Source organism: Bufo bufo, chromosome 2 (genome assembly GCF_905171765.1).
Source record: "Bufo bufo chromosome 2, aBufBuf1.1, whole genome shotgun sequence".
Taxonomy (NCBI): domain Eukaryota; kingdom Metazoa; phylum Chordata; class Amphibia; order Anura; family Bufonidae; genus Bufo; species Bufo bufo.
In genome coordinates, this window is record NC_053390.1 from 506,742,678 (window position 1) to 506,882,386 (window position 139,709).

At 46.0% G+C, this 139,709-nt stretch overlaps 2 protein-coding genes across 2 annotated transcripts; both read left to right on the plus strand.

Moving 5' to 3' along the window:
* Window positions 1-8,030: 8,030 nt before the first annotated feature.
* On the plus strand, window positions 8,031-9,659 carry LOC120990950. Its single transcript, XM_040419841.1, has one exon. It carries the CDS (start codon window positions 8,031-8,033, stop codon window positions 9,657-9,659), a length of 1,629 nt encoding a protein of 542 aa, XP_040275775.1.
* A 54,949-nt stretch (window positions 9,660-64,608) lies between these two features.
* Window positions 64,609-120,541, plus strand: SMU1 (SMU1 DNA replication regulator and spliceosomal factor). Its single transcript, XM_040417840.1, has 12 exons — window positions 64,609-64,742; window positions 65,155-65,365; window positions 76,759-76,911; window positions 77,125-77,235; window positions 79,653-79,781; window positions 82,198-82,317; window positions 88,334-88,450; window positions 88,544-88,671; window positions 89,660-89,786; window positions 112,977-113,144; window positions 113,367-113,519; window positions 120,210-120,541. The coding sequence occupies exons 1-12, from the start codon at window positions 64,717-64,719 to the stop codon at window positions 120,306-120,308; spliced, it is 1,542 nt and encodes a 513-aa protein (XP_040273774.1). The 5' UTR covers window positions 64,609-64,716; the 3' UTR covers window positions 120,309-120,541.
* The last annotated feature ends 19,168 nt before the right edge of the window (window positions 120,542-139,709 follow it).

The following is a 139,709-nucleotide window of genomic DNA, read 5'->3' on the forward strand; positions in this document are numbered from 1 at the left end:
TCTTCTTTCCAAAATGGTGTTATTTGTGGGGTGTTTGTACTGCCCTGGCATTTGAGGGTCTCCGCAATCATTACATGTATGCCCAGCATTAGGAGTTTCTGCTATTCTCCTTATATTGAGCATACAGGTAATGAGATTTTTTTTTTCCATTCAGCCTCTGGGCTGAAAGAAAAAAATGAACGGCACAGATTTCTTCATTCGCATCGATCAATGTGGATGAAAAAATCTCTGCCAAAAAAAGAAAAAGGAGGGGAAAGGCGTCTGCCAGGACATAGGAGATCCGCCCAACATCCATACCCACTTAGCTCGTATGCCCTGGCAAACCCGATTTCTCCATTCACATCAATCGATGTGGATGAATAAATCATTGCCGGGATTTTTTTTTTTATATATACAAAGTGTTTGCCAAAGTATATGAACACCGCCACCTCCTCAGCTCATATGCCTCGGCAAACGTATCTTTTACTGCAGAGGAGAAATCTCGTCTTGCAGCGCCGCATACACCGACTTGCGTGTAATCTGACAGCAGCGCAATGCTTCTGTCCGAATGCACATCAGTGCTGCAGCTAGTCGATCGGTTGGTCCACCTGGAAGGTAAAAAAAAAAAAGAAAAAACCAGGCCGCAAAGCAATAACTTTATTAACTTTAGAACAGAACATATTAACTTTTTTAAACTTTTTTAACTTTTTTACTTACCGGTAATTTTACCTTTATAGAACAAACCTCTCCTTCCCCATGGGACAATGTGCAAAGCGCAAATCGCCCAAAGATGTGGCAAAGTACGTTATGCACTTTATACCAGGTGAAAGGAGAGGTTTGCAGCAGCTGTGAGTAAAAGGGCCCTAATAGCCCTGTGTGCCTGTCCTGTGAGATGCAATCCCTATGCTAGGTGTACCTGTGTGTGGTACTTCCGGAAACACTCTCCTAAGCATAGGGCAGGGTGGTCAGGGCAGTCAGGACAGAAATAGCCGGTGTCACGCCTTATTCCACTCCTGCTACAGACACGACATTTTTTTCGGGGTGGCGGTTGGGTTGAGGTACCAGCAACGACACTGGCGAAATGTCGCTCGTGTAGACGGCTAACTACACTGGTGGATGGGGCCACGGAACCTCCTGGGTAAAGGAGGTTCTCAATGATCTCTTCCTGGAATTTGAGGAAGGATCCTGTTCTCCCAGCCTTACTGTAGAGAACAAAACTATTATACAGCGCCAATTGAATTAAATATACAGACACCTTCTTATACCAGCGTCTGGTTCTGCGGGAAACTAAATAGGGAGCCAACATCTGGTCATTGAAGTCCACCCCTCCCATGAGCGCATTATAGTCGTGGACTGAGAGGGGCTTTTCAATGACACGGGTTGCCCTTTCAATTTGGATTGTCGTGTCTGCGTGAATGGAGGAGAGCATGTAAACGTCACGCTTGTCTCTCCATTTCACCGCGAGCAGTTCTTCATTACACAAGGCAGCCCTCTCCCCCCTTGGAAGACGGGTGGTTACAAGCCGTTGGGGGAAGCCCACGCGACTAGTTCTCGCGGTGCCACAGGCGCAAATCCGTTCTAGAAACAAATGCCTAAAGAGGGCCACACTTGTGTAAAAATTGTCCACATAAAGATGGTACCCCTTGCCGAATAAGGGTGACACCAAGTCCCAGACTGTCTTCCCACTGCTCCCCAGGTAGTCAGGGCAACCGACCGGCTCCAGGGTCTGATCTTTTCCCTCATAGATCCGAAATTTGTGGGTATAGCCTGTGGCCCTTTCACAGAGCTTATACAATTTGACCCCATACCGGGCACGCTTGCTTGGGATGTATTGTTTGAAGCCAAGGCGCCCGGTAAAATGTATTAGGGACTCGTCTACGCAGATGTTTTGCTCAGGGGTATACAAATCTGCAAATTTCTGGTTGAAATGGTCTATGAGGGGCCGAATTTTGTGGAGCCGGTCAAAAGCTGGGTGGCCTCTGGGACGGGAGGTGGTGTTGTCGCTAAAATGCAGAAAACGCAGGATGGCCTCAAATCGTGTCCTGGACATAGCAGCAGAGAACATGGGCATGTGATGAATCGGGTTCGTGGACCAATATGACCGCAATTCATGCTTTTTTGTCAGGCCCATGTTGAGGAGAAGGCCCAGAAAAATTTTAAGTTCGGAAACTTGGACTGGTTTCCACCGGAAAGGCTGGGCATAATAGCTTCCCGGGTTTGCAGTTATAAATTGTGTGGCATACCGGTTTGTCTCTGCCACGACTAAGTCCAAGAGCTCCGCAGTCAAGAACAGCTCAAAAAATCCCAGGGCCGAACCGATTTGAGCCGTCTCAACCCGAACTCCAGACTGGGCGGTGAAAGGGGGAACTACAGGTGCGGCTGAAGTTGGTGACTGCCAATCAGGGTTTGCCAGCACCTCAGGGATTCTAGGGGCTCTACGGGCCTGTCTGCGCGGTGGCTGCGATGGGGTAACTACTGCACGTGCCACCGTACCAGCTTCAACTGCCCTTCTGGTGCTCGCTACTTCACCAGGTTGTACGGCAGTGCTGGTACTAGGTCCAGGAAGGGCTGCGCTGCTGGTGTATGCCTCACCACGTGATCCGGCAGCGACAGCCCCACTCTGCTGCTCCTGAAGCGGATCCTGCGTAACCTGTGGTCTAGCGACACGGGGCCGAGTACGCCTGGTGCTACCAGGGACCTCAACCTCCTCGTCCGAACTTTGGGTCAGAGAGCCACTGCTTTCTACAGGTTCATATTCTGACCCACTAGATTCGTCAGATGAGGGTTCCCATTCCTCATCCGACTGGGTCAGAATCCTGTAGGCCTCTTCAGAAGAATACCCCCTGTTTGACATTTTGGACTACTAAATTTAGGGGTATTCCCTGAGACTACCCAAGAAAAAAAGCAAACCTGTCTTACAAAGGGGAGGCTAGCGAAGTACCGGAGGCCGCTGCGGTTGATAAAAAATATCAAAACTGATTTTTTTATCGCCGCAGTGCGTGTAAAGTGAATGTGCAGTGATCAAAAAATAATAATTTTTTGTCACTGCGGTGGGGCGGGCGTGGGTGAACGCACGTGTGGGCGACCGATCAGGCCTGATCGGGCAAACACTGCGTTTTGGGTGGAGGGCGAGCTAAGGTGACACTAATACTATTATAGATCTGACTGTGATCAGTTTTGATCACTTACAGATACTATAAAAGTACAAATGCTGATTAGCGATACGCTAATCAGCGAATAAAAGTGACTGCGGTGCGGTGGGGTGGGCGCTAACTGACGCTAACTACCTAACCAAGGGGACTAAACTTTCCCTAAAACCTAACAGCCAATACTAGTGAAAAAAAAAAGTGACAGTTTACACTGATCACTTTTTGTCTTTCACTAGTGATTGACAGGGGCGATCAAAGGGGTGATCAAAGGGTTAATTGGGGTGCAGGGGGGTGATCTGGGGCTAAGGTGTAGTGTTGGTGCTACTCACAGTTCAGTCTGCTCCTGTGCTGGATCCAACCGACGAAAAGGACCAGCACAGGAGCAGAGAAGCCATATAACAGATCATATTTACTTATATGATCTGTTATATGGCTTGTGATTCGATTTTTTAAAAATCAGCAACCTGCCAGCGACAATCATTGGCTGGCAGGTTGCTGATGCAATTCTCCTCGAACTTTTGCCGGCCCGCGATGCGCATGCGCGGGCCGGCTGTGACCGAAATCTCGCGTCTCGCGAGAGGACGCGCCGGCGCGTCCACTCGGAATGAAACAACCACCTCCAGGACGCGTCTGTGCGTACAGCGGTCCGGAGGTGGTTAGTCTTCTTCTGGTGAAGCCATTCCTTTGTTGATTTGGATGTATGCTTTGGGTCGTTGTCATGCTGAAAGATGAAGTTCCTCTTCATGTTCAGTTTTCTAGCAGAAGCCTGAAGGTTTTGTGCCAATACTGACTGGTATTTTGAACTGTTCATAATTCCCTCTAGCTTAACTAAGGCCCCAGTTCCAGCGGAAGAAAAACAGCCCCAAACCAGTATACTGCCACCACCATGCTTCACTGTGGGTATGGTGTTCTTTTGGTGATGTGCAGTGTTTTTTTTGCGCCAAACATATCTTTTGGAATTATGGCCAAAAAGTTTAACCTTGGTTTCATCAGACCATAACACCTTTTTTCACATGCTTTTGGGAGACTTCAGATGTGTTTTTGCAAAATGTAGCCTGGCTTGGATGTTTTTCTTCGTAAGAAAAGGCTTTTGTCTTGCCACTCTACCCCATAGCCCAGACATATGAAGAATACGGGAGATTGTTGTCACATGTACCACACAGTCAGTACTTGCCAGATATTCCTGCAGCTCCTTTAATGTTGCTGTAGGCCTCTTGGTAGCTTCCCAGACCAGTTTTCTTCTCGTCTTTTCATCAATTTTGGAGGGACGTCCAGTTCTTGGTAATGTCACTGTTGTGCCATATTTTCTCCACTTGATGATGACTGTCTTCACTGTGTTCCATGGTATATCTAATGCCTTGGAAATTCTTTTGTACCCTTCTCCTGACTGATACCTTTTAACAATGAGATCCCTCTGATCAGGGCCGGATTAAGAGCATCATGGGCCTGGTGCTGAGGATTTTGCTGGGCCTTTTTATGGAACTGCACTCAGTGTCTTAATTACACTTAATTAAAGTATTTTGTTCCTGCAACTACCCCTTCATTTGGCGTCTATCTTGGCAACATGGAGGGGGACCACGGGAGGGGGACCCTGAGGGTGGGGGCACCCTCAGGGCACTATAGTGTCAGGAAAACCGCTTTGTTTTCCTGACACTATAGTGATCATTTAACATGACTATGAAGATGACTGTTTTCTAGCTGCTGTGGACTGTGGACAACAGCAGCTAGAAACAGTAATTTTCATAGAGCTGTGTTATGATTTATGGACACAGCTCTCAGCATGCTTAGCCAGCCTTCTATCTGGCTGTGCTTCTTGAGAGTCACAGTCCACAGACTCAGAAACAGCCTGTGTACTGTGACTCTCAAGATGCAAAGCCAGATAGAAGGCTGGCTAAGCATGCTGAGAGCTGTGTCCATAAATCATAACAGCACTATGATTGCCCTCCCTTCCAACTGGATGAATTTATCTGATACCTGCTCCAGAAGCTCCTGCTGTCTCGCGGGCTGGTGTGGCTGAGCGCTGTGGGCCGTGTGCTGGTTGAAACTGCTGAGCAGGTTGTACACAGCGCAGCGTGCAGGAGGGATAACCGCGGGCGCACTGAGGTCATATCCGGCGTGCCGGCATTACAGGAACCGCACCAGCTGCTCTGACGTCCTGCCGCCGGATATCCTGTGACGTATATCCGGCGGCAGGACGTCAGAGCAGCTGGTGCTGTTCCTGTAATGCCGCGGCCCGCCGGATATGACCTCAGTAGTGATGGGAAGTTCGGTTCAAATGAACCGATTCATGAATTGGATCTTCGGTTCACTTGCTGAGTCACTGACTGCTGAGCTGACTCGCAAGTGAACCGAAGACTCTAGGTGCCGGTGCGCATGAGCAGATGCTATCCATTCGATTCACTTGCTGCTGCTGACTCAGTCGGCTCTTCAGCTCTCTAATGAGTGAGTCCGGATCAGGAAGAGTGATTGATTATAGTGATAGTGAAGGGAAGCTGAGGCTGACGCCGGACAGGAGGACTCAGGACAGGAGTCAGGAGCGGTCACTGTGGTGTGCATTGTTGTCTGTTGTGCATTGTTACCCACGGTGACAACAGTCTGACACTGACAGTAGTACAACGAACCAAGTGAAGTGAAATGTGAATGCAGCACAGGGAAAACTATGTGCTGAATTGATAACAGTATTACAGTAACACAGTCACTGGCTGATAATAAAATAGTCTCCACTTAACGGAATCCATAAAGGAGATGTGAACCCACCCTTAGTTATATAGCTACTGAACGAGATGCCTTTAACATATATATCTCCTGAGAAGCCAATTTGATCCTAAAGGGTTAATTCAACCTGTAATCTAAACTCTGTGTCATCTGTCACTTCTCTTATCTCTCTGCTCCTGTCCCTTAATCTTATCACTGCTGCAACAAAAGCAGCCGAGAGCCTCAGTGTAACCTGTTCTAGACTCTGACTCACGGCTCTTTTAACTCAAAGAATCGAATGAGTCTCTAACTAATCGGATCTTTAGATTCTTTTAACCTGAGACTCATTCGATTCATTTCTATTCTTAGACTCCCTGTACTACTCCGAAGACTCAGAGCTGCTAGTGCTTGCCTTGCCTCAGCTCTGATTGGTTGGTGGGCGGGGAGGGGAGGGGCTGGCAGAAGCAGCTTCCACTCTAGGATCATATTACGCTCCTCCCGAGTCCCTCCCTCAGGCTCCTCCCTGCTGCCAGCATGAGGTGAGCGTCTCTGCATTGTCTGTGCGCTATGTGACGCTGCGCTGTGTACAACAGAGGACTTTTAGCGCGGGCCGCTCCCGACGGCCTTTTGGCTGGCGGATGGGCCTATTTTATGGTAGGGGCCTGGAGCTGCAGCTACATCAGCCCCTACGTTAATCCGGCCCTGCCTCTGATGCTTTGGAAGCGCTCTGTGGACCATGGCTTTTGATGTGGGATGCGACTAAGAAAATTTCAGGAAAGACCAACTAGAGCAGCTGAACTTTATTTGGGGTTAATCAGAGGCACTTTAAATGATGGCAGGTGTATGCTGACTCTTATTTAACGTGATTTTGAATGTGATTGCTTAATTCTGAACATAGCTACATCCCCAGTTATAAGAGGCTGTGCACACTTATGCAACCACATTATTATTATTTTTTTTTGTTTTCTTCCCTCCACCTAAAAGATTTCAGGAAAAAGTTCTGAAATTATTTATCTTTGTCTCATTTTTTTACAGCACAGAAACCTGACATTTTAACAGGGGTGTGTAGACTTTTTATATCCACTGTAATACAACCGGATCTGTTCATGGCGGATGCATGCGGTTGTATTGTGGATCCGCAAAAAAACGCTAATGTGAAAGTAGCCTAACACTGCTGGCACCTCCACATCATGGACTGTCCAATTTGGACCTAACTGTAGTTTAACAGGGGTGTGTAGACTTTTTAGATCCACTGTAGATAACTTGTGTTACGGTGTTAAATTTGGGTTGAGAGAATATCAGACTATAGCCCCCTATTGCCTTATAGTATAGGTGGTGGCAGCTATTGTGATATAAAATATTGGGGTGTTAGAATCTAGGGGAATAAGTTAGCATAATTCCGTCATCTAGAATAGGTGGGTGAGAATTTCTGTGGTAACTTGATGAGCTCACTAGTATAATTCACCCCAGGGACGTGACCTGAGAGTAGGGATCATGTCAGATTGGTGGCAAGCAGTGGGATAGTGTTCTTGTTTTTACACTGTTAAAGACGTTAAGTGTTTGGGTTAATAAATGAACCCTTACACTTAAAGGCTGGAGTATCCTTGGGAAGGATACGACAGTTCACAAGGAAGGACTCAGTGCATACTAATTGTCTGCAGAACAGACACCCCCTTCTCTTGTTTTCTTTCCTGTCTTTTATTTGAGAAAACCGCTGCTAGGATGGCAGATGTGTATAGGAACAGGACCAAAGCTAATCTGCTGGTACTCTGTGCGGAGAGATGGCTGGACACAACAAACCAGACCTGATACAAGCATTGATGCCGTTTGAAACACAGTTCCATCTTTCTGTGGAACCAGAGCAGGGACCTTCAGCCTCTGAGGAACAGACAGAAGATCCTATTCAGGAACTGGCTGGGCGGGACAGTACCAGTGCTCAAAGCTCTAATTCTCCAGCAGATTGGTGCCTGTGATCCTAATCTGAGGGCGCAGCTGTGGTTGCAAGAGCGCCAAGCAGAGCGAGAAGCTGCAGAACGCCAAGCAGAGTGAGAAGAACGCCAAGCAGAGCGAGAAGCTGCAGAACGCCAGGCAGATCGGGACTACCAGCTAAGGTTGAAACAAATGCAGCTACAAAGTGCTTCATCGTCACCCCAGGGTGAGTCCACGGACACTGTATCTTTTAAACCTTGTCTAGATTGCTTCCCTGTCATGAAGAAAGACAGTGATCTGGATGTTTTCCTCAAACGTTTTGAAAAGGTCTGCAGGCAATTCCAGCTACTCCCTGCAGAATGGGCTAAGTATCGGACTCCAGGACTAAGAGGCAAAGCACTGGAGGTGTTTGCAGCATTGACCACGACTATGGATCAAGATTATGAGGCTATTAAAAATGCCTTAATACAACGGTTTAACATCACCCCAGAGGTATACCGAAAACAGTTTAGGACTTTACAGCGCACAGGTACTGACAACTACTCAGACCTGGCGGTTGGACTAAGGAACCATTTCAGGCAGTGGACCCAGGGATGGGGTGTTACCACTTTGGAAGCTTTGGATCTGATGCTTCTGGACCAGTTCCTCCACACCTGTTCTATGGAAGTGAGACTGTTTATCCTAGAACAGGAGCCCAGGACCCTGGATAAAGCTGCCCAGTTTGCGGATGTATGTGCTGCCAGTCGAGTGCCAGAGGCACGGAAGCCTGCTGTGCCAGGTTGGAAGGGGGCAAAACCCCCTGTTAACACCTTTACCGGTACTCGCATATCTAGAGGAGTTACCCCTGCCCAAGTCCCCAGGCCTGCTGTGGATAACCGCAGGTGTTTTGTGTGCAACCAAGTCGGGCATATCAGCACTGCTTGCACAGAAAAGAGGAAAACCACCCCTTTGCCCAAACCATCTATTTCATCCCCAGCAGTTTTGTTTGTGGGTGGGAAACAGAGGGCATCTTTTGACAATTTACAAGCGGTCACTGTGGGCAACACAGTCACCATGGGACAGAGGGACACTGGTGCCGAGATGACCCTCGTGCACCCAGAGCTTGTCAACTCAGAAGACCTCATCCCCGGAAGAACTCTAACCGTTGCTGGAGTTGGAGGTCTAACCCCTGCTTTACCCATGGCCCGAGTTTACCTGGATTGGGGGGCGGGAATAGGGATGATGGAAGTGGGGGTGACAGATAAGATTCCCACTAATGTGCTACTAGGAACTGATCTGGGATGTTTAGTCTCCAGGTATATTCCCTCAGACATTGAGGAGGATGCCGGCGAGTGTGCAACCCCATCTGAGGTGGCACCAGTCGCATATGGTGATATTGAGACCGTGCCTACTACATGTGATAACTCTGTGTTTACTTATGTGCTAGAATTGCATAATGATACTGTGCCTAGTGATAACCTGAACATAGTAACCAATGCATTGGTTGAAGTTTGCATAACTAACAATAATGTAGAAGGTGATACGTGTCCATCAAAAGATAATGGCTTGTGTAGCGGTTTAGTGGCAGGAAATGTCATAGAGATGCATGAAGTTCCTATCACATCCACATCCACCCTCCTCCACCGAGAGGGGGAGAATTGTGTGTCCATTTCTTCTGTAACCAGCAGTCAGGGTGCCCAGGAGACCAACTCAGGTCTAGGTTTCGGGCCCCCTACTGTCTTGGCTAAGAAACGGAGTGAGCTTGCAGTCCATAGCCAGGGGCTGGTATTAGTCAGAATGTGGTGTTCTCCACCAGCACAGACGCAGACGGTTGCTTGTTTCAGACCGCCCTACACACTGATGACAGTCTGCAGAAGCTGCGGGAGATGGCTGGTCAGACCCCTGAGGGGGAAGACAAAGAAATCATAACCTGGGACCAGGGGAGGCTGTATAGGCAAAGTATTCCCACTGGCCCCCAACAGCATATCTTTAAAGACAGGCAACTAGTGGTACCTCGGCAGTTTCATGAGCAACTCCTACGGATTGCCCACGAGATACCACTAGCTGGTCGTGGTGACCAGCTAGTGGTATCTCGTGGTGGATAAGTAAAACGAAAAGCCGTTTAAAACATAACTTTTACTGGCCCGGTTTGGGGAATGATGTGGCAGATTACTGCCATTCCTGTATTGTGTGCCAAAGGATGGGGAAGGCAGGACCTGTGCATCGGGCCCCCCTCATCCCTTTGCCCATCATTGAGGAGCCTTTCCAGAGGATTGCTGTGGATATTGTGGGGCCCTTGGCCGTACCCAGCAGCTCGGGAAAACGCTTCATCTTGACGGTCATGGATTATGCCACACATTACCCAGAGGCCGTCGCATTATCATCCATCAGGGCTGACAAGGTGGCAGATGCACTTCTCACCATCTTTTCCCATGTGGGATTCCCCAGAGAGATGCTCACGGATCAGGGGACCCAGTTTATGTCCAATCTTATGCAGAGCCTCTGTAAGACAACACCTCGTAGCCAGGCCGTATCACCCGCAGACAAACGGTCTCTGCAAGCTATTTAATGGGACTCTCAAGCAGATGCTCAAAATGCTTGTGGATACCCATGGGAGGGACTGGGAGCGTTATCTACCGCACCTGCTATTTGCCTACAGAGAGGTACCTCAGGCCTCAACGGGTTTCTCACCCTTTGAGATCCTGTATGGGAGGAGGGTACGGGGGCCCCTAGATCTCCTGAAGGAATCCTGGGAGGGAGAATTGGTTTCACCCAAAGTCTCTGTAATCGACTATGTTCTAAAATTCAGGGAAATAATGCAGGAACTGACCGGTATTGTACATGAGAACATGGTTCAGGCACAGGCGAATCAAAAGAGGTTGTACGATAGAAATGCCAGGGAGAGGGTGTACGAGGTGGGTCAGAAGGTATGGGTACTGGTCCCTATGACCCAGAACAAACTCCAGGCGGCATGGGAGGGCCCGTATCCCATTCATGAATGCTTAAATGACGTGGACTATGTCATCACGATCAATCATGTTGCAAGAAGCACAAAGTCTTTCATGTGAATATGATCAAGGCGCATCATGACAAGGATACGTCTGTCCTGCCGGTCTGCAGTTTACTAGAGGAAGGGGAAGGTGACACCCTGCCGGATTTAGTGGCTGCAGCACAGGAGGTAGGTTCCCTTGAGGATGCTGTAGTTAGCTCACAGCTGTCCGAGTTTCAGAAATCCCAGCTGTGGGAGGTACTTAACTCCTTTCTCGACACTTTTACAGGGAGACCTGGAAGGACTCCCCTGGCCACTCACCACGTGGACACTGGGGATCATCTGCCGATTAGACAAACGGCCTATCGAGTCTCCATAGAGGTGAGAGCGGACATGAAGAGAGAGGTAGAGGAAATGTTAGGGCTGGGCATGATCCAGGAATCTCAAAGTGCGTGGGCATCACCTGTAGTGCTTGTCCCCAAAAAGGATAAGACCACACGCTTTTGCATGGACTACCGGAAGCTAAATACCATCACCGTTTTGATGAGTACCCAATGCCCCGCATAGACCAGCTAGCTAGTGCCCAGTACATAACCATTATGAACTTGAGTACGGTTAATTAGCAGATTCCCATGTCCCCTGGGGCCCAGGAGAGATCTGCCTTCATCACTCCTTTTGGGCTCTATGAGTTCAAGGTAATGCCCTTTGGCATGAAGAATGCCCCTGCCACATTCCAGCGCTTGGTGAACCAGCTGTTGGACAAGTTTGAAGGGTTTGCCGTTGCTTACCTGGATGACATTGCTGTGTTCAATCAGACCTGGGAGGATCACTTGACCCACCTGTCACAGGTGCTCAAACGAATCCAGGATGCAGGACTGACCATCAAGCCTGGAAAGTGCCAGATAGGCATGTCTGAGGTGCAGTACCTTGGGCACCAGGTAGGTGGAGGGACGCTTAAACCAGAGCCAGGGAAAGTAGATGCCATCTCCAATTGGCCTTCCCCTAAGACTAAAAAGCAGGTTATGTCCTTCTTAGGTACAGCTGGGAACTATAGGAAATTTGTCCTATAGCACCTAGCAAAACCTTTGACAGACCTCACAAAGAAGAAGCTACCGCAAATAGTTAACTGGACTGCAGACTGCGAGAGGTCTCTGTCAGCGTTGAAATCTGCTCTTGCTAGCTCTCCAGTCTTGCAGAGCCCAGATTTTAAAAATAAGTAGAAGACTTTATTCACCAGACACGCAACGTTTTGATCCGCTTCCTGGGATCTTTCTCAAGCAGTGACAACATATGACAGTGCAATGTGCATATTTATACAGCTTCACATAATCAATCGATGATTGTCTTAATTAATCCAATCAATTAAAAAACATCTCAAAATATCGTAAAAAACATCATGTGTCAACATTACATAATATACATAACAAAATCATGACTCCAATAAATACAGTGCAGTGATGTGGGCATTATTACCAAGCAAATAGCAATCATAAATTCATATATTCCTAAATCATCCACATGATTAGAATCAAATACATCTGTGACAAACATAATATTCAAATACCTTAGTGCAGGTGTATATTAAAAGTAATCATGGAGAGGTAGGTCCTAGAGAGAGCGGGGGATGCGGTCAACATGGATGTCGGCGTGTAGGTTTCTCTAATTGTTTAAACTATTCAAAAAGCCCTATTGGAGATCCTCGGGATATCAATGCAAAAGAGTAATGGTCATTGGACCAAAAAAATCCGGTATCAGGACAGAAGGAACCGTTAAAACTATCAGTCCAAGATGGATTTTGAAACCAATTTACCCAGTGGCTGCTAGTGATCACTAGCGGTGACTAAGAGGCATGTGGCCATATGGATATTGTAACCACATCCAAATGCTCATTACACTGTTTTGGAAAATGAGCAAGACAACATGTGTGATTTTAAATGCAAATTTGCAAAGGTATACACATAACCCTATTCCTGAAGGCATGCATTAGCCATTGACAGCAGAGTATGACTTGTATTCATGATAGGGGCAGGCTGGTCCTGTGATAGCTGGTTGGTAGTGCTAAAGTCTAACCACACAACTATTTATTGTGGTTGATCTTTGCCTGTTTATTTCACAGGTATAGCACTTTGGTCAATTGAAGCGCTCGATGTGACTCATGTAATAGGTACTGTGGGTAAACGATAATAGTACACGCGGAGATCACAAGGGGTCGATATATTGAAGGTGATGTCACAGTCCTCATTATAACTACTCTGTATAGGCGTGCTATCGATAGGTGTGATACACAGAGGGGTGCGATATACTTATAATATACTTTTATAATGAGTCAAAAACACATAGATCTATATAGTGATCACCTGGAAGTCAGGGGCCTAGCGGCTAGGGGCTAACTAGGGCCATTTTTATATAGGGTAAGGTTCCGGACGGGGTCGCTCTTATCGGGGCCAGAATAGCACCCCCCTGTAGGGCAATATCAGGTTCTTTGCCCATCCTGTCCTTCAATACCAAATCATCTAGCCCAGGGATAGATGTTTTTTGCTTTCCCTCCAGGATTCATGGATGTGCACTGGAACCCCCCTGATTGTGGTAGGACATATGGTTTCAGATTTGGTGCCGCCGAGCACTTATTATTGCTTACCACATCTATGCTTTTTGCCTAACTTTAAAAATTAAATTTATTTTCATTCACAAGTCCGCAAAATGGGTCCTCATCCGTTCCGCAATTTTGCAGAACGGGTGCAGACCCATTCATTTTCAATGGGGCTGGAATGTGGTGTCCGCATCCACATTTGCGGATCCGCATCCGTGCTTCTGTTTCCGCAAAAAAATAGAACATGTCCTATTCTTGTCCGCAATTACAGACAAGATTAGGCATTTTCTATTATAGTGTCGGCGATGTGCGGTCCGCAAATTGGGAAATGCACATTGCTGGTGTCCGTGTTTTGCGGATCCGCAAAACACTTACGGACGTGTGACTGGACCCTCATAATAACATTATTAAAAGTTACGTTTTATCTTTATATATATTGTAATGGATAGAAAGTATATTATAGTGTATTTGTATTGCATTTGTTGTGTGCGGTTCTGCTGCCATACTGCAGGTACAGTCAGGTCCATAAATATTGGGACATCGACACAATTCTAACATTTTTGGCTCTATACACCACCACAATAGATTTGAAATGAAACGAACAACATGTTCTTTAACTGCAGACTGTCAGCTTTAATTTGAGGGTATTTACATCCAAATCAGGTGAATGGTGTAGGAATTACAACAGTTTGCATATGTGCCTCCCACTTGTTAAGGAACCAAAAGTAATGGGACAAAATAATAATCATAAATCAAACTTTCACTTTTTAATAATTGGTTGCAAATCCTTTGCAGTCAATTACAGCCTGAAGTCTGGAACGCATAGACATCACCAGACGCTGGGTTTCATCCCTGGTGATGCTCTGCCAGGCCTCTACTGCAACTGTCTTCAGTTCCTGCTTGTTCTTGGGGCATTTTCCCTTCAGTTTTGTCTTCAGCAAGTGAAATGCATGCTCAATCAGATTCAGGTCAGGTGATTGACTTGGCCATTGCATAACATTCCACTTCTTTCCCTTAAAAAACTCTTTGGTTGCTTTTGCAGTATGCTTTGGGTCATTGTCCATATGCACTGTGAAGCGCCGTCCAATGAGTTCTGAAACATTTGGCTGAATATGATCAGATAATATTGCCCGAAACACTTCAGAATTCATCCTGCTGCTTTTGTCAGCAGTCACATCATCAATAAATACAAGAGAACCAATTCCATTGGCAGCCATACATGCCCACGCCATGACACTACCACCACCATGCTTCACTGGTGAGGTGGTATGCTTAGATCATGAGCAGTTCCTTTCCTTCTCCATACTCTTCTCTTCCCATCACTCTGGTACAAGTTGATCTTGGTCTCATCTGTCCATAGGATGTTGTTTCAGAACTGTGAAGGCTTTTTTAGATGTTGTTTGGCAAACTCTAATCTAGCCTTCCTGTTTTTGAGGCTCACCAATGGTATACATCTTGTGCAGAACCCTCTGTATTCATTCTGATGAAGTCTTCTCTTGATTGTTGACTTTGACACACATACACCTACCTCCTGGAGAGTGTTCTTGATCTGGCCAACTGTTGTGAAGGGTGTTTTCTTCACCAGGGAAAGAATTCTTTGGTCATCCACCACAGTTGTTTTCCGTGGTCTTCCGGGTCTTTTGTTGTTGCTGAGCTCACCGGTGCGTTCCTTCTTTTTAAGAATGTTCCAAACAGTTGTTTTGGCCACGCCTAATGTTTCTGCTATCTCTCTGATGGGTTTGTTTAGTTTTTTCAGCCTAATGATGGCTTGCTTCACTGATAGTGACAGCAATTTGGATCTCATCTTGAGAGTTGACAGCAACAGATTCCAAATACAAATAGCACACTTGAAATGAACTCTGGACCTTTTTTACAGGGAGTGCAGAATTATTAGGCAAGTTGTATTTTTGAGGATTAATTTTATTATTGAACAACAACCATGTTCTCAATGAACCCAAAAAACTCATTAATATCAAAGCTGAATATTTTTGGAAGTAGTTTTTAGTTTGTTTTTAGTTTTAGCTATTTTAGGGGGATATCTGTGTGTGCAGGTGACTATTACTGTGCATAATTATTAGGCAACTTAACAAAAAACAAATATATACCCATTTCAATTATTTATTTTTACCAGTGAAACCAATATAACATCTCAACATTCACAAATATACATTTCTGACATTCAAAAACAAAACAAAAACAAATCAGTGACCAATATAGCCACCTTTCTTTGCAAGGACACTCAAAAGCCTGCCATCCATGGATTCTGTCAGTGTTTTGATCTGTTCACCATCAACATTGCGTGCAGCAGCAACCACAGCCTCCCAGACACTGTTCAGAGAGGTGTACTGTTTTCCCTCCTTGTAAATCTCACATTTGATGATGGACCACAGGTTCTCAATGGGGTTCAGATCAGGTGAACAAGGAGGCCATGTCATTAGATTTTCTTCTTTTATACCCTTTCTTGCCAGCCACGCTGTGGAGTACTTGGACGCGTGTGATGGAGCATTGTCCTGCATGAAAATCATGTTTTTCTTGAAGGATGCAGACTTCTTCCTGTACCACTGCTTGAAGAAGGTGTCTTCCAGAAACTGGCAGTAGGACTGGGAGTTGAGCTTGACTCCATCCTCAACCCGAAAAGGCCCCACAAGCTCATCTTTGATGATACCAGCCCAAACCAGTACTCCACCTCCACCTTGCTGGCGTCTGAGTCGGACTGGAGCTCTCTGCTCTTTACCAATCCAGCCACGGGCCCATCCATCTGGCCCATCAAGACTCACTCTCATTTCATCAGTCCATAAAACCTTAGAAAAATCAGTCTTGAGATATTTCTTAGCCCAGTCTTGACGTTTCAGCTTGTGTGTCTTGTTCAGTGGTGGTCGTCTTTCAGCCTTTCTTACCTTGGCCATGTCTCTGAGTATTGCACACCTTGTGCTTTTGGGCACTCCAGTGATGTTGCAGCTCTGAAATATGGCCAAACTGGTGGCAAGTGGCATCTTGGCAGCTGCACGCTTGACTTTTTTCAGTTCATGGGCAGTTATTTTGCGCCTTGGTTTTTCCACACGCTTCTTGCGACCCTGTTGACTATTTTGAATGAAACGCTTGATTGTTCGATGATCACGCTTCAGAAGCTTTGCAATTTTAAGAGTGTTGCACCCCTCTGCAAGATATCTCACTATTTTTGACTTTTCTGAGCCTGTCAAGTCCTTCTTTTGACCCATTTTGCCAAAGGAAAGGAAGTTGCCTAATAATTATGCACACCTAATATAGGGTGTTGATGTCATTAGACCACACCCCTTCTCATTACAGAGATGCACATCACCTAATATGCTTAATAGGTAGTAGGCTTTCGAGCCTATACAGCTTGGAGTAAGACAACATGCATAAAGAGGATGATGTGGTCAAAATACTCATTTGCCTAATAATTCTGCACTCCCTGTATAATTGGGATAATGAGGGAATAGCACACACCTGGCCATGGAACAGCTGAGAAGACAATTGTCCCATTACTTTTGGTTCCTTAACAAGTGGGAGGCACATATGCAAACTGTTGTAATTCCTACACCATTCACCTGATTTGGATGTAAATACTCTCAAATTAAAGCTGACAGTTTGCAGTTAAAGCACATCTTGTTCGTTTTAATTCAAATCGATTGTGGTGGTGTATTGAGCCAAAAATGTTAATATTGTGTTGATGTCCCAATATTTATGGACCTGACTGTATATAGAGGGACAAGCGTTATTGGAACAAATAATTTCTACTGGTGTGATATACCAGTCACCCCCCCCCCCCCAAAAAAAAACTGATTGAAGCGGGGTGCTATATACTAATATACTTTCTTTAGAGTGCATTTGGGTACTGTATAGTGCAATTGCGCATGCGCGTACGCGAAAATGATATTGCCGATATTTAGCATTGAAAAAATTAATGAATGGAGATCGCAAATTCGAATAATACATCTGGTATGTCACTGTTCATGTTGTGGGACTATTTGTGCACTTCTAGTAATTATTTCTTGGCTGCAAATATGAGCTGAAGGTTTTTTCAGGTTCACCTGCCATTAAAATGAATGGGACCCGTCCCGGCAGATGTTCGTCCATCACTAAGAGTAAGATCTTCACAAAGACTATCAAGTGATAAACAAGGATTCACCAGGCTAAATGCATAGATGATATATAGATAGATCACAACACTAGGTGAAAGAACTGACCAACATATGATAAGTCATAGTCATAGGCATTATACTGACCAAGAAGAAATATTCCACCACAGACATGCACCTCCACACCCCGACGCGCGTTTCGCGTACTGCTTCCTCAAGGCACCCCAAACCCCCCCACCTCCATCGGATAATCCCAGGGACATCATCTGCGGCTTATTAACCCCTTAAGGACTCAGCCGTATTTCACCTTAAGGACTTGGCCATTTTTTGCAAATCTGACCAGTGTCACTTTAAGTGCTGATAACTTTAAAACGATTTGACTTATCCAGGCCATTCTGAGATAGTTTTTTCGTAACATATTGTACGTCATGACACTGGTAAAATTAAGTTAAAAAAATTCATTTTTATTTATAAAAAAATAACAAATTTACCCAAAATCTTTTAAAAATTGCAAATTTCCAAGTTTCAATTTCTCTACTTCTATAATACATAGTAATACCTCCAAAAATAGTTATTACTTTACATTCCCCATATGTCTACTTCATGTTTGGATCATTTTGGGAATGATATTTTATTTTTTGGGGATGTTACAAGGCTTAGAAGTTTTTCAGAAATTTAAAAAAACCCAATTTTTAGGGACCAGTTCAGGTCTGAAGTCACTTTGCGAGGCTTACATAATAGAAACCACCCAAAAATGACCCCATTCTATAAACTACACCCCTCAAGGTATTCAAAACTGATTTTACAAACTTTGTTAACCGTTTAGGTGTTCCACAAGAATTAATGGAATATAGAGATACAATTTCAAAATTTCACTTTTTTGGCAAATTTTCCATTTTAATATTTTTTTTCCAGTTACAAAGCAAGGGTTAACAGCCAAACCAAACTTAATATTTATGGCCCTGATTCTGTAGTTTACAGAAACACCCCATATGTGGTCGTAATCCGCTGTACGGGCACACGGCAGGGCGCAGAAGGAAAGGAATGCCATACGGTTTTTGGAAGGCAGGTTTTGCTGGACTGGTTTTTTTGACACCATGTCCCATTTGAAGCCCCCCTGATGCACCCCTAGAGTAGAAACTCCATAAAAGTGACCCCATCTAAGAAACTACACCCCTCAAGGTATTCAAAACTGATTTTACAAACGTTGTTAACCCTATAGGTGTTCAACAAGAATTAATGGAAAATAGAGATACAATTTCAAAATTTAACTTTTTTGGCAGATTTTCCATTTTAATAATTTTTTCTAGTTACAAAGCAAGGGTTAACAGCCAAACCAAACTCAATATTTATAGCCCTGATTCTGTAGTTTACAGAAACACCCCATATGTGGTCGTAAACCGCTGTACGGGCACATGGCAGGGCGCAGAAGGAAAGGAATCCCATACGGTTTTTGGAATGCAGGTTTTGCTGGACTGTTTTTTTTGACACCATGTCCCATTTGAAGCCCCCCTGATGCACCCCTAGAGTAGAAACTCCATAAAAGTGACCCCCATCTACAAACCGGATTCCCAAAAAGTTGGGACACTAAACAAATTGTAAATAAAAACTGAATGCAATGATGTGGAGATGGCAAATGTCAATATTTTATTTGTAATAGAACGTAGATGACAGATCAAACGTTTAATCCGAGTAAATGTATCATTTTAAAGGAAAAATACCTTGATTCCAATTTTCACGGTGTCAACAAATCCCCAAAAAGTTGGGACAAGTAGCAATAAGAGGCTGGAAAAAGTAAATTTGAGCATAACGAAGAGCTGGAAGACCAATTAACACTAATTAGGTCAATTGGTAACATGATTGGGTATAAAAAGAGCTTCTCAGAGTGGCAGTGTCTCTCAGAAGCCAAGATGGGTAGAGGATCACCAATTCCCACAATGTTGCGCAGAAATATAGTGGAGCAATATCAGAAAGGTGTTACCCAGCGAAAAATTGCAAAGACTTTGCATCTATCATCATCAACTGTGCATAACATCATCCGAAGATTCAGAGAATCTGGAACAATCTCTGTGCGTAAGGGTCAAGGCCGTAAAACCATACTGGATGCCCGTGATCTCCGGGCCCTTAAACGACACTGCACCACAAACAGGAATGCTACTGTAAAGGAAATCACAGAATGGGCTCAGGAATACTTCCAGAAACCATTGTCAGTGAACACAATCCACCGTGCCATCCGCCGTTGCCAGCTGAAACTCTACAGTGCAAAGAAGAAGCCATTTCTAAGCAAGATCCACAAGCTCAGGCGTTTTCACTGGGCCAGGGATCATTTAAAATGGAGTGTGGCAAAATGGAAGACTGTTCTGTGGTCAGACGAGTCACGATTCGAAGTTCTTTTTGGAAATCTGGGACGCCATGTCATCCGGACCAAAGAGGACAAGGACAACCCAAGTTGTTATCAACGCTCAGTTCAGAAGCCTGCATCTCTGATAGTATGGGGTTGCATGAGTGCGTGTGGCATGGGCAGCTTGCATGTCTGGAAAGGCACCATCAATGCAGAAAAATATGCTCCCATCCAGACGTCATCTCTTTCAGGGAAGACCCTGCATTTTTCAACAAGATAATGCCAGACCACATTCTGCATCAATCACAACAACATGGCTGCGTAGGAGAAGGATCCGGGTACTGAAATGGCCAGTCTGCAGTCCAGATCTTTCACCTATAGAGAACATTTGGCGCATCATAAAGAGGAAGGTGCAAAAAGAAGGCCCAAGACGATTGAACATTTAGAGGCCTGTATTAGACAAGAATGGGAGAGCATTCCTATTTCTAAACTTGAGAAACTGGTCTCCTCGGTCCCCAGACGTCTGTTGAGTGTTGTAAGAAGAAGGGGAGATGCCACACAGTGGTGAAAATGGCCTTGTCCCAACTTTTTGGGGATTTGTTGACACCATGAAATTCTGATTCAACATATTTTCCCCTTAAAATGGTACATTTTCTCAGTTTAAACTTTTGTTCCGTGATTTATGTTCTATTCTGAATAAAATATTAGAAGTTGGCACCTCCACATCATTGCATTCAGTTTTTATTCACGATTTGTATAGTGTCCCAACTTTTTTGGAATCCGGTTTGTAAGAAACTACACCCCTCAAGGTATTCAAAACAGATTTTATAAACGTCGTTAACCCTTTAGGTGTTCCACAAGAGTTATTGGCAAATGGAGATGAAATTTCATAATTTAAATTTTTTGGCAAATTTTCCATTTTAATTAGGGGTGCACCGAAATGAAAATTCTGGTCCGAAACCGAAACCGAAAATTCAGGATGCCCTTGACCGAAAACCGAAACCGAAACTGCCTTTTTGCCCAAATACTTTTAAAATACTTTTTTTTAATGATTTTATTAATAATTCTTTTTCATGAATGAAATTCATCTGTGGGTGGCGCTGTTATGGAGAGGGGGATCTGTGGGTGGCGCTATGGAGAGGGGGATCTGTGGGTGGCGCTGTTATGGAGAGGGGGATCTGTGGGTGGCGCTATGGAGAGGGGGATCTGTGGGTGGCGCTATGGAGAGGGGGATCTGTGGGTGGCGCTGTTATGGAGAGGGGGATCTGTGGGTGGCGCTGTTATGGAGAGGGGGATCTGTGGGTGGCGCTGTTATGGAGAGGGGGATCTGTGGGTGGCGCTGTTATGGAGAGGGGGATCTGTGGGTGGCGCTGTTATGGAGAGGGGGATCTGTGGGTGGCGCTGTTATGGAGAGGGGGATCTGTGGGTGGCGCTGTTATGGAGAGGGGGATCTGTGGGTGGCGCTGTTATGGAGAGGGGGATCTGTGGGTGGCGCTGTTATGGAGAGGGGGATCTGTGGGTGGCTCTGTTATGGAGAGGGGGATCTGTGGGTGGCGCTGTTATGGAGAGGGGGATCTGTGCACTGTTATGGAAAGGGGATATGTGCACTGTTATGGGCATAACAGTGCACAGATCCCTTTTCCCATAACAGTGCACAGATCCCTTTCCCCATAACAGTGCACAGATCCCCCCTCCCCATAGCAGTGCCATAGACCGATCCCCCTACCCATAACAGCCCCGGCCCTGCTGCTCACAGCATCACTCACTGCATCTTTATTTTACCTTACAATCGTGACGCTCCAGTAACAACTCTGCAGGCAGAGCGGAGGGCGGCGTAACGTCACTTACTCACGTGACGCACCTGCTCCGCCCACTTTATGAATGAAGGAGGCGGAGCAGGCGCGTCACGTGAGTAAGTGACGTTACGCCGGCCTCCGTTCTGCCTGCAGAGTTGTTAGTTACTGGAGCGTCACGATTGTAAGGTAAAATAAAGATGCAGTGACAAAGTAAACCGCCCGCCCGGCGCCCGCCCGCAGATGGTGGGTGACAAATCCCACACCCCATATTTTCGGCCGATATGTAACAATATCGGCCGAAGTGGATTAGGTGCATTTTCGGCCGATATTTTCGGCTGCCGGAATTTCGGTGCACCCCTAATTTTAATCCATTTTTCCCAGTAACAAAGCAAGGGTTGACAGCCAAACAAAACTCAATATTTATGGCCCTGATTCTGTAGTTTACAGAAACACCCCATACGTGGTTGTAAACTGCTGTACGGGCACACGGCAGGGCGCAGAAGGAAAGGAATGCCATACGGTTTTTGGAAGGCAGATTTTGCTGGACTGTTTTTTTTCACACCATGTCCCATTTGAAGCCCCCCTGATGCACCCCTAGAGTAGAAACTCCAAAAAAGTGACCCCATTTTAGAAACTACGGGATAGTGTGGCAGTTTTGTTGGTACTAGTTTAGGGTACATATGATTTTTGGTTGCTCTACTGTATATTACACTTTTTGTGAGGCAAGGTAACAAGAAATAGCTGTTTTGGCACCGTTTTAATTTTTTGTTATTTACAACATTCATCTGACAGGTTAGATCATGTGATATTTTATAGACCAGGTTGTCACGGATGCGGCGATACCTAATATGTATACTTTTTTTAAATTTATTTTATTTGAAAAAAATCATGTTTTAGTGTTTCCATGTCTGAGAGCCATAATTTTTTCAGTTTGCGGGCGATTACCTTGGGTAGGGTAGGATTTTTGCGGGATGAGATGACGGTTTTATTGGCACTATTTTGGGGTGTATGTGACTTTTTGATCGCTTGCTATTACACTTTTTGTGATGTAAGGTGGCAAAAAATTGTTTATTTAGCACAGTTTTTATTTTTATTTTTTACGGTGTTTACCTGAGGGGTTGGGTCATGTGATATTTTTATAGAGCCGGTCAATACGGACGCGGCGATACCTAATATGTATACTTTTTTTTTATTTATGTACGTTTTACACAATGATTTTATTTTTGAAGCAAAAAAAATCATATTTTAGTGTTTCCATAGTCTGAGAGCTATAATTATTTCAGTTTTTGGGCGATTACCTTGGTCTAGGGTATGATTTTTGCGGGATGAGATGACGGTTTTATTGGCACTATTTTGGGGTGCGTGTGACTTTTTGATCGCTTGCTGTTACACTTTTTGTGATGTAAGGTGACAAAAAATGGTTTATTTAGCACAGTTTTTATTTAATTTTTTTTACGGTGTTCACCTGAGGGGTTAGGTCACGTGATATTTTTATAGAGCCAGTCGATACGGATGCGGCGATACCTAATATGTATACTTTTTTTTATTTATGTAAGTTTTACACAATAATATCATTTAAAAAAAAAACAAACATGTTTTAGTGTCTCAATATTCTGAGAGCCATAGGTTTTTCAGTTTTTGGGTGATTATCTTAGGTAGGGTCTTATTTTTTGCAGGATGAGATGAATGTTTGATTGGCACTATTTAGGGGTGCATATGACTTTTTGATCGCTTGCTATTACACTTTTTGTGATGTAAGTTGACAAAAAATTGTTTATTTAGCACAGTTTTTATTTTTTATTTTTTACGGTGTTCATCTGAGGGGTTAGGTCATGTGATATGTTTATAGAGCCGGTCGATACGGTCTGAATTGACCTGCGGTTTGCGGCTATCGCCGACACGGGGGGGGGGTCACGGGACCCCCCCGCGCATTTTGCCGAGGTGCCTGCTCAATGATTTGAGCAGGCACCTTGTTCCGATCACCGCCCGCCGGGCGGCAGTGATCGGAACAACACATGACGTACCGGTACGTCATGGGTCCTTAAGGACTCGGGAACCATGCTGTACCGATACGTCATGTATCCCTAAGGGGTTAAGCTACCACGACACCGAAGCCATATTATTTAAAGCAAGAGCCATGTCAGAAATAATAATGATGGACGCCAAAGTACAGCTGTACCAGGACATATCACCCTCCACCCTCCAGAAAAGAAGAATCCTGAAACCCCTCACAGACGCCCTGCGGTCATCTAAGATTCCCTATAGGTGGCTTTTCCCCTTTGGCCTCCTTATCTCCTCCGGTAACTGTCGTTTCACGATCCGCAACCCAGAGGACTTGAACCAACTGTGGAAAGCCCTAAACATATCCCCAGTAGAGGTTCCTTCTTCGCTACCTGTGCCTCAAGACAGCGACACCTCTCCACCCAAGATGACGCCCGCCTGGACCGTCGTAAGGAAGCAGAGGCACGCGAGGGGCAATAGATCTGCTTGCCTGGACACTAATTACTGACCACACTACGTGTAAAGGATGCCGTTCTATGGTGGTTCGCATGTTTTCCGCTCCCTACTTAAAAGACTTTCACTAACTTTTGAACCCTGGTCTAATTCGTGCCAGGTTGGGATATATTACATGTCTATGTGTATTGTAAAGGGTGGGACATTGTATAAGTTGAGTAGTGATGTCTGTTCCATTGTCTCTCTGTGTATATTGGCTTTTCCATTGTCTCTCTGTGTATATTGGCGATTGCCCTCTGTCTTGAGAGATAATTGAATTACAACTCGGTTGTCTCCAGGACAGAGGACATCTGTATGGCGTGCCTTCACTCTCATGACTGACCACAACCCCTTGGTCTGGCTCAACCGGGTCTCTGGAGACAATGCTCGTTTATTACGGTGGAGCCTGGCCCTCCAACCCTATGATTTCACCATCCATTACCGCCCTGGCAAGCAAAACGGCAACGCGGACGGGCTGTCAAGGAAAACTGACTTACTATCTGACTGAACCTGAAGCACCGCCAGCCCCTACTAGACCAGGAAAGGTCTAACTGTGTCTGCCGGAGCAGGGAGAAAAAAGGGGGCCATTGTAAAGGATGCCGTTCTATGGTGGTTTGCATGTTTTCCACTCCCTGCTTAAAAGACTTTCACTAACTTTTGAACCCTGGTCTAATTCGTGCCAGGTTGGGATATATTACATGTCTATGTGTATTGTAAAGGGTGAGACATTGTATAAGTTGAGTAGTGATGTCTGTTCCATTGTCTCTCTGTGTATATTGGCGATTGCCCTCTGTCCTGAGAGATAATTGAATTACAACTCGGTTGTCTCCAGGACGGGAGGATGTTATGTGGGTTGTAACCTTTGTGTTATGGGTTAATGTATGTTTGTTGTGGGTGTCTCCCTTGCATGGGAGCAGGGGATAAAAGAAATTGTATTTTTGAATGTGAAGTGCTTACAGTAAAGTCTTGTTCCAGTATCCAGCTTTGGCTCATATGTGGAATTATTCAGCGCTACCAGCGATTTCTTATTTGGCGAATGGGGGATTCTTCAACTAATTGGAACTAAGGAATTACAAGGCGGTGAGATACAGAGATACCGTCACAACTGGTTGGCAGCAGCAGGATTTTCCTTCTTTTCCCTAAACGAAGAATCCAAAGGAAGTGGGTGTACAGCGAATGGAAAGCTGGTACACACAGCTCAAGCGCAGCACATTAAAGGAACTATTGGAAGTTCGTGGGAAAAGTGCAGGCGGCAAGGCTAAGCGGGTCATTATAGCCGAATTGATGGAGCTAGACCGAGGCACCTTGGCTGAGGCAGTAACGATCGGTCAGGAAACCGAAATACCGGCCGTTCGGGAGATGGATATACCGACGGTTCGGGAAACTGAATCTCACATGAACCGGGAGATGCGAGAGAGACTGGCATGGTTTGGACCGAATCCAACACCGGAGATCATCATGCAGGTGATGAAAATCATAGCAGAAGAAAATACACCAGAAAGCACAGCTGGAGCTACAGTTAAAACTGGCAGAGACACAGCAAGCAGCCGTAAGTTCCCCGAGCGGAACCAGCAGCACTGGGGACTCCAGAAATGTTCCCTTCAGTGCATTTAAAGCATTTGACGAAAAGGACTGTGAAATTGATGGGTACCTGGCAGACTTTGAGCGCCAGTGTATCCTACATCGAGTACCAGCAGAAGACTGGATTTCCATACTCGCAGGGAAGCTATCTGGCAAAGCAGCAGATGCCTTCCGAGCGGTACCCTGGGAGGACGTTCACAGCTATGCCCTGGTTAAGGAAGCCCTCCTCGCCCGGTATGCAATAACTCCAGAGGCATACCGGCGAAAATTCAGGGATTTACGGAAGCTGGAAAAGGACTCTTACGCAGAATGGGCCTGTCGCCTGCAACAATCAGCTACCCATTGGATCACCAGCTGGCAAGCTACAACCCTGGATGACGTCCTGCAGTTGGTACTACTGGAGCAGTTCTACGACCACATCCAAGCAGAGGTGAAAGAGTGGGTAAGAGACCGTAAGCCCCTTTCCCTACCAGAGGCTGCCAAATTGGCAGACGAGTATGCAGATACTCAGAGAACTACAGCACCTACTCCAAGAACCCAACCTCCACGTCCCACAGTACCCACAGCTTCAGCGGCCCCCAGGTACCAACAGCCCAGCAGGCCGGTGACAGCTACACCTCGCTATTCCCGGCCACCCAACAACAACATCACTTGTCATCGGTGTCGCCAAGTGGGGCATATTCGGAACAACTGTCCATTGGAGCCCCCCAGAACCAGCTGGACCCGACCCGGTTTCCCTCAACCCCAGGCGGCCGTTCACTGCATGGATTACAAAGTACCCTCTGTGTGGGATGCCAAAGAATTAAGCCGGGAAGAACCCCTGGGTAACTTGTATGAAGCCCTTAGTGTTCAATCCACCATCACTGACAACCGCAAACATCATTGTCAGCTGGTGATGATTAATGGGAAAACTGCCCGCGGACTACGAGACAGTGGCGCTACCATAACCCTGGTACAAAAGCACCTCATTGACAACAAAGAGAGACCGGGGAAATCAATTGCTGTGCGAGTGGCAGGGGGGGGCAGTGTACCGGATTCCTACAGCTCAGGTACATCTGGACTGGGGTGCCGGAGCAGGCAACGTACAGGTTGGGGTAATGAAAGAGTTGCCCGCCGAGGTAGTGTTGGGCAATGATATTGGCCCTTTGACTTCTGATTTTGCAGCCACTTCTCCGCAAGAAGTACAAGCCGTGACAACCCGAGCCCAAAGTCGTGCTACCGAGAGCCACCCAGAACCAACCGAGACCCAGGTAAGCCAACTGACTATACCCTTGACTGTAGCCCCCCTTCCCTGGGATACTCCAGAGGATTTTGGGAAGGAAGTGGGGGGGATCCCACCCATCCCACCCTCAGCTATTACAGGGAAAAAGCTAAGGGAGGGCACGGGGGGTTCGAAAAGGAGCAGCTAGTATGGGAGGAAGGTCGCTTGTATCGTTTTACTGAGACTCGGGTCAATGCACCCGGGCCACAGCAAAAGCGCCAGCTGGTAATACCGAGCAAATACAGGCAAGAGCTATTGCGAGTAGCGCATGATGTCCCGTTAGCTGGACATTTAGGAAGACGCAAGACGTTACACCGGATAACCCAGAACTTCTTTTGGCCTGGGGTATCCGACGACGTCCGGGCGTACTGTCAAACCTTTGAAGTATGCCAACGGGTAGGTAAGAGAGGGGATCACCCGAAGGCTAAACTGATTCCCCTTCCTATAATAGAGGAGCCCTTTGCGAGGGTTGCAGTGGACATTGTAGGACCCCTAGCAAAGCCTAGTCACTCCGGTAAGCGCTATATACTTACCGTAGTAGACTACGCCACCCGTTATCCGGAGGCCGTAGCCCTCTCAAATATTCAGGCCGAGACACTGGCGGATGCCCTGGTCAAGATATTCTCTCGAGTGGGATTTCCCAAAGAGATTCTATCAGACCAGGGCACACAGTTCACTGCCGAGGTCACCCAACAACTATGGAAGTTGTGTGGGGTTAACTCGATAACCAGCTCCCCGTACCACCCCTAGACCAATGGGCTCTGTGAGCATTTCAACGGAACGTTGAAACAGATGTTGAAAGCGTTCATAGGAGCCTATAGGGACTGGGAGCGATTCCTGACGCACTTACTGTTCGCCTACCGGGAGGTGCCGCAGGAATCCACCGGGTTTTCACCCTTTGAACTATTATACGGGAGGCGGGTGAAGGGGCCACTAGATCTCATTAAGGATCACTGGGAAGGTCACACAGAAATAGAAGGGACCCCGATTGTACCATATGTGTTGGAGCTGTGGGACCGCATGGAGGAGTTGACTCAGGCTGTCCAGAACAACCTCCGGGCGGCCCAACGGCGCCAGAAAGTATGGTATGACAGGAAGGCCAGGTACCGAAGCTTTCAAGTAGGACAGAAGGTGATGGTACTGAGATCCGTCCGTACCGACAAGCTTCAGGCTGCCTGGCAGGGACCTTATAAGGTTATAGGACAGGTATGTGATACAACCTATACTGTAGCTAGCTGTGAGAATGAGGAGGTGAAACGGACGTTTCACATCAACATGCTCAAAGCATATCAGGAAAGAACGGAAGAGGTAACTGCCATCTGCGCCCCTGCCGGCGAGGACACAGAGGCACTACCATTACCCGACATGTTAGGGGGTACCCGAGAAACAAGAACGATAGAGTTAGTCCAGTTAGGGGAACAACTAGCACCCCAGGAGAAAGCTCAGGCAGTCCACTTACTCGAGTCCAAAAGGGCCACATTCTCCCAAGAACCCGGGTACACCCCACTGACTGTCCACAAAGTGGAAACTCCAGGGCAGACGCCACTAAGGCAACCCCCTTACCGCATCCCTGAAGCTGTCAGAGATGGGATGCGTAAAGAAATAGAAGAAATGCTCCGGCTAGGGGTAATAGAGCACTCAGAAAGTCCTTGGGCCTCCCCTGTAGTTCTAGTACCGAAGCGGGATGGTACAACCCGCTTCTGTGTAGACTACAGGCGACTCAATGACAAGACGGTCACAGACGCTTATCCCATGCCTCGGATTGACGAATTACTGGACCGCATATCCACGGGGAGGTATCTGACCACGATCGATCTATGTAAAGGCTACTGGCAGACTCCTCTCGTGGAGGATGCGATCCCCAAATCCGCTTTCATCACCCCGTTTGGCTTATACCAATTCCGGGTTATGCCGTTCGGGATGAAGAACGCCCCGGCCACATTCCAGCGGATGGTGGATCGCCTATTAGAGGGTCTCCAGGATTATGCATGTGCCTACCTGGATGATATCGCCATCCATAGCGATACCTGGGAGGCACACTTAGAACATGTAGGGGAAGTATTGGAAAGGATTAGGGGGGCCGGTTTAACCTTGAAGCCAGACAAGTGTCACTTCGGTATGGCAGAGGTACAATACTTGGGCCATCGAGTAGGTTGCGGTAAGCAGCGACCGGAACCGACTGAAATCGAGGCCGTTGCTAATTGGCCCACTCCCCGTACCAAGACACAAGTCATGGCCTTCCTGGGGACAGCCGGCTACTACCGACGTTTCGTACCCGACTACAGCACCCTAGCCAAACCCCTAACTGACCTCACAAAAAAGAAGTTACCCCGACAAGTCCGGTGGTCCGCAGAGTGTGAGGTGGCTTTCCAAGCTTTGAAAAATGCTCTAATTAATGCTCCTGTGTTGGCTGCCCCAGATCCTAACAAAAGGTTTATGGTTCACACAGATGCCTCAAGGTTTGGACTGGGCGCAGTATTAAGCCAGGTCAGTGAGGATGGAGGGGAGCACCCGGTGAGCTACCTGAGTCGGAAATTGTTGCCAAGAGAAGTCAGTTATGCGGCCATTGAGAAAGAGTGCCTGGCGCTGGTCTGGGCCCTCAAAAAACTCACCCCCCATCTGTATGGCCGTGCCTTCACTCTCATGACTGACCACAACCCCTTGGTCTGGCTCAACCGGGTCTCTGGAGACAATGCTCGTTTATTACGGTGGAGCCTGGCCCTCCAACCCTATGATTTCACCATCCATTACCGCCCTGGCAAGCAAAACGGCAACGCGGACGGGCTGTCAAGGCAAACTGACTTACTATCTGACTGAGCCTGAAGCACCATGTAGAATCTGTATTTAGCGCACTCTGTATAGAGGCTGACTGTAGGGTTTCACCCCAGTAGATATGACAAAAATCAACAGCAGCCTTGATAATCGATGCTAAGGTACATTTATTGGAGATATATTCATACATGCGACAGTATAACGTTTCGGCAAAAAATGCCTTCGTCAGATACTACAGAAAAAAAGGACAATTCAAAATCAAAATTAGACACAAAGAACATAGAAGGTAAAAAAGCATAACCAGTGATCATATAAGAGGATTACATCAGGATCGTTATGGCATGTGCATCACATGAAGCAGAAATATTTAAGACTCAGGTCATTGATTACAGTGTACAAAATCCAATTGATTACAGTATACAAAATTCATAATTAAAGTCCTGCATGGAGTACAGAGCAGAAAAATCCATATAGGTAGGGTGAGACGGTCACAAAATCTGTTTGGAGAAATCAATGTGCTAGCTATTCATCCAATGTTAAGGAATATAAAGGCCCACATAATATGCACAAGCTATTCAGATGTTACTACTACTTACCAATGCCGCAGTCAGAGGAGGAAAGGAACAAGATGAAAGGACGCAGGTGAAATGTGCATGAGCTGTGCATGCTAAGCCAGAATGGCGTCTATCGGTATATGGGTTTAATTTCATATTTATAGGGGCAGTGTGGACTACTGTGGCGCCAAAGAGGGGAGGCAGGCTTAAGCTGAAGCTTCCGTACCGGAAGTGTATGCGTTCCGGCTTGACACGCATCTCGGCATGCCTAGAAGTAGTCGGCGCTCACAGACCGGAAGTGACGCACTCAGGCTTCCGCAAACCGGAAGTAGATGCGTTCCAGCGTGGAAGCACCGCCAGCCCCTACTAGACCAGGAAAGGTCTAACCGTGTCTGCCGGAGCAGGGAGAAAAAGGGGGGCCATTGTAAAGGATGCCGTTCTATGGTGGTTTGCATGTTTTCCACTCCCTGCTTAAAAGACTTTCACTAACTTTTGAACCCTGGTCTAATTCGTGCCAGGTTGGGATATATTACATGTCTATGTGTATTGTAAAGGGTGAGACATTGTAAAAGTTGAGTAGTGATGTCTGTTCCATTGTCTCTCTGTGTATATTGGCGATTGCCCTCTGTGCTGAGAGATAATTGAATTACAACTCGGTTGTCTCCAGGACAGAGGACATTGTGTATTGTCCTGCCTGTGATGATTATGTTAACCATGGTGTACCATGATTATATCACAGGCAGACGGGAGGATGTTATGTGGGTTGTAACCTTTGTGTTATGGGTTAATGTATGTTTGTTGTGGGTGTCTCCCTTGCATGGGAGCAGGGGATAAAAGAAATTGTATTTTTGAATGTGAAGTGCTTCCAGTAAAGTCTTGTTCTAGTATCCAGCTTTGGCTCATATGTGGAATTATTCAGCGCTACCAGCGATTTCTTATTTGGCGAATGGGGGATTCTTCAACTAATTGGAACTAAGGAATTACAAGGCGGTGAGATACAGAGATACCGTCACACTACGTAACTATTACTATTTATAGGGTATTTCTCTACCTAATCCTAGTGTTACAGTAGGAGTTTGGCCCGTCCTTTTCTCTAGGTGGTCTCAACTTAAGTGTTTGATCGTAGCCTTTTACCACTTTCTCCTCCATGTTATGTTCTGCAGCCGGCGGAAGAGTCAATTCCTGCATCGCATTTCACGCCATGGGCTTATCAACAGATGCTTGGGCAGATCAGGCTTACACATATGTTTATGTAAACCTCTCCCCAACCTGCTACTTTTGGAGCCCTTTTTTACGTTGCTTATCACCCAGAGCTCTACATTTACATTATAACCATTCTTGTTCTAATGTTTCACTACTGGTTCATAGAGTACAGGGCCAGCTCACGTTTATGGCCTCAATGCCTCAGAAGATGGCCCCCTTGAGGCTTAAGTTAGCCTCCTTTAATGTCAAAGGGTGTAACAACCCGGTCAAAAGGAGCCGTATCTTCCAGGTATTGCGGAGGGAACATTCAGATGTGATTATGTTGCAGGAAACACATTTCAGACCAGGGCGAACCCCAATAATGTCGAGGTCAGGTTATTCTGAGTGGCAAATATACAAAAACAAAACAACCAAAAGGGATCCTCATGCCCAAGCTAGCATTAGCATATACAATCCATATTGCGGCAATAGTATGAGGATCAACCTGTAAACAATCACGAGTACCAGCTCCCATGAAAATACAAAACCTAAGAAACAAAGCTGTCTCCGTACTATTGTCAATTATCATAAATACTTTATTAATTACAAAAAATAATATATATCACGGACATAATCATCAAAAACCAAATGGGCAGAAAAAACACCATCCTGAAGGGACACAGGCTATAGGCAACATTATCATAAATTGATGTATGAGTGAGTAATAAATAAATTTGTATATAAATAAATCATAAGTATCACAAAGGTAGATCATGAATCATACCACACTGTATTGTCACCACCAGATCTCTGAGAAGTTCTGACAGACGTTCTTCAGTACCTCTTGCATGATGTTCTTTTGTTTTGGTTTCGTTTTGTCATCTCTTCTCCCTCTCCCAGCTGTCATCTATTAGCAGTGATCGCCTCCCTTTATATCCCCTCCCATACTGCTTCACTTTGCGGTTTATACTACTTCCTGGATTGTGCTCACTGCTAGATGCTGCAACTGCTGGTTCCTCAGATAAGTCTATTCCTTTATTTGTGTTTTCCTGTTGGCTTGATTCTAGGTGACCCTGACTCCCTCTGTATTGAGTGCAGGGAGCCGGTGGTCGTGTCCCCTCACTATTATAGGGTTTTCAGGTGTCACTCAGTCTAGGTACGGGGGCATGCAATTTTCTATCATAAAGATCTTTGCATGGGCTGAGCAGTCAGGGAGAGCTCTAGGGGTTCTATAGGGCTCACCCATATGTTCCTTAGTTTGGGATCAGTCAGTTGGATCTTTATTTGTGACTTCTAGTTTTCTGCAACACCATCCATGACATGTATGTTATGGGGAGCCGCAGGTGAAGAGAATAATAACTACCGGTCCAGAGAGAGGATTCAAAAAATACTGTATAATCACCCACCTCTACCCATACAACCTGAGCAGCAAAGAAAAAAAGTAAAGGAGAACCTACCAGGACAAGTGCCGTGTGTCAACCAACAAGGATGGCGTTATTCCAACGCACGTTTTCGGCGTGCCTTTATCAGGGGGTAACGCCATAACTGTGGAGACCAGGTTATAAACCACCCTCCTCCAATTGAACACTTGCCTGCTGATTGTGTATCACAGAAGTGTGATCAATTTCCTTCGATGTGACAATATCCAAAAATGATAGGGGACATATAAAGACCGATGTATACCATAAAGACACCTCGGTTAATGCGTTTTTACATGACTCCTCTTTGCATCCTAGAAATACCATTAATGCAATCCCTATTGGACAATTTTTACGCATGCAAAGGATTTGTTCAGAAGAAAACACCTTTGAGGAACAAGCGAGTGATCTAACTAACTGTTTTTTGAGAAGAGGGTACAGCCGGAGATCCATAAAGAGAGCATACCACAGATCGAGATCACAAAAACAAGTTGACCTCCTACAACCAAAAAGAGATAAAGTTACGGATACTAAGATCAGGTATGTTACTACATACCATTCCCGGTGGGAGGAGATGAGGGAGATTATGGCCAGGCGAAGCCAATCCTGGAGAAATTATTGCCGTCGTACCCCTCTATTACTGCACGCAGAGCTGATACCCTGCGCAACAATCTGGTTAGGTGCTACTTGCAACCGATCCTCCAACAGATCTTCTCCGCTAAGAGAAGACCACAATGGGGCTTCAAACCATGTGGGAGATGCGGGAGATGTCCCAAAATGGAACGAGCAGATATGTTCACTGATGCTGGAGGTATAAAAACGTTCAAGATCACACATCATATCACCTGCTCTACACCCAAAGTAGTATACTATGCTAAGTGCCCGTGTCCAAAAATTTATATTGGACTTACTACTCGTGAATTGAAAATAAGAGTACGTGAGCACGTAAGAGACATCATCGCTGCTAAGGATGTAGAAAGCTGGGAAGATCTAAAACCCATGCCAAGACATTTTAAGATTTGTCACGGTTGTAATCCAAGACTTCTTAAAGTGAGAGGAATAGATTGCATCAGAACCGACTTGAGGCCGGGAACATACCTAAAAAATTGACCCAGAAAAAAAGTCGGTGGATTTGGACATTGGGGACTCTCCGCCCCTCTGGCCTTAATGAGAATCTGGGTTTCGCCGCTTTTCTCTAGCCATTCAGACCGCCACTGTGGACCATTTGTTTTTAGTTTATTAGTGTGTTTTTAATACTCTTTCTTACTCCATTTATCTTTTCAGGCTATATTATCCCTCCATTCATTGAAGATCTCTCCACCCATTACAGAAGGAAATATGTTTCCAGCCTTTTCTTACATTAAGATCATGACATTTGTTGTTGGCCTCTGTACCCATTGGTGTTATATAAAAAACGCTGCTTAACATATTCATATGCACAACTCATTGATGCATTATTCATAGGTATTTTGTACATATTGCCTTTTATACGTATTTAGCACTATTGTTTTCACTGTTCTTCATATGCACTCCACACGTCCACTGATATGGAGTATATATATTTTCACTCCAGTATGTAGTTTTAATTTAACACACATTTTTCACCACATATATTTTACATCACTTTCTCCCTTTTCATAATTTTTTTTTTCACCTTGCCCTTTCACTAAGGCTAAACGCCAGCCTCACCTTGTGTTTTTTATCACAATATTAATTATATGTATATATATTTATTTATAAGTTATTTATGATGAATTAATGTGTACAACACACAACAGGAACTAATATGAATTGCACTTATATTTTTTATAAGTTATTTATGATGTATTAATATGTACAATAAGCAGTTATTTGTCTTTTATTTCATTTCATGTATTTACATTTCATCAGCTGCTTAATGGCTTTTTTTAGCCATTATCATTATTCAGTATTATTATTCTAATTGCATATTTTGTATTTTAATTTATACTTGTATTTTAAATATACACTAAGGGTAGATACAGAGTATTGTCTATTTATTGACAATGAAGAAGCTGATGATGGCGATGTGTGTCTACACTGACCGCCAGTAGAGGGGGTGCTTTCCTCGCCTCTTCTTCTTCTTTCTCCTCTTTTAATGATGTCACGATTTGTTTTCCCTCCTCCCCTGGATGTGTGCGCGCGGTGTGCGGCGCGGCGCGTGGCCCCGCCGGTCCGGCGTCTCCATGTCGTTCCACCTGGTCATGTGACGCAGTCACGTGGCGGGGGTGTGGCGATGTGACGCTGGCTGGAGGGGAGGACCGCAGGCAAGTGTTCTATTGGTGGAGGGGGGTTTATAACCTGGTCTCCACAGTTATGGCGTTACCCCCTGACGCCGGTCCGGCGTCTCCATGTCGTTCCACCTGGTCATGTGACGCAGTCACTGGCGGGGGTGTGGCGATGTGACGCCGGCTGGAGGGGAGGACCGTGCACTGCGATCCGCTCACGGTGCAGCCAGTTGGCGCCCAGGTGATTGAGGGTACGAATCAGCAGGCAAGTGTTCTATTGGTGGAGGGGGGTTTATAACCTGGTCTCCACAGTTATGGCTGGAGGGGAGGACCGTGCACTGCGATCCGCTCACGGTGCAGCCAGTTGGCGCCCAGGTGATTGAGGGTACGAATCAGCAGGCAAGTGTTCTATTGGTGGAGGGGGGTTTATAACCTGGTCTCCACAGTTATGGCGTTACCCCCTGACGCCGGTCCGGCGTCTCCATGTCGTTCCACCTGGTCATGTGACGCAGTCACGTGGCGGGGGTGTGGCGATGTGACGCCGGCTGGAGGGGAGGACCGTGCACAGCGATCCGCTCACGGTGCAGCCAGTTGGCGCCGAGGTGTCTTTACGGTATACATCGGTCTTTATATGTCCCCTATCATTTTTGGATATTGTCACATCGAAGGAAATTGATCACACTTCTGTGATACACAATCAGCAGGCAAGTGTTCAATTGGAGGAGGGGGGTTTATAACCTGGTCTCCACAGTTATGGCGTTACCCCCTGATAAAGGCACGCCGAAAACGTGCGTTGGAGTAACGCCATCCTTGTTGGTTGACACACGGCACTTGTCCTGGTAGGTTCTCCTTTACTTTTTTTCTTTGCTGCTCAGGTTGTATGGGTAGAGGTGGGTGATTATACAGTATTTTTTGGATCCTCTCTCTGGACCGGTAGTTATTATTCTCTTCACCTGCGGCTCCCCATAACATACAGTGTGGTATGATTCATGACCTATCTTTGTGATACTCATGATTTATTTATATACAAATTTATTTATTACTCACTCATACATCAATTTATGATAATGTTGCCTATAGCCTGTGTCCCTTCAGGATGGTGTTTTTTCTGCCCATTTGGTTTTTAATGATTATGTCCGTGATATATATCATTTTTTGTAATTAATAAAGTATTTATGATAATTGACAATAGTACGGAGTCAGCTTTGTTTCTTTTATAGGTTTTGTATTCTGAGTGGAATCATGCCTGCTATGATTGCCTGTCTAGGGGAGTCAGCATACGGTTCCATAGGAACGTGCCTTTTACGGCTGTATCCAGGATTGTAGACCCCGAGGGGAGATACATATTCTTGACGGGTAAATTGGGGAATGTGAAAGTCACTTTGTGCAATCTGTACGCTCCCAACACAGGCACGGCCAAATGGCTGAAAAAGGTACTTCTAGACATTGCCTCGTTCACTTCTGGCCTACTTATAATAGGGGGGGACTTCAACCTAGTCTTAAATCCATTGCTTGATTTCTCTTCTGGGAAATCGGCGGTCTCATATAGAGAGTTGAAAGGAGTTTATACTAGGCTTAGAGACCTATGCCTGAGCGATGTCTGGAGGTCAAAAAGCGCAGAAGACTATTCCTTCTACTCCAACGCCCATAGGTCTTATCAGCGTCTGGATTATTTCCTCATTCACGATCGCCATCTACCCCAAATACTCAGTGAAGATATACACAGTATCACGGTATCAGACCATGCCCCGGTCTTTATGTCCATGTATGTCCCCGAGAACACAGACAGAGAGTGGACTTGGCATCTGAACCCCACCCTATTAGACACCCCTGCTCACATAGATTCACTAAGCAAGACAATTCAAAACTACTTCAAAATAAAGAACCCTTCAGAGGCCTCACCCACCTCCATTTGGGAAGCACACAAAATGGTTATTCGAGGGGAGCTGATCTCCCTAGGATCTCACTTGAAGAAAAAATGTTTGTCACGAATCACTTCTCTCCTCTCACAAATCGCATTGATAGAGAGTTCCTACAAAAGGTCACTGGCTGTGAGGGATCACGACACTTTATTGACGCTGCGGAACGAGCTCAAATCCATCCTGGACACTAACGCCGCCAACGCCTTCATTAGGCTAAGACACAAGCACTACGCCCATGGTGATAAAGGCAACAAAATCATGTCAGCGCTCATTAAAAAGAGAGCAGAACAGCTACATATTAAACAGATGAAGTCACATAATGGCTCGACTAGCACCTCAACCCCTGACATCGCTAAGATCTTCACCACATACTACCAGTCCCTCTACAATATATGCACTGACAATTTGACAACCAGACTTGAAACCATACAAAAGTTCCTCTCCACCCTTAAACTGCCTGAATTAGACCCTAATGACTGTATGTTGCTGGTTACACCTGTAACACTAGCGGAAGTGAATAAAGTCCTCACCACAATCCCCAAAGGTCAAAGCCCCGGGTCCGATGAGTTACCAATCTCCTACTACAGAAAATTCCTCCTGGTGCTGGTACCACAGTTGGTGATCTATTTCAATACACTACTCTCTGGTTCTTCTCCTGCACATCAAGCATTAGAAGCCCATATTGTGGTCCTTCCCAAGCCAGATAAAGATCCAGAACTACCTTCGAGTTACAGATCCATCTCTCTCCTAAACGTCGACATTAAACTATGGGCAAAAATCCTAGCTAATAGGATTGCTCCCCTGCTCTAAAAAAAACTAATATCCGCTGATCAGTCTGGGTTTGTGGGGGGTAGAGAGTGTAGAGACAGCGCCTTCAGAGTACAGCAGGCCATTGTACATGCCCTAGCTAATGGCACCCAGCTCTCCCTGCTCTGCACAGATGCAGAGAAAGCTTTCGATCGGGTGGATTGGAGGTTTATGGAAGCCACTCTTGTCAAGTTTGGTTTTCCTCACCAATTTATCAAGACGATCATGTCCCTGTACTCCTCTCTGCACGCAAGAATTAAGGTGAATGGTGTGCTCTCTCCCCCTTTCTCCATCTTGAATTGCACACGCCAAGGTTGCCCACTTTCACCCTCACTTTTCATCATCTGCTTAGAATGAGTGCTACAGGCCATCAGACAGGATGACATGATTAAGGGCCTGGTTGTGGGTACAGAGACTCATAAGATCGCTGCTGATTCGCAGATGATATGCTGCTGTTCCTATCAGACCCCAAAGCAGCTTTCCCAGCTATTCTTAAACTATTTGAAGAGTTTGGGCACATGTCCAATTCAAGATAAACCTTACTAAATGCAATGCCTTAAGAATATATCTACACATACGGTATCAAAACTGGCTAGGGAATTTCCATTTCAATGGGACGACTCCCACATAAATTACCTAGAAGTGAACATCCCGAAAGGCCCCAACCTGTCTTTACAACTAAATTACCCTTCTCTCCTGTCCAATATCAAGCAACAACTTAAAGACTTAAATATTCCTTATATGTCATGGATAGGCAGGAAGAATCTTCTTAAAACATTTATTATGACTAAATTACTCTACTTACTACAGACTTTACCCATCTTCCTACCGGAATCGTTCCTTCTAGCCGTCCGCAGAACTTTCTCCTCCTTCATCTGGAAACAAGCCAGACCACGGGTGGCCTACTCCACCCTGGTGCTGCCCAATCACAAGAGCGGATTTGGGCTTCCAGACATTAAAGTGTATTACATGTCTATCCAAATGAGACTTCATTCAGAACTCAGAAACCCCTTAAATAACAAATTGGGTTGTCAGATAGCACGAGCCACAATCCCACCCCCGTCTTTCATGCCTTTGGACCCAGCCCTGTCCACACAAAGTCGCATTGTAGGTGGGTAATAATTCAATTAAGAATTATTAATTATGGTCATAAAAATTATTAACCATAAAAAAATAACATTTATAAAATTTGTCATAAATTCTTAAAATTATGACCTGGTGAATTGTAGACAACCTAATTGATACAATTCACATCTGAGTCTGACTATTTCCTCAGATAAATAAGTTCTTTTTTTTGACGTGAGATGACGTTAATGATAAAATGTAGTTCTGCATTATACAATAATACACAGGTATTATAAAAATATGCAGATTTATTGGTTACAAGATTATAAACATATATAAGTAAATAAACACAATGATACATGCAAATGAATATATATAGCGTTAATATAAAGCATTACAAGCTTAACAATACATGTGAGTGGAAATAACTTGTCACATTATAACCAAGCTATTATTAGGTTAGGATATCAAAGTAGGAACATAAGTTATATATATTACTTCTGTTCAGAGAAAACCTCATGATATCAAGATGGGCATGTCTAATCCTAGACATCAATATAGAATGCTAAATACATTCTGCCCCCCCTAACCAACTACACATCACATGGCTTCAAGATGGGCAAATCCATTCAAGGATATAACTTAGAAGAGATAACTGTATCCTTCCGCCTCATTCTGGACTATTTTCACACATATAACTTTGGTAAGACTATTAAGACAAATAACAGGAATCTAGGATTTTGCTAGACCATATCTTAAATGGAAGGACTTGAAATAAGTCCTTCCTGTGGGAATCCATCACTTAGCTTGGCGAAGAATGTTCTATTAATATATATATATATATATATATATATATATATATATATAAAAAAGCAATTATATAATGCTTTGCTAGATTATGAGTCTAGATTCTTCTGCAGGTAGAATGAAGCCTCACAATATCCTAAGACTACATCTCAATATGGAGATGATCAATTTATTTAATCATTTATTTATTCGCCAATCTAGATGGTATAATTTAACCCACACTATCAAATTAGTCTTAATAAAATGAAATATCATTTTCTGTGTCTCTTACCAAGTCCTAGTAGGAATCTCACTTCTGCTCCTAGGAAAGCTGGGTGGTCCATCATAGTGCATCTCACCATGACTTTCATCTTGATAGCCCTCAACTTCTCCTCTCCTTCCTTCTCTCTTTCTCCCTCTTTCTTTTGCCTCCTGTGTATGGCTTATGATCACAAACTTATCAGTTAGACACACCTTCCTAGTTTGGAACTTTCCAATCATTGTCGGATGGGCGTGACCATTGATAAAAATGTGACATCATAACCTTACCCAGAATGCACTTTTGCTACTGTTGTATTGTCACCTACTGATACATAGGTGGCACTGCTGTATAAGCTATCTGCATCCATAGTATAAAGGGTTAACTTATGTAAGTCTGAATATACATTTTGACCTTAGAAGCTTTAATTCAAGCCATAGGGATTAATTCTGACACTTGTAGCAATTAGAGACAGACCTCTAGGCGTCTCACTTAAAGTTTCTCACACTGTTGATTTATGGATTGTAAATAACTTGTTTTCTCACAGAGATATCAGTACCTCCTCTGTCATACCAAAGATGTGATTAACGGTTACAAAACACACATCTTCACAGAAACTCTTCTAATGAGAAATATATACAATATACTGGATACATGTTGTCTTCGTAACATATAACAATATAATATAAACAAATATATATATGTCCTACTGATTGTCTTATGCTAAGGACTAACTAAGGCTCATTAAATGAATACATACATATTATATATTTTGCTTCATTAATAAATGCCTAATTGTATAGGTAATTATCACCAGCTGCATATAGCTCATCTTTATCTACCGTCGTAAATTTAAAAGTAAACAAGGAGGCTTCTTCTCAGACTGGTACATTCATGAGAAGGATAACACTGAAGAGTATAAACCTTTGTGTGACCTTAATTTGGCCTACTCAAGACATACAAAATTGCAACTATAGTCGAGCATGGCTCTTAAAGGTAATGAACATCCATTTTGACAATAATGAATTGGATATCAATGCATTTACCTATGAAAAGGCACAACAGCATGCTCCCTTCAGAATACAAGGGGATCCTTAACGTTTGGGCAAAACTGTCCTCCCTCTTCAATCTCCCTCAAAGCCCCTCACCATTTATGCCGCTGAGACTTCTTCCCTTTTACTTGAACAAGGACTACATAGGCAATCTAGGAATATGGTCCATCCTGGGCGATGCTACTGTTGGGGACGTGCTGAAAGGCAATTTAGTCCCTTCCTTGCTAGACCTCCAGGCATTGTATCTCGCAGTAAACTGGTCCTTCCTCCATTATTCCCACTTTAAGGAAATGTGCAAGCAATATTTCAATATTGCACATAATGAATATATCCCTTCCTGGTATGATACCATTACAGCAGCTCCAAACCCTAGGAAAAAGCTAATCTTGCAGATATACAATAAAAATAGTAGAAGCCAACTCACCCAACGTACCTCCTTTTATTCAACAATGGGAAAGAGAGTTAGGTTTAACACTTTCTGACAAAGAGGTTTCCTTGGATCTTAAAAACTCACATGGCTTCTCGAAATGTGTTAGGATCCAAGAGAACGCATATAAACTGACCACTAAATGGTACCGTACCCCTGACATAATTCACAAGATAGATCCTTTGGCATTCCCACTCTGCTGGAGATGCTGCGAGGAAAGGGGCACAGCCTACCATATCTGGTGGTCCTGTAAAAAGATTACACCTTTCTGGGACTCGGTATCAGCAGCTGTTCAACAAATTTACACAACATCTGCTCCTACAACTCCTTCACTGGTGCTGCTAAACCTCCCAGACCAGCACTACGCCCTTCATAAACGTTCTCTGCCTCCCCACTTAGTAGCAGCAGAAAAACTGCTTATCCCACTTAACTGGTTATCAGAAAAAGCCCCGTCCCTAGTAGATTCATAAAACTCATGATATATGTAGACTTGAAGAATTATCCAGTTGGGAGAACTTCTCTCATGATAAATTCTTGGACCTCTGGTCTCTGTGGCACCAGTGGTGCAGGAATTTGGCACCTCTATTTTGCCCTGGTGGACCCCAATCAACCCAAAGTTCACCAAGACAAGTCTGACCTACTTACCTCATATACTTATTGTCAGCAATTTCTGTAGCATAGGCTCTGTTACCTACCTCATGATAACACTGTATTACATTGTAATGGGCATGTTGCCTTTGTTTATTGTTTAGTGCTATAGACGCCCACTCTTTTTACCTTGTAAGTGCACCCTTTTACAATCTTAAATAAAGATTTGATAAAAATAAAAAAAATCTTACTGCACCCCTAGATAAGTTCCTTGAGGAGTGTAGATTCCAATGGGGTCACTTATTGGGGGTGTCCACTGGACTGATGCATCAGGGGCTCTGCTAACGCAACATGAACCCTTTGTTTAGAACCACATATGGAGTGTTGTAGTATTCAGGAGAAAATGGGTAAGAAATTGTGTGGTGCTTTTTCTCCTGTTACTCATAATAAAAATGAAAAAATGGGGCTTAAAGGGGTTAACCAAGACCTAAAACCTGGTTTAGTTTGCCGCAGTGTAGTCCCCAGTACAGCTTTCTAATTCACTTGCCTTTAAAACTCTGCAGCGTTCACCTGCTCTGATGTGTCGAATGATATGCCTGCTGACTTCACTTGAAAATATCCATTGCAGTTAGTCATCAGGTCCCATAATCCCAGCGCTGATGTTGATGGAAGATCATCAGCGCTTCTACAACGCCCCCTAGTTGGACTGCACATGCACAAGCTGCACTCATCAATTGGCCTACTAAGGCACCAATCAGCTGCCACACTGTTGGTGCCTGCATCTGATAAATCTCTTCTGTACTCTCCTCTCCTGTTCTGTTCTACAATATACAGCAGAATTTTTTAATATGTTAACATTTTATTGTAAAAAAGCAACATTTTATTGTAAAAAAAGGTGTGATTTTTCATTTTCATGCCCAAATGTTTCTAATTCTATGACACGCCTGTTGGGTCAAAGCGCTTACTATATCCCTGCAAAAATTCATTCAGGGCCATGGTTTCCAAAATGGGATCACTTATTTCCACTCTAGGTGTACCTCAGGGTCTTTTCAAATGTAACATGGTGCCTTAAAACCAAATGGCGCTCCTTCCCTTCTGAGCTCTGCTGTGTCCCCATACATCAGTTTACAATCACATATGGGATATTTCTGTAAACTGCAGAATCAGGGTAATAAATACTGATGTTTGTTTTGCTGTTAACCCTTGCTGTATTATAGGGGGAAAAAAAAATTACATTTTAAAAATTTCACCTCCATTTTGCTTTAATTCCAGTGGAACACCTAAAGGGTTAACAAATAACTTATAGGTAGTTTCTATTATATTAGACCCTTAAAGTCTTTTCAGAACTGATTTGGTTCTTTAACCACTTCCCGTCACACTAACGCCAATAGGCGCCAGGACGGCGGCGCTCTCAGGTCTCAGCAACGCCTATTGGCGTCATCTCGCGTTCACAGCGGCGCGCAGCTCTGAAGTTAAACTACAGCCTGCCAGCGCTGATCATTCGCTGGCAGGCTGTAGATGTTAAAAAAATTGCATCAGAAAGGTATATTAGATGCTGTTTTGTTAACAGCGTCTGATATACGTGCTACCTGGTCCTCTGGTGGTCCCTTTTGCTTGGATCCACCACCAGAGGACACAGGCAGCTCTGTAAGTAGCACCAAGCACCACACTACTCTACACACACACCCCCTGTCACTTATTAACCCCTTATTAACCCCTGATCACCCCATATAGACTCCCTGATCACCCCCCTGTCACCCCCCTGTCATTGATCACCCCCCTGTAAGGCTCCATTCAGACGTCCGTATGTGTTTTGCGGATCCACGGATCCGCAAAACACGGACACCAGCAATGTGCTTTCCGCATTTTGCGGATCCGCACATTGCCAGAACTATATAGAAAATGCCTTTTCTTGTCCGCAATTGCGGACAAGAATAGGACATGTTCTATATTTTTGAGGAACGGAAGTGCGGACTCGGAAGTGTAGATCCGCAATTCCGGATCCGAGCGGGACAAAGTCTGTCCCCATAGAAATGAATGGGTCCGAAATTCCATTCCGCAAAATGCGGAACAGAATTGCGGATGTGTGAATGGGGCCTAAGGGTCCCTTATCACCGCCAGTTAGTTAGCTACTTGTTAGGTAGTTAGCACCCACCGCACCGCAGTCACTGATTAGTTGCTGATTAGCGTTATCGCTGTCGCTAATCAGCACTAGTACTATATAGTATCTGTAAGACTGATCGCAATCAGATCTATATCAGTACATTAGGGTCACCTTAGGCTCTACAAAAAACGCAGTGTTCGCCCGATCAGGCCTGATCTTGTGCCCACACTTGCGTTCAGTCCGCCCCACCGCAGTGACAGAAATTAATTTTTTTCTGATCACTGCAAAAACACCGTAAAATCGCTGCGGCGCTATAAAGATCACTTTTGAGCTTTTTGGATCTTTATTAGCGATTGCAGCTTTACTTCGCAAGCACTCCTATGTCCTTTCCCCTCTTTTTTTTTTTGCACATTTCCACATTGATCGATCCGAATGGAGAAATCTGTGCCGTTCATTTTTTCTTTCAGGCCAGAGGCTGAACGAAAAAAAATAATCTCATTACCCGTATGCTCAATATAAGGAGAATAGCAGAAACTCCTAATGCTGGCCATACATGTAATGATTGCGGAGACCCTCCTCAAATGCCAGGGCAGTACAAACACCCCACAAATGACCCCATTTTGGAAAGAAGACACCCCAAGGTATTCTGTGAGGGGCATGGCGAGTTCATAGAAGATTTTTTTTTTTGGCACAAGTTAGCGGAAATAGATTTTTATTATTTATTTTTTTCTTACAAAGTCTCATATTCCACTAAGGCCTCCTGCACACGAACGTATTTTTTTGCGGTCCGCAAAAACGGGTCCCGTTTTTCCGTGATCCGTGACCGTTTTTTCGTCCGTGGGTCTTCCTTGATTTTTGGAGGATCCACGGACATGAAAAAAAAGTCGTTTTGGTGTCCGCCTGGCCGTGCGTAGCCAAACGGATCTGTCCTGAATTACAATGCAAGTCAATGGGGACGGATCCGTTTGACGTTGACACAATATGGTGCCATTTCAAACGGATCCGTCCCCATTGACTTTCAATGTAAAGTCTGGAGTCCCTTTTATACCATCGGATCGGAGTTTTCTCCAATCCGATGGTATATTTTAACTTGAAGCGTCCCCATCACCATGGGAACGCCTCTATGTTAGAATATACTGTCGGATATGAGTTAGATCGTGAAACCTCATTTCCGACAGTATATTCTAACACAGAGGCGTTCCCATGGTGATGGGGACGCTTCTAGTTAGAATATACTACAAACTGTGTAGATGACTGCCCCCTGCTGCCTAGCAGCATCCGATCTCTTACAGGGGGCCGTGATCAGCACAATTAACCCCTCAGGTGCCGCACCTGAAGGGGTTAATTGTACTATCATATCCCCCTGTAAGAGATCAGGGCTGCCAGGCAGCAGGGGGCAGACCCCCCCCCCCCCCTACCCAGTTTGAATATCATTGGTGGCCAGTGCGGCCCCCCCCTTTCTCCCTCTATTGTAATAATTCGTTGGTGGCACAGTGTGCGCCCCCCCCGCCCCCCCTTCCTCCCTCTATTGTAATAATTCGTTGGTGGCACAGTGTGCGCCCCCCCCGCCCCCCCCCTTCCTCCCTCTATTGTAATAATTCGTTGGTGGCACAGTGTGCGCCCCCCCCCCCTTCCTCCCTCTATTGTAATAAATCGTTGGTGGCAAAATAAATAAAATTTGGTTCCTGTCTAAACCAACTGCCAGGACCTTCCTCCACTGGTTGTGGAACCCACAAGATGTGGTAAGATCCACCCTTTTTTCACCTCTATGTGATTTTGATATAGTGGAGTTGAGTAAATTGTTGTCTCTCACCTAGTGGTAAATATTTATATTTTAATAAATAAATTAGTAAAAGCTATGTTTTAAGATACCCAGTTCACATAAAAATTACGCTCCCCTGGAAATGATTCCCAGTCTTCTCTCATTCAGACGTGCACTGAAAACCTTACTTTTCAAACCGGCGTTTGATCTTCCTATATAACACTTATTTTTGGTTCATATAATTTTGGGGGTTTTCCTAAATTTTAGTCTATAAATTCACGGTTGGTAATGTCCCTTCTATTTTTCCTCACTTTTATTAATTTTGTTCTCTTCACATTTTCTATATCTCGTCCGAACCCTTTGAACCTGCTTGTGTCTGGTGGCATAAATGGAGCTCCTAGTATACCCTATTATTGAGTTCCCTGCCTATAGGAGGGCTAGGGGCTGTTCTGAACACCTGCCTAACAGACACAGAGCACCCGCTCCGACAGGGGCGACCCCATAAGGAACCTTTCCCTCAGTATGGGCCTAGTACTACACTTAACCCTAATTACAAAGCCCTACATGCCATGTTTCAGTCTTGTTTCTCAGACATCATCAGGGGACTTCACAAAAGTATTCAGGGATAATGAAAAATTAAGATGGTTTAACTTCGTGCTTTCAATATGGATAGCAGGTAAGTCTTATCCACGCCATATCATGGGAAGTGTCCCATGTCAGCCTGTGTCTCACCTCAAAAGTGGGCTCACCCAAATCACCACTTTTGTTGGTTTCACTACCAGTTTCAGCTGGTAGTGACAGGTACTAACCACCTGATTTATCTGAGGAGCCAGGGTTAATCTGGAGTCCAAGACCACTCCCAAGTCCCTGACATGGATGGCTGTCTCAGGGAGAGGTCCAAAAGACAATGGCCATTGGGGTGCTGAGGGTGTAATTTTCTGGTCACTGAATGTAATACATTCAGTTTTGGTGCCATTAAGCTTTAGATGATTGGCACTCATCCAGTGATCGATCTCCAAGAGACATCCGGCCAGATCGACTTGATCAACTGTTCCTTTGGCAAGCCTAAAGTACAGTTGTGTATCATCTGCATAAACATAAAACTGAAGATTGTGGCTCCTGATGATGTCGGCCAATGGTCTCAGATAGATGTTGAACAAGACTGGAGATAGTGCCGAGCCTTGTGGTACTCCACAGGACAGTGGGAGATCGGCTGAATGAAATACCCCCAGCTTCACTAATTGTACCCTGTCCTGGAGAAATTAGACCATCCATGCCAAGGTATTTCCATCTAATCCGGCTACCACTTTCAACCGGTTCAGTAACACTTGATGGTCAATAGTGTCAAAAGCGGATGATAGTTCCAGAAGGACTAGGACCATAGAGTGGTTCTGGTCTAATGCAGGGCTCCAGATGGCGACCAAAATGGTCGCCAATGCGACTTAGAATTTACAAATGGCAACAAGACTTTTTAGTCTTGTCGCCATTTGCGACTAGACCCACCACGTCCGCCGCAGCTCTGAGGTTGAATGAATACAGCGGCGGGCACAGGAGATGATAGATCTCTGCCCCGCCGCCGATGTTCTTCTTAGCAGAGGAGGAGAGGTCTCTCCCTTCTCCCTGTGCTGCCGCCGCCGCCAATAAGAACAGAGACTGAAGGAGGAGGGGAGGGGCTGTGGCCACTGCGCCACCAATGAAGATAACTGACCTGTTAATACAAATACAGGAGGCGGGTGCCGGAATCAAATAGCCGGCACCTGACCTCTATAACAGGGAGCTGCGATCAGCGACAGTTGAGTTAACCCTTCAGGTGCGGTACCTGAGGGGTTAACTGCAGCGTATCGCAGCTCCCTGTCAAAGAGGTCAGGTGCCGGCTATTTGATTCCGGCACCCGCCTCCTGTATTTGTATTTACAGGTCAGTTACCTTCATTGGTGGCGCAGTGCACCTCCCCCCAACACCCCAGTATAATAAACATTGGTGGCGCAGTGCGCCCCCAACACCTAGTATAATAAACATTGGTGGCGCAGTGTGCAGTGCCAATGAGGGTTAAAAAAAATAATAATAATTAACTCACCTCCTCCTATTGATCGCGTAGCTGCCGGTCTCCTGTTCTTTCTTCAGGACCTGTGGTGACGTCACTGAGCTCATCACATGGCCCATTACCATGGTGATGGATCATGTGATGTACCATATGATGATCACAGTGATGTCACCACAGGTCCTTTGACAGGTCCTGAAGAAAGAACAGGAGATCGGCAGCTACGCGATCAATTGGAGGAGGTGAGTTAATTATTTTTTTTTAACCCTCATTGGCACTGCCCACTGCGCCACCAATGTTTATTATACTGGGGGGGGGGGGGCGCACTGCTCCACCAATGTTTATTATACTGGGGTGTTGGGGGGGGAGGCGCACTGCGCCACCAATGTTTATTATACTGGGGTGTTGGGGGGGGCGCACTATCGGAACTGCATGCCGGATCCGCCGATCTGGATGTGACTGAAAGCATTTGTGAGACACATCCGGATGCGGATCCATCTCACAAATGCATTGCAAGAACAAATCCATCTCTCTGCTTGTCATGCGGACAGACGGATCCGTCTTGTATCTTTTTACACATTTTTATCTGGCACTAATACATTCCTATGGGGAAAAATGCCGGCATTCAGGCAAGTCTTCAGTTTTTTTTGCCGGAGATAAAAACCGCAGCATGCGGCGTTTTTATCTTTTGCCTGATCAGTCAAAATGACGGAACTGAAGACCTCCTGATGCATCCTGAACGGATTGTTCTCCATTCAGAATGCATGGGGATATGCCTGATCATTTATTTTCTGGTATAGAGCCCCTAGGATGGAACTCTATGCCGGAAATGAAAAACGCTAGTGTGAAAGTACGCTAAAATATTAAGTTTAAATCCCAGGCATGGGACTAGAGGAGAGGAGGAGGATCTAAGAGCTCCAATGATTTCAATCGTTCTCTCCTCAGAGATGGGCTGAAATTCTGTGAGGGAATAGGGTAAGGTTGAGAGTGAAGAAGAAAATGTCTCGTCCGTCCTATGAACCATAGGGATATTGTCCCTAAGTTTCTGGATTTTTTCAGCAAAGTAGTCGGCCATTTGCTGGCACAGTGCTTGAGAGTGCTCCGTCGTTGCAATCTTACATCTAGGATTGGCTAGTTCTTTAGCCACTTTTTATCCTCTCTTAATTCCGCAGTGAACCAAGGCGGGTTTTTATTAGGGGGACGAGGTTGCTGTTTATGTTTCCTAGGTGCTAAGGTGTTTAGTGTGGCCTCTATACAATCATTAAAAGCTGCTAGCTTTGCTTCCATGGATTCTATGGAGCTTTTAATGTTAGCGTCCCCTTTGACTATAATGGAGGCGGGGGCGGAGTTCCGGCAGAGGCACGGCAGCGCACGGCGAGAGGCTGCCGGAATAAAACTATGACATGTCCGACATTTATTCCAGCAGCCTCTCGCTGTGTGCTGCCGTGCCTCGCCGGAACTCCACCCCTGCCCCCATTATAGTCAATGGGGATGGAGCGGCAGTCAGGGGGCACAAGGTCACTAGCGGCAGCAGGGCCGTCTTTACCAAGGGGCAAAAGGGGCAACTGCCCCGGGCCCAGTTGCTCCTGGGGGGCCCAAGGCAGCTGCCTCTTGAGCCCTGCTAGCCACTGCCCCGGGTGTCAAGCTGTCGGCTACACAGGGGGTGCTGCTATGCCTGCCTGCACTGAGTCCAGGCATCATGATCATACCGTGTTAAAGTTGTGATCAGGACCTTAATGACATCATCACCATGTGACCAGTAACCTAGCAATTACTGGTCACATGGCTATGAGGTCATCACAGGTCCTATCAGGAGTGTTGCAGTTAACTATGGAGCTTTTTTGTGTGAACATTACATCAGAAAAAGGTGACAGGGGCTGTTATGTTTATATACTGTAAACTACTGTATAGTGGTGGGCTGTATACTGTGTGGGGGCTTGTATATTGTGGGGGGCCTGTATATTGTGTGGGGGCCTGTATACTGTGGTGGGCTGTATACTGTGTGGTGGGCTGTATACTGTGTGGTGGGCTGTATACTGTGTGGGGGCCTGTATACTGTGGGGGGGGGGTCTCTATACTGTGTGGGGGGGGCTGTATACTGTGGGGGCTCTGTATACTGTGGGGGGGGGGGCTGTATACTGTGTGGGGGCCTGTATACTGTGTGGGGGCCTGTATACTGTGTGGTGGGCTGTATACTGTGTGGTGGGCTGTATACTGTGGGGTGGCTGTATACTGTGGGGTGGCTGTATACTGTGGGGGGGCCTGTATACTGTGGGGGGGGCTGTATACTGTGTGGTGGGCTGTATACTGTGTGGTGGGCTGTATACTGTGTGCGGGCCTGTATACTGTGGGGGGGCTGTAAACTGTGGGGGGGGGGGCTGTATACTGTGGGGGGGGGGCTGTATACTGTGGGAGGGGGGGCTGTATACTGTGTGGTGGGCTGTATACTGTGTGGGACTGTATACTGTGTGGGGGCCTGTATACTGTGTGGGGGGGGGGCTGTATACTGTGTGGTGGGCTGTATACTGTGTGTGGGGCTGTATACTGTGTGGGGGGCTGTATACTGTGTGGGGGCTGTATACTGTGTGGGGGCTGTATACTGTGTGTGGGGGCTGTATACTGTGTGTGGGGGCTGTATACTGTGTGGGGGGCCTGTATACTGTGGGGGGGGGCTGTATACTGTGTGGGGGCCTGTATACTGTGTGGGGGCCTGTATACTGTGTGGGGGCCTGTATACTGTATGGTGGGCTGTATACTGTGTGGTGGGCTGTATACTGTGGGGTGGCTGTATACTGTGGGGGCTCTGTATACTGTGGGGGGGCCTGTATACTGTGGGGGGGCTGTATACTGTGTGGTGGGCTGTATACTGTGTGGTGGGCTGTATACTGTGTGCGGGCCTGTATACTGTGGGGGGGCTGTAAACTGTGGGGGGGGCTGTATACTGTGGGGGGGGGGGCTGTATACTGTGGGAGGGGGGGCTGTATACTGTGTGGTGGGCTGTATACTGTGTGGGACTGTATACTGTGTGGGGGCCTGTATACTGTGTGTGGGGGGGGGGGCTGTATACTGTGTGGGGGGCTGTATACTGTGTGGGGGGCTGTATACTGTGTGGTGGGCTGTATACTGTGTCGGGGGCTGTATACTGTGTGGGGGGCTGTATACTGTGTGGGGGCTGTATACTGTGTGGGGGCTGTATACTGTGTGGGGGCTGTATACTGTGTGTGGGGGCTGTATACTGTGTGGGGGGCCTGTATAGTGTGGGGGGGGCCTGTATAGTGGGGGGCTATACTGCTGTACTGTATAGTGTGGGGGGCTGTATCGTGTATATTTTGGGGTGCTGTATACAGTGAGGTGTTGTATACTGTGTGGTGCTGTATACTGTGGGCTGCTATACTGCTCTACTATATACTGTGGGGTACTGTATAGTGTGGGGTGCTATACTGCTCTACTATATACTGTGGGGTACTGTATAGTGTGGGGTGCTAAACTGCATAATGTGTGGTGCTGTATACTATAGGGTGCTATACTGCATACTGTGTGGTGCTGTATACTATAGGGTGCTATACTGCATACTGTGGGGTGCTGGGGTGCACTGTAACACTAGGGTGAGCCGAGCCCCGGTCTCCTTCCTGCAGAGCAGTGCCCACTTCCAGCCTGAGCCCAGCTGCCCAGAGCACTGATCCTGAGCCGCTGGAGTCTTCAGAACTGGAAGCATTTACAGTCATTCACTGTACTCTACCAGATGTGTTGATTTTCTTTGTGTGTGTTGTGACGGAGGGTGTGATTGCCTGCTAAGGTGTGGGAAGGCAGGATCCAGGGGGCCCAAGTAAATTTTTGCCCAGGGTCCAATCAATATTAAAGACGGCCCTGAGCGGCAGACCGGATCCGGCAGGCTGTTCACCCGATGGCACAACCTGTCGGAGGTCCGTGCCGCTAGTGTGAAAGTAGCCTTACCTCTGTCCTTGTATACCTGCCTTGAAGCCCACTGACTACCACCACCATCTGGCCTGTACTACCACTCCCATCCTCTTGCCTCCTGCCCAGGATCACTACTGAAGGCAAGACTAGCAAGCTGCAGATGATACATATCCCCCACTGTAACTATATATTTTTACAGTTCCATTATACTTTGAATACTCTACAGGGAACTATGTTAAAATTACAAAACGCAATTTTTTAATGGTCTAAATCACTGCCAAACAAATTACCGGCTCTTACTGCAGCAGCTGCAATGTCTCTGAGTCACCCTTGTTGGCTTGCAGATGAAGTGATTCTGCACAGGCTTAAAGGAAATATGTCATCAGAAATTGACCTATCTTTTAAATCACATTTTTGTTTAACATATTTTTAAATATTTTTTTGGTGATGTTATTTTGAATTGCTAGCAGTCTGCAGTAAGGGGACAGAGGGGTGTTGCCAGTTGGGGGGGGGGGGAGGTGTACATTCACAGTCTGAAAATGGCAGCACTGATTGGATAGAGTGAGTCTGAGCAGGTACACACCCCCAACTCGTTACCACCCCAATAATAAAGGAATGGCAGAACATAGAGCCATAAGAATAGATGCTCCAGAATTGTTATTACATGGGGAATGCATGAAGCTATTAAAACAGGCATGTCAGCAGTGGTGACGGGTCCTTTTTAATAACAGGGGATTATCAAAGCTCATTTATTCTTTCCTTGTACAATGAGCTCTACACAGGTCACAGGGCATGCCTACAAAACTCTCCCATAGAAGTCAAGGAGGTCCCCTCATGATCATTGTGTCTATGAACCATGGGGCTGCCGTAAACCTATTTTTTTAAATGCCTTGTAAACGCTGTTAAGAACAGTTCAGGCAAGATGGCAGCCCCCAAAATTATATTCAGAAAACAGAATTAAAAAATCTGTAATCAGAAAATAAAATCAGCTTAGAAAAAAAGGATGTGTGTCGCTATCTGGTTTTAGCTGGAAGATAACGAACGATAGCTGTCGGCTGAACAATCGTTTGGCTGGCAGCTACCTCTCACAGCTTCTTCCTGGCTACCCCATACACATACGCATTTGGCTTGGCCGAACATGTATGTGTATTCTATGAGGAGAGCAGGGAAAGCCACTGCCAGAGAATTCTGACAAAAGGATTGTACCATCATTTGTCGGGGAGAGTCGGGACTCCCCACACACATTAGAGTATCGGTTTAGCCGGCAAAAGACTAATGTGTATGGCCAGCTTCAGAGCCTGATTCATACTGGTGAATCTATAAACTGTTCCCTGTGTGTCACTGTTGATAATTGTTTCAGGTTCGTTAGTAGAAGTTAGGCTTGAGCTACATGTGATCTTGGCCACAACACCCAATGCTCGACCAAAGATCACTGTGTAGCAGTGTAGTCATTGAACTGAATGAGGTTGCAGTATGATTCATAACTTCACCCAGGACTGCAGCCCAGAATCTCAGGCAATGTTGGACTTTTTTGCAATTCAGGAGTTACGGCTACTTGCGAGTCGTGCTGCAACCTCATTCAGTTCAATGGCTGCACTGCTACACAGTGATCTTTGGTCATACAGCGAGTGCCACGGCCAAGATGCCCCTGTAGCCTCAGTCTAAAAGTGCTGCAAAAACTTTATTATGCTGGAGTTAGAAACAAATGTAGATGTACTGGTTGGCAACCTCTGTCACACTATCATTCTGATGATCATAGTGTGGCTGTGGGGGTTGGAATGGATGAGTGGAAGGGTGCACTATAGTGGGTGATGGGTATGAATATGATGTAGGGAGAACTAACATTGGTTATGTTGACAACTCCCCCATACACATACACGCTCAGTTCAGCCGAGCATGTATGCGCTTTCAATGGGGATAGAGGAGAAAGCCACAGCTAGACGCCTCTGGCATCGGCTTATCTCCCATGAGAACATGGATCAGGCATTGAAATTTTGCCAACACATAATTTTCCTGAGAGATTTTTTTCCATCATATATCTGGCTTGAAAAATATGAAATGGTTTAGGCAATAAGTGTTGTAAACCTCTTTAATTTACTTTCCCCAGCTTTTGTATGTACTAATTAAAAATGCAAAGCCACTTCCAAGAATTCTCTCTAACATATTACTATTTGACTGTGACAGCTAAGTGGAAAGTGATGGCTCATGGCTAAAGAAGCGGATAAAACATAACCCACATTAAAATGACTACACACAATAGAAAGCATCTGTTTTAGCTAAAAGCTCTACAGCTTTTATGTGCAACTTTTCAGTGAAAAAAGGAGGAATAGTCTGTGTTAAACATGGAAATGTGAGAAATGGTTGTAGAATATCCACTGCCAACGTAAACTAGTTCTCCAAAGGCTGTGGCTTGTTTCCAGTACTTAACATTTTATGCAGTTTACACAATGTCTGCTGGTGATTATTATGGAAAGATAAACATGTATTCATTACAGATTGATATGCAGGCTGCTCTTGTCCAATGTCCTTTGTAAAGGTCCTTTTAGGCTACTTTCACACTTGCGCTAGCAGGGTACGGCAGGCTGTTCCGGTGTTCTGTCAGAAAACCTTAAATTGTCAGATTCCCTTACCCCACGTGACTTCCGGGGGTGTGCACCTCCGCGCAAGCGCAGTACCACGGCACGGGGCCTCCGCGCAAGCGCAGTACCAGGGCAAAGGTAAGTTAAAACTACACCGCGCGTGCGCTCTCAGGGGTAAGGAGATCTGACGGTCTTTTGTCTTGTTAAATCTCCTTACCCTCACGCTGCGCACGCGCGGATGGTAAAATCATCTTACTCTCACTACACTGCGCGCTTCAGATTCATTGCTGGCTGGCTTCAATCCGCGCGTGCGCAGTGTGAGGGTAAGAAGATTTAACAAGACAAAAGACCGTCAGATCTCCTTACCCCTGAGAGCGCACGTGCGGTTGGGTGCATGCATGGTGTCCGTGTGCGCGTCCATGAGTCAACGCTCACTGTAATTTTAACTTACCCATGCCCTGATACAGCGCTTGCGCAGAGGCGCCGTGCCGTGGTACTGCGCTTGCGCGGAGGCGCACAGCCCTGGAAGTCACGTGGGGTAAGGGAATCTGACGATTTAAGGTTTTCTGACAGAACACCGGCAGGGGAACAGCCTGCTGTTCCGTACTAACGCTAGCCTATGTGTGCCGACAGAAGTCCACTCCGGCCCCATTCACTATAATGGGGATGGGCCGGAGGTCTGGCCGCAGCACGGCGAACTTGGCGAGAGGCGGCCAGACAAAGACTGCAGCATGCTGTAGTTTTCGTCCAGCCGCCTCTCGGCATGTTTGCCGTGCTGTGGCTGGACCTCTGGCCCGTCCCCATTATAGTGAATGGGGCTGCAGCGGACTTCCGGCAGCACACATGGGTTAGCATTAGTACAGATCCGACAGGGGAATGGCCTGCTGGACCCTGCTAGTACAAGTATGAAAGTATGCTTACCCGGACCAATGTGTCAGGCAATTATCAGCAGAAAAATAAATGTTCTTCATAAATTGGCTGATTGCAGTCAACTACACTGTATGGGGACTAATGATGCATACAATCACTTGTCCCCATAGAAAATCATTGTTCCTGACAGCAGATCCCTGTTTAGACAGCACAGTCTGCTGCATAGAAACAATCATTTTTAGTGCCCCCTGAAAGACACAATGTCATGAACGTTCCCGCGACAGGTGGCAGGAGATCGGTGAGACTGGCAACACGTGGTTTGATCTGACAGGTTTTCCTTGTGGATCAATAGGTGTCTGTGTTGTTTCTGGTAATGGCCACCTTGCCTCCAGGTGTTGCTTATGTGGTCATTTAACCTTCCTTTTTTATAGTTGCTTCTCCCACTATGCTGTGCGATTTATGGCTTCAGTTTAAGTTGTGGATTGCTGTTGTGTGGATCTCGGCAGCGTTCCTGGTGCTTCCATAGCCCCTTTGAAGTTAAGTCTTTCCTTTCCCTTTTGTATTTTTTTGGGGTTCTGTATTTTGCATTTCCCTATTGTTTGTATTAGGCCTGAAGGAGACTCCTGTTCGTCCTTCCCTTTGGAGGAACAGGTAGTCTCGTCCCTGCCATTAGTACCAGGGTCGTATAGGGCTAGATAGGACTCTAAGTATTCCTGCGTATGAACACACCTACCTAGGTTCTGTTCATATTGGTAGTCAGTCAGGATTTGGGTTAGGGTATTACTAGGAAGTGTCCATCTTCCTTCCCTAGTTCTCAGGCCTGATTCCCTGTTCCCCCTTCCCTCTTATGCTCGGTGTGGTGTTTCCCTCCCACACCGAAGTGTGACAGAATGGCAGCAAGGCTGATAGGGTTCAGCGCAACTACGGATGCCCCCATTGGCCACAGGGGGTGTTGGTAGGAAGCCAGAAGCACGAGCTTCCGGGTTTTTGTGCATTTAGATGCCGTGATCTCACTTGATCACGGCATCTAAAGCCTTTACCTAACGCGATTGGCATTATTGCTGGTCACGGTAATTAGCTGCAGGTCTCTGCTGTTTGAAACAGCAGAGACTTGCTGGCCATTTTCCCACATCGCTCCAGCGCTGTACATGTAAAGCGCTGGTAGCGAAAGGGTTAAGCTAGATTTCTTAGTTTACTAGGACTTAGCAAGTATATACACTGCTCAAAAAAATAAAGGGAACACAAAAATAACACATCCTAGATCTGAGTTAATTAAATATTCTTCTGAAATACTTTGTTCTTTACATAGTTGAATGTGCTGACAACAAAATCACACAAAAATAAAAAAATGGAAATCTAATTTTTCAACCCATGGAGGTCTGGATTTGGAGTCACACTCAAAATTAAAGTGGAAAAACACACTTCAGGCTGATCCAACTTTGATGTAATGTCCTTAAAACAAGTCAAAATGAGGCTCAGTAGTGTGTGTGGCCTCCACGTGCCTGTATGACCTCCCTACAACGCCTGTGCATGCTCCTGATGAGGTGGTGGACAGTCTCCTGAGGGATCTCCTCCCAGACCTGGACTAAAGTATCTGCCAACTCCTGGACAGTCTGTGGTGCAATGTGACGTTGGTGTATAGAGCGAGACATGATGTCCCAGTTGGATTCAATGCTCAATTGGATTCAGATCTGGGGAACGGGCGGGCCAGTCCATAGCATCAATGCTGACACACTCCAGCCACGAGGTCTAGCATTGTCTTGCATTAGGAGGAACCCAGGACCGCACCAGCATATGGTCTCACAAGGGGTCTGAGGATCTCATCTCGGTACCTAATGGCAGTCAGGCTACCTCTGGCGAGCACATGGAGGGCTGTGCGGCCCTCCAAAGAAATGCCACCCCACACCATTACTGACCCAATGCCAAACCGGTCGTGCTGGAGGATGTTGCATGCAGCAGAACGTTCTCCACGGCGTCTCCAGACTCTGTCACGTCTGTCACATGTGCTCAGTGTGAACCTGCTTTCATCTGTGAAGAGCACAGGGCGCCAGTGGCGAATTTGCCAATCTTGGTGTTCTCTGGCAAATGCCAAACGTCCTGCACGGTGTTGGGCTGTAAGCACAACCCCCACCTGTGGATGTCGGGCCCTCATATCACCCTCATGGAGTCTGTTTCTGACCGTTTAAGCAGACACATGCACATTTGTGGCCTGCTGGAGGTCATTTTTCAGGGCTCTGGCACTGATCCTCCTGTTCCTCCTTGCACAGAGGCGGAGGTAGCGGTCCTGCTGCTGGGTTGTTGCCCTCCTACGGCCTCCTCCACGTCTCCTGATGTACTGGCCTGTCTCCTGGTAGCGCCTCCATGCTCTGGACACTACGCTGACAGACACAGCAAACCTTCTTGCCACAGCTCGCATTGATGTGCCATCCTGGATAAGCTGCACTACCTGAGCCACTTGTGTGAGTTATAGACTCCGTCTCATGTTACTAGAGTGAAAGCACCGCCAGCATTCAAAAGTGACCAAAACATCAGCCAGGAAGCATATGAACTGAGAAGTGGTCTGTGGTCACCACCTGCAGAACCACTCCTTTATTAGGGGTGTCTTGCTAATTGCCTATAATTTCCACCTGTTGTCTATCCCATTTGCACAACAGCATGTGAAATTGATTGTCACTCAGTGTTGCTTCCTAAGTGGACAGTTTGATTTCCCAAAAGTGTGATTGACTTGGAGTTACATTGTGTTGTTTAAGTGTTCCCTTTATTTTTGTTGAGCAGTGTATTATTACTGAACTATATGTCTCACTTAATGATAAAACAATATGCATAAAGTGATGAATAACTTATCCATCAACCCTGCTGGCAACCTAAAAAGTATTGTCTGTTTAACCCCTTGAAGACTACTCTGTTTTGGGCCTTAAAGGGGTTGTTTTACCTCAGACATTGGGGGCATCAGGGGCGTTGATATGGTCTCAAAATATCCGGAGCTCAAGTCTCAATGCATATGTGCCATATTCTTGAAATATCCACCCTGTCCCCTCCCCCCAGCACTAGAAACAGATTATACTTTTAAGCCATTTCTGTCTAAGATCCATTTTTTTTTTTAAACAGAAAAAAGTGCTGCACGCATTCCACCTTAAAAAAATGCCGATCTCTGATGGAAATGGCTAAAACGGATGCACAATGTTCATAATGGATGCACAGGATCAGTTGTTTTTTTCTGTTCTTCCGATGGATCAGAAGACATTCTTTAAGACTGTCACGACCATGGTTATGGTCGTGACTCCTGATCCGCATGCAGTGGTCTGCGGTTTGGTTTTTGTCAATCACATGGTGAGGGCGGCTGGATTGTTGCCTCACATGTGGTTGCCGCTGGCAACATGTTTGTGCTTGGCAGCTTGCTGCAATCTGCATGCGGTTACACCTGGCAACCTGTCTTTGTAGGTGTGCCGTTTTATATGTTTGGTGTGCACGAAGTTTGGGTGGGTGCACTGTGATAGTTTCCCTTCACTTGTGGCTGCCCGAGGTAACGTGTTGTATTCTGTACATGTGGTGGCAGTGTCTCGGCCTTCTGGCTGACTCCCAGGACACGGTTGCCACGCATGTCGTTGCCTGCGGTAACAGCTGCAGTGTGATATGGGTTTGTACACTTCTCCTGTATGTGGCTGTTTTCCCTTGCCTGATGTAGGAAGGGTTAACTCCCTTCTGTGAGTATGACCACAAAGGCTCCTCACCTGGTACCACCTTCGGAAGAGGGTGCAGCATGCTTCGCCATACGTTTGTGGGGTGCATGCGCGTTCTTCGGAGGGAGAGCGTTTTGGGGCTTTTGCTGCTGACAGCACGGTGAGTGGCTTTTCCTCGCCATTCCTTCACCGTTGTCTGTCTTGGCGTCCCCTTACCTTTATTTCTGCACTGTTGTTTGTTTGGTGTGCGGTTGCACACCTTCGAAAGAGGGTGCAGCATGCAGCGCCATCTGCTTTTGGCCTGCATGCGCGTTCTCCGGAGGGAGAGCGTTTTGGGGATCACCATTAACGGCGCGGTTGGTGGCTTATTCCCCGCCACCTTATCTTCCGTGTCCGTGTTGGTGATCCCTCGTCCCTCTCCATGTTCCTATCTCTGGTCGTCTGCTGGCAGCGTCCGTTTGTGTTCCGGCTGCGTACTGGTTGGGAGTGTCTGCTGGCAGCGACTGGAGTGGGGACGTGAATGGAGAGTGGACGCAGTGTTAGTGCGCTCTCCCCGGGCTGTTTCTTTGCTGGTCTCCGGTTCCTGTGTGTTGCTCCGGAGCCTGGCAGTCGGCTCCTGGTTCCTGTGTGTTGCTCCAGGGGCCGGCAGCAGTCCTGGGGAGACGCGCATATTCTGACACTGATTCCCCTTCTCCTATCCCCTTGTAAGAGTCTCTCTCTTGTTTTCCCTTTTTTTTGGTGGGGGGGCTTTGAGGGGTGGGAGTGTCACGACCATGGTTATGGTCGTGACTCCTGATCCGCATGCAGTGGCCTGCGGTTTGGTTTTTGTCAATCACATGGTGAGGGCGGCTGGATTGTTGCCTCACATGTGGTTGCCGCTGGCAACATGTTTGTGCTTGGCAGCTTGCTGCAATCTGCATGCGGTTACACCTGGCAACCTGTCTTTGTAGGTGTGCCGTTTTATATGTTTAGTGTGCACGAAGTTTGGGTGGGTGCACTGTGATAGTTTCCCTTCACTTGTGGCTGCCCGAGGTAACGTGTTGTATTCTGTACATGTGGTGGCAGTGTCTCGGCCTTCTGGCTGACTCCCAGGACACGGTTGCCACGCATGTCGTTGCATGCGGTAACAGCTGCAGTGTCATATGGGTTTGTACACTTCTCCTGTATGTGGCTGTTTTCCCTTGCCTGGTCTAGGAAGGGTTAACTCCCTTCTGTGTGTGTGAACACTGGGTGTGGCTACTTGGGCGTGGGTGTGGCTACTTGGGCCTATATAGCCTCTGCTGAGAGCAGTAGTCAGAGGGGTACTTCAGCCATGGTCTGCTGGAGTCAGCCTCCTACTTTTATACCATCTGCCAGTGAGGGCCACCCTTGTGGTCATAAGCAAATGTTGTTATGTGATGTTAAGTTTATGTTTATGTGGTGTCTGTTATTATTGCAGCTATGGTTCTGGCTTCCTGTGTGTTTATGTGTGCTGTGTCCTTTTATGTCTGTGTGTGGACTTCAGCACTTGTGTCCAGGGATCCAGTCAGTGTGTCTGTGGCAGGTAGGGGTGGAAGTCTTTCACTCTCCTGCCATATCCATAGTCTGTTTATGTTTATATCCCCTTGCAGCTCGGCCAGTTTTAGACTCCTGTTTCTCTGCATCCAGGAGGAACAGGTGGTCTACCCAGCTCCTAGTTCAGGGATCGGCGGAGGGTGAGTAGGGATCCGAGGTTCCTGAGCATGATCCTTCCTACCTTCAAGGTCGGCTCATGCAGCTAGGAGTCAGGGTCAGATTAGGGATGCGTTAGGAGCTGACTTGCTCCCTAATTCTGTTGTCCTGGCCGAACAGCGACTAACATCTCGTGGCATCGCACAGCTGAGGGTTTTCCCCATCCTCAGCCGTGACAAAGACATTATCTGTGCCTGGTTAGACAAGGGAGTATGGCTTAACAAAAAAGGAAAAGGGGGCATGGATTAATATGCAACATTCTAGCATAATGTTCTGTTTCAAACTGAACCAAAGAATCTACCCATGCACCATGAGGTGATCCCACTATCCGGAGCCCTACTTAGAACACTATCCCAAATCCAGATGTTAATGTAGAGAGGGAGGTATGAATAGCGTGACCGCAATGCTAAATTCTGAAATGTAGATCTCTGAAAATTGTTGGAGAGCAATGACAATGATGGTACTGACGCCTAATGTGTCCCTGGATATCTGTGGGGATGAGTTAGTCCCTGAATTTTGCCCGCCACCCCTGTCCCTGCCTGCTTGAATGATCCACCCTAACCAGTGGCCCACAACTGGCCGGAAATCCCTCTCTAAATAAGTGCAGGGTCTGAATCAGGAAAGGGAACGCAGGGTGACAAAGAAAAAGAGGCTAGTGCCAGAATGGCACAGAAATCGGATGACAGAAATCAGAAACGTACCAAGCCAAGGTCAATACCAGGAGAGTCCAAACCGAATCTAAACAGAACCAGAGAAGTGAAACTAGGGGTAACCAGGGGTAAAAACCAGGATATCTTGTGAAGTCCAAAGGGTCAGGTAGGAGGCAAGGGCTAGTGAAGTAGAGATAAAAATAGGGTTCCTCTTACACATCATATGTGACCAAGGAGTGCAATTATGTCCAGGTTCTGGAGAGCTGTTTGCAACCTTCTGGATGTCAAATTAGATTTCTCATATGCATGCCATCCACAGGCCAATGGATAAGTGGAGAGCATTAATGAAGTCTTAACCAACTATTTGCGCCACTAAACTAATGCTGGTCAGTTTTGGTATATTAACCATTATAGTGAGGCTACCAGTAAGTCTCCATTCCTTATTGTGTATGGTCATCAACTATGGGTGCCTCTTCCTGTCGCTGTTTTGTCTGGAGTACCAGATTCTGACTTTTCTGTTGTAATCTTCTCCCAAATTTGTCAGGAGACTAGGGTTGCTCTTCTGCTGACCTGATGAAGAAGTTTGCTGACCAAAATGCAGGCCTCCCTCTCATTTCTCAACTGAAGATAAGGTATGGCTATCTTCTCAGAATATCATGTTTAGGGTAACTTCATACATTGTCACCTTGCTTCCTCTGTTCCTTCGGTGTCATAAAACAATTGAATCCAGTCTGCTACAAGTTGCTACAAGTTCCTCTCCGAGCATACCTAATTTGTTTCATGGCCCTCTTCTAAAACCTGTGATCTTCAATCGCTATTCCAGAGGTTCCACTCCTGCTGCCTCTCCAGTCAGTTCTGAAATGAAGTAAAAGATATTTTGAGCATGAGCATCAATAGCAAGACGGAAAGGCTTTGGTCCTGAGGAGAGTACTTGGAGAAGATTGATGCCCTAGTTCCTTTGAAGAAGTTTCTGGTAAAGTCCACTCCAAAGAGTGGGTGTAAGGGGGAAGTACTGTTATGCTGACAGAATAGACCCGCCGCTGCCCTGCTCCTCCGTGCTGGCACATGTGCCACATTACTTACCAGGCCAGTTCCTCTTCATCCCGGTGGCCTAGACCCACTTCTCCTCTTGATACTAGGCCCTGAAATCACATATGCCCCTCCTGTGGGCTGCTCCTGCTGCCAAGTCTTCTTCCTTTGTCCTTAGGGCACACGTGCGCTCCTGCTGACTCTCAGATGGGTAGTGCATGGGGTCTGATTTGTTCCAGCCTATAGCTGGCCACCTATGTGTATTTAAGGCGCTTTCCCCAGGAGGAAGGTGCCTGAGCTTTAGGTTTCCTAGCTTGCTAGATACCAGTGACGGTGTGCTATCCTGTTTGTCTGCCTGTGTATGGTACCTCTGCCTGTTTACTGACTCTGACTTCCACTGCCTACTCATAGCCTATTCAACGAGGTTGCGGCCTGGTGGCTCCTGTGGAGCGAAATCATGTTTTAGACAGATCCTAGGTGCAGACACATTAGTAAATTTGGTTCATTGTGTTTGCCCACTAGCGTTTTCTTCATGGCGTTTCCCCTATAGAGACGGTGTTAAAATGCCTGAAAAACACTACATCATCCCCTTTATAAAAATAAGCAAGAAAGACGAAAAGCCACCTAATTAACAAAGGCGCCAGTAGCAAAATACACTTGTGTCCTGCGTTTCAAATTCCTCAAAGACCTTCTGCTAACATTTGAAGCTGGCTGTTTTGCAGCAAAAAACGTCACTAAAAATCCAAAAGTGCAAAAAAGGCTACTAACAAACTGTGCAAAAGCATCCAAAGGATGCTATTACATGTTTGAGTGTTTGAGCCTTCCACATTGAGTTCAAGCATTTTATAGCCTGCTCACTTACCAGAAAAAAAATCTGCAGATTCCTATCCATGGCGTTCATCCACAAGAAAAATTATCATGCTCTTTTTTCTACAGATTATTCTACATAAGATAAAGATGGGAGAGCACATCATAGAAAGGATTGCATGTGATGTACACAGAAAATGTCAGGTTATATCTGCTCATCCTTGCGTTATACAAAGGGCATAACACCTTGTAGGGCAGACAGATAATTGGTTTCCAGCTTCTGCACACTGTCCTCATCAGACTCGAGCCTTGGCCAGGTTAAATACAGTTATAGAAGATAATTCAGGACCTCAGGAGTAGCACTACTGGAAAAAGACACTCCAAGTATTTTACCAAAAATGGAGACTTTATTGTGTGACTACTAGTAGTCGTGCAATAAAGGCTCCATTTCTGGTAAAATATGTGGAGTGTCCTTCCAGCAGTGCTACTCCTGAGGTCCCGAGTCGTCTTGTATACCTACAGATTCCACATGAAATAGCCACAGATTAACCCTATTGAATGATAGTGGGTCTAATCCTTGTGCAGATCCGCCAGCACAATCATCCTGTTAATGTCAGGTGTACCACAGGCAAACTCTGAACCTGTGAATGTACCATCAAGTTACTCCTGAGAGCTAATATGCCACAGCCATATATATGGAAAGGCTATCAAGGTGAATACATTTTACACTGACCTTGGCGTGTTGCCAAATTTCTATCTCATATGTAATATCTATGTGTCTATCTGTGTCATATCTGTCTATCCATATCATATGTATCTATCATCTGTGACTATCCATATCATATCTATCTGCGTCATATCTATCTATATAACTATATCCATATCATTTGTCTATTAGTGTCATATCTATATGTGTCATATCTATCTACTGTATATATCTATCTGTCCATCCATGTCATATGTATCTATCATCTATTTGTCTACCTTTATCATATCTATCTATATATCTAATATCTATCTGTCCATGTCATATGTGTCTATCATCTCTGTGTCTATCCGTGTCATATCTATCTCATATCTATCCATGTCATATCTATGTATCATCTCTGTCTATCTGTTTCATATCTATCTCATAACTAATATCTGTCTATCCATGTCATATCTATGTGTCTATCTGTATAATATATATATATATCAATCATATCTAATTGTCTATCCGTGTCTTCTGTATCTATCATCTCAGTGTCTATCTGGGCCATATGTATCTATCTACTATCCATTTACCTCATTTTATCTAATATCTATTTGTCTTGCTGCATTCCTATCTATCTCATGTATCTAATATCTATGTATTTCCCAACTCACATCTATTATGTATCTCTTTCTATTACATGTGTCTGATGAACAATATTTATCCAGTTTGTCATGCTTTCCGAAGGTTTCTGTGCGCCACCTAGCGTCGTCGCGATACAATTGCAGGAAAGAGCCGGAAGTGATGTAGAACGCCGGAGACTGCTCTCTGGATGTGACGTCATTGTTGTGCGCCCAGGCCTATCTTGCTGTTGGAGGACTGTGAGATCAGTCGGTTGCACCGGAGAAGCTTCCAACATGTCTATCGAAATCGAGTCGTCCGAGTAAGTGTGATATTGCTGTCGTGCTCACATAAGCGGCGCCAGGAGCAGCATGAGGTGCCGGGCGTGCACATATGTGGTGACGGCCATTGCTCTGCCCACAGGATCATTCTAGTCAGTAACCAGCTTCTTGATTCTAGAGAATCCCGCACAGCACGCAGTGCTGACTGCATTCATCCTGCAGCTATGTGTAAACTGTCCTGTGTGACAACCTGTAAAGCTACCATTACTGCTGACGTGGGGGTTGTCACCTACTCCTTGTGACCCCCTAAACTGCAGCTCTGCTACTTACTGCCATCATCCGTGTATAACTAGTAGAAGATCATTCAGGAGCCTGGGAAAGCTGGGTGCTTCTTTATTCTCACTGCTTGTCCCATGTCCTGCTACAAGGTGACCAATCTCTTTATTTCCTTAGTGTCATCCGTCTCATCATGCAGTACCTGAAAGAGAACAGTTTGCACCGCGCATTGGCAACGTTACAGGAGGAGACGACCGTGTCTCTAAATACAGTGGACAGTATAGAGAGCTTTGTGGCAGACATTAACAGCGGCCATTGGGATACAGTGCTGCAGGCTATCCAGTCGCTGAAACTGCCAGACAAGACCCTCATTGATCTGTATGAACAGGTAAAGAAGTGTTTTCCCCATTAATACGCGATTAATTTACCTCTGATTATTATTACTATAGGGTAAGAATATATTGTTGAACTTACTGATTGTTAGCGTCATCTGAGAAAAGACATGCATTTATTCAGGTCCGATCTTGTAAGGTAGAAGCCAGTTTTTCTCATCTTAGGGAAAATATTCCATCCTGACTCCAGTTGGGCGATCAGAATTATTTATTTTACTCACTTATATAGTGGTGTCATATCCCTCCACACTTTACAGACATTATTGCTTGCCTCCAGTGGGGCTCACAGTCAGAGTTCCCTATCAGTATGTCTTTGGGGGAGTACCCGGAGGAAACCTACACAAACACGGGGAGAACATACAAACTCCATGCAGATGATGTCAGATGTGAATTTAGGACCCCAGTGCACCAGTGTTAACCACTGAGCCGCCGTGCTGCCCCATGATCAATATCTCCAGAAGTCTAGTAACTATAACTTGTAATATTATTACACTCCAGAAATACATCCAGGCCCCTCTTGAATTCCTTTATTGTACTCACCATCACCTCAGGCAGAGAGTTCCATAGTCTCACTGCTCTTACCGTAAAGAATCCTCTTCTATGTTTGTACAAACCTTCTTTCCTCTAGATGTTGAGGGTATCCCCTCGTCACAGTCCTGGGTATGAATAGATAAATGATCAATACGGTGATCTTTTTCATAATCTAATTATTATGTCATGGTTTTCCAAACTATGTAACCCCAATTTTAATCTTTCTGGGTGCTGTAGTCCACCGATTTTAATGAACTACTTTGTTTGCCCGCCTCTGAACTTGTTCCATCTCTACACCATTTTCTTATTGGTAGTCTGAAATGAAGAATAATTAAAGTGCACATCCAGTCAAGTATATTAAGTCTGTACATTTGTGGGAGTTCAGGTCTAACACAGGCTCACCAGCATACACAGAGTTGATTTCTATTACAAGGGTATAATAATTATAACGAGAGATTAAACTACCAACAAGAAAAAGATTGCCAGTTAATTGTCCACACATAATGAGCATTAGCAAGGATGGGGAAGGAGGCTGGAGAAGTCATGTTAACCCCCAAGTGACCACCCATACACGGTTTTTATGGCGGTCACTAAGGGGCCTTATGCTGGTCCGCCGCTTTTTTACCTCGGCCCAGTAAGTGTTGCACGGGTCCCCGGCTCTCACATGAGAGCCACAGCCCTGCTCTACCAGCCCGGACCAGCAGGAGTGCTTATCCGGGCTGTTCAACACTTTACATGCTGCGTGCAATGGCGCCCGCTGCATGTAATGTGCTGACAGAGGGAGTGGACTCCCTATGTCTTCCATCGGCACCCCGCAAATGCGATCACCGGGTGCCGATGTGTGTGAAGTCTGCCTGGGGACTGATGTAGGCCCCAGACCAGCCTTCAATAATTTCCAGCAGGCTGCGCATTGCATTTTAAAAGCAATCAAAAAACTATCTGTTATAGTCCTCTTGTGGGACTATTAAAGGGTTTCTATCACTTCGTATCACATATTTAGGTGTCAGACACTAGCGATCCGCTAGTGTCTGCTCTAACAAACCACCCTAATATGATAGGTTTTGGGGCAGCCGTTTTGCTAAAATAACAACTTATATCTATATGCTAATGAGCCTCTAGGTGCTATGGGGGCGTCATTAGCACCTAGAGGCTCTGTCTACCTTCATAAACTGCCGCCGCCCAGCGCGTCCCTCCAGCCCGCCCATCTCCTGCTGAATGCGATCTTCTCCGTGCGCGTCTCTGTCCGGCGCATGCGCAGTGAATGTCTGACCGCTTCCCTGCTCAGACATCTCCACTGCGCCTGCGCCGATGACATCATAGTGCTCCGTTGAACAGGCGCAGTGGAGATGTCTGAGCAGGGAAGCGGTCAGACATTCACAGCGCATGCGCCGAACAGAGACGCGCACGGAGAGGATCGCATTCAGCAGGAGATGGGCGGGCTGGAGGGACGCGCTGGGCGGCGGCAGTTTATGAAGGTAGACGGAGCCTCTAGGTGCTAATGACGCCCCCATAGCACCTAGAGGCTCATTAGCATATAGATATAAGTTCTTATTTTAGCAAAACGGCCGCCCCAAAACCTATCATATTAGAATGGTTTGTTAGAGCAGACACTAGCGGATCGCTAGTGTCTGACACCTAAATATGTGATACGAAGTGATAGAAACCCTTTAAGTGGTAAAAAAAAAAAAAATTATTCAATAAAAAAAAATTACGCTTTTTTTTCCATTGAAAATACGCTTGCAAAAAAAGAAATCTTCCCCTTATGTTTGTTATTGCCGTGTCCTAACGACCCAGACTTTATAAATAACTCGGAAATTATCCCCTACGGTAAACGATGTAAAAAAAAAAATAATAATTACAGACTTGCTAATTTATTCTTAGTTGCCACCGAAAAACGTAATAATAAGCATTTACTCCAAAATGATACCAATGAAAAATACAAGTCATCCCGCAATAATCAAGCCCCCACACAACTCCATAGAAATAAAAAGGGTATGGGTCTTGGGAAGCGGCAAAGCAAAAAATTTGGTTTCTTGCCCATATCATTGGGGGACACAGGAACCTTGGGTATAGCTATGTCCTCTAGGAGGCGTTGACACTAGTAAAAGCTGTTAGCTCCTCCCCTGGCAGCTATACCCCCTCCAGCCTGGAGAGAGAGCTTCAGTTTTTTCTAGTGTCAATAGGAGGCAAGACCTCCCTGCTATGCAGGGAATCTCCTGAAGATTTTTTATTTTAGTTTATTTTTTTCCTTCTTTTTCAGATGGAAAACAGTGGACGCCTCGCCTCCCTGTTCTCCCGGGGTCCTGCCAGCACAAGGGTTACCCATTTAAGCCCCTTTTTCCAGCGTCCTGCCACTACGGTGCCAGTAGCTGAAGGGGTGACCCTGCTGGCCAGAGGAAGGGTGAAGATGGCGGGAGGACAGGAGATGAGGTGAGTACACGGGAATAGGTAAGTATTAACCTCTTCCCCCTCCCTCCCTCTTGGCATAGATCTCCCCTCCCCTGTATCTCAACCTATCAATGGAGCTAACAATACAGCTCAGGGTTTTCTGAGGGGGACACAGCAAGGCACAAGGCTGCCTGCTTCTTATCTTGGAAAAGGGAGCACATCACCCCTAAATCTGTCCCTCTCACTCCCCCTCTGGGCCGACGGTTAATGCTCATAGGGGGTTAATAGACGCTGGGTAGAATCACTTCAAACTACAGCGGGAGAAAGAGGCTCCCTCCCCCCGCTATCCGACTCATATTCTCTCTCTCTGGCTGCGGGGGTGAATACCCGAGGAGTTTGGATCCAGCGGCAGTGTCTGTTCCTCCCGGAGCACCGCCGGCCACGATGCGCTCACTCCCCGCTCCAGCCTCCTTTTTTCCTCCCCGGTCGGCCGCGTGTGTAAATTTAGGCCCGCGTTTTGCAAAGCCTAGGCCAAAACTCATCCCTGTGGGGGCGCGGCGCGGCAGACTGGCGCGAATTCTCCCGCCTAGCTGCTCCCTTTCCCCAGAAGCCAGCTGAGCACCGCCCCCTCAGGCACTTTTTAATCCTTCCTGGCCAGCCTTTTCTTAGGCCGGTGCTGGGTCATCTAAGGGTTGGATAGAAGTGCGGTCTCTTACTATAGAAGTAACCCTTCATACTTCTCCATACAAATAAAAAAATAAAAAGGGAGCATTTAATACGGGCCCCGGCCCCCCTCAGCACATATAATGCCCGTACCCTGTTACGGTCAGGAGGACCTCTCATAGTCCCAATCCGCCCTACTCGGCCGCTTGGTTGATACTTCTGCGTGCACCTGCGCAATACAGGGAACCCTGCAGGATTCCCAATACGGTCTTCGGGGCCGTTGGCTGACAATCCTCCACCTGCGCAATCAAGGAGGATCTCTGACGTTCCTGGGTCGTTTGGTCTATATTTTCCACCAGCGCAATTCAATAGAGGATCTCTGACATTCCCAATCCACCCTCCCGGGTCGTTTGGTTGATAATTCTCCGCCTGCGCAATTCTATAGGGGACCTCTGACATTCCCAATCCACCCTTCTGGGTCGGTTGGTGGATTTTCCACCGGCGAAATTCATTACAGGACCTCTGTCTTCCCAATCCACCCTTCCGGGTCGTTTGGTTGATAATTCTCCACCTTTGCAATTCAATAAGGACCTCTGAAATTACAATCTGCCCTCCCGGTTCGTTTTGTTGATAATTCTCCAACTGCGCTATCCAGCAGAGGACCTCTGGAACTTCCCAATCCCCCCTACGGGGTTGTTTGGTTGATAATGCACCGCCTGCGCAATCCGGTGGATGGACCTCTAGAAGTTCCCACTCCACCCCCTGGGTAGTTTGGTTGATAGTCCGCAACTGTCAGGGGCGAGATTCTAAAGGGTAGTCCTACGTTCAAGCGGACCCGGAGAGGGTTAGTCTAAGGGGGAGGGAAATCACTGATTCAGACCCTGACATGAATCCGAAGCAATCTTCCTTGATTGCGTCTATGGTTGCCAGCAGTACTTGTCGTATGCATTGCCCCCTTCCATGGGCAGAGTAATTGCACTACTTTGGCATACAGTACTTGCCTTATACATTGTCCCCTGCCATAGGTGGACTAAGTACCGGGACACTGGTTTCAGGGCCGGGAGTATACTTTACCCCTTCTGTAGGTGGTGAAATTACATCTCCACTTGGTTCAGTACCTGCCGTATGCATTAGCCCTTCCTTAGGTGGCGCGCTGACATATCTAGTTCCATTGTGTGCTGTAGGCGTTACACCCTTACTTAGGTGCAATAATTGCACTCCCACGGGGTACAGGACTCGCCATATGCACTAGTTTCCGCCGTGGGCATTAACCCCCCCTTCATAGGTGGAGTATTTTCCCTACCACTGGCTTAAGTGCTTGCCGTATGCGTTCCACCTTCCATAGGTAGAGTAATTGCACTGCCATTGCATACGGTCCCGACTTCGCGCTATCCCTTTCCAAGGGCTGAGTGTTGCACTTCGCCGTGCTTCCTGTTGCATTAACCCCTTCCGCAAGTGATCCACTAGCGGGGAATATCTAAACGTCTCGGATGTTGCAATTCAACTACGCCACGGCTCTAGGTGCCTTCGCTTTTCACAAAGGGGCGTGGCAACAGTCGGTACTTTTACTCTAGTAGTATACTGGTGCAGCCAGTGGATACGGTAGCTATTCCTTCCTTCTTTTGGCGCGGGTTTTGGACATGTTCATCCTCTGTCTTCAGGGGGTTGCCTAGCATCACTTATGTGTCCCAGAGACCCCCCCATCTCCATGGGCCTCCACCATTCCTGTCGGTCATGATATTGTCTGCATCAATGCATAGTGCGTGCACCAGTGCACATATTTGGTGAGTACGTTCCAGAGAGTCGAGTGTTTCACCGACTCTGTATTCTCTATCCACCACTCCTCCTTCTCTGGGAAGTGGTTATGCTGGCACTCTCCACAGATGCAGCTTTTTTTGCTAATGCTTGAGTTCATAGTCGCCGCAGTGGGACTTCCCCCTCAGTTAGGGGCCTTACCCTGGCGCTAGCTTGGTGGTTGCTCCTGTTCAGCGCCCTCCCGGGTAGGGTTTTAAAGTTTTCTCTACTTGACACGGGCGGTATGGTACGTGGCTTCTACGGATAGTCTCAGGCCTTCCCCCTCAGTTTTGCGCTCACGGGCAAGCGCTGGCTACTACTGTGCGAGTGGTATTTGTGTTACCACTACATACTTAGGTTCTTCAGCTCACTCTTCAGGTGGTGGACTCTTCTAGCATTGCATTGGTGGCCTCTGAGGGCGGCCCCCTCCTCTGCCAGGGTATGGGGCTAGCAATACAGTGTGACTCCCCTTGCCTGGTTTTCATCCTCAGGCGGAGATTTTGTTTTTGCACAGCCTCCTAATCCTTGGCTACTTCTGTATAGTGCCGGTCTCTGATGGGGAATGGACTTAGACCTATTCTTCTCCTGTCTTTTTCCGCCTCTGGCTCATGGTTCATAGCCACTCGCAGGCCTTGGTAGTTCCCATGTTACTACCTTCCCTCCGCATTTGCACGGGGTATTCGTTTGGTGGCCTTCCATTTCCAGACTCGTTCCGGTCCGACTGGTGTACTGTGGCGTCCTCCTCATCACTCCTTCTACAGGGACTTCTTCCATTGGTCCGGGTGTGCTAACGGTATCTACACGAAAGCTTCACACTTTTCTATCCCGAGCAAGAGTTCCGGAAGCATGCGGCGTGGACGCCCTGATATCTCCTTGGCGGAAGTTTTCCCTCCTTATGTGTTTTTTGTTCACCTGGCCCTCCTACCCAGGTTCTTCGGAAGATCAAGAGGGAGGGCATTCCAATGAATCCTAGTAGCTCCGGATTGGTTATCGTGCGTGGCACGCTGGCCTCAGTCGCCTTCTAGGAGACATCCCTTGGTCACTGCCACTCAGAGACGACCTTCTTTCACAGGGTCCAGTCTTACATCAGCATTAGGGTCTTTGGTTGACAGCGTGGCTGTTTAATCCGCCATTCTGACGTGGAGAGGGTTTTCGGCGGATGTCATCTGCACTATGTTTCAGGCCAGGAAGCCTGCATCGCCCAGGCTCTATTAGGACCTGGAGGTCCTTCCTGGGCTTCTGTGAAGCCGGGACATCCCCTCACTCCGTCTTTTCTCTCCCAACAGTCCTATCATTTCTACAATCGGGGTTGGACCTGGTTTAGCCCTTTGTCCTTTATGGGTCCGGTGTTGGTGCTTCTATCCTGGGGCAGTTCCAGTGTACTCTGATCTCCCTGGTGCCACGGAGGCTTTCTTTAGAGAGTGGCACATATGGTTCCTTCGTACCGTCCTTTACCGCCTTGGGATCCGAATATAGTTCTCTCACTCTGGCTCCGGTCCTAGAAGGTGGTCTTTTCTTGTGGCTATCACATCCATCAGTTGGGAGTCCGGGTTGGGGGCGCTCTCTTGCAGAAGCCCTTCCTGGTTCTTCACAAGGATAAGGTGGTTCTCCGGCTCATTCCTTCTCCCGAAGGTGGTCTCTGGCTTCCATGTCAATGGGGACATTGTTCTTCCTTCACTGTTCCTCCACTTCACACCCTACGGAAGGGAGTTACATTATTGACGTTGTCAGAGGTCCGATCATTATTTGGCAGCCTCCAGTCTCTTCCGGCGTACGGAACCCCTTTTTGTCTTCCGAAGGGTCCTCGCTAGCAATTGGCGGCCTCCAAGGTGGCGATTGCACGTTGGATTCGGTCTGCAAGTGCTAAAACATACCGCGCCCCGGAGCAGGGTTCCGCCCTTAGGTGTCACGGCTTACTCCACAGAGCGGTGGGCGCTTCTTGGGCTCGGGGGCATCGTGCTTCGGCTGTTAAGTTGGGTAAGGTGGCTACTGGTCCTCCTTGCATATGTTCACCAAAAATTACCAGGTGCATACTTATGCATCGGCGGTCCCGGCATTGGGCCACGTGGTCTTGCAGGCGACAGTTCTTAGATGTCTGCAGGGACGCTTGCTTCCGTGGGTCTGTGGTTTTTCCCTCCCTGTGGACTGCTTTCGGACGTCCCACAGTTCCTGTGTCCCCCAATGAATATGGGCGAGAAAAGGAGATTTTTGTATAACTTACCCGTAAAATCTCTTTCTCGCTCTTTATTGGGGACACAGCACCCACCCAGTATTGTTGTTCGACCACAGTTGTGGCTATTGCTGGTTTGAGCCCCGTTGGGTCTTTTGGCATGGTTGGTGTTCCATGTTTTTTTCTTTGGTTGGCTTGCTTCTCCTACTACTTGTACACAAACTGAAGCTCTCTCTCCAGGCTGGAGGGGGTATAGCTGCCAGGGGAGGAGCTAACCGCTTTTACTAGTGTCAACGCCTCCTAGAGGACATAGCTAAACCCGCAGTTCCTGTCTCCCCCAATGAAGAGCGAGAAAGAGATTTTACTGGTAAGTTATACAAAAATCTCCTTTTTATTGCAAAAAAGTAGTAAAATGTAAAAAAAAAAAACTATATGTACCGTATTTTTCGCCCCATAAGATGCACTTTTCTCCCACAAAAATGGGGGGGAAATGCCCCTGCGTCTTATGGGGCGAATGCTTGCAGTTTTACATCGCAAGCTGCGATGTACGAGCGAGCGGGGACTCGGGGAGGGACTGGGAGGAGGAGCTGGGGGCCGGCAATAGCGGCGGGGCGGTGCAGTCAGTGTAGTATAGCCCCGCCCGTCCGGTATACTAATATAAGATGTCTTATTCAATTAATAGTTATTAAACATGCCCCCTCACTCCTAATAGTACCTTACATCCTAACAGCTTCTGTAGAATGCAGGCAGGCCGGACGGGTGGCAGCGTAACTCCCTCATGTCACGTGCCTGCTCCGCCTACTTTATGAATGAAGCAGGTGGCGCAGGCAAGTGACGTCAGTGAGTGAATCGCCTGCCTGCCGGCATTGTACAGAAGCTGTTAGGATGTAAGGTACTATTAGGAGTTGGGGGGCATGTTTAATAACTATTAATTGAATAACACATCTTATATTAGTATACCGGAGCAGCGGGGGGGGGGGGGATCTGTGGATGACATTTTTATGGGGGACAGGGGGACATCTGTGGATGGCACAGTTATGGGCTGGGGGAGGTCTGTGGATGGCACATATATAACAGTGCCATCCACAGACCCCCCCCCCCCCCCCCTGTAACAGTGCCATCCACAGATCCCCCCCCCCCCCGTAACGGTGTCCGTCATCCACAGATCCCCCCCCCCGTAACAGTGTCCGTCATCCACAGATCCCCCCCCCCCCCCCGTAACGGTGTCCGTCATCCACAGATCCCCCCCCCCCCGTAACGGTGTCCGTCATCCACAGATCCCCCCCCCCCCCCCATAACGGTGTCCGTCATCCACAGATATCCCCCCGTAACGGTGTCCGTCATCCACAGATCCCCCCCCCTGTAACGGTGTCCGTCATCCACAGATCCCCCCCCCCCCCCCGTAACGGTGTCCGTCATCCACAGATCCCCCCCCCCCCCGTAACGGTGTCCGTCATCCACAGATCCCCCCCCCCCCGTAACGGTGTCCGTCATCCACAGATCCCCCCCCCCCCCCGTAACGGTGTCCGTCATCCACAGATCCCCCCCCCCCCCCGTAACGGTGTCCGTCATCCACAGATCCCCCCCCCGTAACGGTGTCCGTCATCCACAGATCCCCCCCCCGTAACGGTGTCCGTCATCCACAGCGCCCCCCCGTAACTGTGTCCCTCATCCACAGCGCCCCCCGTAACTGTGTCCGTCATCCACAGCGCCCCCCCGTAACTGTGTCCGTCATCCACAGCGCCCCCCGTAACTGTGTCCGTTATCCACAGCGCCCCCCCGTAACTGTGTCCGTCATCCACAGATCATCCCCCCCCCGTAACGGTGTCCGTCATCCACAGATCCCCCCCCCCCCGTAACGGTGTCCGTCATCCACAGATCCCCCCCCCCCCCCCGTAACGGTGTCCGTCATCCACAGCGCCCCCCCGTAACTGTGTCCCTCATCCACAGCGCCCCCCGTAACTGTGTCCGTCATCCACAGCGCCCCCCCGTAACTGTGTCCGTCATCCACAGCGCCCCCCGTAACTGTGTCCGTTATCCACAGAGCCCCCCCGTAACTGTGTCCGTCATCCACAGATCTCCAGTAATAGTGCCATCCACAGACCACCATTAGTTCCAAACACACAGCACACCTTTTGGTTAAAAATATTTTTTTTCTTATTTTCCTCCCCAAAAACCTAGGTGCGTCTTATGGGCCGGTGCGTCTTTTAGGGCGAAAAATACTGTATTTGGTATCACTTGGGGGTGCACCGAAATTCCGGCAGCCGAAAATATCGGCCGAAAATGTACCTAATCCATTTCGGCCGATATTGTTACATATCGGCCGAAAATATGGGGTGTGGGATTTGTCACCCACCAAGTAGCTCACCATCTGCGGGCGGGCGGTTTACTTTTAAGTCACTGCATCTTTATTTTACCTTACAATCGTGACGCTCCAGTAACAACTCTGCAGGCAGAGCGGAGGGCGGCGTAACGTCACTTACTCACGTGACTCGCCTGCTCCGCCTCCTTCATTCATAAAGTGGGCGGAGCAGGTGCGTCACGTAAGTAAGTGACGTTACGCCGCCCTCCGCTCTGCCTGCACAGTTGTTACTGGAGCGTCATGATTGTAATGTAAAATAAAGATGCAGTGAGTGATGCTGTGAGCAGCAGGGCCGGGGCTGTTATGGGTAGGGGGATCGGTCTATGGCACTGCTATGGGGAGGGGAGATCTGTGCACTGTTATGGGGAAAGGGATCTGTGCACTGTTATGCCCATAACAGTGCACATATCCCCCCCCTCCATAACAGCGCCACCCACAGATCCCCCTCTCCATAACAGAGCCACCCACAGATCCCCCCCCTCTCCATAACAGAGCCACCCACAGATCCCCCCCCTCTCCATAACAGAGCCACCCACAGATCCCCCCCCTCTCCATAACAGCGCCACCCACAGATCCCCCTCTCCATAACAGCGCCACCCACAGATCCCCCTCTCCATAACAGCGCCACCCACAGATCCTCCTCTCCATAACAGAGCCACCCACAGATCCTCCTCTCCATAACAGAGCCACCCACAGATCCCCCTCTCCATAACAGAGCCACCCACAGATCCCCCTCTCCATATATAATATGATTTATTAAATTCATGAAAAAGAATTATTAATAAAATCATTAAAAAAAAAAAAGTATTTTAAAAGTATTTGGGCAAAAAGGCAGTTTCGGTTTCGGTCAAGGGCACCCAGAATTTTCGGTTTCGGACCAGAATTTTCATTTCGGTGCACCCCTAGTATCACTGTAATCATACTGACCCAGAGAATAAAGCGATTATGTTATTTATAGCAAAAAATTAACGCAGTAAAATTTATAGCTTAAAAACTTATTGCTGTTTTTCCCATCTCCCTCCCAGAAAGAGTTAATAAAAGTTAATCAGAAAGTTATGTGTACCCCAAAATGGCGCCATTAAAAACTACAACTTGTCCCGCAAAAAACAAGCTCTCATAAAGCTCTATAGATGGAAGAATAAAAAAAATATATATAGCTCTTGGAACACAACAATGAAAAAGAGGAAAAACGCTTGGTCGGTAAGGCCCAAAACAGGCTGGTCACTAAGGGGTTAAGGACTGTTTTAGGGAGGTGATCAAAAACTTGTCCAGACAGTGAACACAGATGAGTTTTTACATGATAGTCTGTATATGAATATGATGATACCCATTCAGTTTTCAGCGTCGTATTCAGTCTGGGTGCTGTCTGTTTTAAACTCACCTGGACGGTAATCCGTCTGTTTTAGTGCCCTTATAAGTAGCACTTTATGCTGTATGTGCTGTCTGTAACTTCTTCTGCGTTTTATCTTTCCACCTTGTAGGTTGTTCTGGAATTGATTGAGCTCCGAGAGCTGGGAGCTGCCAGATCTCTTCTGAGACAGACTGACCCCATGATCATGTTAAAGCAGACACAGCCCGAAAGATATATACATCTTGAAAACCTATTGGCTAGATCTTATTTTGACCCCCGTGAGGTATGTTTCCTAATTTTCTCTATCATAATATGACTTTAAATTTAGACAAGGTGTTCGAGATTTACATTCCCTAACACAATTGGGGACATTTATCAAGGCCCAACTGAATTTACAACATGCGGTAGAAAATTGGCACACATTACAGCAGAAATCTGCTCTACACAACCCAATATTCTACACAATTATGAAATATTATTTTGGTGACTCTTACAGGCGTATCCAGATGGCAGCAGCAAAGAGAAAAGGAGAGCTGCCATAGCCCAAGCTCTTGCTGGTGAAGTGAGTGTGGTACCCCCATCTCGTCTCATGGCTTTGTTGGGCCAGGTAAAGAAATATTGAATTCCTTTAATTTGATGTACACTATATGGCTTGAGTTTATGAACACCTGACTCTTACTCCTATATGTGTATGTGTTGGATATCCCATTCCAAAGCCGTGGGCTTAGCATGGAGCTGGTTGCACTTTTATAGCTGTAACAGCGTGCAATCTTCTAGTGTGCCTTCAATGCGATATTTTGGACTGTGATGTCACATGTGGCCTTGCCCTAAAGGCAGGGATGAAAAATGAAAATGCTGCAAAATTGGCTTTGGCCCGTAAAGTGAACCTGTTTGAGCTAAAGGCAGCATATTAGAAAGCAGGAGGAGCTGAGCAGATTAATATAATGTGTATTTTATACATTTAAATCCCTGCTCATTCTGGGCTTTGAAGTGAAGGAGGCGGTCCTATCAGTGATTGACAGCTAGCTCTATATACACACTCATAGATTGAAGGCTGTCGGTCACTGATAGGACCGCCTCCTTCACTTCAGAGCCCAGAATGAGCAGGAATTTCAATGTATAAATTACATGTTCTACTGAATCTTTTAACATACATCCATGTATCAAGCTGCTCAGCTCCTCTTGCTCTATAACATGCTGCCTGCAGATTACTTTGCAGTTTTATGGTGACAGGTCCTCTTTAAAGGGCTTGGCCACTTTCTGGTTATTGTTGATCAATGTGTCTCTAAGTTAACTATATGGCACTTACTAATATAGTCTTTGTTGAAATTCTGCACCATTTTCTATATTTCGTGTGGTATGCCCCATTGTTTACAAAGCAGAGGTCCTGTCCATAAAATGGTTGCTGATGGTCATGTGACCAGGCAAAACACCTCCATGTGATGTCTCTTCCATTCAAATACACTACATCTGCACTAAACTCCCAACAGAACAAGTGCATATGGGCAGTGTGAGACTGACTGGAAAAGTAGCAGAAAATAGTTCTATTTCGCCTAGGTGTCTTTCATATACAATGTACTAGGCTACAGGAAGTGGATATCTCAACTAGGAAATCCAGGAAAGATGGGTTGTCTTAGCAAAACATGAGGGCTTTGGTTAATGGTGTTGTCGGGCCTGGATTTTTATGGAATGATAAGCAGGTTGGTAGTGGGGCTCCTCATTCCCTTCCTGTCCAGAACAGGTTTCCTATAGAGCTCTCAGCCAGGTGATGGATCTTGGCTCATTTCTAGGCTATAAAGGTCTGCACTATGAGTGTGTGTGTGTGTGTGGGACTGGTTGAACAGGCTGTCTTTCACCCTTACCGCTGAAGTCTGCTAAAACAACAAAAAGGACACTGTAAGTTTACTTTGAGTTGTGTCGTGTGGCTGGTAGTAGGCCGCCCGTATAGAAAGGGTGATCTTGTGTTTAGTTAGTGCTCAGCCGAGCAGGAATTTATTTTGTGTTTTTGCCTGAATGTAAAGGCCTTATATTTTTGCTTGTAAGTGAAAATAAAGAAAACGGGCAAATCCCTGTGTGTTTCTGACTGCTGTGCCTACCACTATTGAGCTGACCCCAACAGCAAGTACTGTGTATTTGAATGGAGAAGACCTCACATGGAGGTGATTTTACTGGTCACATGACCCTCCATCAGTGACCATCTTGTGGACAGCCCAAAAGACTTTGTAAACAATGGGGCATATCTTATTAAATATTGGAAATGGTGTAGAATTTCAATAAAGACTATATTAGTCAGTGCCATCTTACAAACACACCAGTCAGCAGTAACCAGAAAATGGCCAACCCCTTTAAGTTATTAAAATTTCCCTTCACTGGAACACGCCAGGATTCAATGCTTTCACGCTTTACTCCAGTCAAACAAGCTAAAGTGATTGTGCTAGTATACTGATGACCGATCCTTGCTTCACTGTTTACTTGCCTGCCGACTAGATAATTACACTGCACTGCTGCTACAAGTTAGACGGTGTGCAGTTAAACAATGAAGAGGCTGCAGCACTTGCATGAGCTCCACAGCTTCTTCAAACAACTGATCGTGGGGGTGGCAGGAGCCGGACCCATACGCCAGTTTTGATCTCCCTGCACTGGCGTGAGATGCACCTAATTTAACATAGTAACATAGTTTATAAGGCCGAAAAAAAGACATTTGTCCATCCATTTCAGCCTGTTATCCTGCAACTGTGAGGTAGAAGCCAATTTTTCCCACTTAAGAGGAAATGATTAAGATACCTCTTAACAAATCAGTTACATCTCTGCCCTGCCGTGTGCCAGATTCTGACTTCTGCTGGCCGTACAAAGTCCTGTCCCCTTTACTCGGCATTTCGGAACAGTGCAGAGAAGCTCAAAGTTGCAAATTATGGTGCACACGTGGCATGCGCCATATTCTGCAACCTTTTTACGCTACAGTAGTGACATTAAGGGGTTGATAAATGTCCCTCTGTTTTTCCACAAATGATTTCTCTTTTCCAGGCTTTGAAATGGCAGCAGCATCAGGGGCTTTTACCTCCAGGAATGACCATTGATTTGTTCCGTGGTAAAGCAGCTGTGAAAGATGTGGAAGAAGAAAAGTTCCCTACACAACTGAGCAGACACATAAAGGTAAAGCGCCAATGTATATTTTCATGTAACCCATTTCATGCCTTGCATTTATGTTGGGGTTCCCCCCCCCCCCCACTATGTGTTATAATTGTTATTTCTTCTCAGTAAGCCAGATATATTATTTCCTTTAGATCAGTAGAGGCCGCTGCTTCTATCCGACAGTTTGTCATTTTAACCCCAATTCAACAGAGCAAAAGTGCACTAATGAAAATACATGTAAAAGCTACATAAGAGGACGAGTTGGTACTGTTAAACGAGTTGTCTGTGATCAGCAATAGTGTGGCAGAGTCTTTTTACAGGGCTGATGTCATGTCAACATCACATCATTGCTGCAACCAATGGTTTTCACAAAGTTTGCTGCTTCAGTATTTTAGATCCTTTTTTTTTTTTTTTTACATTTCTATGATATACTAAAGTACAAAGACAAAATATTTCCAGAGTTGACCCTTCACAAGAGTTCTGCAATTCGTCCTGGCATGCTGGATATCAGCTTCTGGGCCAAATCCTGACTGATGGCAAACCATTCTTTTCTAATCATGATGGCTCCAGACTCATTTAACTTGAATGGGTCCGTGATCCGTCCGCAAAAAAAAATTAGAACAAATTCACCTGCAGATTGCGGACCTATTCAGGTGAATGGGCTGTTTGTGGGTCTTAATACGGGCCATGGCCGGCAACGGTCGTGTGCAAGAGGCCTAGCAGAGGGAGACAGTGATTTGAAGCGCCAGCCCTCCTTTCAAAGCAACCAGTTTGCTCTTCTAATTCAATCAGCATGACCTCGTTAGCACGGTCTCCTGAGCTAATGAGAAGATCACTGAAATAAAGTTAGGTCATTTTGTGGCAGGGCTGAAATGAAGTGAAAATTTGGGTTTTTGTGATTGTTACTTTTCATGACAAGGAATGACTGCAATTAATTACTATTCATCTGATCACCCTTCATAACAATCTAGAGATAAAGGGGTATTGTGGTTATGTTAAGCCAGGCATGCTCAACCTGCGGCCCTCCAGCTGTTGTAAAACTACAACTCCCACAATGCCCTGCTGATAGCTGTAGGCTGTTCTGGCATGCTGGAAGTTGTAGTTTTGCAACAGCTGGAGGGCCGCAGGTTGAGCATGACTGTGTTAAGCTATCCACTAACTACAGTATAGGGGATAACAAATTGGTGGTACTCCCACTGATCTGATAGTTATTCCCTTTCCTGTGGATAGCAGATAACATAACCAGAATATCCCTTTTAGGCTACTTTCACACTGGCGTTTTGGCTTTCCGTTTGTGACCTCCGTTCAGGGCTCTCACAAGCGGTCCAAAACGGGTCAGTTTGCATTCTGAATGGAAAAGGATCCACTTAGAATGCATCAGTTCAGTCTCCATTCCACTGCTTGCAGCGTTTTGATGTCCGTCTGATGAAACGGATCAGTCCTGGCACACAATGTAAGTCAATGGGAAAGGATCAGTTTTCTCTGACACAATCTGGCACAATAGAAAACTGTTCCGTCCTCCATTGACTTTCAATGGTGTTCAAGGCGGATCCGTGATGGCTATGTTAAAGATAATACAAACGGATCCGTTCAGAAAGGATGCAGATGGTTGTATTATCTGAACGGACCCATCCACGACGGATCTACACAAAACGCAAGTGTGAAAGTAGCCTAATGCAATCTGCCCCTTGTAAAAACTAAAGCAGGAAACTTTTTGAAAACCAAAATTTGTGTCAGTGTTTGGCCACTGCTGTACATCGTTGAGGCCAGTGGTCACTTCTTGTTGATGTGATGTTGGCATTGAAGTCCTGTAACCAAAGACCAGCAGCTCGTCCTTCAATGTGAATAGGGCGAGTTGCGTCCCTCTGTAGAGCTGTTGTGTGGTAGTGAGAGGAAAGGGTGGGCCTGACTACACATTGTTCTCTTTTTTTTGAATCTGATAATTTTTCTTAAACTGTTTGCTTATATTCTGTTGTTTTTCAAGAAATTGGACCCCTATCCCAACCACCCCCCCTCCCAACCTACACAGTGTGCTCTAGTGCCTGCCTTCATCTTATAGCATTGAGTGTTTCATTGCTTGACCGCTTATTGCACACAGCATCTCATCATTACTATCAATTCTAGAGCAGGCAGCAACCCTGCTCTTCCACAGATAGTAATGATGTAATCCTGTGTGTGATGCCATCATGGCTGAGCAGCCTGACAGGAATGGAGGCAGATTACATCATTGTCAGTTGTCTGTGTACCACTACACATTTTTATTGGCCGATTTACTAATCAAGTGTTATCATTTCCACCTACAAGTAAATGAACTACAGCTGTCTTTAATAAAAGCATACATAGTATTATATGATATACATAATAAGTGAAATCCATAAAAGCTTGCTAAAGGTTATGCTTTAATATTGAAATTTTCTTCCTTTTTTTTTTTTTACAGTTTGGTCAAAAATCACATGTAGAATGTGCCCGATTTTCGCCTGATGGCCAGTATTTGGTGACTGGGTCAGTGGATGGATTTATTGAGGTGTGGAACTTCACAACAGGAAAAATAAGAAAGGCAAGTTCTATGTGTATAAAAATAATTTGTTTCATTAAAACTAGGCCGCAAAACATGGATACCATATGAGTTCCTTATTTTTCTCACTCTCGTCAATAGAAAGGACTATTCCCGTCCAGTGCAGACCAGAATAGGGCATGTTCTATAATTTGTTAAACGGCCACGCTGATCCACAAAAAATCCAGATGTGTGCATGGCACCGTGTTAAAAGCATTTACAGCTAAATGGACCATAGGAACAATGGAGAGAAGATTGCCCAGTTCTCTAGACATGCTGTGTGACCTGTGCAGGGTGTTGACATCACCTATTGTGAAATGGTGTATTCTATGTATATATGTGTGTGTGTGTATATATGTGTGTGTATATGTGTATATTTATTTACAGGGTGATTTGATTTAAATCAAACTGATTTAAATCACTAGTCAGTAAGGCTTGATTTAAATCATAGTTTTCTACATAAAGACTAATTCTTGCTGGTATAACTTATAATATGCAAGTAGAGGAAGATTTGTAGAATAACTTTTTATATTAGTTTGATTAAGTTCTGCATTCATAGGTTTGTAGAAGTTAGGATTAAGGTCTTTTTCTCAACTCTGTTCATGTTATAACATTTTTGCTGTGAAGAAGAGGCATGTGATCTCTGCTGAGTCAAATTCAGTTTTGAGAATTGCAAAAGTAAGCCAAGCATCTGTGATAATATCTTGTAGGCAGAGAAACTGCCCAATTATCTTACAAAAACCTCTGGAAGAGCATGACATTGGATTAATGGAATTTATTTACCCCAAAAATTAAACACATACAGACTTATTCTACATAATTAAAAACATAATCTTTATTTCATGATGGAATAACCTTTGGATGGTAATATAGATTTTTTTTAAATATTTTTATTTTTTATAATCAATTGATTTTTATCCACCGTGTGTGTGTGTGTGTATGTACAGTACAGACCAAAAGTTTGGATACACCTTCTCATTTAAAGAGTTTTCTTTATTTTCATGACTATGAAAATTGTAGATTCACACTGAAGGCATCAAAACTATAAATTAACACATGTGGAATTGTATACATAACAAACAAGTGTGAAACAACTGAAAATATGTCATATTCTAGGTTCTTCAAAGTAGCCACCTTTTGCTTTGATTACTGCTTTGCACACTCTTGGCATTCTCTTGATGAGCTTCAAGAGGTAGTCCCCTGAAATGGTCTTCCAACAGTCTTGAAGGAGTTCCCAGAGATGCTTAGCACTTTTTGGCCCTTTTGCCTTCACTCTGCGGTCCAGCTCACCCCAAAACATCTCGATTGGGTTCAGGTCCGGTGACTGTGGAGGCCAGGTCATCTGGCGCAGCACCCCATCACTCTCCTTCATGGTCAAATAGCCCTTACTTTCAAAGTTTTCCCAATTTTTCGGCTGACTGACTGACCTTCATTTCTTAAAGTAATGATGGCCACTCGTTTTTCTTTACTTAGCTGCTTTTTTCTTGCCATAATACAAATTCTAACAGTCTATTCAGTAGGACTATCAGCTGTGTATCCACCTGACTTCTCAACGCAACTGATGGTCCCAACCCCATTTATAAGACAAGAAATCCCACTTATTAAACCTGACAGGGCACACCTGTGAAGTGAAAACCATTTCAGGGGACTACCTCTTGAAACTCATCAAGAGTGTGCAAGGCAGTAATCAAAGCAAAAGGTGGCTACTTTGAAGAACCTAGAATATGACATATATTCAGTTGTTTCACACTTGTTTGTTATGTATATAATTCTACATGTGTTAAAATTATAGTTTTGATGCCTTCAGTGTGAATCTACAATTTTCAAAGTCATGAAAATAAAGAAAACTCTTTGAATGAGAAGGTGTGTCCAAACTTTTGGTCTGTTCTGTATATATGAGTTGGGCAGCACAGCAATCTCTAAGGTATAGGCAGAGTGCCATCGGCTGAGGAGGCGATCCCCCTCCAAACAATTAGACTGAAGAAACTCCACGGCACATCCAAGGCATAAAAATCGAAGAATCCAAGCACGCGGCGCACAGGGATCCCCGCTGAGCCCTCAAGTAGGATCATATTCCTGAGATTAGCGGATTGTTTAGTAAGGCACGCGTCTGATACCAGGAAGTGAGTTGAAAACATTCCTGGATGCATCTTCTAACCTGGAGGGGCAGTATATCTATGAAGCTCTCCCAGCATGCAAAGAATTGCTTCACATGGATCTCCTTCCTGGAAGACGCCTCTACCCAGTCCATCTTCATTAAGGAGACCTTCTCAAGAAATAGCTTAAACGGTGGGGGATCCACATGTGGAGGATAGTCTTATTCCTGCTGCTGCTATGAGACAACAGTTTTCTACTACCAGGGGAGCACCGTTTACTAGTCGGCTCGGTCTACCTAAAGATGGCCCATATAGGGTCCTGAGGTACTGCTGATGTCAAATGGGTGGTGGTAAACGTATGGATTTTATGCCAGAAAGATTGTATCACCGGGCAAAGCCACAAACAATGGAAAATGTCTGCTCGTGTCTCTTTACACCGAAAGCCATTGTCAGATTCAAAGACGCCCATACGGTGGCCCTGAACTGGAGAGATATATGCTCGGTGATAAATCTGTAGGGTCATCTCCCTGTAGCGGCTGGATGGCAAATAACGAAGATTGCGTTCCAGAGCCTGATATAGGGTGGACATCGTTAACTGCGGCATGTCCTTGAGCCATTTAACTATTGCCCATTCACCCTTACCATAGTCCAGAGGGGTGTGTAGAAATTTATATTAGCTAGTGGTATGTCCCCTTAGGGTAGGGGTATGTTTGAGGAAGGCCTGTATAGCTTGGCTCCATTCTTGGGGGGTTAAGTTGGGCAGTAAGTTCTGGAGATAGCTGTTGGCTTGTAAATCGGGAAAGAAGTTAAAACGAATGTTGGGATATTTAGATTTAAGATCTTCATATGGTAGGATCTTGTGTTTGCAAATTTATTAAAAGGGAAAAACAAACATTTCACATGGATGTAAGTATGAAGTCCCTTTCCTATGACACTTAAAATTTATTTCTGGGGGCTTTCCATTTCTCTTGATCATCTTTTGAGATGTTTCTACACCTTGATTGGAGTCCACCTCTAGACATGATTTGGAAAGACACAACCGTCTATATAAGGTCTTACACCTAATAATGCATATCAGAGCAAAAACCAAGCCATGAGGAGGAAAGAACTGTCTGTAGAGCTCAGACAGGATTGTATGGAGGCACAGATCTAGAGAATGGTACAATAATTTTACTGCAACCTCACCAAACTTATGTGATCAGGGGAGAAGTGCCTTGGTTAGAGAGATGACCAAGAACTCAATGGTCACTCTGGTTGAGCTCCAAAGATCCTATGTGCTGATGGGAGAAACTTCCAAAAGGTCAATCATCACTGCAGCACTCCACCAATCTGGGCTTTATGGCAGAGTGGCCAGAATGAAGCCTCTCCTCAGTAAAAGAAGAAGAAAAAAAAAAGCACCTAAAGGCCATGTTGAGGACTGCAAATTGTGCTTCCATGGGCTTCTGATCTGTTCCTCTGCACGGCACCATATCTTGCGGATTGCGGACCCATTCAAGTCAATGGGTTTGCTGTCCGCAACATGGCACAAACTGCCTACGGTCGTGTGAATGAGCCCTTAAACTGTGAGAAACAAGATTCTCTGGTCTGATGAAACCAAGATTGAACTTTTTGACTTGAATTTTAAGAGTCATATTTGGAGGAAATTAGGCAATGCCCAGTACAATCTTTACAGTGATGCATGGTTTTGGCAGCATCACGCTATCAGGGTGTTTTTCAGTGGAGGGGATAGAGACACTGGTTAGAGTTGAGGGAAGGCTGAATGAAGCAATGTACAGAGATATTATTAAAACCTGATCTAGTGTGCTCTGGACTTCAGACTGGGCCGAAGGTTCACATTCTAACAAGACAATGACCCTAAGCACACAGCCAAGACAAGACAGGAGTGGCTTATGGCCATCTCTGTAAATATCCATTAGTGGCCCAGCCAGAGCCCTGACTTATATAACCTGAAAATGGCTGTCCACCAATGGTCCTTATCCAACCTGACAGGATCTGAGGAGAATTGCAGAACCTCCCCCCCCCCCCCCCCCCCCAAATCCAGGTGTGCAAACCTTGTGGCATACCAAAGAAGACTAGAGGTTGTAATCTGTCCCAAAGGTGCATCAACTAAGTCCTAAGTAAAGAATCTGAATTCTCATGTCAGTGCAATATTTTTGTTTTTCTTTTCAATAAATTTGCAAAGATTTCAAACGTTCTACAGGGTGGCCTACGAAAAAGTAGCCCGCCTCCAATATCTCAAAGTCAAATTGAATAATAAATCAGTCTTAGTTGCCCATAGCAACCAATCAAAGCTCAGCTTTCAGTTTCTACAGGGCTTTGAAAAAATTAAAGCTGAGCGCTGATTGGTTCCTATGGATAACTAAGACAGATTTACTATTAGGCAGTTTGATTTGGAGATATTGGAGGCAGGCTACTTTTTCATGAGTACAGAGAGATGGGGAAAAATATATATATTTTTTATTTTAGTAAAAGGTCTCAACATAACAATGTGAAAAAAAGAGAGAGGATTTGAAGACTTTCCAAAAGTGTGTGCACACATATACATACACGTACACACACACACACACACACACACACACTGCTGTTTCAGGGTACTATTAGGCTTCACACCTTTATAGAGCATTTGTCAGCATATGGTACAATGGTAGGGTTGAGCCTGCTGATTAAAACGAGACCTTTCTTTCTTTTGTCTATATGTTGAACTGCTGTAGAATTATCTTTGTTTTTAGTTATATACCAATGAGTAAGTTCGAGCACCAGGGGCTGGCCATAGCTCTTGATGCACTGCAAGAAGAGCATTACAAAAGCAGTGCTCCATGAGCTCTGTCCGGCCTCCTGGTGCTCATACTTGCTCATTTGCATATAAATTGCTTATAGATGCTATAGGAACTTAGAGTAAATTGGTTTTAATAACTATATCCGTGAATAGTTATCCTGTATGTACATCAGGGTGTTTATATTTGCACTATTATTGTGTCAGTCTATTAAATGTATCTTTACTGTAGACTGATGTCATATGAATGTAATGACTTCTAGTTGTGCTGGCTTACTAGCAAGCAGCCACTTTGTACATGCATTGAAAATTGTGGCTTATTCGACTACAGATAGAGGCACATTAATTGTACCGAATAACCCTACATGTTTTGCCGAGATCCTGCATTATCAGGGGTTGGGGCTGATCACTCCAGATCTCAGTGAAACATGTTTGGGAGGCATTGAGACTGGACTTTGCTCACCACAATCAGTGGGGCAGAGTACCTAATCAAATTGTGGCAGAATTCCAATGGAATTTGTGTAAGAATAAATAAATAAAAAATGTTGCATGCGCCATATGGGTGTCCCACCACAGCCACTGATTGGCTGACAGGACAGTCCAAGCCATTTCCTGCATCTCAAGATCAGGAAGTGGAGAGGAGTGGGGATTGGTGCAGGGACGACTGATCAGTAAGATGACTAATGATTATTTATTACTGTCTGGACCCAGTTTTAAATAAAAAAATTTCTCCTGAAATACCCCTTTAATTTTAATGGGATACAGTGTTGCAGAGAATAAATGTTTACATTGTGGCTTCCAAGAATGTTAAAGGTGATCATGTAACCCTTAGGGTCCATTCACACGTCCCAAATTGTGGCTCCGCAAAACACGGACACCGACCATGTGCGGAGCGAACATGACCGGCACTATAATAGAAATGCCTTTTCTTGTCCGTGGCTGCGGACAGAAATAGGTCATGTTCTATTTTGTTGCAGGGCCGCGGAACGGAAGTGCAGATGCGGACAGCACATTGTGTGCTGTCTGCATCTTTTGCGGCCCCATTAAAAATGAATGGGTCCACACCCCCTTCCGCAAAATTGCGAAACGGATGTGGACCCGTTTTGTGGACGTGTGAATGGACCCTTAGACTTTTGATGTCTCTTTTTAGGACTTGAAGTACCAAGCACAAGATAACTTTATGATGATGGATGATGCTGTGTTGTGCATGTGCTTTAGTAGGGATACAGAAATGCTAGCAACAGGAGCACAAGATGGGAAAATTAAGGTATGATTTAATCAAGGATGCAAACCCCCCCCCCCCCCCCCCCAAATATTAACAAATAGTATGTGGAGGTTTAATTTTATTTTTCATCTTTAGGTATGGAAAATTCAGAGTGGACAATGTTTGAGGAGGTTTGAACGTGCTCACAGTAAAGGTGTCACATGCCTCAGTTTTTCAAAAGACAGCAGTCAAATCCTCAGTGCTTCATTTGACCAGACTATCAGGTGAGCTACTGTCTTCCAGCTTTTATTCCACAACCACACTATTAAAAGATGATCATTATAAAAACTGGAGTAACCGCAAGGCAAGTCCAAAGAAATTATCATGTAGGGTAAGGAACAATGCAGATCTGTACTCCACCTGCACCTACTTGGATGAGCTGCCCTAAATGGTGGCCACCAACTTGGCGATGGTCCCTAACTTGACTAAGTGCAGGGACCTAACGCTTGTGGGGTAAAAGAGTGGTAGGTCAGAACCAGACAGGCAAACCCAGGACTGGATCAGAAGCATTTTAAGGAGTTGTCCGCATTTTTAATATTGATGACTGATCCTCGGGATAGATCATCAATATCAGATCGACAGGGGCCAACTGCTGACACCCTCGCCAATCAGCTAAATTAAGCTTCATTGTTTACCTGCTCGCCGGCGCAATCGCAGTGGTTAGCAAGTCTGGAGCTGATGTTTTTTTGCCTTTGCAAAAACCGCCACAAAAAAATATAAGTGCTGAGAAACCGTACTAAAAAGCTATGTGTGAATCCACTCAAAAGAAAAATACATAGTGAACGGGAGCAGCGCTGCAGTAACCAGGTGCGCTCAGTACACAGCGAATAGAGCTGTGTATTTCTGGTGCCTAGCCTGGTTCCTGCGTTGTAGCTAGTGAACACAACTGATCTGTAGGATCCCCGCTGATCCTTAGAAAAGATCATCAATAGTTAAGTCCTGGAAAACTATTAAATACTTAAAGAACTACAGATAGGAACTTTACAATTCACTTCAAAGTACTGCCAGACCATTTATAAATGTAGTACATAGAGGTGGAGCGCATGCTTCTGTCTACTTTTTTCTTATTTTGTTTTTTATTTACTTGACTTACATTTTTTCCATCATAGCCAGAGCTAGCAATGTCACCTCTTCAATCTGAATGACTTCATTCACAGGTTATGCACTGCTCCATTATTTTAATGCTGGTGTATTTTGAAACGTTCTTTTTAGAATCCATGGATTGAAGTCTGGTAAAACCCTGAAGGAATTCAGAGGGCATTCCTCATTCGTGAATGAGGCCACTTTCACACAAGATGGTCACTACATTATTAGTGCATCTTCTGATGGCACTGTGAAGGTATAGTAATAAATCAATGGAAGGTACAGAGTTGAAGAGTGGATAAACATAGTGGGGTTTATTGGTTATGTATGTACAGTAGTCCCTCAAGATACAGTGGCCTTAGGATACAATATTTCCTGGGACAATTTGAAACTAGACTCAACACACAATGCCCCAGACTCGTATAGAAACAAGTCAACCTGGCCATTACAGTAGTAAAACACTGTTATTGGTTGTCTAGTAGCTCCTCTGCTGTACTATATGTTCTGTACTGCCTCATCTGTGCTAAAATGAGTAGCTCTTTTGGACACTAGGTGAGCTTAGGGTTGGGCGATATACCGGTATCACGATATACCACGGTATTAAAAAAACGGCGATATGGCGATATCGCTGTTTCCAAAATACCGCGGTATTTTGTGACGTCATCAAAGCGGTCAGCTCACATTGTGCGCTGACCGCTTCTAAACGTGCGCCCGCCTGCCCCTGCACCTTGCATAGCGCTGCCGCTGAGTAACATTACTTCCTCTCGCTCCTGGCCTGGCTCCTTCTTGCTCCGCCTCCCTTAGTCAAGTCTCCACCCACCATCTGACATCATCACTGTCGTCACCCACCAGTGGCGGCTCTATTGTATATGTGGCGATTCGATCCCCTGTGTGAGTACTGGTGTCTCTGGAGAGACTTTTCCTGCGGCTGCCTCACTAGTGTGTGCTCTGGTGACGAAATTATAAACTTACTACTTCCCGCAGCGGCCGCCCCGGCTCTCCCTCCTCCTTGCTCCCATATTCAAATCTCTGCCCACCGGCATCTGATGTCAGAATCAGAGCACACAAGCGAGGCAGCCGCGGGAAAGGTATATCGCAAAGTATTACTGCATGTATGGTGGCCTGTGGCCACAAGACCTTATTATAACGCCTCCTTGTGGCCCCCCATACAGTGTAACGCCTCCTTGTGGCCCCCCATACAGTGTAACGCCTCCTTGTGGCCCCCCATACAGTGTAACGCCTCCTTGTGGCCCCCCATACAGTGTAACGCCTCCTTGTGGCCCCCCATACAGTGTAACGCCTCCTTGTGGCCCCCCATACAGTGTAACGCCTCCTTGTGGCCCCCCATACAGTGTAACGCCTCCTTGTGGCCCCCCATACAGTGTAACGCCTCCTTGTGGCCCCCCATACAGTGTAACGCCTCCTTGTGGCCCCCCATACAGTGTAACGCCTCCTTGTGGCCCCCCATACAGTGTAACGCCTCCTTGTGGCCCCCCATACAGTGTAACGCCTCCTTGTGGCCCCCCATACAGTGTAACGCCTCCTTGTGGCCCCCCATACAGTGTAACGCCTCCTTGTGGCCCCCCATACAGTGTAACGCCTCCTTGTGGCCCCCCATACAGTGTAACGCCTCCTTGTGGCCCCCCATACAGTGTAACGCCTCCTTGTGGCCCCCCATACAGTGTAACGCCTCCTTGTGGCCCCCCATACAGTGTAACGCCTCCTTGTGGCCCCCCATACAGTGTAACGCCTCCTTGTGGCCCCCCATACAGTGTAACGCCTCCTTGTGGCCCCCCATACAGTGTAACGCCTCCTTGTGGCCCCCCATACAGTGTAACGCCTCCTTGTGGCCCCCCATACAGTGTAACGCCTCCTTGTGGCCCCCCATACAGTGTAACGCCTCCTTGTGGCCCCCCATACAGTGTAACGCCTCCTTGTGGCCCCCCATACAGTGTAACGCCTCCTTGTGGCCCCCCATACAGTGTAACGCCTCCTTGTGGCCCCCCATACAGTGTAACGCCTCCTTGTGGCCCCCCATACAGTGTAACGCCTCCTTGTGGCCCCCCATACAGTGTAACGCCTCCTTGTGGCCCCCCATACAGTGTAACGCCTCCTTGTGGCCCCCCATACAGTGTAACGCCTCCTTGTGGCCCCCCATACAGTGTAACGCCTCCTTGTGGCCCCCCATACAGTGTAACGCCTCCTTGTGGCCCCCCATACAGTGTAACGCCTCCTTGTGGCCCCCCATACAGTGTAACGCCTCCTTGTGGCCCCCCATACAGTGTAACGCCTCCTTGTGGCCCCCCATACAGTGTAACGCCTCCTTGTGGCCCCCCATACAGTGTAACGCCTCCTTGTGGCCCCCCATACAGTGTAACGCCTCCTTGTGGCCCCCCATACAGTGTAACGCCTCCTTGTGGCCCCCCATACAGTGTAACGCCTCCTTGTGGCCCCCCATACAGTGTAACGCCTCCTTGTGGCCCCCCATACAGTGTAACGCCTCCTTGTGGCCCCCCATACAGTGTAACGCCTCCTTGTGGCCCCCCATACAGTGTAACGCCTCCTTGTGGCCCCCCATACAGTGTAACGCCTCCTTGTGGCCCCCCATACAGTGTAACGCCTCCTTGTGGCCCCCCATACAGTGTAACGCCTCCTTGTGGCCCCCCATACAGTGTAACGCCTCCTTGTGGCCCCCCATACAGTGTAACGCCTCCTTGTGGCCCCCCATACAGTGTAACGCCTCCTTGTGGCCCCCCATACAGTGTAACGCCTCCTTGTGGCCCCCCATACAGTGTAACGCCTCCTTGTGGCCCCCCATACAGTGTAACGCCTCCTTGTGGCCCCCCATACAGTGTAACGCCTCCTTGTGGCCCCCCATACAGTGTAACGCCTCCTTGTGGCCCCCCATACAGTGTAACGCCTCCTTGTGGCCCCCCATACAGTGTAACGCCTCCTTGTGGCCCCCCATACAGTGTAACGCCTCCTTGTGGCCCCCCATACAGTGTAACGCCTCCTTGTGGCCCCCCATACAGTGTAACGCCTCCTTGTGGCCCCCCATACAGTGTAACGCCTCCTTGTGGCCCCCCATACAGTGTAACGCCTCCTTGTGGCCCCCCATACAGTGTAACGCCTCCTTGTGGCCCCCCATACAGTGTAACGCCTCCTTGTGGCCCCCCATACAGTGTAACGCCTCCTTGTGGCCCCCCATACAGTGTAACGCCTCCTTGTGGCCCCCCATACAGTGTAACGCCTCCTTGTGGCCCCCCATACAGTGTAACGCCTCCTTGTGGCCCCCCATACAGTGTAACGCCTCCTTGTGGCCCCCCATACAGTGTAACGCCTCCTTGTGGCCCCCCATACAGTGTAACGCCTCCTTGTGGCCCCCCATACAGTGTAACGCCTCCTTGTGGCCCCCCATACAGTGTAACGCCTCCTTGTGGCCCCCCATACAGTGTAACGCCTCCTTGTGGCCCCCCATACAGTGTAACGCCTCCTTGTGGCCCCCCATACAGTGTAACGCCTCCTTGTGGCCCCCCATACAGTGTAACGCCTCCTTGTGGCCCCCCATACAGTGTAACGCCTCCTTGTGGCCCCCCATACAGTGTAACGCCTCCTTGTGGCCCCCCATACAGTGTAACGCCTCCTTGTGGCCCCCCATACAGTGTAACGCCTCCTTGTGGCCCCCCATACAGTGTAACGCCTCCTTGTGGCCCCCCATACAGTGTAACGCCTCCTTGTGGCCCCCCATACAGTGTAACGCCTCCTTGTGGCCCCCCATACAGTGTAACGCCTCCTTGTGGCCCCCCATACAGTGTAACGCCTCCTTGTGGCCCCCCATACAGTGTAACGCCTCCTTGTGGCCCCCCATACAGTGTAACGCCTCCTTGTGGCCCCCCATACAGTGTAACGCCTCCTTGTGGCCCCCCATACAGTGTAACGCCTCCTTGTGGCCCCCCATACAGTGTAACGCCTCCTTGTGGCCCCCCATACAGTGTAACGCCTCCTTGTGGCCCCCCATACAGTGTAACGCCTCCTTGTGGCCCCCCATACAGTGTAACGCCTCCTTGTGGCCCCCCATACAGTGTAACGCCTCCTTGTGGCCCCCCATACAGTGTAACGCCTCCTTGTGGCCCCCCATACAGTGTAACGCCTCCTTGTGGCCCCCCATACAGTGTAACGCCTCCTTGTGGCCCCCCATACAGTGTAACGCCTCCTTGTGGCCCCCCATACAGTGTAACGCCTCCTTGTGGCCCCCCATACAGTGTAACGCCTCCTTGTGGCCCCCCATACAGTGTAACGCCTCCTTGTGGCCCCCCATACAGTGTAACGCCTCCTTGTGGCCCCCCATACAGTGTAACGCCTCCTTGTGGCCCCCCATACAGTGTAACGCCTCCTTGTGGCCCCCCATACAGTGTAACGCCTCCTTGTGGCCCCCCATACAGTGTAACGCCTCCTTGTGGCCCCCCATACAGTGTAACGCCTCCTTGTGGCCCCCCATACAGTGTAACGCCTCCTTGTGGCCCCCCATACAGTGTAACGCCTCCTTGTGGCCCCCCCATACAGTGTAACGCCTCCTTGTGGCCCCCCCATACAGTGTAACGCCTCCTTGTGGCCCCCCATACAGTGTAACGCCTCCTTGTGGCCCCCCCCATACAGTGTAACGCCTCCTTGTGGCCCCCCCCATACAGTGTAACGCCTCCTTGTGGCCCCCCCATACAGTGTAACGCCTCCTTGTGGCCCCCCCATACAGTGTAACGCCTCCTTGTGGCCCCCCCATACAGTGTAACGCCTCCTTGTGGCCCCCCCATACAGTATAACGTCTCCTTGTGGCCCCCGCCCCCATACAGTATAACGTCTCCTTGTGGCCCCCGCCCCCATACAGTATAACGTCTCCTTGTGGCCCCCGCCCCCATACAGTATAACGTCTCCTTGTGGCCCCCGCCCCCATACAGTATAACGCCTCCTTGTGGCCCCCCCCCCCATACAGTATAACGTCTCCTTGTGGCCCCCGCCCCCATACAGTATAACGTCTCCTTGTGGCCCCCGCCCCCAGTATAATGTCTCCTTGTGGCCCCCCCATACAGTATAACGTCTCCTTGTGTTTTTTTTTTCTTTTAAACGGGTATTTATCGCGATATATATCGTTATCGCGATAAATTTTTTAATATCGTTATCGTCTGAATATTTTTGATATCGTCCAACCCTAGGTGAGCTGTGGCGTCCTTTTAATTTTCTGGTAAATATGTATAGATGTACTATGGGGGGCGTGGCCTGACTGAGGATGTGAGTGGACGGGTAGCTCTGAGCTCCCGGCTAGTTATCCTGCAAACACCCCTTTTACCCGCCTGCCGGTGGTTTACAAACCCTGCCTTGAGCTCCAAAGTGTCCCCTGTAAGCTCCGATCCACAGCGGCTGCAAAATGGTGCGACAAAAACCGAAGGAGAGGGACGGAAAAGACTGTGAGAGCGCTACCCCACTGAAACAAGATGGTGCCGCGCATGTGGTGAGGCGGGCTGATGTAGCTGGACGCCTGGAGAAATTTGCGCACATACCAGTTTCTGTGCCTCCTATTCCTTCTTCGGAGTCTCCCCCTCATGTCTGGCCGTCAGATCATGCTCTGGAGGAACCCGCCGCAGCAGCTGCCTCTCAGGTCAGTGGTTGCACAACAAAAATGGCGGAGATGATGCCAGACCCCACTATGAGAGATGTATTTGTGGCAGTGGCGCAATGTAATGCTGCATTGACTGCGTTAACCACAACAGTCGGTGGTTTGAAGGAGGACATAGGCCTCATTCGGCAAGACATGCGGCAGGTTAAGGAACGGATGGGGGAGATGGAAAGTCGCATTAGTGTGCTGGAAGATCAAATGCCGCCGATTCAGCGAGATATGCAAAGAGTGATCCACAATGTCACTATGCTCATTGCAAAAACCGATGATATGGAGAATCGGCTACGCCGGAACAACGTTCCCATGATTGGGGTGCCAGAACGAGCTGAAGGCGCTGACCCTGTTGCGTTTGATGAAAAATGGCTGCTGGAAAAAATTGGCAGAGACAAGTTGTCACCATTGTTTGCTGTGGAGAGGGCACACCGTGTGCCATTCTGCCCGCCACCACCAGGGGCGCCGCTGCACCCATTGCTACTGAGAGTGCTTCATTTCCGGGACCGGGATACCATCCTGAAGAGTGCTAGAGACTGCATCGATTTAAACATCAATGGGAGTCGTGTTTCTCTATGTCCAGACTTCTCGGCCGAAGTTCAGAAGAAAAGAACAAAGTTTTTTGATGACAAGAGAAGATTGCGACAGCTGCAGTTACCTTATGCAATGATCTACCCTGTGCGGCTGCGGGTAATAGCCAAGGACAAGTCGCATATGTTCGAGGATCCGGCGGCAGCGTGTCAATGGCTGGACACTATGGAGCAAAACATCCGCAATACCTCCTGAATTGCCGTAGGTTTTTACCAGTATGTGTGGTATTTGTTACTCTGTATCACTCCTGCGTAACTTGCCCTCTGCTATTTTTGACATCTATTGCTATGAGGTACATGTGTAAAATCAGCTAGCTGTTTAATGCTATGAGCAGTATACACTACTTTTGTTATTGGGGCCATTTTCCCAGCTAAAATTATTGCCGGTTGCAGGGTCATTCTGGGTAGCTTTAATATCTGCAAGGCAGCTGGGACTGCAAACTCTGAGCTACACCACAAGGTTATTGTGTTTCTGACGCAAAGCGTCTACTTGTTTTCCTCTAGTTCAGGAGTTTATTTTTCCCTAGTTTCTCGCTAGTGCGGGAGATGGTTTTATTTGTTCTTCCATGGGTGGGAAGGGAGGGTCGGGTTTATTGGGATGTTGAGCTTAAGGATATTGGAGACTTTAAGAGATACATTGATGTACAACTCGGAGGCAGTGGCAGACCCTGTAATTTATTGTTTAGCTGTATTAATGGGTACTCTTAAAATTGTCGCTTGGAACGTGAGAGGCTTGGGCTAGGCTGCTAAGCGTAACGCTGTTTTTTACGCACTGCAATCGCATCAGCCGGCCTTATTATGTTTGTCCGAAACTCACCTTATACCGGAAAAAACAAAGTATCTGTAAGGCGTGGGTATCACGCCATTTCCACTCCACTTACTCTACACAGTCGAGAGGGGTGAGTGTACTGATACACAGAAGCCTTTCTTTCCAGTCTAGGCAGGTGTCAGTGGATGGGGAGGGCCGTTTTGTATGCATAGACTGCACCATATTCCATTTGTCTGTTGTTAATTGCAATCTACATACCTCCTCCTTACTCCTGTGAGATACTTCAATCTGTCCTGACCTTTATTTCCAGGTTCCCTGGGGTGCCGGTCATTCTGGTGGGTGATTTTAATATGTACCTAGATAAGACTTTAGATAAACTTCAGCCAGATGGAGCAGGAGTGGACCCTTCCCCCACCTCGCTGGCTAGACTGCTCCAAGAAATCGATCTATATGACTTCTGGAGAGTCAAGAACCCCGGGGTGAGACAGTATTCCTGTTACTCCTCTTCTCATCGCTCACTGTCCAGAATTGATCTGGTTTTGGGGTCTCCGATGCTCCTGGACAGGATCAGCGAGATTGCTTATCTGCCCCGTAGCATCTCTGATCACTCCCCGGTCTTGGTGGCATTAAATCTAGGTGAAGATAGGCGTGTGCAGAGACTGATGTGGAAGCTTAAAGGGCTTCTGTCACCCCACTAAACTTTTTTTTTTGCTTAGTTATAATCCCCACACTGCGATTTATGCCTACATAATCAAATAATAATTTTGGTCCTTTAGATTTTGTTTAAAACATGCTTTTAAAATATGCAAATTACCTTGCTACCAGCAAGTAGGGCGGCTACTTGCTGGTAGCAGCCGCATCCTCTGATCCTAAAGACGCCCCCTCCGCATTGTGATTGACAGGGCCAGGGAACGGAATCGTTCTCTGCTGGCCCTGCCTGTTAGCATTCAAAATCTGGCGCCTGCGCCGCGGCCGTACCTGTCTTCAATCGGCGCAGGCGCACTGAGAGGCGGCCGCTCGCTCGGCGTTCCATCCTCAATGCGCCTGCGCCGGGTGTAGAAGTGACGTCATCGGCGCAGGCGCATTGAGGATGGAGCGGCCGCCTCTCAGTGCGCCTGCGCCGATTGAAGACAGGTACGGCCGCGGCGCAGGCGCCAGATTTTGAGTGCTAACAAGCAGGGCCAGCAGAGAACGATTCCGTTCTCTGGCCCTGTCAATCACAATGCGGAGGGGGCGTCTTTAGGATCGGAGGATGCGGCTGCTACCAGCAAGTAGCCGCCCTACTTGCTGGTAGCAAGGTAATTTGCATATTTTAAAAGCATGTTTGAAACAAAATCTACAGGACCAAAATGATTAATTTGATTATGTAGGCATAAATCGCAGTGTGGGGATTATAAGTAAAAAAAAAAAAAAAAAAAAAAAAGGTTTAGTGGGGTGACAGAAGCCCTTTAATCCCTTCTGGTTGCAGCTTGTGGACACAGGAGATGTTGTCTCCTCCACTTTGACAGAATTCTTTAACATTAATGATGGCTCAGCCAGCCCCACTACTGCTTGGGAAACCATGAAGGCCTACATAAGGGGCATTTACATTAAACTGATTAGTGCCCACAAAACTAATAGCAGGTCATTTCATATTGAGCTCTCCAGGAGAGTCCAAGATACAGAGGCCGTATATATAGCTAATCCAACGGAGGCCAATGCTGCGAGTTGGTTAGAAGCGCAGGAATTATTAAAAGAACACCAAACTCATAGGGCGGGAGAGAAGCAGTTCTTTATGCAGCAGAAATATTATATGGAGGGAGAAAGGGTTGGTCACCTCTTAGCAACTGTCATTGGGGCACAGGAGGGCCCCTCATGTATCTCTGCTATCATGGACACACAGGGGACTATGGTGGGGGGTGATGAAAGGGTGCTGGGTGTGTTTTCATGCTTACTTTGCTGAGGTATATAGGTCCAGGCTCCAGGTCATGGTTGGGGAGAGGGATAGCTATTTGCAGGCCATCCAAATGCCCTATCTGACGGATGATCACAGAGAGATGTTAGACAGTGACCTTCAGCTAGAGGAACTGGAGCTGGCGGTGAGATCTATTCCCAATGATAAGGCGCCAGGGGATGATGGGCTGCCTGGAGAGTTCTATAAGAAACATCAGGAGGTTATTCTCCCGCACCTTCTATCTGTGTTCAAGGACTCTTATGAGTCTGGAGTGTTGCCGAGTTCCATGAGAGAGGCTATAGTTGTGGTTCTTCCAAAGCCTGGCAAAGACCCTACTAAAGTAGATTTGTACAGGCCCATTTCGCTTCTCACGGTAGACGTCAAAATATTGGCCAAAGCTTTGGCCAATAGGTTGTTGTCGGTCATCTCCCATATTATCCATGACGTCCAGTGTGGATTTATGCCGGGAAAGGCTTCCTCCTTTAATTTTCGCCTGCTGTTCCTCAATCTACAGATACAGACATTGTCAGTGGGGGAGTGTCCGGCGGTGATTTCGCTTTTGACAGCGTCGAGTGGGACTACCTGTGGGCGGTCATGTCGAAATTGGGGTTTGGTCCGGCGTATATTAAATGGGTACAATTACTATATAGCCAAACAAGGGCCCGTCTCAGGGTTAATGGGAGGCTATCGCCGGTGATGGCATTGGAGAGGGGCACTAGGCAGGGTTGTCCTATGTCTCCCCTCCTCTTTGCCATTGCAATCAAACCATTGGCTTGTATGATGCGTTCTACTCCCTTGATTAGGGGCATGGGGAGGGGGGAGGTGGAGGAAAGAATTTCGCTATACGCGGATGACATGCTTCTATATGTTGGAGATCTGGCTTCATCGATAGACCCAATTATTTCCTTAAAGGGTTTCTATCACTTTGTATCACATAATTAGCTGTCAGACACTAGCGATCTGCTAGTGTCTGCTCTGGCCAACCATCCTACTATAATCGCTTGTGGGGCAGCGGTTTTGCTAAAAAACGAACTTTTATAAATATGCTAATGAGCCTCTAGGTGCTATGTGGGCGTCATTAGCACCTAGAGGCTCTGTCTACCTTCATAAACAGCCGCCGCCCAGCGCGTCCCTCCAGCCCGCCCATGTCCTCCTCCGTGTGACGCAGCGGACAATTTTCTCGCGCATGCGCCGTGCGCGGCTGTATTCGGCGCATTTGAGATGTCTGAGCTGGGAGCTGTCAGACATTCAATGCGCATGCGCCGAATACAGCCGCGCACGGCGCATGCGCGAGAATTCGTCCGCTGCGTCACACGGAGGAGGACATGGGCGGGCTGGAGGGATGCGCTGGGCGGCGGCTGTTTATGAAGGTAGATGGAGCCTCTAGGTGCTAATGACGCCCACATAGCACCTAGAGGCTCATTAGCATATTTATAAAAGTTCGTTTTTTAGCAAAACCGCTGCCCCACAAGCGATTATAGTAGGATGGTTGGCCAGAGCAGACACTAGCAGATCGCTAGTGTCTGACAGCTAATTATGTGATACAAAGTGATAGAAACCCTTTAATATTGGACTTTGGCAGACAGTCGGGTCTGTATATTAACTGGAATAAATCTGTCATTCTTCCGCTGTCCCCTCTGCCTCGATCCCTATGTTTGGACCATATTAACCTTAAAGTGGTCTCATCCTTTAAGTACCTTGGTGTTGAAGTCTCCACCAACCCCCAGGCATATATTGTGGATAACCTGGCACCATTATTGGCCAAATTTAAAATGAAAACAGCTACAGTGGGGGAAATAATTATTTGACCCCTCACTGATTTTGTAAGTTTGTCCAATGACAAAGAAATGAAAAGTCTCAGAACAGTATCATTTCAATGGTAGGTTTATTGTAACAGTGGCAGATAGCACATCAAAAGGAAAATCGAAAAACTAACTTTAAATAAAAGATAGCAACTGATTTGCATTTCATTGAGTGAAATAAGTATTTGAACCCCTACCAACCATTAAGAGTTCTGGCTCCCACAGAGTGGTTAGACACTTCTACTCAATTAGTCACCCTCATTAAGGACACCTGTCTTAACTAGTCACCTGTATAAAAGACACCTGTCCACAGAATCAATCAATCAAGCAGACTCCAAACTCTCCAACATGGGAAAGACCAAAGAGCTGTCCAAGGATGTCAGAGACAAAATTGTAGACCTGCACAAGGCTGGAATGGGCTACAAAACCATTAGCAAGAAGCTGGGAGAGAAGGTGACAACTGTTGGTGCGATTGTTCGAAAATGGAAGGAGCACAAAATGACCATCAATCGACCTCGCTCTGGGGCTCCACGCAAGATCTCACCTCGTGGGGTGTCAATGGTTCTGAGAAAGGTGAAAAAGCATCCTAGAACTACACGGGAGGAGTTAGTTAATGACCTCAAATTAGCAGGGACCACAGTCACCAAGAAAACCATTGGAAACACATTACACCGCAAAGGATTAAAATCCTGCAGGGCTCGCAAGGTCCCCCTGCTCAGGAAGGCACATGTGCAGGCCCGTCTGAAGTTTGCCAATGAACACCTGAATGATTCAGAGAGTGACTGGGAGAAGGTGCTGTGGTCTGATGAGACCAAAATAGAGCTCTTTGGCATTAACTCAACTCGCTGTGTTTGGAGGAAGAAAAATGCTGCCTATGACCCCCAAAACACCGTCCCCACCGTCAAGCATGGGGGTGGAAACATTTTGCTTTGGGGGTGTTTTTCTGCTAAGGGCACAGGACAACTTATTCGCATAAACGGGAAAATGGACGGAGCCATGTATCGTGAAATCCTGAGCGACAACCTCCTTCCCTCTGCCAGGAAACTGAAAATGGGTCGTGGATGGGTGTTCCAGCACGACAATGACCCAAAACATACAGCAAAGGCAACAAAGGAGTGGCTCAAGAAGAAGCACATTAAGGTCATGGAGTGGCCTAGTCAGTCTCCGGACCTTAATCCAATCGAAAACCTATGGAGGGAGCTCAAGCTCAGAGTTGCACAGAGACAGCCTCGAAACCTTAGGGATTTAGAGATGATCTGCAAAGAGGAGTGGACCAACATTCCTCCTAAAATGTGCGCAAACTTGGTCATCAATTACAAGAAACGTTTGACCTCTGTGCTTGCAAACAAGGGTTTTTCCACCAAGTATTAAGTCTTTTTTTGTTAGAGGGTTCAAATACTTATTTCACTCAATGAAATGCAAATCAGTTGCTATCTTTTATTTAAAGTTATTTTTTCGATTTTCCTTTTGATGTGCTATCTGCCACTGTTACAATAAACCTACCATTGAAATGATACTGTTCTGAGACTTTTCATTTCTTTGTCATTGGACAAACTTACAAAATCAGTGAGGGGTCAAATAATTATTTCCCCCACTGTATATGGAATAAGCTTCCTCTCTCTGTGATAGGTCGGGGGAATCTTATCAAAATGATTTTTATGCCACAACTGCTATATATACTTCACAATTCACCAGTTTGGGTGGCCCAGCACCACTTTTACAAGATAAAGCAGATTTCTCGTTCATTCCATTGGGGGGACACAGACCATGGGTATAGCTTAGAGATATTACTAGGAGGGACACTATGCAAAAAAAGAAGCTCCTCCTCCTCGGGCTATACCCCCAGGCACCTCCAGGAGAACTTCAGTCTTTGCTTAGTGTCCGTTCAAGGAGGTTGACATTTATTCTTCTCCTGTTTGTTATTTTTTTCTGGTTTCAGATGGGGACGCAGGTCAGCATTGCGCTTTCCTGGCCCCTGTGGAGGGTCTGCCACGGTCTTCTGAAGGTTCCTGGCTACCTCCCATTCCCCCACAGAAGAAAAGTGGATCCAGGCTCGACATGTTAGCTCTGGCATCCCACCAGCTGCTGGGACACCTGCTGCCTACCCTCCACCAGAGCACTGCTCTCCTTGATTGGAGTCAGACGTCTGAAGAGGTGAATCCCTGCTGGTCTGGACATCGAGGGAGCATGCTGTGCAGATAAGTATTGCCTGCTTCAATCTCCCTCCTTTCCCCCCCCTCCCCCCACCCCTTCATGTCGTCTGTCTGGCGCTCTGTGACCTGAGGTGAGCTAGAGAAGGACCGGCTGGGGGCATTTTTTCCCGTTGGGAGGGGGCCCTTCTGGGGAGGGCTGGTGATTCCACTGATACCTGCCTGCAGCTCAGACTATGGCCGCACCGGCGGCAATCTTGGCACTGAAGGAGTGTATTTTATCTTATGGCCGCTGCGCTCTCTGCAGCTCCCGCCGGCCTGCTCCTCCCGATATTAACCCCCGCTGCGCCGTTTCTGGCGAAGGGGTGTATTTGAAGTGCGCGCGCGCGCTTGTTTCGCGCGCTTATTTCGCGCCGCAATGACGCGTCCAAGGGGGCGGAGCCTCGGCGTCCAGCTCTGTCTCTCCCTACGCCGGAGACTCTGCTGGATTGCGGCCGTGCAGCTCCTCAGTTCTCGGTGACCGGAGACTTCTGCTGTTGCCTGGGTGGTAGGAATTGCAGCAACCTGGTAGGAAATCTTTTTTGGAATACCATCATGCCTAAACCTGGGGCCCCTAAGCCTTCCAAGGCTTCCTCTCAGGCTCCACTGGAGTCATGTAAAATATGCCTTAGGCCTTTTTCTGTCACTGGTTCCTGTGACTCATGCCCTGCTCCCGGACAGGATCAGCCTCCTTCTCTTGCTCAGCCCGGTCCTCCCTCTGCCCCTGCGGATCCAGCGGTACCCGCCTGGGCCTCCGCCATGTCTAATGCGGCAGCTGATCTGGCCTTAGTTGCCAAGGCAGCCATGTCCTTCATGGAGCGCATGGCGGCTACTACTCCAGTGGCATCCACCACTCCATCCCCTCTCAGCGACTCTCACAGAGGGCGTCTGACTTCTAAAAGGCAGCGTGAGCGGCAGCATTCCTCCTCGGATGACTCCGCTTCTCCCCCTCGCCTTGAGGCATGCCCGGTTGACTCTCCCCCTCGCAGGGAGCGCAAATCCGATGGGGAATTGTCCGGATCGGACGAAGTCACGGAGCGGGAACCCCTGCCTAAGCTTTCCACCATGGTAACCGAGTTGGTGGCAGCTGTCCGTGACACTTTTAATATACAAGGGGATTCTCCTCCCTCCACTAGTCGGGAGTTCTCCCTTTTTCCACCCAAGAAACAGGAGTCCGCCGTGTTCCCTATTCACGAGGAATTCACTGCGGTCCTATCAAAAGCTTGGGATCGACCTAATCAAAAATTTTCGGCCACCAAGCGTATGGATACGCTTTATCCTTTTCCAGCTGACACAGTGGAAAAGTGGACTTCTTCCCCTAAGGTAGATCCTCCGGTGGCCAGGTTAGCCAAGAACACGGCCCTTCCCGTCCTAGACGGTTCCTCTCTGCAGGATGCGGTGGACAGACGTTTGGATTCACTTTCCAAGTCCATCTTCTCGCTGGCGGGCGCTTCCCTGCGACCGGCCTTTGCGTCGGCTTGGGTCGCCAGAGCCCTTACAACGTGGTTGCAGCGCCACCACCAGGATCTGTCAGAGCAGGACGCCTCTGCAGATACTCTGGATTTTATCATCCAGATGTCTCAAGCGTCTAAATATCTCTGTGAGGCTTCAATGGACATCGGCTCCCTCTTTGCCCGTATTTCGGCCCTCTCTGTCATTCAGCGCAGGGAGGTCTGGCTGAAGGTGTGGGATGCTGATGCCTCATCCAAGCGATCCCTCGCTAACCTTCCCTTTGAAGGGTCCAGGCTCTTTGGGGCTCAACTAGATGAATTCATTTCTGCCGCAACAGGGGGCAAGAGCACTCATCTACCCCAGCCCAGGACCAAGCGTCCCTTTCGGTCTCGGCCTTCAGGTTTCCGGGGCCAGTCCTTTCGTCGCTTCTCCACTGCCAGGACGCCGTCATCCTCATCGGCAGGGGGGTCCCAGGACTCCCGCAAGAAGCCTTTCTTCAAGCCCCAGCCTTCTTGGCGGCCTCGGGCGCAGTCAGCCCGTCCTCCTGCTCCCAAGCAACCCTCCGCATGAAGGGGTGCCCCCACCCCTCGTGGTGGGGGGCCGTCTGCTCTCCTTTCAACAGGTCTGGAGGGCTCACGTTCAGGACGCCTGGGCTCTGGAAGTGGTGACGTCCGGCTACAAGTTGGAGTTCGCGTCCAGCCCGCCGGAACGTTTTTTCCCTTCTCGCGTTCCGGGGGATCCAGCCAGGGCCTCGGACCTCTTTTTTGCGGTCTCCTCTCTTCTGGACCGTGGTGTCATTTCCCCCGTTCCCCCAGAAGAGCAAGGGACAGGTTTTTACTCAAACCTGTTCGTTGTTCCAAAGAAAGAGGGGTCAGTACGTCCAATCTTGGATCTAAAACTTCTCAACAAGTTTCTACGGGTGCGGAAGTTTCGCATGGAGTCCCTTCGCTCCGTTATTGCTTCTCTGAGTCCAGGAGAATTTCTCGCGTCTGTGGACATTCAAGACGCCTACTTGCACGTCCCTATTGCAGAGTCCCACCATCGCTTTCTGCGCTTTGCCATAGGGGGGCGTCATTACCAGTTCGTCGCCCTACCTTTTGGGTTGGCAACCGCCCCTCGAGTTTTTACGAAGATTCTGGCGCCTCTCATGGCGCTTCTTCGCACCAGGGGCATCTCTTTGTTACCATACCTAGACGACATCTTGATAAAAGCTCCGTCTCTTCCACAGGCCGAGGACAGCATCCGAATCACGGTTCAATCCCTGGAACGGTTCGGATGGCTGATCAATCTCCCCAAGTCCTCTCTGCACCCCTCCCAGAGACTTTCGTTCCTGGGGATGATCTTGGACACCTCGATTTCTCGGGTGTTTCTTCCAGATTCCAAGGCTTCCCAGATTCGTCTGGCAATGGTGCTCCTTCTACGCTCTCCACGTCCCACCATTCGGGAGTGCATGCGGGTGCTGGGCCTTATGGTCTCCTCTTTCGAGGCGATTCCGTACGCCCAATTTCACACTCGTCCGCTACAACAGATGATCCTTGCCCTCTGGAACAAGAACCCTCGGGGTCTAGACACTCCTGTTCGTCTGTCCCGGCAAGTTCGAGCGTCTCTCCCTTGGTGGCAGTCTCCCCTGAACCTATCGTCAGGAAAGTCCTTCCTTCCGTTCTCCTGGACGATAGTCACCACCGACGCCAGCCTCATCGGTTGGGGAGGTGTTCTCCGGAACCTCACAGTTCAGGGTGTCTGGTCGACGGAGGAATCCCGTCTCCCGATAAACGTTTTGGAATTGAGGGCGATTTTCCACTCCCTCTCCCATTGGACTCCTCTCCTGGCGACTCGCCTGGTGCGGGTTCAGTCGGACAATGCCACGGCTGTGGCTTATGTCAACCATCAGGGCGGGACTCGCAGTCGGGCAGTAATGCGGGAAGTAGCGAGGATCCTCTTATGGGCGGAGTCTCATGTTCCAGTATTGTCGGCAGTGTACATCCCGGGAGTCGACAATTGGACGGCGGATTTTCTGAGTCGCACCAAGGTGGATCCGGGAGAGTGGTCTCTCCATCCGGAGGTGTTCGAGGACATCTGCCACCGATGGGGCCGTCCGGACGTAGATTTGATGGCTTCCCGGCTCAACCACAAGGTGCCGGTGTATCTTGCCCGCGCTCGAGACCCACGGGCGGACGGGGTGGACGCGCTGGTATTTCCATGGCAGCGGTTCAGCCTCCTTTACGTCTTCCCTCCGATTCCTCTGTTGCCGAAGGTGCTGCGCAAGATCGAGGCGGAGGGGATACCAACCATTCTCGTCGCTCCGGATTGGCCTCGTCGCGCCTGGTTCTCCAGCGTCGCTCGTATGTTGGCGGACGTCCCGTGGCCTCTGCCCGACAGAGAGGATCTCTTGTCTCAGGGGCCGCTCTTCCACCAGAATTCACGGCAGCTGCGTTTAACGGCGTGGCTGTTGAGACCGCCATCCTGAGGAAGAGAGGCTTCTCTGATGCGGTGGTAAGAACCATGATCAGGGCTCGAAAGCCGGCTTCTTCACGAATCTATTATCGCACCTGGAAGGCCTTCCTGGTGTTTTGTGAGAAATCGGGCTACTCGCCCCTACGTTTCTCTGTCCCAGTGGTGCTGTCTTTTCTCCAGTCCGGCCTCGACATGGGTCTGTCGCTCAGTTCTTTAAAGGGTCAGGTTTCTGCTTTGGCTATCTTTTTTCAGAGGTCCATTGCCTTTTTGAGACCTGTAAAAACCTTCCTGCAGGGGGTGGCGCATTCGGTTCCTCCGTATGTGCCTCCCTTGCCCCCCTGGGATCTCAACTTGGTTCTGCGCGCCCTTCAGGCGGCGCCTTTTGAACCTCTGAGGGAGATCTCTCTGGTTTTACTCACCTGGAAGGTAGTTTTTCTGGTGGCCATAACCTCCATCAGGCGAGTTTCGGAGCTGGCCGCACTTTCCTGCCGGGAACCTTTTCTGGTCTTTCACCAGGATAAGGTGGTGCTCAGGCCGGTGCCTTCTTTTTTGCCCAAGGTGGTTTCTCCCTTCCACCTTAACGAGGATCTTGTCCTGCCCTCTTTTTGTCCTTCTCCGGTGAACCCCAAGGAATGTGCTCTCCACTCCCTGGACGTCGTCAGGGCCCTGAAGGTGTACCTGGGGGCTACCGCTTCCTTCCGGCGTTCAGACTCTCTCTTTGTGATTCCTGAAGGGTCCCGTAAGGGCCTGGCGGCTTCCAAGGTCACCGTGGCGCGGTGGATCCGTTCCGCTATTGCTGCGGCATATCGCGCTCGCGGCCACGTTCCGCCGTCGCGGATTACCGCTCACTCCACAAGGGCAGTGGGTGCTTCCTGGGCTAGACGCAATCGCGCATCCGTTTCCCAGTTGTGTAAGGCGGCCACTTGGTCGTCCTTACATACTTTCACAAAGTTTTATCAGTTACACTCTCTGGCCTCGGCTGATGCTGCTCTTGGGCGCAGGGTATTGCAGGCTGTGGTTCCGGTTTGACTACTGGACGTTTATTCCTGGCGGTGTTGGATTTGTTCTTTTTTCCCACCCCATGGACTGCTTTGGGACGTCCCATGGTCTGTGTCCCCCAATGGAATGAACGAGAAAAGGAGATTTTTGTGAAACTCACCTGTAAAATCTTTTTCTCGTAATTTCCATTGGGGGACACAGCTCCCGCCCCCTTTTTTGGTTTACGCCTTAGGGTGTGCTGTGTGATGGTTTCCATAATGTTTTGTTTCCGTTCTCCTTCTCCTACTGCTTTTGCAACGACTGAAGTTCTCCTGGAGGTGCCTGGGGGTATAGCCCGAGGAGGAGGAGCTTCTTTTTTTGCATAGTGTCCCTCCTAGTAATATCTCTAAGCTATACCCATGGTCTGTGTCCCCCAATGGAAATTACGAGAAAAAGATTTTACAGGTGAGTTTCACAAAAATCTCCTTTTTCCGTTCTCTGGTGTGGAAGGCCAAGTACAGTAGGATCCATTATGAAACCCTGCAGAGAGGTAAAGACATGGGAGGACTGGCTTTGCCAAACCCCTATCTCTACTTTTTGGCAGCCCAATTACAGCATTTTAAAGGTTGGGGTGAGATAGGAAGGGCCGGGAGAAGTGGGGAATTGGTGGATCACTGGTTGTAACCCCCCAATAACGGTATTGGAAAAAGATGTAGCAGAGCCAGTGAAGTCTCTCCCAATTTTTAAATTAATGCGTACTGTGTGGAATAAATCTAGGGAGGCTCTAAATGTGGTAGGTTTGCTCTACCTGTCACCGATATGGAACAATCCCAAACTGCAGGAGCTATCTCAGCTGTCAGACTTCCAAGGATGGGAGCGTAAGGGCCGGGGCTGTGGAATATGGGTCAATTATATTCCCAGGAAGTACTAAAACAATTTGAACAATTATGCACGAAATTTGGGTTGGAATCCAGGCAATTCTATAAATACCTTCAACTTAGACATGCCATAAGCTCACAAATAAAAATAGGGCCGATAGTTTTTGCCTCCCATCAGGTGCTGTCCGGACTAATAGAGGTGGGTTCCTCCAGAGGAGCGATCTCTAGGGCCTATGGGGCGTTGCAGGAGGAGAATCTGAAAAAATATCCATTACTAGTTAAGAGCAAATGGGAAAATGATGTGGGCCCTATCTCGGATGCTCAATGGGAGGAGGTGCTGGCATCGACTCCAGCTCTGTCATTAAGTGAGGCGGCTAAATTATCCCAGATTTTCCTTTTAGAGTGTACAGGTCGCCACTCTTTCTGAAGATGATAGGGTGTCGCCCTGACTCCTTATGTTCGAAATGCAGGACAGATGACGCCGGGTTGTTCCACATGATCTGGCAATGCAGCACTCTGCATAGGTATTGGTCTAAGATAATAACCCTGATTAATAAAATATACTGTGCTACATATACATTAGATGCGAAAATGTGCATACTCGGATTGTTCGACTGAATCCCTGCAACCTCCCATTAAGACAGGTATTAATAGAATCTTATATTAAGCTAGAAAAACCATTGCTGCTAAATGGATTTAGCCGTCTCTTCCTAGCTTTGCTGAATTTGTGGCTAGGATGAATGTGGTCATAAGGCTGGAGAGGGGAACGTACTTAAAGCGAAACTGTTTATTGAAATTTGATTCCGTATGGGGACTGTGGATAGATAGATCTGGGGTGTGCAGCCAGTGGCTGTCCTTGCACCATGGTAGCTGGATTATTCCAGGTCGCCCTTAGTGCAATGGTGGCGCAGGTGTGATTGCGACTGACAATGTATGACTATTAGCCAAAGGAATGTGTACTGGGGGTGTGCCACTGTCTCCTTATCCCTGAATACAGGGGTTATACACTGCTCAAAAAAATAAAGGGAACACAAAAATAACACATCCTAGATCTGAATTAATTAAATATTCTTCTGAAATACTTTGTTCTTTACATAGTTGAATGTGCTGACGACAAAATCACGCAAAAATAAAAAAATGGAAATCAAATTTTTCAACCCATGGAGGTCTGGATTTGGAGTCACACTCAAAATTAAAGTGGAAAAACACACTACAGGCTGATCCAACTTTGATGTAATGTCCTTAAAACAAGTCGAAATGAGTCTCAGTAGTGTGTGTGGCCTCCACGTGCCTGTATGACCTCCCTACAACGCCTGTGCATGCTCCTGATGAGGTGGCGGACGGTCTCCTGAGGGATCTCCTCCCAGACCTGGACTAAAGCATCTGCCAACTCCTGGACAGTCTGTGGTGCAACGTGACGTTCGTGGATAGAGCGAGACATGATGTCCCAGATGTGCTCAATTGGATTCAGGTCTGGGGAACGGGCGGGCCAGTCCATAGCATCAATGCCTTCGTCTTGCAGGAACTGCTGACACACTCCAGCCACATGAGGTTTAGCATTGTCTTGCATTAGGAGGAACCCAGGGCCAACCGCACCAGCATATGGTCTCACAAGGGGTCTGAGGATCTCATCTCGATACCTAATGGCAGTCAGGCTACCTCTGGCGAGCACATGGAGGGCTGTGCGGCCCTCCAAAGAAATGCCACCCCACACCATTAATGACCCAATGCCAAACCGTTCATGCTGGAGGATGTTGCAGGCAGCAGAACGTTCTCCACGGCGTCTCCAGACTGTCACGTCTGTCACATGTGCTCAGTGTGAACCTGCTTTCATCTGTGAAGAGCACAGGGCGCCAGTGGCGAATTTGCCAATCTTGGTGTTCTCTGGCAAATGCCAAACGTCCTGCACGGTGTTGGGCTGTAAGCACAACCCCCATCTGTGGACGTCGGGCCCTCATATCACCCTCATGGAGTCTGTTTCTGACAGTTTGAGCAGACACATGCACATTTGTGGCCTGCTGGAGGTCATTTTGCAGGGCTCTGGCAGTGCTCCTCCTGTTCCTCCTTGCACAAAGGCGGAGGTAGCGGTCCTGCTGCTGGGTTGTTGTCCTCCTACGGCCTCCTCCACGTCTCCTGATGTACTGGCCTGTCTCCTGGTAGCGCCTCCATGCTCTGGACACTACGCTGACAGACACAGCAAACCTTCTTGCCACAGCTCGCATTGATGTGCCATCCTGGATAAGCTGCACTACCTGAGCCACTTGTGTGGGTTGTAGACTCCGTCTCATGCTACCACTAGAGTGAAAGCACCGCCAGCATTCAAAAGTGACCAAAACATCAGCCAGGAAGCATAGGAACTGAGAAGTGGTCTGTGATCACCACCTGCAGAACCACTCCTTTATTGGGGGTGTCTTGCTAATTGACTATAATTTCCACCTGTTGTCTATCCCATTTGCACAACAGCATGTGAAATTGATTGTCACTCAGTGTTGCTTCCTAAGTGGACAGTTTGATTTCACAGAAGTGTGATTGACTTGGAGTTACATTGTGTTGTTTAAGTGTTCCCTTTATTTTTTTGAGCAGTGTATTTACCATCCTTCAAAAAAAGGGATCCGCTCACCTCCTATTCTCTCAGGATAGGTGCTCCAAACCAAAATTTGAGTCACCCCTCAAAGTTCGAAATATATAGTAAAAAGATGGAATGGTCACTCTTATATGGAAATATAGGACACTTTATTGAGCATATATCATGGAATTATGTGCAATAAAATTACAATAAAATGTTAAAACTATGTTTTGATCAATAATATGTTACACAATAAAACAAAAAGCAGTGTTGAATGAGTGCTGGTGGCTCCAAATAAGCCCCTCTCTATCATTCGCATCCAGACTTAAGTCCCAGGTGCGATAGTTCTGTCTAATTTGCAGAGGTAGGTTGGTGCAAACAGCATTCATTCAGCTAAAAATCCATATAATAGCAAAATACATCAGATGTAAAAATCATCAGGTATATAATCCTATAAACAATTAAAAAGAAATATCACGCTCTTTGGGATCCGTAAATGTCTAGATTTTTGTTGTTCACTTGTATTTGAACACAATCTATTAAAACGTCTGTATCAAAAGGCTGCTGCAAACTGGTTAAATAATGTCAGTTTTCCTGCTGCTGACTGTTGCAATCTGCTGTTTGTTTGGCTTGATTGTAGCAGAAAATCCTTACTTGAATAACCAGCAGTGGTTCATTTAATTATTTATGATACTTTTTAGTGTGATACCCACTACTGTGGGCTTACCTTCACCCGCGCAGTCGGTCAGAAAGGGACTTGCTGTTGAGCTCTTACTCCGTTGAATCTGCCGGCGTCCCGGCTATGGAGCTGCTCGTGTCCCACGTGTCTCTCATAGGTGATGTTAGAATCAAGTCCAAAGTGAGGATCACAGACCTTTCTTTGCCGGCGCTATTGGATGACGTATCGCAGTCTTCTAAGATAGATGGATTTCTTTTCTTTGTAGTGCACTAGGTTGAATCGGAAAGTGGGGTATTCATCCAAGTTTTCTTGGATGAATACCCCATTTCTTGCAGGGCTCCGATCGGTTACCATGGCATCCTAGACTCTTCTAAAGCTTCCCAGGCCTGCAATGGTAAGCTTCCTGCTAAGCACGAATCACAGCTCAACAGCGAACTTGTCAAAATCCCATTCACCCTAATAGAATCTCTATTAGGGTGATTGGGACAAGGGATCAAAAGATCTCAGGTTGTAGCCCCCTAAGGGGTTTAAAAGTTACTATTATAAAATTAACAAAAAAATAAATAAAAAAAACAAAACTCAAAAAACATTGAATATTGGAAGTTTAATTTCCTCCCCTTTTCTCAAATTTACCGTATTTTTCGCTTTATAAGACGCACCTAAGACGCCCCTAGGTTTTTGAGGAAGAAAAATATTTTGAACCAAAAGGTGTGCTTTTGGTGGGTTTTGAACTAATGGGGGATCTGTGGATGACACTATTATGGGGGATCTGTGAATGACACTATTATGGGGGATCTGTGGATGACACTATTATGGGGGATCTGTGGATGACACTATTAAGGGGGATCTGTGGATGACACTATTAAGGGGGATCTGTGGATGACACTATTAAGGGGGATCTGTGGATGACACTATTAAGGGGGATCTGTGGATGACACTATTAAGGGGGATCTGTGGATGACACTATGGGGGATCTGTGGATGACACTGCTATGGGGGGATCTGTGGATGACAGGTATGGTAAATGAAATGGAGCCCTTAAAAAAATACAACTTACTCTGCAAAAAATAAGCCCTCATATGGTTATATGAACGGGACATTTAAAATGTTATGGCTTGGAACGTGGGGAGGAAAAAATGAAAATGCAAAACCAAGAATGGGCCCAGGACTTAAGGGGTTAAATCTCCATTTTATTTTAAGATGACGTTTTTGTGCTTTAGAACCAATTACTAGTTTTCCATAGTTATGGACTCTGGTTACAATGGTTTCAACTTACAATGGTCATCCCAGAACAAATGAATATTGTAACTTGAGGGACTGCTGTAGATTGTTTTTATTCTGTTATTTAGTAGCATAATATAATGTATATTAGCCACTTGTGGATTATTAATACACTTTGAATGTCAGTGTAGCCTACTCAAACCTTTTTATGCTGCTACTTTTGCAGCCTGACATATTTTTTTGAGTGTTTCACGACTTATGTGTTTTGTTCATCAAGGTTTGGAATGTAAAGACCACTGAATGTGCCAACACATTCAAGTCCCTCGGCAGCACTGCTGGAACGGACATCACAGTAAACAGTGTTATCCTGCTGCCAAAGAATCCAGAGCACTTTGTTGTGTGTAACAGATCGAACACAGTGGTCATTATGAACATGCAAGGACAGGTAAGGAGAGTCGATGTGCTGAAACATGGCGTTTTCCCTAAATTGCACTTGTATCATTGGGGAGTTGCCTTCAGGTTAAGTATGAGCAACCAAGATACTTGACTACCAGCTAAGCACTGGGAAGAGTGAGTTTTTTTTCTCTAAGTTGTCATACTGAATGTATGTTATAATGTGAATCTTATGTGTATCTCAATACTGACTTGCATAATTAATACCGTCCAGATTGTAAGAAGCTTCAGCTCTGGTAAGAGAGAAGGTGGTGACTTTGTGTGCTGCACGTTATCGCCCAGAGGAGAGTGGATCTACTGTGTTGGAGAGGATTTTGTGCTCTACTGTTTCAGCACTGTCACTGGCAAACTGGAGAGAACTCTAACTGTAAGTAACTCTTTCGTGACCATGCCTTATGGGTTATGTGAACGCCTAAGAGGCAATCCTTCCTGTTTATATGTACTGTCTGACACTGAGCATTTATTTAAACCCGGGGCATTTCTTTTACTTTTATCTTTTTCTTAGCAAAGTCTCCAGTTCCTGTCACGAAATTCAGGGAATTTCACACCTTGTGCAATTATACTAATTCTGTAGATCACCAGACACTCTCTGGACTTTTGCCATAATATGTTTATCGCAAGTTTGAAATAACTTGCTCTCCTGAATCTTTTATTTAAAGGGGTTTTCCAGGAGTAAGATGTTGATGACTTATCCTCAGGACAGGTCATCAATTTCTTACCGATGAGTGAGCTATGCTGTTCATTGTTTAGCAGCTGTGCTTGGTATTGTAGCCCAGGCCCATTCACTTAAATAGGGATGAGCTGCACCTAGGCCATGTGACTAATGGTCGTGACGTCACTGGCTTAGAAGAGCTCACTAGAGCGAGAAAACCCTCTAATTTTCTGACTGAGAAGCAGGAAATGTAAGCCTGACTACATTCACAGCTGTACTGTAAAGTCTGTTTTCTGTTCCGTTATAGGAACAGAAAAAAAATTGTGGTAGTGCCAGATTTGTTGACAGACACCAACAGTGCTTGATGGACCCCATTGACTGTAATGCAATATTCCTGGTTTCTGCCATTTTGCCATACAAGTTAATGCATTGTGCTGCGTTATTTTGGGGATGTGTTTCACATGCTGAGCAGCAGATAGCTGGCTGTGTTGGGTCAGTCATTAGTAGATCTAAGTTGCCCATAAAGACAGTAATTGCAGCACCACCGTACCTTGTAGTAGAGTGGCATGCATGCAATGTCTGACAGGGAAAAGGAGTTATGGGGATTGCAAGCCTTTTACATTGGGAATGCCACCCATAAGCCAGCAAGCCTTGGCAGCATGAAAGCTGAACTGCACAGAGCTGGGCAAGATAAGGAAAATCCTAAATAATTACTTCTGAGTGGTGGTGTATTCACCTTGTATCTAGGAGCTTTTTTTGTATATATTGTAAGAAGGTACAAGGAATCATCGTGGACGATGGGTACATGTCATTGAGGTTCCTGGCCTCGGTGGAGTAAGAGCCAGTTTTTATGTGTCAGCAGCAGTTGCTGTTTGACACCTTGATACTTAGTATAGCTGTAATAGCTGATCCGGAACGGCTCTTACTGGGAGTAGTCAAAGTGCTGGGTGGGTGACTTCTCCCCATGTTCCAGGCCGGGTTTTGGCAAGCATAAAAACCAGCCAGCATTGCCAGGTGGGGAGGATTACCTCCGTCTGACAGTGGAGCTCAGGAGGTCTGTGTGCTGTGATCTGAGGGCTGTGTTGGGATCCGTGGCTTGAGCTGGGCGGCAGGGCTAATGCCTGCCTGTGGACTTGACAAAGCAGAAATTCCAACAGGGTGTGAAGTAACATTCAGGAGAAAAGGTGACTCTTTTGTATATGAACTTTTCATGTGTGTGAACAATCGCCAAGCAACTTGCGTTTTTGTTTTGCTTTCACGTGTGAATAAACACTGATGTTTTGAAGCAAGAACTTGTTCTTTGCCTCTGTGCTGCACCCGCTAACCCTAACTACCAGAGCGAATCCATATATATAGACGAAAACGGACAGCACATCCAGTAGAAAAAGTGGAAGTTTTATTAAGCCACAATGGCACGGTGAGGCGACGTTTCGGCTCAAAACACAGCCTTTCTCAAGCTCTGTGTTTTGAGCCGAAACGTCTCCTCACCGTGCCATTGTGGCTCAATAAAACTTCCACTTTTTCTACTGGATGTGCTGTCTGTTTTAGTCTACATTTCGTGGGTAAGCAGTGACACCCCTGGACATAGCACCCGCTATCTATACTGTGAATTGGTGCTAAATATTCTCATGAGCCACCACCCAAGCACAATTTAGCTGTTTTGCTCTCTGGGTGCAGTACTATCGCAGTATGTATAACGTTATTGAGAAGGTAGATACTGTACACTCAGGCCCCTTTCACACAGGCGAGAATTCCACGCAGGTGCAATGCGTGAGGTGAACGCATTGCATCCGCACTGAATCTGAACCTATTCACTTCAATGGGGCTGTTCAGATTAGCGGTGATTTTCACGCATTACTTGTGCGTTGCGTGAAAATTGCAGCATGTTCTATATTCTGCATTTTTCGCGCAACGCAGGCCCCATAGAAATGAATGCAGGCAAGTGCGGATGTGATTTTTCACGCGTAGTTGCTATAGGAGACGAGGGATCAGTTACCCGGGACCCCATTTACTTATTTTCCATTATGACATGGTTATAATGGAAAATAGCATTCTTTAATTCAGAATGCTAAGTAAAAGGTCCATTGTGGGGTTAAAAAAAATAAAAAATAAAATAACTCTCCTCATCCACTTGATCGCGCAGCCGGGCTCGTCTTCTTTCTTTTTCTTCTTGTAGGACCTGGGTGGAAAAGGACCTTTGGTGACGCCATCGCGCTCACCACGTGGTGAGCGCGGTGAAGTCAGCGCAGGTCCTTCTGAATGAATATAGAAGGTTATTCTATCTTCATTCAGCAGGACCTGCGGTGACGTCAGCACAGGTCCTTTTTCCAGCCAGGTCCTGCAAGAAGAAAAATAAAGAAGACGAGCCCTGCTGCGCGATCAAGTGGATGAGGTGAGTTACATTTATTTATTTTTTTAACCCCACAATGGACCTTTTACTTAGCATTCTGAATTAAAGAATGCTATTATTTTCCATTATACCATGTTATAATGTAAAATAATAAAATATACAGACACCAATATCAAACCCGAACTTTAGTGAAGAAGTCCTGGTTCGGGTCTGGGTACCACAATCGGTTCTTTATCACGCGCGTGTAAAACACATTGCACCCGCGCAATAAAAACTGAACATCGGAATGCAATCGCAGTCAAAACTGACTGTAATTGCGTACCTACTCACACGATTTTCCCTGATCGCAGATGCGTTGCGCATCCGGGCACGCTCGTCTGCAGGGGGCCTTACTGCTTTTGCCTTTTTTATTTATGCTCTAGAGCAGGGGTGCACAACCTGCTGATCCTGCAATCACCTGTGTTTCTGCCTGAAGCGCCGCAAGACAATGGATGACAGCTCCTGCTTCTGCACTGTAGCAGGAGCAGGTCAGGCTCCCGGCTATAAGCAGTTATCGGCGCTTCTGCCTTCTCCTCAGATAGATGAGCGGCTTGGGGCGCAGAGCTGCAGGGTCAGGAGACCCTGATCAGTTCTGCCTTCTACAAACTTCCACAGCAAGCTGGTTTCCCCTGTAACTGGGGTTCCTGTGGATGCCCCAGTTACAGTGAAAATAGTAAAAAAAAAAAAAAAAAAAAAAAGTCCCTCACTGTCTTCCAAAGGTCTTTCAGTGGCCTCTCGGGGACAAATTAGGTAAAGAAAATATATTTAAAAAATTATATAAAAAAAATTAAAACTAAATAATAAAAAAAAAGATAAAATACAAATAAAAAATAAAATATTATGTGGCAAAAAAACTGAATATTATAAAAAAAAAAGTGCAAAATAAGAGTGTTCACTGTCCCCCAACAGTCTTTTTATGACCATTTGGGGAACATATGTGGCAAAAGTATATTTAAAGGGAGCTTGTCATCAGGATTTTGTGTATAGAGCTGAGGACATGGGTTGCTAGATCTCAGGGTAATTTGCATATGTATCAAATCGTTTTTTTTACACAATAAAAGCACACAGAGCTATGGGGACTGGATATTGCGGATGTGCTAGTGGCCATCTAGCAACCCATATCCTCAGCGCTATACACAAAATCCTGGTGACAGGTTCCCTTAAAAAAAAAAAAAAAACAATAAACTTCTAAAAAACAAATAAAATATATAAAAAGAAATTAAAAAAAATAAAATACAAATAAAAGGAAAAAGTGCAAAATAGTGTTCATTGTCCCCCAACAGACTTTTTATGACCTATTGGGGGATATATCATGTAGCAGAAATATATAAAAAATTAAGTTGTAAAAAGATATAAAAATAATAAAATTAATAAAAGAAAAAACACCCACACCAACCAAAACAGTCACCATTAACGCCCCCATTCATGTGAAACTATACATGTAGGGAACTAATTATAATAATTTCTTTTGGTGTCAGTTAGAATATTTAAAGAATAAAGAGCTATAGTTTGAAAAATATATATTTTTTAAAAATGTCTTGTACAGTTTCCCTCAAAATGACTAAAAAAAATAATTATAAAACCCTATGTGTCATGTAAAAAATTGTTGCAAAAGTTATTTGGTAGTTCAACAAATAAGATGGTTACAGCCGTTTGAACCACTTGTGCTGAATCACAACAAAGTCTCTGGTCATTAAAGGGGTTGTCTCACTTTAGTAAGTGGCATTTATCATGTAGAGAAGGTTAATACAAGCCACTTACTAATGTATTGTTATTATCCATATTGCCTCCTTTGCTGGCAGGATTCATTTTTCGATCACATTATACACTGCTCGTTTCTATGGTTACAGACCACCCTGCAATCCATCAGTGGTGGTCAGGCTTGCACAATATAGTAAAAAGCACCAGCCTATGTGAGCTCCATGGTCCTGGCCACCAGAGAGGCTGATGCTTTTTCCTATAGTGTGCAAGCACGACCACCACTGATGGATTGCAGGGTGGTCTGTAACCATGGAAACGAGCAGTGTATAATGTGATGGAAAAATTAATCCAGCTAGCAAAGGAAGCAATATGGATAATACATTAGTAAGTGGCTTGTATTAACTTCCTCTACTTACTGAAGTGAGACATCCCATTTAAGGACTTTTCAAGCCTGGTCATTAAAGGGTTAACAAATGAGCTCCTTCCCCACTGGTAAGTTAAAACGCTTACTGGTTATTGCAGGGCCCCTATAATAGGAGGAGGCGGTAATAACCAGTGACTACCGTCCTCTGCAGTGAAGGAAAGTGCTTACTGGTTATTGCAGCGCCCCTATAACCGGGGGGCAGGAGGCGGTAATAACCAGTGACCACCATCCTCTGCAGTGAAGGAAAGTGCTTATTAGTTATTGTAGGGCCCCTATAACCGGGGGGCAGGAGGCGGTAATAACCGGTGACCACCGGCCTCTGCACTGAAGGAAAGCGCTTACTGGTTATTGCAGGGCCCCTATAACCAGGGGGGCAGCAGGAGGCGGTGATAACCAGTGACTACTGTCCTCTGCAGTAAAGGAAAGCGCTTACTGGTTATTGCAGGGGCCCCTATAACCGGGGGGCAGGAGGCGGTAATAACCGGTGATCACCGGCCTCTGCACTGAAGGAAAGCGCTTACTGGTTATTGCAGGGCCCCTATAACCAGGGGGGCAGCAGGAGGCGGTGATAACCAGTGACTACCGTCCTGCAGTGAAGGAAAGTGCTTACTGGTTATTGAAGCGCCCCTATAACCGGGGGGCAGGAGGCGGTAATAAGCAGTGACCGCCGTCCTCTGCAGTGAAGAAAATGCTGATTTATGAATAGGAGGCAGGATGGTAAAAATGATTTTTAACCAGTTCCTGCAGCATGGCCCTGAAACAAAAGGTTCATATTTACCTGCTCCCTGCTGCTCCGGTCTTCTGCGCTGCCCCCATCTTCTGGTCCCCGCTCTGTTTACACCTGTGCACGCCTGGCCATGGTCACATGCACCTCTCCAGCCAATGACTGGCTTCAGCAGTGACATGCTGCTTGTGGGCACATGACCCCTGAAGCCAGTCATTGGCTGGAGAGGTGCATGTGACCATGGTCATGCACTGCCAGGTGAAAACTGCGGGGGACCGGAAGATGGAGGCAGTGCAGAGGACCAGAGCGGCAGGGAGCAGGTAAGTGTATGTCTTCGGTTTCAGGGGCTATGCTGCAGCACAATATTCGGCACAATTACTGGGAACAAGTCCTCATAGGAGCGCTCATATCTTATATCTGGCCGGTATAATAGTGCCGCTGATCAGTCAATGAACAGTTTGTCGGCTGATTTGCATATTTTATCAGGGTGAAAGATGTACAATTATCGTCAGCACATCACACCATTAAATCAGGAATGTGCTACCGATAATCAATATAACAATGAAGGCGGAATGACTGTGATAGCGATCATTCCTCCCCAGTCACTTTGCATTGGCTTGTGTAATAGGCTCATGCAAATGAGCGCCGATCGACATTTTTATTTTTATTTGAGGCCCCTTGAAATACAGTGACATTAGAATGCGGCCCCCAGATCAAAAAAGGTTGTGCACCCCTGCTCTAGAGTCTGTGGTTGTTGGGATCCTTACATGTAGCTGCATGTTTCATTAAAATGTGCATAGAAGCTTCTAAATGCCTGACGTTAAAACATGCATGGGTGACAGTTAAAGGGGTTGCTCGGCAGATGTAAATGCCTTACAAAAGGCTCTAAGTGTTATAAATGGGACAAAATATAAAATAAAGCAAGCAATAATCACTGAATTGATCCCATACAGGCGCTCCCCAGGTCTCAAGTCGGTCTCCTTCCTGGTCCGTCAGCACAAAGGAAATGACCATTTAGCCGATCTGTGGCTGCAGAGGTGATCCATCTCGGCCAGTAATGGTCTGCACAGTCATTTTCTGCATGTCATGAAGGACCAGATGGGGGGACCTGAGGAGCATTGAAATGAGAAGTATATTTTGCATTTAACTTCTTCTCTACTTGTCTAGGTGCACGAGAAAGATGTCATTGGAATTGCCCATCATCCTCACCAGAATTTGATTGGTACCTACAGTGAAGATGGCCTTCTTAAACTCTGGAAACCATAATAGTTAAAACCGTTGAAAGAGACTGATTAGATGACAGTAGTTTGTACTTTTTGTTTTTGTGACAGTTTTTTTCCTATGGCAATATACAGTGAATATTCCAGGCATATTTTATGTCCTTGTATACATGATGCCATGTTGGAAATACTCTGTAATACAAGTGATCAATTTGCTATAATCCTCATGCCATATTTTAAAATGGAAAAATATCATTCAAATATATTACCAATTTCAAGTTAACAGTTTGCCCGACTTCCATTGTGTGTGTCTTCCCCAAATGGAGAAAATGGCAAGAGCATGATGAGTCTTATTACTGTCAGTTGCTGGAAATTTGATGATGTCTGGTGCCTCTCTGATTGTTTCCCTTGAGTAGAGAAATTATTAAAATGGGCATGCATGGTCAAGATTAGCCTAACAACTCTCAAGTTATCTTTTTTAAATATTCCTTTTTCTAATGGGAATATTAGGGTTATGTTTGTGTTGTCACATATAAGGTAGGCCAGATATCCCACTCCCCTCAGGGAACTATTAAATTGGGTTCCTCATACTGTAGAACTGCTTTAGCTCTCCTTGCCCGTAACATGTAAACAGTGTGGTCCTACATGATTATTATTTTTTTCCATAACAGATTTGTTGTTGAAAGGAAATCTGTTTTGGACTTCTTGGTCACCACCTAACCGTTTTGTCCGAGCTCTGAACTTGGACATATCCCCTTCTTCACCCAGGCAGCCCCTCTGAGATGAGCATCAGTGCATTTCATGCTCCGATGCTCTCCCTTGCCCTACGCTGCATCTTGCAGGGCGTAGGCTTTTTTTTTTTCTAGCTCAAAACATAGATACACAAAAATGAGCATCTCTGGCTCATCATCCTCTGACTCAGAGCAGGAATCCGATTCAGAGGATCCGGACTCCGGGGATTCATCTGGGTCTGATTCAGAATATGAAAATTTCCTCTTCTCCTTGGTGGACACAAAAGAGTAAAAGCTATCAGGGCAACTATGGGGCTTTCGGACGAAAAAGTGCAGAGGTCCGTCCAGGACCAAATGTATAGCGGACTGGAACAAAAAAAGAGTATTTCCGGTCCACAAAAACATGCAGGAATTAATAAAAAGAGAATGGAAAACTCCGGATAGAAAACTTTTTATTTCAAAAATGATGAGACGTCGCCTTCCTTTTTGTGAAGCGGATGAGGCCCTGCTAACAACCTGACCTAAAGTTGATGTATCCCTATCTAAGCTAGTTAAAGGAGCAAATGCTCTTCCGTTTGAAGATATGGGGACTCTAAAAGACCCCATGGACGAGAAGGCTGATCAGGTTTTAAAAAAGACCTGGGATGCTAGCGCTGCGCTATTTAAGCCTAATCTGGCGGCCACATCCGTTTCCAGATCATTAAAAAGGTGTTTGTTACAGTTAGAAGCTCTTCTAAAGGAAGGAGCTTCTTATGACACACTAAAGGACTCCTTTCCTCTGCTCGTGAAAGCTTGTTGACTCTGTCACTCTACTGCAGAGTCGGTCAGAATGGCAGCAAAAGCCTCGGGCCTAGCAGTAGTGGATAGAAGAGCTCTCTGGCTGAAATCCTGGTCTGGTGATATCAGTTCCAAGATGAGACTATGTGGTTTACCTTTCCATGGAAACGTAATGTTTGGCCAAGATTTAGAATCTATTTTAGAGAAGGCCTCGGACTCAAAAAAAAAAAAAAAAAAAAAAAAAAGTCCTTCCCTAAGGATACAAATAAAAGGAAATTTCCCTTTCGAAGAATTAAAAAGGGGGTTCCTTTCAGGCAAAAAGATCATCTAGGGAAACACTTTGGTCAAAAGGAAAAAAGCAGAAAGGTGGAAACTGAGGTTTTCTGTTTACAACAAGAAATACAGAATCTACCAAACAATGACGCCAGGGAGATAGGAGAAAGACTAAAGTTTTTCGTAAAAGAATGGGAAGAGATCACAGTAAATCCCTGGGTATTAAATATAATTACAAAGGGTTACGATATTACCTTTCGGCTTCCTCCTCCCTCAAACGTCTTCAGAATAACCCCCATCCAGAAATCGTCCGTCTTACAGGAAAAATTGGAAGAGCGGATTTGGAATCTATTGGCTCAAAAAGCCATTATTCCAGTTACTCTCAGAACAAAAAAAGGGCTACTATTCAACAATTTTTCTGGTAAAAAAAACGGATGGAAAAATCTCGATTAATAATAATAAACCTAAAGAGCCTAAACAAATTCATAAAATGTCAGATTCAAAATGGAGACGATAAGATCCACAATAAATCTGTTAAAAGGAGATTTTTTGGCATCAATAGACCTAAAATATGCTTATTTCTATATTCCGGTATGCGAAAAATCTCTGCATAGTGTTTTTTTTTTTGGGGAAAAAACGATGTCCTTTCCAGTTCCAAGTACCTCCCTTTGGAATCACCTCTGCCCCAAGAGTGTTTGCCAAAGTAATGCTAGAGGTAGTGGCTCATTTAAGAAGGCGAAACCTCTAATTATACCCTACCTGGATGATCTGTTGATCATAGGCAACTCAAAACAAGCACTCGAAAACAATCTGTTTTTAACTTGTCAGACACAGTGTTGGTTAATAAACTGGAAAAAGTCAAATCCTTGCGCATCTCAGAATTTAACTTTCTTAGGGGTCCGTCTAGATTTTCCTTGTCAAGAGACAGTTCTTACAACCCAGAAAGTAATGGGGATAAGCGAAATAGTGACAAGATTTCAAAACCAATCTGTATGTACAATCAGGGAAGCAATGAAGCTACCTGGGTTCCCTGACCTCATGCATCCCGGATGTAAAATGGGCACAGTTCCACACTCGGATCCTACAACAGTGGATGTTAGGGTGTTGGGACAGAAGTCAGGAATCACTAGAGGGGAAAATTCTAATCCTTTTGCTAGTAATTCAGTCCCTGCAGTGGACTGAAACAGTCAGAGCATCTGTTTTAAAGGAGTTCCATGGAATCCCGAACATCTGATTATTATAACAGATGCAAGCCTTTGGGGATAGGGAGCGCACTGTTCTCATCTCTATTCCCAAGGAAAATGGTCTGACAGTCAGAAATCTTTCTTCAAACCAAAGGGAGTTGACTGGATGGGATTTTCAACTGGCCTTTCCCCCTTTATGCCTTTCCCCCTTTTCAGCTGATCCCCAGGGTTTAAAAAAAGATTTGGCTAGACAGGGCCCATGTGATTCTAATAGCCCCTCTATAGCCAAAAAAAAACTTGGTTTCCATTGCTGAAGACCTTGTCAGTCCAGAGCCCATGGATTCTTCCTTGGAAACAAGATCTATTGTCTCAAGGGCCGATCTACCATCCCAAAATAGAAAGGTTACATCTGACAGCCTGGAACCTGAAAGGATGATTTTGAGGTCAGGGTCGATCAGAAGGCATATATCAATACTATGTCAGCCAGCAGAAAAGATGTAACTTTAAAAATTTACTGCAGTTTGGAGAAATTTCTGCAGTTGGTGTATTCAAGAAAAAACTTCAGAAGTTTTCGGTACAAGCAGTTCTAGGCTTCTTGCAGTCAGGCTTTGAAAAGGGATTACGTCCAAATACATTAAGGGTGCACATATCAGCATTAAGTGCTGTATTTGGAGAAAAAAATTGCGGCGCACCCATGGGTTATCCTTTTTTTGAGGGGCAGATAGGTTAAGACCATTTCTAAGACCTACGTTTCCCCTTGGGACCTCAATTTAGTACTATCAGGTCTGACAAATGCCACCTTTGAACCCCTGTCAGAAACCTCCCTGAGATATTTGTCACAAAAGACTTTATTTTTGGTGGCAATTACGGCAGCGCGTAGAGTAAATGAAATTCAAGCTCTAAAGATAGTGGAACCCTTCTGCATTGTGTTTTCAGACAGAATTGTGTTCAAATTAGACGATTTCTTTCTTGCCAAAGTGGTATCAAATTTCCACAGACAAGAAGAAATTATTGTCCCATCGTTTTGCTCGAACCCAAAAACAGAGGGGGAAGAGAATTTTCACAAGCTGGATGTACGTAGCGCCGTGTTACTCTATCTTGAAACTACTAAAACGTTCAGAAAGACAGACTATTTATTCGTCCAGTTCAGTGGAGCACATAAAGGGCCTAAAGCCACAAAAAACTCATTATCCAGATGGATAAAAATGGCGATCTTAGAATCATATAAGTCGTTAGGTATTCCTCCACTAAAATCTTTTACGGCACATTCCACAAAATCTGTTGCAGCATCCTGGGCTGAGAGCGAGCGCCTCATTAGAACAGATATGCAGGGCAGCAACATGGTGAAGTCCTCATACATTTTTTTAAACCTTATAGAGTGGATACTATGGCTAATCAGGAGCTCACTTTTGGCAGAAAGGTGCTTCAGGCCATAGTCCCTCCCTAAATAGGAGTATTAATCTGTTATATCTCATGGTATGCCGTCATGGAGGATTAGACGTCAAGGATAAGGCTCTCTAGGCTGTCGGTCCAGAAAGACACTGAGGAAGAGCCGAAGGAGGGTCAATTTTATACTTCCTGTCCCTACCTGGTTGGAGGCGGGTCATCTCTCATGGTATGCCATCATGGAGGATTCATGAAAAGGGAATTACCGGTAAGTAATTTTGGTTTTTCTCATTCCTAAACTAGGGGGCTCCTTAGACCCTCCCTTCCAGCCACTTCCCATGTGCTGGTTTGACATCAGAGCTCTGCTCTTGCTCCATAGTCACACCTGGCCTCGTGAACTAATTGAGGCCACATTTTCAGTGTCCCCTTTAGCTGCAGTTTCCCTCCTGGCACAGCTACTCTAGTTCAGGGGTGGAGTGCTTCCTAGACCCCCAGGCTCTCAATCTCCTACTGGGTCTGACACCAAGGCACTGGACCTGGGTTGTGCTGGCTCCCTTGTTGATCGTGGCTTCTCCAACTAATTGAGGCTGCGGTCTACTAGACTGCACCAGCTGTATCTCTGCAATGTCCAGTGTAGTGCTTAAGCTCCGGACTAGTAGCATACTGTGCCCCTTTCCTTGTCTTTCTCTACCTTATCTTGAGGACTACATAGCCATTAGAAAGGAACTATGTTTCCATACCAGACCTCCTTTTTCCTAGGGTCCAATGAGGGGCTAGTCCACATCACCATGGCATGTTTTCTATGATGATTGTACAATTCACAGTTCATACATGCATCCCCTTTATAAGGCAAACCTACGCATTTATGGATTGCACCAGACATAAGCCCCCCACCTTTTAATAGGTGGTGCGTAGTTGCGCTAGATGCCGATTCTGACAAGGTCATGCAGTTCTGATATGCACCAGGCACATGCATTACACTGTCTAATAGGTGGAGCATTTGCACCATCATTAGATGCTTTTTCGGTCAAGCCAATGCAGTTTAGGTATGCAGCAGGCACCCAGATAACTAATTTTGTTTGAAAATGTGTTTTTGCTTGATGCTCTGACAAGCCAGTTGTGACATGCACCAAACAATCTTATTATTCCTCTCATTTGGCGGAGTAATTGCACTGTCCCTAGGCGCCGTATATGGCAAGCCTATTCAGTACTGATGTGCACCAGGCAGGCCCATCTAATTTACCATTTTCTACACCTGTTATGTAGGCCAGCGTCTCTTCATAAGGCTACTTTCACACTTGCGTTAGGTGCGGATCCGTCTGGTATCTGCACAGACGGATCCGCACCTATAATGCAAACGCTTAGATCAGTTTGCATTACCATGCACAAAAAAAAAATATATATTTTTTTTTATTTTTTTTTGTTCATGATAATGCAAACGGATCCGTTTTGACTTTACTTTGAAAGTCAATGGGGGACGGATCCGTTTGAAAATTGAGCCATACTGTGTCAACTTCAAACGGATCCGTCCCCATTGACTTACATTGTAAGTCTGGACGGATCCGTTTGCCTCCGCACGGCCAGGCGGACACCCGAACGCTGCAAGCTGCGTTCAGGTGTCTGCCTGCGGAGCGGAGGACAAACGGTGCCAGACTGATGCATTCTGAGCGGATCCGCATCCACTCAGAATGCATTAGGGCTGGACGGATCCGTTCGGGGCTGCTTGTGAGAGCCTTCAAACGGAACTCACAAGCGGAGCCCTGAACGCTAGTGTGAAAGTAGCCTAATTTAGGCAGAACTGCCACCAGCTTAGGGCTTTATTAAAACTGGCATCTAAAATGCCCATCTTAAAAAATATGCCCCAAAGACTTTTATTATGGGTTAAATGTGGACGGAAAAAAAATCTGAAGACAAAAACCTCAAAGTCCTACGATTTAAACCTGGGACTTCTACAGTGCTCCAGACAAAAAAAAAATACCTAGTAGCCATTGGCTCCTGAACTGAAAAATTTAGGAGCCAAATTAACTTTTTAGTCGCCAAATCGAAACCGAATCAAAATTTTGTTATCGTGACAACGTTACGCCGATCAGATTCGCGCAGGGTTGTTTCAATACCAAAATTTTGATTTGCTTTCGACACCATAAAAAAGTATTGCAATACTCAATACCACGCAAAAAAAAAAACACCAAAAAAAGCAGCAAGCATTCCGCATTTTATGAAACGTTTGTCCCATAATAGAACAGTCCTATCCTAATTTATGGGGTGACCAAGGTGACGAATGGCGAATCGCATGATTTTTATTTATTTATTTCTGTTACGGCGCTCACCGCATAGGAGATATTTTTTAATAAATTAATAGTTTGGACTTTTCAGACGCAAAGCTATGTAATATGTTTATTTATTTATTGTTTATATATTTTATATGTAAAATTGGGAAAGGGGGGATTTAAACTTAAAATTTTAGTGTTTGTTGTTTTTTTTTTTTTTTTTTAACTTACTATTAGCCCCCTTAGGGGCTGGAACCCTTGTCCTATTCACCCTGATAGAGCTCTATTAGGGTGAATAGGATCTCACTCTCTCCCTGCTACCCTGGGCTTTGTGCACACGGCAGCAGGGAGCTTACTATAGCAGAGAGGGCTTCAGGAGCGTCCTGGCTGCCATGGTAACCGATCGGAGCCCCGCGATTACACTGCTGCGGCTCCGATCGGAACTGCCACTGAACCACCAATGACTTCAATACTGAGGGGTGGGGGTGGGGGGGGGCGTGCACTGCGCCACCAATGTTTATTATACTGGGGTGTTGGGGGGGGCGCACTGCGCCACCAATGAAGATAACTGACCTGTTAATACAAATACAGGAGGCAGGTGCCGGAATCAAATAGCCGGCACCCGATTCTCTATGACAGGGGTTAACTGCAGCGGATCGCAGCTCCCTGTCATAGAGGTCGGGTGCCGGCTACAGCCCCTCCTCCTCCCGTCTCTCCTCTTATTGGCGGCGGCAGCAGCACAGGGGGGAGGGAGAGACACCTTCTCCACTGCGCTGCTGAGAAGAACATCGGCGGCGGGACAGAACTATAATCTCCTGTGCCCGCCGCTGTATTTAATGGCAGAGCTGCGGCGGCGGGTCTAGTCGCAAATGGCGACAAGACTAAAGTCTTGTCGCCATTTGTAAATTCTAAGTCGCATTGGCGACCATTTTGGTCTCCATCTGGAGCCCTGTTCTACATGCAAAACTAGGCACTTATCACTGAAGCGATAGCATTTTCACAGAGATGTTTTTTCCATGCTTATAAGATAACAAATATTACTGGTGTCTTTCTAATCATATATTCTGCTTGTGAATAAAGCAGTAATATGTAGATTAGCTTTCTGAGCAGATCTCAATGTGGTAAAGCTATAGTACATAATATGTAGATGCTAGGACACTGCTCTGTCCTCCACGTGCTGATCTAGCCCTGTTAATCAAGGGGAGGCGGGAGTGTGCATAGCATAAGGGGGTGTTACAAAGCAGTGCTCAAAGGATTCAGCCCAGCTTCCTTGTTCTCCAACTTCTTATTTGCATATGAATAAAACACAGATTTCTCTGCAGCTGTTTAGCGTACAGAAAAAAGAAAGCTATAGTCTTAATCAGCATGATGAACCCTACCTGGTTTAAATGGGTTGATCCTGGTGACAGAGCTTCTTTAACCTCCTCCCGTCCGCCCATAGGATATAAACGTCCTATGGGTGGACCTCTATTTCTGAAAGCACGTTTTAAAACGTCCTTTCAGAAATTGCAGCTGCACGCTAATCGTGCAGCTGCTGATCGGGTTGCCCGCTGTCAGTGACAGCAGGGCAACCCAGAGATAAGGCAGGGACAGTTCCCAGGTGTCCCTGCCTTCTGGATCGCTGCAGACACAGCGCTCACCGAGCGCTGTGTGTGCAGAGCAGGAAGCGCTGTGCGCTTCCTGTTCCGACCCTGCACTGAGGCTGTACAGCACAGTATTGCGCTGTACAGCCTCTCTGGGGGTGCATTTCTTCTGTAACTGGGGCTACTATGTCAGCCCCAGTTACAGGAGAAATCAACAGTGAAAAAAAAAAAAGAAAAAGTGAAGCAAATGTCCCCCAGAGGTCTTGTATGACCTTATGGGGGACGAAAAGTGTAAAATAAAATGAAATAAAATAAAGTTTCACATGTAAAAAAAAAAAAGTCCCCAAGTAAGGAATAAAAAAAAAAAATTAAAATAGAAAAAATAAAATAAAATAGACATATTTGGTATTTGCGCGTCCGTAAAAACCAGCTCTATAAAAATATCACATGACCTAACCCCCTTGTCACCTTACATCACAAAAGGTGCAACACCAAGTGATCAAAAATGCGTATGTCCCACAAAATGGTACCAATAAAACAGTCACCTCATCCCGCAAAAAATGAGCCCCTACATAAGAAAATCTCTCAAAAAATAAAAAAAACTATAGCTCTCAGAACATGGACACATTAAAACATAATTTATTTGTTTCAAAAATGCTATTATTGTGTAAAACTTTAATAAATAAGATAAAGTATACATATTAGGTATCGCCACGTCCGTAACAATCTGCTCTATAAAAATGTCATTTGACTGAACCCCTCAGGTGAACGCTGTAAAAATAAATAAATAGAAACTGTGCTAAAACAACCAATTTTTTGGTATAACCATAAAGTGTTATAATGAATGATCAAAAAAAATCATATGTACCCAAAAATAGTACTAATAAAACTGGCACCTTATCCCCTAGTTTCCAAAATGGGGTCACTTCTTTTTTTACTGTAAGGGTGCATCAGGGGGCTTTAAAATGGGACATGGCATCTAAAAACCATGTGGAGTTCCTTTTCTTCTGCGCCCTGCCGTGTGCCCATACAGCAGTTTATGACCACATGTGGGGTGTTTCTGTAAACCGCAGAATCTGGGTAATAAATATTGAATTTTGTTTGGCTGTTAACAATCGATGTGTTAAAGAAAAAATTGGATTAAAATGGAAAATCTGCCAAAAAAGTGAAATTTAAAAATTTGATCTCCATTTTCCTTTAATTCTTGTGGAACGCCTAAAGGGTTAACAAAGTTTGTAAAATCGGTTTTGAATACCTTGAGGGGTGTAGTTTCTACAATGGGGTCATTTATGGGGGTATCCACTATGTAGGCCCCACAAAGTGACTTCAGACCTGAACTGGTCCTTAAAAAGTGGGTTTTGGCAATTTTCTTAAAAATTTGAAGAATTGCTTCTAAACTTCTAAGCCTTCTAACGTCCTAAAAAAATAAAATGACATTTCCAAAATGATGCCAACATAAAGTAGACATATGGGGAATGTTAAGTAACAAATATTTTATGAGGTATCACTTTCTGTTTTAAAAGCAGAGAAATTGAAATTTCGAAAATTGCGAATTTTTAAAATTTTTGGGTAAATTTGGGATTTTTTCAAAAATAAAGGTGAAATATTTTGACTCAAATTTATGACTATCATGAAGTACAATGTGTCACGAGAAAACAATCTCTGAATGACTTGGATAAATAAAGGCGTTCCAAAGTTATTACCACATAAAGTGAGATATGTCAGTTTTGCAAAATTAGGCCTGGTCAGGAAGGGGGCAAATGGTCCAGATGGCAAGTGGTTAACAACCTGGCAGACTCCAGTAACTGTCCTTTATGAGTGACCACAGAAACGGGAACCAGGCCATGCAGGGCCATCATGGGAGAATGTCTATGACTTCTCCGAGCTATTAGTTTTTCCCCTCGCCTCCACAACAGCACCACCTGGAGGTTACTCTGTCTCCTTAGGGACAGGAAACAATTAGATCAGTGCATAAAAGCCCCTTCACCTGCTCCAGTTGTTTCCCGTCCTTTAGGAGTGCAGGATCGATTCAGTGCAGAAGAGGATTGCACAGCCTTTAGGTTTTAGTTTGAGAACCAAAGGGCTGTTGCAGGAGATAGGGGCTCGGGATTACGGCTGTCCTTCCTACCTCTCGGTATAAGTCCGGTGGGTGCCGGCAACCCCGGGCTGTTATAATCCCTAATCGGGGGAGCGGAGTATGGTGTTGTTGGATGGGGGCGTTTCCTGAAACCGGGAACTGTGGGAACGTTATTTCTGGCACCACATGTACAGCAATGATGGGGCATTGGGACGTCATCACGCTGGAAGGCACATTGCAAAGTGATGACGTCAGGACGTAAGTAACATACCCGCATAAAACAGGAAGGGAACAGCTGAAAGATGCGTTCCCTGCCTGTTATATCGTAGTAATCCTCCGATCTGGATTGTGGTATGTCTCTAGTTGCAGAAAGTGATGCTGACTGGAAATTTTCACTTCCTCTCAGGCCCTCGAGTTTGGTACCAAGGTTTTTTACACTAATAATTCACAGTTATGACACAGTCTCGCGAGACTTCAGGAAGTAATAACTTCAGCTCATCAGAGCCAATACATTCTAATACTGTACAGAGCTCCCGCTCCGTACAGTATTACAATGAAGTTTTAATGCGAATCCACTTTGGATGAAGCATCCGAAGTCGATTCACTCATCCCTACTTCTTTTTTTTTTAAATCAAATCGTTTTTATTGAATCAATAAATACAGAGTATTACAAAAATCAATACGTTGTTTTTTCTTGCTTTATCCACCATGTGGAATCAGGGTACAACAGTAACCGTACAAATATCAACACACAGTTTTATCCAGTATCAGTACATAACGTGTACACATGTTAAAACAAATGTTTGAAACAAAGAATTATACATATCTAAACCCCCCCCCCCCCTCCCTGACAACTAGTCTTGACCTTCACGAGCCTATATAACCACGTGGGTATGAGATAACCAATCACTCCACATTTTATCAAACTTTTGAGGACACCCTCTCTTCACATACACCCCTTTTTCTAGTATCATCATGTCATGCACCTTTCGTTTAAACTCACCCAGTGTAGGCGGACTTCCCTGGATCCACCTCATAGCCACCAGTTTCCTGGCCACATATAGCAACCTCCCCACAGCTACCTTGACCGATTTCAGTCCCTCCAATCTCAGACACATATCCCAATATACACACCTTAGGGTCTTTTTGAACTCTCAATGTCATTCTGCTATTAATCATATTTCTTACATCCTCCCAATAATTACCAATTACTGGACAAGACCACAGCATATGTAACAAATCCGCACCCTCTTCCATACACTTTGGACACTTGTCATCAATTCTTACTCCAACCTTTTTTAGAAACACCGGTGTTTTGTACACTCTATGTATAATAAATAGTTGGGACAGTTTGCCCTGTTCGCTCAAGGACACTTTGGGGACCCCTTCTAATATATCTTCCCACTTATCTTTAGACATAACCCCCACGTCAGCCTCCCATTTTCTCATTCTTGAGAGCGGAAACCCCTCCAGGAATTTTTCCAGTAAAAGAGTATACACCTGTGATATCAGCCCTCTTTTTCCTCCACCTGTCGGGAGAACAAGCTTATGAACCACCTCCATTTGAGCTATCTCACATCCTTTCCGCAGTGTGACCTCAAGGGCATGCCTCATTTGGAGATATTTATAGAACCACCCCCTAGGAATATTAAATTCCTGCTGCAGGTTTTGAAATGACTTACATATCTTGTCCTCAATTAATTGGCCAATTCTCGTCACTCCATAAGTTTCCCAGTTCCTAAGTCCTGGTATGGCAAAAAATTCGGGCAACAGATGATTCTTTCCAATAGGGGAAAGTTCACTGATTCCACCTACACCTCTTAGCTGCTTCATCTTTGCCCAAACTTTTTTCATAAGTTCAATAAGAGGGAGTTTTTCCCTCCCAGCATGCATTCCTGAGCCTTCCAGAATGCCCATGAGGTCCCGACTGCCCAACCAATGCTGCAATATCTGCCCTGTCATATCCGGAGCTTGTAAATCAATCCATCCCTTGAAATGCTGACATTGGAAAGCCAGAAAATAAATCCATGCATTAGGGACAGCCAGGCCCCCTTCCAACTTAGGATATTGCAATGTCTCCAGTTTAATCCTAGCCTGCCCATATTTCCAAGTAAGATCCCTAAATATAGAATGAATTTTCTTGAATCTATCCAGGGGGATCCATACGGGAGCATTATTCCATACATAAAGCAACTGGGGCATCATAACCATTTTTAAAAGGTTAACTCTACCTACCACCGAAAGAAAGAGTCTACACCATGATCTCACTTTAAGCCTGAAAGTAGCCAGCAATGGGGACAGATTAAGGTCCTCAAAATCTGATAGTCTCGGTGTTATATATAGTCCCAGATATTTAAATTTATCCACCCAAGGCACCAGGCTATCTACTTGTCTGCCTGACAGGGCCTGCCCATCTATTGGCATCAAAGAGGATTTTTGCCAATTTATCCGAAGTCCAGAGAAGCCACCAAATCTGTCAATCAATGCCATGGCCGCATCCAGGGACGCACCAGTATCGCCCATAAAAAGCAGAGTGTCATCAGCGTACATAGCCACTTTATTGTGCAGCCCACCGTATCTAAACCCCTCTATATTTGTTGATAAGCGGATATGCGCCGCGAGCGGCTCTATTGCGAGAGCAAACAATAAGGGCGACAATGGGCATCCCTGTCTGGTGCCCCTGGCAAGAGCAAAACAATCTCACAACCCTCCATTAGCTCTAATTCTCGCCTTAGGGCTAGAGTATAGGACCTTTACCCACTGAATGAACCGCGCTCCAAAACCCATAGTTTTCAAGACCCCCCACAAGTAGCTCCATTCCACACTATCGAACGCCTTGGCGGCGTCAAGAGCAAGCAGGGCCCTGTCTCCACAATTATCCGCCGGGATATTTAAACTAGCATACAGCCTACGGAGATTAATAGCCGTCGATTTCCCAGGCATAAAACCCGTCTGGTTCTCATCCCTACTTCTGATGATACCTCTGATCGCCAGTTATGTTCTATTGAAGAAATACAATCACTTCTGAAAAACATTAGAGCAACCATTAATTTGGAAGAGAATAAAAAAAAAACTTTCAGTCTAGGATCAAATGTTTCTGGGATTGGGTGATGGGAAAAAGGAGTTTTTCCAGTACATATTAATATTAAAAAGATAATACAAAATGAATGGAGAGACCCAGAAAAAAGACAAGTCACGTCTAGGATGTTCAAAAGAAAATATCCACTTACAGAAGAGGAGCTTTTTGGGATAGATCTCTTAAAGGGGTTTTCTCATATCAGACAATGGGGGCATATCCTAGCGATATGCCCCCATTGTCTAAGATGGGAATACCCCTTTAAGACTGATGCTGCTGTAGTGAAATAAATCTTTGCTACCCTTTGAATACTTGGGGCTGCTCAAAGTGTGAGTCCCTTCTTAAAAAGACTTGGGAGTCCTACAGCCACATTTAGACCCGGTATCTCTGCCACTTATACATTCCAAACCCTATCTTTATGGTTATCGCAGCTTGAGGAACATATTGATTCAGGTACTCCCAGGGATGGCATCGATTCCCATTCTTAAACAAGCAGCAAATTTCCTAGCAGATGCCTCAACAGATAGTTAAACTGTCAGCAAGATCTTCTGCTTTAGCAAATGCCCTCCCGTAGGGCTGTCTGGCTTAGACTTTGGTCAGGGCATGCAGCTTTAATCCCGTGTGAAGGTGACAGACTTTTTTGTTCATCATTAGATGAAATCCTAGAGAAAGCTTCAGATTAAAAGAAAGGCTTTCCAACAGAATAAAAAAATTGTCATCGGAGAAGATCTTTTCGTTCGCAAAGAGATACAGTTGCAAGAAAAAGTATGTGAACCCTTTGGAATGAAATGGATTTCTGCACAAATTGGTCATAAAATGTGATCTGATCTTCATCTAAGTCACAACAATAGACAATCACAGTCTGCTTAACCCCTTAGGGACACATGACGTACCGGTACGGCATGTTTCCCGAGTCCTTAAGTACACATGACGTACCGGTACGTCATGTGTTGTTTCCGATCACCGGCGGGCGGTGATGGGAACAAGGTGCCTGCTCAAATCGTTGAGCAGGCACCTCGGATAAATGCGCGGGGAGGTCCCGTGGCCCCCCCCCCTCCCCCCGTGTCGCCGTACCTGCGGTTTGCGGCTTTTACCTGGTGCGGCGGTGGTGCCATCGGGTCCCAATGGGGCTGTGGGGGGGACCTGATGGCATGGAAGGCAGTGCGATGCCTTCCTGAGGCATCTGCGCTGCCTTCCGGTGAAGAGCCTGTGAGATCCAGCCCCCTGGATCTCACAGGCCCCGTAAGATGTATGAGTAATACACACAGTATTACTCATACAGCCAATGCATTCCAATACAGAAGTATTGGAATGCATTGTAAAGGAATATACCCCCAAAAGTTCAAGTCCCAAAGTGGGACAAAAAAATTTAGTTTCCCCCCCAAAAAAATTTAGTTTCAAGTAAAAATAAACAAAAATGTCATTTTCCCCAAATAAAGTTAAAAAAAATTGGTAAAAAATAGGGGGTGGGGGGGGAGTATACATATTAGGTCACCTTACATCACAAAAAGTACAACAGCAAGCGATCAAAAAGGCGTTTGCCCACCAAAATAGTACCAATCTAACCGTCGCCTAATCCCGCAAAAAATGAGCCCCTACCTGAGACAATCGCCCAAAAAATAAAAAAAACTATGGCTCAGAATATGGAGACACTAAAACATCATTTTTTTGGTTTGAAAACTTGCATAAATAAAAAAAAAAGTATACATATTTGGTATCGCCGCGTTCGTATCGACCGGCTCTATAAAAATATCACATGACCTAACCTCTCAGATGAACACTGTAAAAAAAAAAAAAACTGCTAAATAAACCATTTTTTGTCACCTTACATCACAAAAAGTGTAATAGCAAGCGATCAAAAAGTCATATGCACCCCAAAATAGTGCCAATAAAACCGTCATCTCATCCCGCAAAAATCATACCCTACCCAAGGTAATCGCCCAAAAACTGAAAAAATTATGGCTCTCAGACTATGGAAACACTAAAACATGATATTTTTTTTGCTTCAAAAATGAAATCATTGTGTAAAACTTACATAAATAAAAAAAGAAAAGTCTACATATTAGGTATCGCCGCATCCGTGACAACCTGGTCTATAAAAATATCACATGATCTAACCTGTCAGATGAATGTTGTAAATAACAAAAAATTAAAACTGTGCCAAAACAGCTATTTCTTGTTATCTTGCCTCACAAAAAGTATAATATAGAGCAACCAAAAATCATATGTACCCTAAACTAGTACCAACAATACTGCCACCCTATCCCGTAGTTTCTAAAATGGGGCCATTTTTCTGGAGTTTCTACTCTAGGGGTGCATCAGGGGGGCTTCAAATGGGACATGGTGTCAAAAAAAAACAGTCCAGCAAAATCTGCCTTCCAAAAACCGTATGGCATTCCTTTCCTTCTGCGCCCTGCCGTGTGCCCGTACAGCGGTTTACGACCACATATGGGGTGTTTCTGTAAACTACAGAATCGGGGCCATAAATATTGAGTTTTGTTTGGCTGTTAACCCTTGCTTTGTTACTGGGAAAAATGGATTAAAATGGAATATTTGCTAAAAAATTTAAATTCTGAAATTTTATCTCCATTTGCCAATAACTCTTGTGGAACACCTAAAGGGTTAACGACGTTTGTAAAATCAGTTTTGAATACCTTGAGGGGTGTAGTTTATAGAATGGGGTCATTTTTGGGTGGTTTCTATTATTTAAGCCTCGCAAAGTGACTTCAGACCTGAACTGGTCCCTAAAAATTGGGATTTTGAAAATTTCAGAAGAATTTCAAGATTTGCTTCTAAACTTCTAAGCCTTGTAACAGCCCCAAAAAATAAAATATTCCCAAAATGATACGAACATGAAGTAGACATATGGGGAATGTAAAGTAATAACTATTTTTGGAGGTATTACTATGTATTATAGAAGTAGAGAAATTGAAACTTGGAAATTTTGCAATTTTTTACAAATTTTTGGTAAATTTGGTATTTTTTTTTATAAATAAAAATACATTGTTTGGACTTCATTTTACCAGTGTCATGAAGTACAATATGTGACGAAAAACCAATCTCAGAATGGCCTGGATAAGTCAAAGCGTTTTAAAGTTATCACCACTTAAAGTGACACTGGTCAGATTTGCAAAAAATGGCCTGGTCCTTAAGGTGAAATAGGGCTGAGTCCTTAAGGGGTTAAACTAATAACACACATGAATTAAATGTTACCATGTTTTTATTGAACACACCATGTAAACATTCACAGTGCAGTATGTGAACCCTTGGATTTAATAACTAGTTGAACCTCCTTTGGCAGCAATAACTTCAACCAAATGTTTCCTGTAGTTTGCAGATCAGACGTGCACAGCGGTCAGGAGTAATTCTTGACCATTCCTCTTTACAGAACTGTTTCAGTTCAGCAATATTCTTGGGATGTCTGGTGTGAATCGCTTTCTTGAGGTCATGCCACAGCATCTCAATTGGGTTGAGGTCAGGACTCTGACTGGCCCACTCCAGAAGGTGTGTTTTCTTCTATTTAAGCCATTCTGTTGTTGATTTACTTCTATGCTTTGGGTTGTTGTCCTGTTGCAACACCCATCTTCTGTTGAGCTTCAGCTGGTGGACAGATAGCCTTAAGTTCTCCTGCAAAATGTCTTTATAAACTTGGGAATTCATTTTTTCTTCGATGATAGCAATCCGTCCAGGCTCTGACACAGCAAAGCAGCCCCAAACATGATACCCCCACCACCATACTTCACAGTTGGGATGAGGTTTTGATGTTGGTGTGCTGTGCCTCTTTTGCTCCACACATAGTGTTGTGTGTTTCTTCCAAACAACTCAACTTTGGTTTCATCTGTCCACAGAATATTTTGCCAGTACTGCTGTGGAACATCCAGGTGCTCTTGTGCAAACTGTAAACGTGCAGCAATGTTTTTTTTAGACAGCAGTGGCTTCCTCTGTGGTATCCTCCCATGAAATCCATTCTTGTTTAGTGTTTTACGTATCGTAGATTCGCTAACAGGGATGTTAGCATATGCCAGAGACTTTTGTAAGTCTTTACCTGATACTCTAGGATTCTTCTTCACCTCATTGAGCAGTCTGCGCTGTGCTCTTGCAGTCATCTTTACAGGACGGCCACTCCTAGGGAAAGTAGCAGCAGTGCTGAACTTTCTCCATTTATAGACAATTTGTCTTACTGTGGACTGATGAACAGCAAGGCTTTTGGAGATACTTTTATAACCCTTTTCAGCTTTATGCAAGTAAACAATTCTTAATCGTAGGTCTTCTGAGAGCTTTTTTGTGCGAGGCATCATTCACATCAGGCAATGCTTCTTGTGAAAAGCAAACCCAGAACTGGTGTGTTTGTTACAGCTGCCCTGCCCTGTAAAAAACACCTCTAATCTCATCTCATTGGTTGGACTCCAGTTGGCTGACACCTCACTCCAATTAGCTCTTGGAGATGTCATTAGTCTATGACACTGTGATTGTCTGTTGTTGTGACTTAGATGATTAGATCACATTTTAAGACCAATTTGTGCAGAAATCCATATCATTCCAAAGGGTTCACATACTTTTTCTTGCAACTGTAATAAGTTTGACCAGAAGCAAAAACGATCCTCCTCTTCCTAGCAGTCCTCTAAAGGCAGAGGATTCATATTTAAGCCTGAAAAATCTTCCCGTCATTGTTCCCAATGACGCCCGATTTCCCTTGGGGAGGAAGATTAAAAAACTTTGCCCCAGCCTGGGAAAAAAAAATCATGCATCTCTCTGGATAATCACTGTAATCAACTTAGGATACCAGTTAGAATTTACAAAAAAAAAAAAGATTTCTTGGGAACAAAAAATTGGTAGGAGTAGATCAGAATGCCTTGGAAGATCAAATTTCTCTAATCTTACAAAAAGCAGCAATAATCCCAGTACCTTTTTTAGCAAAAAATAATATGGATTCTTCAGGGCCATCATCAATCTAAATGGTTTAAATAAATATATACGGTACAAAAATGCAAAACGGAGATGGTAAAATCCACTTTCAATCTTCTTTCGGAAATGGTAACTAAATCTGACAGATGCGTACTATCATCTACCCATACACGCAGAATATAAAAAAAAAAAATTGCGACCAGCAGTCTGCCTAAGGGTCCTAACATTTGGTCTTTGCTCAGCCCCCAGAATATTCACAAAAATTATGGAGGAGGTATCTGGATTCCTGACATCACTAAAAATATTGCTGATTTCCTACCTAAGAGATCGACTTATTTGCGTCAAGGGAAAACAAGAAAGTACAGAAATTCTTCTCCGTCATACCTGAATCAGCCTCTACAGATGGATGCTCTAGCAAGTCAATGGCCTTAAGGCCTTCTGTACGCTTTTCCACCATTCTCTGTAATCCCCAGAGTTCTAATGAAAACACTGGAGGACAAAGCTTAAATAATCCTGAAAGCTACTTTCTGGCCAAGGAGGTCCTGGTTTCCTGTTTCAAAACTCTATAGAAAGAGGACTATTGGTGTCTTATCTTAATCCCGGATCTCCTATCCCAGGGCCTAGTGCTACATCCAGACATACCTCAACTCCATCTGACGGCTTGGAGATTGAATGGGCAATCTTAAAGAGTAAAGGTCTATCTGATGCAGTCATAAATACTCTGATGCAGAGTAGAAAACAAATGACATCAAAAATATACCTTAGGGTTCACACTTGTGTTTTTCTTTTCCGGCATAGAGTTCCGTCCTAGGGGCTCTATACCGGAAAATAACTGATCAGTTTTATCCCCATGCATTCTGAAAGGAGAGCATTCCGTTCAGGATGTCTTTAGTTCAGTCTTTTTGACTGATCAGGCAAAAGATAAAACCGCAGCATGCTACGGTTTTATCTCTGGCCAAAGAAACTGAGGACTTGCCCGAATGCCGGTTCCGTTTTTTTTTTCCATAGGAATGTATTAGTGCCGGATCCGGCATATAAAATACTGGAATGCCGGATCCGTCCTTCCGGTCTGCGCATGCGCAAACTGGAAAAAGGTGAAAAAAAATTAACGCCAGATCCATTTTGCCGGATGACACCGGAAAGACTGATCTGGCATTTTAATGCATTTTTCTGACTGAACAGGAATTT

What these genes read in the sequence shown, in the direction of transcription:
- SMU1 (XM_040417840.1), top strand. Translation starts at nt 64,717, where the DNA reads ATGTCTATCGAAATCGAGTCGTCCGA. An exon ending in ATCGAAATCGAGTCGTCCGA is followed by an intron (nt 64,743 to 65,154) that starts GTAAGTGTGATA and finishes TTATTTCCTTAG; the next exon opens with TGTCATCCGTCTCATCATGC. An exon ending in TCATTGATCTGTATGAACAG is followed by an intron (nt 65,366 to 76,758) that starts GTAAAGAAGTGT and finishes TCCACCTTGTAG; the next exon opens with GTTGTTCTGGAATTGATTGA.
- LOC120990950 (XM_040419841.1), top strand. Translation starts at nt 8,031, where the DNA reads ATGAAGAAAGACAGTGATCTGGATGTTTTCCTCAAACGTTTTGAAAAG.